Source organism: Strix uralensis, chromosome 1 (genome assembly GCF_047716275.1).
Source record: "Strix uralensis isolate ZFMK-TIS-50842 chromosome 1, bStrUra1, whole genome shotgun sequence".
Taxonomy (NCBI): Eukaryota; Metazoa; Chordata; class Aves; order Strigiformes; family Strigidae; genus Strix; species Strix uralensis.
Window position 1 is genome coordinate 111,462,705 of NC_133972.1, and position 144,179 is coordinate 111,606,883.

A 144,179-nucleotide genomic window follows, 5' to 3' on the forward strand; every position below is an offset into this window, starting at 1 on the left:
CTAACACTCTCCTTTGATTTTATCTTTACTTGTGAACTATACTTTAGAGGTTAACTAAAGTTTACTTTTTATTTTCCTGTATTTTCTGCATAGTTTTTGCAATATTTAATGCTATATTCATTAAGTCAATATATTCCAAAGATGCCATTCTGTGTAACTTTCTGTGCCATTTCTTTTTCCTATCATAGCATTTCTTTATATTTGCCAGAAAAATGGGGTATTTCAATATAGTAACACTGACTGTGGAAATTTTTTTGTTGGCAATCTATGTGCAATAAAAGTCATTAATAAAAAAAGAAAATTCAGTAGAAGATACCTCAGCAACAGTTTGAAATATGTTTCACGTGTTCTCTGTTATTTAAATTCTCAGTTACTAACTGTTTTACAAGGTGCAGTAATTTTGTCTTGGCAGAAATTTTTATTCTCTAGAATATTGATCTTTCAAAATATCCTTATGTACCTGGAAAATTAAAAATATTTAATCTAAAATCTGAATTACTGGTATGAATCAGTCACACTGGATGCAAATCACAATTCCATGTAATGTTACAGTCGAGCAGTTTCTGTCTTAATCAAGCTTCTGGCTCATTAGCCCCAGACTAATATTAAAACCAAGATCTAAGTCCATTTACTCTATGATGTAAAGAATGTCTCTTTATTGACTCTCCTGTCTTTAGAATGTCTTCTATTTTTAGCGTCTTCTAAAATGTTACATAGTTTATTAATATTTTTTCCCTTTGCAGAAATTATTAGTCTCTTATATTCACTTTAAGGTTTGTGGATATTTTTTTTAATCAGCCTGGAAAACATCACTTTCATTGAGTAGTTATCCAGCTTATTTTGTCAGAAGTTTACCTATTTTCTAGCAAATCTGATATCCACCTTGTGAAGCAAGTCTGGCCACAGAATTTGTACATGCTATTGTATCCTCTTCAGTTTACGACTGTACCTCATTTCGTTTCTCTCTAGATGTAATCCATCTTCCCATTCGTAACTGACTTGACACAGTTCACTAATTTTATCTGTTCCACATTATTTGTGGTCATAAATGCCCATTTCTTCTTCTGGTATTGGTGTATAATTGGGTTCATTGTCTCTTTGCTGACACTTGCTGAAAAATGCTTTGCTATTCTAATGCCATTATCTTTTATATTCAAGTTATTCTGAGTTAAAATTTTCTTCTCAGTAATACTGTGCAAAGAAATGTGGCACCAACTTTGCACTGCCCGTGTGCTGTCTGCCATGTCTTGAGAGGCTCTTCGTTCTTTTTCTGAAGTCTGTCTTTCAAGTGCTGAGATTTTTTGTAGAGAGCTGCACTACAACAGTAGATCAATAAATAGGACAGTAAAATTTTTTCCCAAGAATATCTTGAACAGCTTGATTCACTTATTCCTTTGCTGCCAGACAGTGTTCATGATGGCAGAAGGCATCATTCCTCCTGCATCATCCCTCCTGTCTTCACCATCTGAATAATTAGGTGATTGAAACATAAAATATTAAAAGAACTTGGATCTCATTACCACCCATTTTCTGGTCTTCACTTGTCCTTGAAGGTATATGCCTAATTGCTGAGGTGGAACCAAACCTATTTGAAAGTTTCCAGTGTGAATGTTTTAAATTTATCATCTCACTAGATCTCAGTGTTCAAAATGTGTTTGTCTTAGAAACATAGATGATTTGCTGACAAACTTGTTCTTGGAGGTTTTTTCAGCCTGTCTTGCAGGTACTGTTGATCTTATGTAACAAACTTCAGAATTAAGTATCACTACTGCATTTTGAGCTACAGCATTTAAACAATGTAATAACAGACAAGTAGAATGTCCCTATGCTTGAAGTTTGAGAGTATTTCTGTGGCATTTTTGTGGCACTTCAACAATGTTCTGGCCTTTTTTCAGAAGGGGGCATGGGGCGGGGGGGGGGGAAAGAAAGAGTAATTTTTGGTTTTGAAAAATGCTTTTAACAGACTTGGGTGACTGGTCTGATATGCTGCTGAATTTCATAGGAAACTTTGTTATTGATATAAGTTCTAAATTTTGATTGATACCACAATTTCGATTAACTTCAATTTCTATGATTCTTGTTCCCACACTCCCATGGGGAGGGAAAGGAAGAATGAAATAGAAACACTGAGATGACTCTTTAAGGATTTTTTCAGATCACATGGAAAATTCTTTCACTGGCTGAGTCTGCTGCTTAGCATTGGCAAAAATTAAGCTATTTAGTTTTATCTCATAGCATATCAAGTATGCACCTAGCTTTCAAGACCCCTTCTTACATGTACAGCCCAATTCCTTTACCACTACTGTATACTACAAAATATGTGCATGACATCTTGTGTCTTTCTGATATGGGTTTTTATGTCTCTTTTGCAGTCTTTTCCATGTGTAAGTGACAGTGTTGGATAATGATGGTTTGGGGTGCTCTTGTGACTTTCTTCTCTCAGGAAGTTAATAAGTTCCTTTGCCAGGATAGACTGCAGACACTCACTTAGATATATAATATAACAAAGCGTAAAAATAAGGTTTCATCTCAAATTATCTTTATTTTTCTCTCATAATTTATTGTGATAGAAGGCTTTTAAAATTGTCTTAATTTTAGCAATGAATAATGGATGGAGTAATTACATAGAAATAGCATTTAATTATGCTTTTCTTCTTTGCACAATATGACCTATTAGCTACCATTATTGAGGCTCATTAAACTGCAGTAGACAATAACACTCACACAGTGTGTCTTGGTCATGCCAGAAACCTTTTGTACCCTTCTGTACTACTTGACATTGCTTTATTATGTTTGAGTGATTGCAATGAAATATGAACTCTATTGTAGCTAAAATCAAAAATTCATAACTAATTAATATTTGAAATAATTCTTAGTTTGCAACCCTAGAACTGTTCCTGAATGCTAGCACTTTATGCTCTTTCAGTATAACTTTCTAGTGTTTTGAACTAAAATTAATAACTTTTCATTAATGGAAAAGCATATGGAATGTTAAATACATATACCTAATTCTACTCATGAGCCATGAACTACCCTTTGTCCCAAATTAACACAATCCTTGAAAAATGATTATAACAAACAGTTAAACTAACCTGAAAATATGAATATGAAAATGAAGGACTGTCCATTCAGAGTGAGAGATATCAAATTTGGGAAATGAAAGGGATTTTTTTGTAGAGGGAACAACCATATGGATGAGGAATTGGTTGGATGGTTGCATCCAGAGGGTAGTGTTTGATGGCTTGATGTCCAGCTGGAGATCAGTGACAAGTGCTGTCCCTCAGGTGTCCATATTGGGACTAGTACTGTTTAATATCTTCATCAGTGACATATACCATATGTTCGAGTACACCCTCAGCAAGTTTGCAGAGGACACCAAGCTGAGTGGTGTGGTTGACATGCTGGAGGGATGGGATGCCATCCAGGGGGACCAGGAAAAGCTTGAGAAGTGGGCCCATGTGAGCCTCATGAGATACAACCAGGCCAAGTGCAAGGTCCTGCGCATGTGTTGGGTCAGTCCTCGGTATCAATACAGCCTGGGGGATGAAGGGATTGAGAGAAGCCCTGCCAAGAAGGACTTGGGGGTACTGGCGATGAAAAGCTGGACATGAGCCAGCAATGTGCACTTGCAACCCAGAAACCATTTCCTGGGCTGCATCAAGAGAAGCATGGCCAACAGGTCGAGGGAGGTGATTCTGCTCCTCTACTCTGCTCTTATTGGACCCTACCTGGAGTACTGTGTTCAGCTCTGGAGTCCTAAACCTGTTGGAGCCGGTCCAGAGGAGGGCCACAAAAGCAATCAGAGGGATAGAACACATGTCCTATGAGGACAGACTGAGAAAGTTGAGGAGAGTTCAGCCTAGAGTAGAGAAGACTTTGGGGAGTCCTAATTGTGGCCTTTCAGTACTTAAAGGGGGATTATAAGAAAGATGGGGGATAATTTTTTAGTAGGGTCTGTAGTGATAAGAAAAGGGCTAATGGTTTTAAACTAAAAGGGGGTAGATTTAGACTAGATATAAGGAAGAAGTTTTTTACGATGAGTGTGACGAAACACTGGAACAGGTTGCCCAGAGAGGTGGTAGATGCCCCAACCTAGGAAATATTCCAGGTCAGGTTGGACAGGGCTCTGAGCAACCTGATCTAGTTGAAGATGTCCCTGCTCATTGCAGGGGGGGTTAGACTAGATGACCTTTAAAGGTCCCTTCCAACTCAAACTATTCTATAATTCTATAATATGAAGTAAAAGAATGAGGAAAAGAATCTTCTTGTATTGGTAAATCAGAATTCATACACTCACATCCGTGAAAGTGCTGAATGACTGATAAAAAAATAAAAAAAACTTCCAGTGAACTGAGGACCTGAAATATAATAAATGGCAAAACTATAGAAAGTCAATGCCAATGAAGTGCTATGAGTAATACTCTTCACTGTCTGCCTGAGAGAATCTGATCCGATTTCTGGATTTGTTCCTTTTCCTTATCAGGCCACCAAGTAACTGCAGGATTCTAGCCAACATACCCTTTTGCTAAAATAAGCCTATGTCTTTGGATGTTCTCCAGCCTTTGCTGAAAGCATAGTGAGTGCTTTATTTTTCCATACAGTTGGTGCCCCTTCAGCATTTAACCCATACTTGGTAAAATATGTCTGAGTACAATGAGTGTGAAAATAGATACTTAGGAACCAAACTGTTCCCCTTCAGTTACTTATGGGAAAGGATGTTAGGAAAACAGGTATAATTCCAGAGTGTGAATACTCAATAAAATTCACTCCAGGAAATCACAATCTGACTTTAATGAGAGCAGGAATAGTCAAGTATAGCCTCCATAATGAAAATTAAGATACAAAACTGTGAGGTTGCTATAAGAAAATTCTGTTTGCACCCTACAGTTGAGCTAGTTTGCCAAGCTTCACAAGTTTTTATTTATTGTGCTTACAAAGTAGCTAATACAAAGCCAGAATACAAGTAAGTTCATACTGTCCTTAGCACCTCATCTCACACCACCTCTTTGACAGCCTGATGCTGCAGTCCCAGCTCAGACAAATATCCTTTCTAATAGTGGCTAGCCCCATCCTTTGCAGCAGATGTCAAATGGATGAGTAACAATTATTTCTGTGAGTAGAGTACACAAAGGTTTAAATATCTCTTTCAGAAGCAGTTACTCAAACAAAGCTGAAAAAGCATAGAAATATTTAACTGTAACATTTAAATGCGCAAAACACACTTACACAGAGGTAGAGGAGTCAACTTAGAGAAAATCTTTGCAAGGACTTGTAGCCTCACCGAGTAGCTTATTGTCCTTAAGGATGAGCCATCTCCTTGAAGTGAAGTAAACCAGTGACTACAAATATGCAGGGGTCTCAAGTATTTCAGCTGTACTATTCCACTCTTGTTTTACATATACCTCACTCTCTATATATTATGCAATAAGCAAGAATTACCAAATTGAACTGTAATTTCACTAGAGTATCAGTTAAGTTTTTATCTATTTTCTATTTTAAAAGATTAAAAAACCATGTAAATACCTTGGAATCTAATCTTCAGATTAGACAATGGCAGACTGAAGTCTTTCATTTGCCACTTGAATTTTTGTCATTACATACCACAGTAGTGCTGGGGGTAAAACACTATTTAGTAGGAAATGCCATTTATGCTAATATGAAACAGTAGCTTAGAGTTGTTGCCTCTAGCACTGCATGTGTATGTCTGGAGAACTACTGTTGTCCAGTGCAGTGCTGAGCATATGAAGGTTGAGCAAGGATAAGAATTTCCTCCTTTTCCATGAATTTACAGATATTGAATCAGAAATTTTTATGACTTCAATATATTATCCTTGACAAATAATGGTTTAAAAGAGTAATATAGTTTTACTTGCTAGTTAACTTTAGGAAAAAGCACTTTAAAAACCTAGGAGAATCTTTCATCTGATTATCTTTTCATTTGAAGAGCAACAAACCAAAGTCACTTGTACAAATATTTGGCAGTGATATCGGCTAAGATCATTAGGAGCTTTAAAATCCCAATGAATTCTGGAGGCTTGGCAAGCTGCCAATGTGACTTCCCAAACTCACAGGCCTAATGCAGGTTATGTAAGACAAGATACAGACAGAAGACTAGATAATTCTGACTGTTTGACACAATTTACTCATACAGTATTCAACAATACTGTATAAGACAGTTACTATTTGAGATGCATTTAGTATGCTGCAGGTGCTTCAGTGCTAAACCACAACCTTCAAGTAATGACAGATATGATGCAATCTGGGATGCAGCAGCTGCTAATGAGTATTAATACTGCATAGGAAAAGCAATTGTTTTTCTTGGCCTGTCAGGCTGGCTTTGATTAGAGAAATGCAGCAGAAATATTCAATTAAAGAGTTCTTACAGAAAAATGGCCTGTGCACCTTATTCTTAGAGTATTTCCAGTGTGCAACTGGACCTTTATAATTCCCTGTCAGACTTGCCAAATCCTGTTGAATTTTAGCTTTTGTTTTGCTTTCTTTAAATACTTTTCTTTTGCAGGCTTTTTAAAAAACTTAATTAATGTGTCATCACAATCATTGCTGAGTGAATAACACAGCCGCAGCACAAGGACCACAGCACAAGGTAAGGAGACTACACTGGTAGCTATTGCAGGGTTCTATGTATTTTCAGTCAAATTAGTCTTGTCTATAGAGTGTGTACTTGTCTTTCAGTTTTGTGTATTTTTATAAGCAGTGGATGAAATGCCTTGTTATATTTAAGGTATAGTAATGATGGCATATAAATCTCTGCTTCTCTCATCAAACCTTCACTATACAACTGGATTGCATTTCCTATAAAGTGGGAAGTTCTTTTCTAAGTGTCTGAGACATGGCTGACCTTAGGAGCCCAGACTCGTAGTCCAGACACAGCACCTGCTGTCAGGCACATTAAGCAGTCCTTTGCCAACCCCTGCTTGCCAGCTCACTTGGGAAAAGATTTGAAAGCGCACGTTCAGAGCAACAATACTTCAACAATTTCTGTTACTGGGGCTTGTGAGTCTATGACGAACCTGTCATCTCCTCAGAGGTTTTTTACACATTTAACTCGCAGCTCAGTGTCTTGGCTACAGGAAGGCTGCGGGTCAGAGACAAAACAAAACTCAGCTCCTTTCTCTGTTTCCATGTAGACTATATTCAGTTCACTTCTCTTCAAATGTTAACTAGAGATAAAGACAAGGAGCTGCCATCTGGGATGTGTGATCCCTCACTGTAGTTTGACCCTCATTTGAAAATGCCCTTATTAGGGGAAACACAGCAAGTGGACAAAGAACACAGATATTCCTCCTTCACCCAGGAGTGAAGACCCTCTAGGCTAGACCTCCATTCATTGACAGGTTGGCACTGAACTTGCCTACTTAACTTGTAAACCAAAGACATGAGTTTGTAGGAGCGTATGCTTTAAACAAGTTTTACAACTAATTGTCTGTTTTCCTTCACACCTGTCATCCCTGCAATGAGGAACTAGTACATGCTAGAGTTAAAGGAATGAGAACAAGTTTGAGAGTGCATCACAGCACATATATTTCTTTTGTCAGTCTCTGATTTGTTTCTTCCTTAGTATTTACCTTCTCCATCCTATTTTTACCTGTGATAATATTGCAAAAATCTCTATGGAGAAGTATGATTTTTACAAGATAATAGACAGTAATTGTCAAAATGGAAATACCTTTCATTTGTGGCATTCTGAAAAAAAAATCCTCTGCCAGTTAACACGGCTATTCCTTTCTAACTCTGAATTTTGTGTAATATGTGTATATAACTTGGTTATTTCCTAACTAATATCTTTGTCAAAATCACATGAACTGTGGAAACATTGAGATATATTTTGTTCAGCTTTGCTAGCTTTGCTGAGCATGATGGGGTGAAGGATGCTAATTTTAGCACAGATCAGCTGATGTACATTGTTATTCCTGGAGAAATTTGGTCATGTGCCTAAGTCCTTTCAAAGTACAAAGCATGATAAGTGATGGGAAAAAAACTCTTGTTCCTTGTGAATTTGTGGCAGTAGATCTACTCTTTTGCTTCACAGCAGCCTGTGTCTTCCTACTAAATATTTTTCTGACTACTTTACTTACCAATCTTCTCAGTCAAGGAAAAAAATCTAAAAAAATGAACAAAGTGTTCATATCTGTATTGTGTAAGTCCCCCATATTCAACCTAGATGGAGCACAACCTTGTTCAAAGCACTGCAATATATAGATACCATTGTGCATATGGGATGGACAGAACTAACTGAAGTTTCTCAATTTCTTTTGCTTCTTTTGTCAAATAAAAATCAGATTTTTGGACACTAATTGTTCATACCCTTTTCTAGCCAGTATGGTATAAAATTGAATAATGTTCTTTTTTGTTTTTCAGTTACCAAAAGGATCAGTTACCTGTAAGAGGGGAAAGTAGTAACTTAGAGTGAATCCTTTAGACAGGAGTGTATCCTAAAGGGCCATAAAAATCGGAGACTTGATGTCTTGCTGTGAAAAGGTGACAAGTCTTTTTCTCCGAAAACTTTGTTCAGTACAAAGTCCAAATTCTGTATTAAAAAAAAAGCAATCTGTCCTTCCTTAAACCTTTTAAACACAGCTGTCTGTCATGGGATTCATTTGTTGCTAAAATCAGAATCACTTTGTGCCTGAACAGATACCCAGGATGCTCTTTTTCTCAAATGATCTCTGTAGAGTCCTTAACTGTAGATCAAAATTTCTGATTTTTTATACAGGTTTTAAAGGGAGTATTGAAAGGAAATGCTCTGTTTCCTAGAGCTAGTCATGGGCTGTTACATTTGGAGAGATTTTACAAAGTAGTTTCCTCACTGGTTTGTCAGTGCTATTACCTGAAGGACTTGACGGGCTTAAGTTGGTGTACCTCATTCCTTCCCATCTGTCCACACTACTTGACAGGGATAATGGCTCCAAATCCTTTGTAAATATGAAAAGAACTCCCAGTGCTAGAAAGACTGCTAGAGAGAGCAAACAGAGCAGATACAGGTCACCAAAAATGAAGGGATTCCTGATAATAAGTGAGGAGTGTTATGGAATAGAAGGGAGTGCTCTTCATACTGTTTAAGACCATGTTTGAAGGACTTTCTTGAATCAAGGTCAAACCTCATTAGGTATATGTGGTGGTTTGAGCACACAGGAAAACTGAGCACCATGCAACCACTCGCTCACTCCTTCCCCCTCAGGCACGGGAAGGAGAAAATAAAACAACCGACTCTGGAATCGCAATAAGGATAGGGAGGGATGATTCATCCATTATGGTCATGGGCAAAAGACAGACTCTTTAGGGGAAGAAAAAGAGCATCAATTTAACTCAAACACCACCACCACTTAACAATCAAACAGAGTAGGACAGTGAGAAGTATAACCACATCTTAAAAACACCTTTTAACCCCTTCTTTCTTTCCAGGCTCAGCTTTGCTTGATTTCTATATCTCCTCCACTCAGTGGTGCAAGAGGCAGGGGGTGGGGGTTGCGGTCAGTTCATCACCTGTTGTCTCTACCTCTCCTTCCTCCTTAGGAGGAGGACTCCTCGCACTGTTCCCCTGTTCCAGCGTGGGGTCCCTCTCATGGGAGACAGTCCTCCATGAACCTTCTCTGACACGAGTCCTTCCCATGGACTGTAGGTCTTCCCAAACTGCTCCAGGGTGGGTTCCTCCCATGTGTCATAGTCCTCACAGTGACAAACTGCTACAGTGCGAGCTTCCCTCAGAGTCTCACCCTTCTTTGGGCACAACCACCTGCTCTGGCTTGAGGTGTTCCATGAGCTGCAGGTGGGCATCTCCTCCATGGGCTGCAGGGGCACAGCCTGCCCTTTCACCACAGGCTGCAGGGGGGTCTCTGCTGTAGCACACCTCTCCCTCCTTCTCCTCCTTCTTCCACTGACCTTGATGTTTGCATAGGTGTCTCCCTCGCAACTCCTCACGCTCTCAGGTTCCCCTTCTTAAATACGTTATTGCAGAGGCGCAGCCTTGTCCAGAATTGGGTCTGACTTGGAGCCAGGGAGCTTTGAGAAGCTTCTCACAGGGGCCACTGCTGTAGACCCCTCCCCTGCTACCAAACACCCCTGCCACACACACAAACCCAACACAGTATAGAAGTGCAAATTTTGATTTAAAATGTCATCCTCATTTTTCTTCTGGCCTGATAATTTCAGGCAAGCAACCTGACAAAGAGAATTGGGCAAAACATTAATTTTAGATTTTTCAAGAATTCCAAAAGTCTTTATGCTCATAATTCTTAGTTCATTCATAATCTCATCAACCTGGTTACCCAGAGATTTATTTTCTCTACCAGTCCCAAGAAATAAACCCTCATTTTCATCATTTTCTTTGATGTTATTGGAATGCTAGCATTCCAAAATTTTAATCTAGTAGCACCTTACATCTTTTCTTATTGGTTCATACAATCGATTTCTGTAAAATATTTATGTAGGAAATCCATTGGGTATATACTGCCAGCTTCTGAAATCACACATCTGCCTTCAGTTTTCAGTTGGCAACAGAAATCACTGAGGAAGTTATATAGAATTAAAAACAAAAGCCTATGTTAATGCAAATTTAAAATAGAATTCTGTTTTTTGAGTACACACCAATTAATTCAAAGATTCATGCTCACTGACAGCACTGTGTATACCTTTACTACTGTACTCCCTGACAATTAGAATTAAATTTTAGAAATGAACCTGAATGAAATCATTGCTACAACATCCTGTCTATACTTTATGGTAACTGGGGTTTTGTGTGGGTTTGTTTGGGGGTTTTTTTAGGTTTTTGTTTGGGTTTGAGTATTTTCTGTGGGTTTGGGTTTTGGATTTTTTTGGTTCTGTTGTTTGCTTTTTCTTCTTTATGGCCTAAAATCTAACTGAGTACAGACAGAGGCAGCTTTATATTTACAGTGTGCTGAACTAGAAGTCTATATCCAGACCTTTCTGAATTTCAATCTTTTTTATAATTACAGCTCTGGGTGTGAATGTAACTGCTTGTCCTGATTTTTATGGCATTGGAATTTGTGAACTAGTAGAAGTATTTAACTTCTTTTTCTCTTGCATTTTCTTCCCACTTCCTCTCTTTTCCATCCATCTCTCCCAGTAGAAATAGAAAGAAGGAAATGTAGAAAAATAAGACACTTGTCAGTACCTGGTTTTGATGGGATTTAGTTTAAACTTCTAGATGAGGAGTGGTCAGGATCCAAACGAGAAATCTACGTGAAATAGGAACTGCAGTGAAATATTACATTACAAATAGAAAGAAATATGGTAAAATTATTTACAATTTTATGAGCCTGTAGTCTGTTTCGTGTTGTGATACTCACTAGCAATCTCCAGTGATTTCCATAAGAGAAAAAGTATTTGATTTTCTCATGAGACTCAGTATTCACAGAGCAATATCCTAATAGAGGAACAATACTAAGTGCTTCTTGTTAAGGGAGCAAGAGAAAAGCTGATGTGTCCTGCTGTATTGTCACAACTGAAATCTTCTAAATAACTGAATTTGATCATTAAGAAAAATTACTTTTGAGATAATATCAGAGAAGGACAATGTATTTAACCTGTGCTTTGAATGCAAGCAGAAATTAGTCAGTTGATATCTGTTCATCTGGGAAGCTTGGTGCTGACAGTTTTGTTCTGTATGACAAATACAACTTCAGATAAATGACTTTGATTTCCAGAGTTTGACTTGAGTGTTTTTCAGAAAACTAAGCTGCAATTAAAGAGAAACTAAACAAAGAAGTTGAACTCTGTCAAGTTATAGTGATTGATCTGAATAATCACTACCACTGCTTCATTTTCACTGATTCAGTAAGATTTTTGGAAGTACAGCACACATCCATGTACACACACAAGAAAGTGGCTTATCTACTTGTCAAATTGTTTAAGCCACTGGTTATCAAGGGACCTGATCAAATATAATGAAGAAAGAAATCTAATTAGTTACAACAGACAAACAGATAGACACACAGTGATGACTAAGAGGGAAATTATTTTGTATGAGATTTCAGGGACTTCTTAAAAAAAAAAAATGTTTTTTTTCCACCAAGAAGGACATAGAAATTCACTGTGGTGTTCCCAGGCTCAAATTTCCATTTTACCTGAGCTGCCCACAGAACTTCAAATGTGTTCTCCCAGATTCCATCAAGTGCTCTAAATTCTATATTTTAGGGCTATTCTGCTTGAATATGTGAAAATATTTAGTCCTAACAAATGGGCAAGAGTCACGTCTCCCCCATCAAATGCATTCAGCAGCAATGCACCACTTCTGAGTCTTGCCTTGTCAGCTTCCCTTAATTCTGTCCTGGAAGTACATGAAACAACAATTTATTCTGCCATTAGCTACATTGTTGACCTTTGCTAAGTGAGCTAATATCAACCATGGTGATACTTTTTTCAGCCTTGATTTACCCTCTAGGTAGATCAGTGAAACACTCACATTGCTCAATATTTATAGTCAGTCTGGATAAACTTTGAACGAGGTTCTTGAAAAAGATAACAAAGAGTTGTTACTTTTTTGAGCCATCCTGTCTCTTCACAAAGGGTATCCAAAGACGTTCCAAAGTTACTGTGGATTAGCCTTTGAAGTGGACTAATTAAATTACATGAAACCTCTGTGTGGTGATGCTTAGTCAGAGTCACAGGAGTTCAGTTCAGTTTGGTTTAGCTTAATGTATTTTGAAGTGAATTGCACCAAATCAATTATTCCATTTAAATTTTGGATGAACATGTTCATATGAGTAGTAAATGGGGTTAAGTAATCTACTTTAAACTCACACCTTTAGTTAACTTAATTAAATTTTTGACCATGCCCATGTAGCCTCAGTCAATTTCAGCATTTATATAAGCACAAGGAAATTTAGTCCCCAATCTTTTATCTTTTTTCTGTCCAATATCTTAGAATAACTAGAGAGAATGTAGAATTACTTATTTTCTGAAAAAACTTCCTCCCTCTGTCTGCTTGATTAAATCAGATCAAAGAGTTGCTGAATGTATTTCACAAATGCAGAATTACAGTAATGCTGTCATAGGTGCTTGATCTTAAAATAGCTAAAGAAATATACTGCTTACTTAGGTAAGTAGCATTCACCATAGTTGATACTCAAGGAAAAAAAAATTAATAGTTTCTGATCTCTCTGCAGAAAAATTAAGTGTAGAATCTTCTCAGTAATTATCTCTTAGACAAAATCAGTTTTGAATTAGAGAAATTAAATCAATTTATTGCCAATTAGCAAATGTTTCATTACGGATTCTTGAGTTGAAAAAATAAACAAATAAACACTTAGGGAAAACATCTCTGCTTCCATCTGGACACATGTCCTCTCCCCTTCCCAGTCTCCAGTCTCCTCGCTGCAGATTACACTCAATCCCTCCAGGGAGGCGATGTGTGGAGCAGGAGATGGGGGTCAGTGTGTTGTGGTTCCTACTCAGCTGCTCCAGTGTGGGTTCCTCCACCGGCTGCAGTGCCTCTGTGGTCATTCCTCTTCCTGGATCTCCTCCCTGTCCCCACTCAGGTTTCTCTTTTGCTTCTGCCCTGCTCAGGACGGTTAGGTTTGCTTTGACAATTTTCCTGCTCTAGCATCCCTCCTGCCCTGGTGTATTTCTTGCTTCTCTCTTGCCCCTGCCCCCGTGTTGTCTCTTACATCTCCTCCATTGTCCACCATCCCTCCTTTGGTATTCTTTTCTTGGTGTTTACCATCAATAGTTACACGTCTTCACAGAGGCACCATAAACTCATCATATTGTTTCAGTTTTGGCATGCAGTAAATCTATGCTCTCTGTTGTGGAGGTGGCTGGAAGCGGCTGTGCCTGGCACAGGGCAGCAACTGGACCCTCCTACACAGGTTCCCCCTGTTCACCTTCACTACTAAAACCCTGACAGTTATGTCCAATACAGTAATGGGCTCTTAAATTTCTTGTTTGGTTAAACTCAGACTATAAACTTGACCTTTAGACAGCCAAAAGGTGTAGACTGTAAATAACAAATTTCCTGTTATTATTCTGCACCCTTTTATGCCTGAGACTATTCTGCTTCTGTTGGTGACCATTTTAATAACCCATTGACCATTTTTTATAGTCTTCATCGAGACAAAACTTTCTTGGCTGCTAGAATGATGATGTTTCTAAAGTGACACAGAAATGTTTCCCTATAAACGAATAATAAAGGCCTTACCATGTTTGAGACATTTGCTTGCAAAAATGGTATCTGCTGGGAAAACCCAAGCTGTTAAGAGTGAGATATTCATCAATTTCAATACAAAAATCAATTCAGAATTTTTTTCAGTTTTAAGTTTCACTTAGACCTTGGCAGTCCCTCCCTAAACAAAACCAACAAACATTCTCTGAGAGGATGGGCATTGCCCACATCAGATTTTCACCATGACTTGATAGTTAACTGGTGAACTAAATCAAGAAGAAAAACAAAAAATAAAGCCAGATGAGTTCTTGCATCTTGTTCAGTGTCACACAAGGGCAGAAATTAGTTGTTAGGCTGAGAAAAAGCCAAGGCTGCTTCTTATGAAGACAGTGATACCTCATGCTGTCTAACATTTTCGTGAAATTTTTGGCTAAATGAAATTGCCTGTTGCTTCTCCTTGGCACATTTTCTTTTTTTGTTGTTGCTGCATTCCCAACAATCACTTCAAACTCTGTAAGGCTCTTCAAAGTAGTCCACTTACTACAGCAGGGCACTATTTAGCTCAGCATTTTCAGTGGGAAATGTATGCCTGCCCTGCCTACTCATCACCAAACACCAGAATATTCGCTCATGGGTTAAGAAGTTGGAAACTATAGCTCTGCTAGCAAAATCTGATCATGAATCTAGAGCAAGTCATAGATGAAGTAAAACGAGAGAAAAGATGCATTGGGAAGAATGAAAGTCAGAGGGTTTCAGCATAGTTCAAAATCTCCAAAGTGGAAATCAAATCCAAAATCAGCTTTTGCATCTTATCCTTAAGTTAAATCACCTGAAATTAACACTTTCATATTAAAAGGTAGAGGATTATAAAATTAAATTTTGATCCACGATTCACAGATTATCTGCGTGAAATGTCAGGGCAACATGCATGCATCTTGCATGTCACTTCATGACAAACCTTCTGAAACATGACAGGTCAGTAAGTTACTGTGGCTATTGGTTGGTAAAAACCACCCAGGACATCCTACATCACTATTTTTTTCAAGTGAAACAATTCCAGGATCTCCAAATATCCTTTATACATTTATATAATCTCTATATAAACACCTTTTTGATGTTTTCTATAATAGTTCACATAGCTGTGTAATCATGAACATTTTATTTCAAATTAAGGAACATATATTCTGAATTTAAGCATGCTTTTTACTTCACTGCATGCAAATGCATCCAACATAAGAGCTAGACTAACTGCATTATGTATTCAGGTTTTTCACAGCTTTTAAAGACCTTTAAAAAAAAACAGTTTTAAAAAGTTTTCATACCCTTCTCGGTGAGTGACTCCACTAGTTTGTAGGGCAGCAGCCAAAGATGGTTTTGTAATGAAAGCTTCCAATGTGTGAAGGAAACTTTAAGTATCATTATGCAGATCATCATTTTGCAGCCACTCGTATCTGAACAGATGGTGAAATCAATTCAAATGAATATGTAAACATATTTTCAAAGATCACAGCACCCTAAAGGAGAGTGCTAGAATTTATTTTTCTTGAAGACTTTTTGATGTTTTAAAATAAGACAGAGATAAGACTACTGAGACAAAGGTTTTTCACTGATAATTACCATTTTAGATGTCTAAATCCAAAGTTTAGATCCTTAAAATCTCTTCATAGCTTCAGAGGTTCCAGAATTTCCAAAGTGTCAAATTTTAATGCTAAAAAGACCCTTATAAGCCAGCATTTCTGAATATATTACATATTTCTATCTGAATAAATTTGACTACTGTTTGACGCTTAGTTTACACTGAGGGTCCAGTGACATTCACAGCTTGGCAATTTAGATGTTTTACCTCATTCAAAAAGTGTGACTAGTGCTACCTGTCTACCTCTCAGCCAAAATTTGAGAGGATACACGCTTTTCTTACAAACTACAATCCACCTACAATCCACCTGGACAACTCACCTGGAATATATGAGACTCAATACTTGTCTTGTCCTCTCCGGCACTTCCCTTCTCTTCCTTACCTTTCCTTCCCATTATCTATATTCTATGCCCTTCTGTTTTCTAAATTCTGATTTTAAATCAGCTGTGGGCCATTTATGACTGACTGAAATCACAAAACTGCAATTTTCTTATGATGATAGACTTTAAGTGTTACACTCCTTCATATTGGAGCAAAGCAAGAACTCTTATGGTAGGTGTCTGCAACTACCGCAGAATTAACTTGTCATAGGATACACTGAAAATCACATTTATTATTGCCAAGTGCAGCCAGAATGGAGTTTGATTTCAGGCAGTAGGTAATTCCTTTGAACACTGAATTACCTCTCTGTACATTGTGAGCAGACGGCATAAACCCAAGTCCTGTTTCCGACTTGCACTTACCCTACTGCACTACTGTGAAACCACATTTATTATATTGCACTAAGAGCTTTGAAGTTTCAAACTGATGATCATAGAAAGAGGTGAAAAGCTTATAGCTTTGGTGAAATCTAGTATACACGTAACGAGAGGTTGCATTTAGGATATTAATTTCTACAGAATGAATGACAATGTAAATAATTTTTCAAAATCCTCTTCCTATTTTCATTGTCTGAATGTCCGTTAACTCTTTTAAGGAATGGGATGATTGCCCATATTTAAATAACTCTTCACACAATGAAAAATGTGAATCTTAGTATTTTCACTGAGATGTCTTGTTATTCTTGAATAGTAAAGCAAGGACATTTATTGCAGATTGCTATCTTGTCACTCTCTCTTGCTGAATTATAACTTTTTTTTTTTTTTTTACTAGTATTCCAAGATATTTGAATTAGAAGTGATGCCATTTACGGTGTGAATATCAGCTCCTACATTCTTTAAAGCCTCAAGGCCACTATATATTTTGCCAAACAAACAAAGTGTCCATTCTCCTTCCCTCTCTTTGCTGCCTAATCCCTAGGTGTTGCCAGAGTGCCCCTGAGAAGAAAACAAGGACCAGTTTTTGTATGCATTTTGCAAATGGCACATTAAATCATGCACAATCCTTATGTGTGACACTAACAGACAATTTAACTATCGTGAAAGTCTTTTGGAGTGTAACTGACTAACATCTCTTTTCACCTTCTCTGTAATTTCAGTCTCATCTGAAACATGTCTAGTTAACAGGAACAAAGAGTATCCCTAAACCCATTTTGTCATATTATTTTCAACTCTCACTGAACCAAGAGTTCCCATGTCAATTCAGAGCATCTTTTCTCTATTCCACGTGATTTTTTTCCTTACTACCCTACAGTTTCAAGTACAGCAATTCAGAAGTTGGCCATAGAGTTTGCATATGGGAAGACAATTCCAGACAAAGAAAATCACTTGCAGCTAAGCAATTTTTCCTCTTGGCAGTGGTCTGTGCCTACCTGTGTCTAAAAGCAGTTTCCCTGTGCAAAAAAAGACCAGACTTTCTGATGTCAGTGACAAACTCTCTTTGTCACACACATATTTATATAACTGGACAGTAAAAGAAATCTTAGATTGAAGGAATGATTATGAATTTATTATCAAGTATAAAAGAACATGATTTGTATGACAAGTTAAACAATTAAGCTTTAAAATATATTGCACAATAGTTGATTGGAAAGAAAGGTAAACAGTGAAATCATTTTTTCCTACTATTCCAGTATAATCAAGACATTAATCAAGCCATGCAGCTTTATCATTTCATTTGTCACAGTATATGTCTACTGTAGTCCTCATTATGCACAGAGGAGCTTCAAGGGATCTGCTGTGTGACATAACAGTAATTGTCTGAGGTTAAGAAATCTCTTGATCAAGATGATAGGAAAGATTGCAAAGGCTGAAGAATTTTAAGATTCTAGAAAAATAGTAAGTAATAGCAATTTGTAGGAATAAATCAAGAAGATCCCATTAATTGTTAATATCTTAGAATATCTTAGAAATCTTAATAAAGAAAATTATTATAGAGAATTATTAAAGAAAATTATTATATTTTAAAGTCCATTTTTCCACTCACTTTTTATATTTATTTTTCCTTTTTCTAAAGCTTCCAGAGTTTTTTTGTGTCTATCTGATTGAAAAAAGGCAAATCTCTCATATGCCATATATCTGCTGTAGCTCTAGCAAAGTGCTATTGCAGCTCATATAAGAGCAGAAAAATATGAAAGAGGAAAAAGTGTGTATTAAAAAAATAGCACTTTACTGCCTGATATTGTGGAGAACTTATGCTGTGTATCATGTGATTATACTACCAAAAAATCTTTCTTTGGCATGTGTAACAATCTGACAAGATAATTATCAAAACATTATCAGGAAAAAAATAAATATAAGCAAATAGTTTTTGTAAATACAAACCAGAGATATTTAAATTTTAGTTTGATTTGCCTGTAATAGTCAAGGCACAGAAATGCCACTCTAAGTTTACACTCATTTCTGAAGCCTGAAGGGAAATAAGGTCAACAACAGCTGAAATATTGTCTGCCAGTATGTGTCTTTGTTAGATTTATATTTGATTGGTTTGATAAATCCCTTTCCTGAAATCAGATTATGGCAAGATGTGGTGATGTTTTTGCAGCAAAAGGCTACCCCTTTGTATTGAAATAAGCCTAATAACCTACAACCTAGAAGACGTAGAATCCTTGAGACAAAATCCTCACTTACTGTCAATATGAACTGAGCCACTATGTTAGTCATGGAAAGAGGAAGACATTTAGATGGCAAAACTACTATACAGTATTCATGAACAGCAGAAGTTAAAGGAGTTCTTGTGTATTTCACCTCACCCTGTACAATATAATGAAATTATTTTTTCAGTTACTGCAATACAGCTGAAAATAGGTTACTGAATTTTTACTGAGTGAAAATCTGTTGAAACAAAATGCTTTGAAAATGCAGTGAAACTAAGCAATAAATTCAATGTATATTTGGGTAATTGAACTTTGAATGTGCATGGCAGATGATTTCTCTAGATATTAAAAACCTGTGTCACTGAGACAAATTTTCTCATTGCTTTTTCCAGTCAAGAAGTTTCTGTCTGCCTACAATTTAAGGAATTGACTTGTCTGATTTGTCTATTTAAGCATGTTCTCTGGAAAACCTTAATGTATGTTTTATTCTTTCTATAAAGTTTAACGGTTTGTGACTCATTTTTCAGGTGGCCAACCCACAGGGATTTGTTAATGGAAGATATTATTTCTGCTTTTCTAAAACCATTCAGGGATAAGTTGGTCATCCCTAATTGGGAGACAGTAAGGTCACAAAATATTTGTAATTTTGAAGAAAATCTTAGGATGCTTATAATACACAAGCTGTAAAAATCAGGATAATGAGGTGAAGAAAAAACTTTTTGTTAGTGCATTTTTGTATATTTTTTGTTTGTGTAAGCACTTCATTCATTCATATCTTTTTACCTGTGCTGTTAAGACCTGTTGGCAAGTTCGGAAACCCGCTTTAATTGTCACTGAAAAATTACTGGACATTGTCTTGGTCATAATCTCCATTCAATCCTCCTGACTGTCACTGAACAGAGAAAGTAAGATGGCTCAATAATTTATATTATTGCCTTAAGACAAGTACCTGCACAAGCTTGTACCTTACTGAAACTAGCAAAACTGCCTTCAAGTTCTAAACAATTTCTATAGAAGTGATTCTTTAATAGGATAAACATCTTTATCTGCCTTGGTTTAATGTTTATTTTCCCTTAAGACTGCAATTATACAGCTGGCAAACAGAGAATTGTCTCCTTAGTTATTCCTCAGCTTAAATTTATAGAGATTCATCCAAACAGTCTAGCAACTGAAACGTGAAGCTGCTTTGGAAGATCTGGTTGAAGATATCTCTTAATACTTGCACCTGTCATTTCTCATTGTGTTTCAAAATAGAACTGCATGCATGGGTAATAATTCACATATGAGTGAAATGCAAGTTATGGTGCATTGAGTGATGCAAGCTGGGTGTGTTGATACTGTCTGGTAGCTTGAGGTCCTGAAGAGAACTTTTGAGATCAAATTTGCTGTGCCATCATCTGCACATGAAGGATATTTTATCCTAGTCATAAGAACCTATGATCATAAATGTTTCGGAAAGTATTTTGAGAACATGAATAGAAGCAGATCATGTAGCTGTTTCTTGGATCCTAACAAATCTCATTTATGTACTTTTATAATTCAGTGTCTTAATCAACTAAAATTGAAAAGAAGGGAAGTATAATGCCCTACTGACAGTAAATATGATCAGACTTGTTTCTTTCTGGACTATTAAACCATATGATAGAGAACTCTTGCTTTACTGCATTTGAAAGAAAAAAAAGTTATTGCCAGGAAATGTATACTGGCTGTAACTTTTAGAGGTCTTCTGAAAGTGTTTTGATAAAAATAGATCACAGTGGAGACTCTGAGACAAAAATGTGCTCAGAAAGAAGTAATTGTGACCTCATTTTATGTCAGAACATTTTTTGTTGTATTGCACTGTTTCCCTATGTTCGTGAAAATGTTATCTTAGGCTGATTGCTCAAGGTGCTGACCTGCAGATATAAGACATTTTGAGAGATTTTTCAGTGTAGACTAAAAACTGTTTTGAATCTTATCATCCAAGTAAATACCCTAACCTTTACACTTAAAAGGCACACACTTAAAGCATTCAAAGGCTTCTATTTTATTTTGAATCAAAAAATGAATCAAAAAATGAAAATAAATCATAAGAAGAATGCTATTATCTCTCCTGTGTTCTATTCACAGATCTTTCAGCTTAAGGCAATGATCTATATCAGCTTTACAGGGGATTACAGCAGTCACTTGATAGTTCATAAGACACTAGAAATTCAAGTGGTCGCTTATTTTCAACTTGTAACAAAAAAAGGCCCAAGGACCTGCTGTTAATCATTCACGTCACCATTATTAGGCTGTCTTTAACAACATTCTGAGTGGTATTTACCCATGAACTGGTACTTGAACAGCTTGCATAACATGTGCCTCACTCAAAAATAAATCACTATCAAAACGTTCATATCCCCAGACATGTGACTATATCATTAGCAACGTCTGTTTTCCTGCATGACCTTTTTCAATATATTCTGAACTGTCTTATTATTCTTGACACCACCAGCATTTGACATCATGTGAAAGATTTCAAAGTAAGCGTTTGCAGGTGTAATTGCTAAATGAAATCTTGTCTGACTTTTCATTACCTCCTGGAAGAGCTGCATTCACTTTTTGCAATGGCTATCCTGTAGAAATAGTAGAATATACTGCTCAAGGGTATTTTGCAGACAGAAAGGCATTTTCTGCACTGACTGTTTTTACATTATGGCATACCCTGATGATTTTGAAACTAACTTTATGTTAATATATCTGACAATGTAAGACACTCTTGCAAGCACATGAACATTAGTGGCAAACCTAGATATGTCTTATCATCTCATTTTTCAAGCTACTAACAAATGCAGAGATAAATTGCCACACATTGCTTGCCCCAAGGACAGTGAACTGTAGGTTTCAAAGCAGAGAAGACTAATTAGTCACCTTTCACTACCTCAAGGTCAGAGGAATAGGTTTTTTGTAGCTGGCATACAGTGATCATCTGTGTTCTCTTATGGTTAGAATGTCCCTCTCCATTTTTACCCTCCTTTACTTTCAGTATAGGCAGCCATGAGGAAAAGACTGAGATACTGAAGTCCTATTTTTTCAAAGTGCTTTGGTTATCATCAAGTCTTTGTATAATAATTTATTTTCTTCATGGAGTCAATTGATCACACAGTCATCTTGGCTGTGTTTTGGTAAGTGGGTAGTCAGCTACTGAAGTCTGTTTATCTTCACGTGTATTGTCATGAGTTTTGTATCTTTTTGATGCGTGTCAGGATTCTGCAACTTTGAAGGCTAAAGCCATCTTGTATTTCTATGTGTTTAATGTTCATATGTGGTAAATGATTGTCCATCCTCATTCAAGCTTGCTTCTTATGATGTGTTTGAAATAGCTTAATGCTACATTAATGCTGAAAATAAGTTTTTCATCATTTATAATGCACTGTATGATGTCTGTTCATTCACAGCTGTTTAAAATTTCACAGTGTAAGCTTTTTCACAGTCAAAATTATTTTCTTTAAAACATCCAGTAACAGTCAGATTTTGCACCATACAGTATTCATCTAGCCACAACTATTGCTCAAGTAAACATTTCATAATTTAATAATTTAAAAAAATCTCACTGTAATCCTGTAATTGATGACACACAACTACAATGCAGAGGCGTATATTCTTTTTTAAATGGGTTTATTTTACCTATGAAAGTATGACAACTCTTCAAGCTTGGCCATGCGATTCAAATCAGACCGTCCACAGCCATGTTATACTTTAAGAAGGGTAGATGTAACGGGTATGTTAGATTTTCAAGAGAGAAACAACTTCCTCTTGTGCTGTAGGAGAATGAAAGCAAAGTTGTGATAGACGCTCCAGAAAGAGTTCTGCTTATTCTGGAATATGGCCAAACCTTATTAATGCAGTTCTCAAAAATGTCAGATTCATCATGAAGCAAACACTCCCTTTCATCTATGACATCTGTAAAGCACATAACATAATAAACCTACTAGCTGGCATCTTCATCATGCTTTTATTTTTGTTTCTATTCTGTTCTCTCTTCATTTAGTCAGTCATACAAACAGAACATTTGCTTCCATCCAAACTGCAGTGTCCAAAGTAGTTTAAAAGAAAAATCCAGTAAGTCTGTAATTAAGAACAGGGGAAAATATGAATATTGGTTCCGGGTCCATGGTAAATTGACAAAAGAAAGGAAATTCAGACTGTGATTAAGGATGAAAGACTGTCTTTGAAACCAACAATTTAAATAGCTTTTTTTCTAATCTATAGCTAAGAGTATTGCATTGTATATTGTGCTTATAGCAAGATTTTGGAAATATTCATTCACTGCATTCAGAACACATGTAAATGCAGAGTACATTGTGGACTAAGTAACAGCAAAACTTCTGAATGAATTGCGTTTCTTTCCTTTTGCACTTTGAGTCATACAATGCAAGTGAATTTCATTCTTTCTCCTTTAAATATGGCCTTTTAATGTGGCATTATGAAAAGATTAAACAAGCTCTATTTTACTCAGGATTGTGAAACAGAAAAGATTTGACTCAGAATGCAGCTTTTATTATCGACAAACATCTAACTTTTCTGTAAAGGTCTGTAAAATGAGTGTTGATCCATTGTTTTTTGGGGGTTTTGTCTGACTGGGTAAGGTTTCTCTGCACTCTTCACAGCAGCCTGTAGCAGACCTGAATTGTAGAATTAACAGTTCAATCACTATATTGATTAAATTTAAACTGAGATTTTGCCCCTGAGAATGTAAATGAATCAGATCAAACAAGTGAGTATATATTTCAAGCACTAGAGCTGTGTAACTGGCTACAGGATTTCACCCAAATTGCAGAATAAGCACGGGCTGTGAGACATTACTGGTGTACTGACAGTGAGTCTGGAAGCCAGGATTTCTGGACTCTGTAGTTGCTCAGTGTTAAATCAGGGACTCCAGAAATCCCGGGAAGGATGTTTGACAAAAGAGAGGACCTTCCTGCTCATGCCTGGAGTGGGAAGAACCTGAAAACTCCAGACTCTTAATCTCATTTAAGGACACTTAAGATGACTAAGAGCCCTTGGGACTTCCAAGCACTTCAGGGAGCCTCGAATATTGCAAGAGCTCTGTGGTCACCAAGGCAGAGGAAGATTGCTTGGCAGTACTCCTTTCAAGCTTGAGAATCTGAATATCTTCAAGTCCTTGTGACCTGTTTGAGAATACACAGGGTTAAAATGGAAGAATCTTTCAGGTCTTTTATAGCAGTTGGTTTAACAGGTGCCTGATGGGGAAAAAGCTAGCTTTCGAAGAACCAGCATCACCCAGTGGAAGTCTGGTCTGTACCAGCACATACTAGTACTTGGTCAGTAATTCACATGATATGACAAAGTCCAGGTAAAAATTTTCTTCTTTTTAAACTTATCATACAGATTGCACGCAATAAATTCTTTGACATGCATTTGTTTGAAACAGAGCCTGAAAAGCATGCTAATAAGAGTATCTTTAAAAACTTTGTATTATATCAAAATCAAATCTTGTTCAATGTCCTGTCCCTCACAATCAACAAGAGCAGTTTCTTAAAGGAAAAAAGAAATAAGGTATTTATCCTCCAGCTTTCCCAATTCACTCACTTCATGTCACTAAGAATTCTGTGGGCTCCCCATCATATCTGTTGTCAGTAGCCTCTCTCCAAACCTACAGAAGCTATTCTATTTCTCTCAACCTACCTCCTGTCTTTTGATCCATATTTTTTCATTTTAATGTAATTTTTTTGAGATAGGATGAACAGGACTGTAGGCAATGTGTGTTCTAACCAAGTTGCCTATTTTGTTCTTTTTTCTATTCCTGATCATGGCTAACGCTTATTTTTGCCTTTTTGCCTGCTGAAAATTCTATCTGATATTTTCAAAGAGCTACCTACAAAAACTTCAAGAGCTCTTTCATTCATCATAATAGAGTCTGTTATTGTGAGTATGTCACTGGGTGATTTTTTTAAAAAAATAATTACCTTGTAACTCATTTGAATTAATCTGCCACTTTATCTTCCAGTTTCTTGAGGCTTCATCCAAATATTCTAAGACTTTTTTGTAATACTTCACATTCAGCTTTGACTCTTCTGCATGATTTCATATTCTCAGCAAGCTCTATCACATCATTGCTCGTATAATTTTCAGATTTATTTGTGAACATATTTAACAACAGAGACCCAAACAGGTCCCTTTAAATGTGAAAACTGACCATTTGTTCCCATGTTTTGATTCTTACCATGGGAAAATCTTACCTGGTTGTCAAGTTCGCCAACGACACCGAGCTGTGTGGTGCAGTTGACATGCTGGAGGGAAGGGATGTCATCCAGAGGGACCTTGACAGGCTTCAGAGGTGGGCCCATGCAAACCTCATGAAGATGAACAAGGTCGAGGGCAAGGTCCTGCACATGGGTCAAGGCGATCCCAAGTACAAATACAGGCTGGGTGATGAATGGAATGAGAGCAGCCCTGTGGATGGAAAGCTGAATATGAACCAGCAATGTGTGCTTGCAGCCCAGAAAGCCAGCCATGTCCTGGGTTGCATCAAGAACAGTGTAGCCAGCAGGTCGAGGGAGGTGATTCTCCCCCTCTACTCTGCTCGTGAGACTCCACTTGGAGTACCATATCCATCTCTGGGGCACTCAACACAAGAAGGACACAAACCTGTTGGAGTGGGTCCAGAGGAGGCCATGAAGATGATCAGGGGCTGGGGCACCTCCCCTATAAGGACAGGCTGAGACAGTTGGGGTTCTTCAGCCTGGAGAAGACAAGGCTTTGGGGACACCTTATAGCGGCCTTCCAGTACTTAAAGGGGGCCTACAGGAAAGCTGAGGAGGGACCTTTTATCAGGGAATGTAGTGATAGGACAAGAGGTAATGGCTTTAAATTGAAAGAGGGTAGATTTAGCTTAGACTTAAGGAAGAAATGCTTTACTGTGATAGTGGTGACGTACTGGAACAGGTTGCCCAGAGAAGCTGTGGATGCCCCCTCTGTGGAAGTGTTCAAGGCCAGGTTGGACGGGGCTTTGAGCAACCTGGTCTAGTGGAAGGTGTCCCTGCCCATGACAGGGGGGCTGGAACTAGATGATCTTTAAGGACCCTTCCAACCCAAACCAATCCATGATTGTATGATTCTATGATCTCTGACATCATAGTTTATTTAGGAACTTTTATGTAGAATATGCTAAAAACCCGAGAATTGGGGGTTTTTTGGTCTATTAACCAAATTGCCTTTTATTTTCTCACAAGTTTATTGCTGTCTTGGAGAACTCTGGTGGATGTATCAGACATGGCTTTCTTCTACAAAAGCTGTGTTGATTCTTTGTAGCATGCAGTATTTACCCTCAGGTAACTTTTTCCTCTTGTTTCTACTATTTTGCCCATTGTGGAGTTCAGGCTGATCTATAATTATCCAGATCATTATCCAGCTTTCTTTCACAAGCTGGCATTCCTACTGTCAACTTTTTATTCCTCTAGCAGCAATTCCCATTTAAGCAGTACTTTAAACTCACCCATAAAGAATAGTTCCAGAGAGGGAACGTTCTCATCTCCTCTGTGATGAAAAACAATATGTAGAATTTATCTACTTATTTTTCTGATAATACTTTCGTTTTCTTGCATATTCTCTATATATTGTCTGTCTCTGCCTTATATATCTGCCCTGTTACGTTTTCAGTAAACTGTGAAGCAATGGAAACTAAATGAAAACACTCCCTTTTGCACTACATCATGTATGTCTGATTCTGAAAGCACATATGAAATGCAATGCTAATCCCATTAAAATTTTCATCTTATAACTCAGAAAGTGGATGTGGCTTGTGGTGGAGTTTTCTGGCAAATACAGCATTTCATCAAATGAAACGAGTCATATGTTTATTTGGTTCAGATCTACTGTGGAAATTAAACCTGATCAATATGATCTTTGTAATTGAAATAATTTGTTTTGCAAGGGTAAAGACAATTTAATGATGAATTTGGGTCCATTTTTTAAAGTGCATTTCAAAGAAAAGTTAAGGACAGTATAAATTTTGTAACACAGTAGTCATTATACAAAAGGATGAGCAGACTATAACTCTCAGAGCATTCTTGAATTAACTTTTGAATGATCTCAGCAATGCTATTGCCTGTAATTTCTCCCTTTCTGTATGGCAGGTGAGTTTCTGAATATTTTGAAAGTGAACTGTTATGATTTTTGATGATTATTGCCTTATTATTTTTACAAATGCCATCATCTGACTGTTTCTCAGATTTATCAGAAAATCTAGGGATTATCCAGGAATAATTTACATTCCAGCACACGTGTTCTCATCACAGGCCCTTGTGCTAGACTGTACCTTAATATTGTATGCTGTGGATAAAGCATAAAGACCTTCGCACTTATGTCATAATTTATCTTTTTTCTTGCTTATTAAAGCTTTATGCAGAAGTGGGCTGAGAATCCAATTCTGAATAGAAGCAACAATCAAATCGGGCAAGGTGAGCAATAATGCGGGGCATCATCTCATGTACTGCACTAGGCAGCCAGGAGGGAAATGGGGAAGAAATACTTGGCACCTCAAATGTCTCAGGTATGTGGTGTCACATCGAGTCCTATACCACAAACAGCATAAATGCTGTAACTGAACTAAAACTGCTATACTTTCCATAGACCACTGAGAAATCACTTAAAGTACCCCATATATAAGCTTGCAGGGGTAGTAGTTTGTCAGACCTCCTCTGCAGGTAGTTTAGAAGGAGGAACTATGAGTGTTAAGCCCACAGTTTATGTTTTCGGATATCTTTTTTGTACGCTTCTTTTGTTATCTCTGAGTCAAAGACTAGACTGATTATAATGTTAAAGTGCAAAATCTAGTTCCCTTAATGGGGAAGTAAGCTTCAAATGAGCAGGACCATTGCACTTAGAGCAGCATAAGCCCAGAGTCTCATGAAGCTCAGCTGAACCGTGACATTTTTTGGTATATGGTGGATTTGCATCCAGAAAGATTCAGGTTGGATATTAGCATAACTGTTTGTAACAATAATATTTCTGAAACATGGACAGGAATTGCCCATCGAGACTTTGTTATCTCCTTTACTAGAGAATTTAAGGACTGGCTACACAAACATGTATCAGCAATGACAAAGTTCATCTTGCCTTGTGCCTTGTGCCAGAGAACTCAGTGACCTCTTAACTGTCAGCTTTATTTTCTTATGATTCTATGAAGATTTGAAAATAAATATAATAAAAGCTCTGAGATGCTCACAGACTGCAGTAAAGAAGCCATATAATGTTTTCAATAAATGACACCAATGCTGTCTTCCTGGGACTTTTGCCAGGTAAGTGATTTGAACTACAACTTTTCTGAACACTTATACTACTGAATCACTCCGTTTATTTCCAGTGATGCCTTTATTCCTAAATCCACATAAATAAATTAGGCACCTGAACAGAAGGGAACACATTCTGATTGTTAGGAATTGATTAGTATGCTATGAATGCTAATAAATATAAATACCTCTAGGAAGAACATTTCTCTGATTTAGTCCATTTCTTTTTTGACCTTTGGAGACCTCTTTGAATTCTGATCGCTGTGCAGGTCATCTGATTAGTAACTTGTACATGCAGATCTCAGAGGGTTGTATGAGTCTTTTCTGGCTTTCAAGCCTTTTAATATTGTCAATGGAAAAAGGAAAGTTTTCTATGGTCAAAGGCTCATTCTGGTATAAATTTTAAAGATGAAATCCAATCAATAGTGTTAATTACTGCAAAGTAATTTAGTTATGGCATAGGTATAAATTTGAAAATTACCTTAAAAAGTACCTAAATCCAGAAATATAATATACATTCAGAAGTCAGGTATGTTATATGTGAGATTATTTGATATCCTAATAATATCCCTTGTTTGTATAAAAATAGTATAGACCCTAATTATCACAATCTATTTCTTTTCTAAAAAGATGATTTTTTTTCCACAAGAGCGAAGCAATAGCACCATCTAGAAGAAGTATACTTTCAGTTATGTGTTAGTCTTTTCACATCTATCTTTTTCCTCTTTCTTTCCTACTGGGTGGAAGATAGCCCTAATGTGCTTCTCAGTGTCCTAAATTAGTCAAATTTGGGTAGACTTTTATTACTTTTATTATTTGTATAAGGTATTAGAAATTTAAATTGAATTCATATCCTTCTATTTAAAATAAGTTCTCTATAAAAATTTTCAGTGAAATAGTTGTCGTAAAGAATTCATTAGCAGAATTTTTTTCCTTTATATCAGACTGAGAAATGGCTGAACCATTCTTGACATTTTTCCAAGTATGAAGATAGAATCAGATATTAAGCAGAAAAAGCCTACACAAATGGATAAAGCTTAGAAAAGAATAAGAAACTGAGAATGGACCTTAAAATTGAAAATGCTGAAAAACTTGAGTTAAGCCTTGATACACCATCCAGGATTTGTGCTCATGTCAGTAACACTGGGACAATATTAACATGTCACATGACAATAATGTAGCTTGCAAAAAATTCTGTCTCATATAATACCATGACAATACTGATAAAATCTTCTCCCATAAAAAAGATGATGACATAAAATTTTACCTGTAGGCTAATATCAATTACTCAAGTGTGCAGTACATCAAAAGCAAGATTCACTGATCCTGGATCAATGAATAGCTAACTCGTTGAATTGTTAAACTCATTCTCTGTGCAGAGGATAAATGAGTGAACATCCCTCTCTGGGTATCTCTGCTGGTAATGTAGATTCAGGAGCCAAATTCAAGACTGCTCTTACTATGGATATTTATGCTTTACATTTGGAATTTCTGTCTCTAATTCTGCAGCTGATCCTACCTGACACCTGAGATGAAGAAGCCTCATAGACTGTCCAACACAGTTTTTGTGTTGCACCAATTAGTGTGACTAACATCATTTGAGTATTTGCTATCTTATTGTCTTGAGTATGCAGTGGAATGCTTTGCTTTGTTTTTTCTAGCTTGCAAACATATTGCCTTATATTTTGGAAGGGCTAGGATTTTTCCAGTGCAGCAGTTTGACAGAAGAACGTTGTTTGGGGTTTTTTTATTTAATTAAAACACAATGACTTGTGGAAATGAAACATTGTAGCAATGAGTTAATTTCAAGAAAACATCTTTTGGGAAAAGTTTCTTATGTCCAGCATTGGATTTTCCAGGAAAGGTATATAAGTAAAAAAACAAGGCAGTGGTCAACATCTTGAGAATTACTTAGGATACAGCACCCCTAGATTAAATCTGTAGTCTGAATCAGAAAAAAAAAAAAAACACTGGAACCAAGATTTCTCAGATTCCAGATGCAGGTTTCCTATTCAACTTTTTAAAAGTGTGTTAAAGAAAACAAGGTCAAAGAGATGAACCTTGTAGCTGGGAAGAAAGGGGAGTATTTTTCTGTCCTTTGCTTCATAGTGATGATAAAACTTTCTGTCAGTTTCTTAAACTTTATCTGATGCCTTTACAGGATAGACCTATAATGTACTGTCATGGTTTGAGCTCAGAGGGCAACTGAGCACCACACAGCCACTCACCCTCGCCTTCCCCCCTCAGCGCTGAGGAGAAAATAAAGCAAAAGGCTCTGTGGTTTGAGTTCAGAGGGCCACTGAGCACCACGCAGCTGCTCACTTCCCTCTTCCCCCCTCCAGTGCTGGGAAGGAGAAAATAAATCAAAAAGATTGGGAATCAAGATAAGGACAGAGAGAGATGAATCACTCATAATGGTTACAGGCAAAAGACAGACTCGTTAGGGGAAGAAAAAAAGAACATAAATTTAATACAGACACTAACAACAATACTTAACAGACAGAGTAGGACTGTGAGAAGCATTACCACATCTTAAAAATACATTCCTCCATCTGTCCCTTCTTCCCGGGCTCAGTTTTACTCCCAATATCTCCACCTACTCCCTCCCAGAGGCCAAGGGGGCAGGGAATGGGGGGTGTGGTCAGTCCTGCCACTTCTTCCTCCTCAGGGAGGGAGGGAACTTCTGGCATTCCTCCCTGCTCCAGTGTGGTTGCCCTCTCACAGGAGACAGTCCTCCACAAACTTTCTCTGATATGAGTCTCTCTCATGGGCTGCAGCATTTCCTGAGCTGCTCCAGTGTGGGTCACCCCTGCATGTTGCAGTCCTCCCAGCACCAAACTACAACAGCAGGGGCTTCTTCCCAGTGTCCCGGCCTTCTTCGGGCACAGCCACCTGCTCTGGGCTGGGGCCCTCCACAGGCTGCAGGTGGGCATCTGCTCCACCATGGACCTCTGTGGGCAGCAGGGGGACTGCCCTGTCCTCTCACCACGGACTGCAGGGGAGTCGCTGTTCTGGCACACCTCCCTCTCCTCTGTTTTTCCACTGACCTTGGTATTCACACATATGTTCTCATCGCAACTCCTCCTCCCAACTCCAACTCCTCCTCCCAGATTCCCCTTCTTAAATACGTTATGTCAGAGGCACAGCCACCATTGCTAACTGGCTCGGCCTTGGTGCAAAGGCGACTCTGACTTGGAACCAGGGGAGATTCAAGAAGCTTCTCACAGGGAGCCACCACTGAAGTCCCCTCCCCTGCTACCAAAAACCCCCATCACTCACTCAAACCCAAGACATCTACAACAAACTTTTGATTTTTTTTTTTTTTCCCTAGAAGAGTAAGCCTGTTGTTTGTATCTTTGTCCCCAAAATTTGAATTGATCTTTTATTTTCTCTGGTCCCTGGCCATAAAGTTGCAATTGAATTAGGAATTATAGGGAAAGTCAAGTATCATGGAGAGGGAAGGACAAGCCTAGTCTGTTGTTATTGTCAAAAATATGTGCCTTTTAAATCTTTTTGCACAAACTGGAATTTTCTCAGTACGGGAAGTTTTGTGGTGGTGCTTATTACATTACTGCAGTTCAGCTATGAGGTGAGATAAGCATGATAGACATAAGTAATAAGGCAGATCTACATTGTGCAAAGGAACTTCATACATAGATAACTGAACTAGCCTCAAGCAGTGCCAATACAATCATGTGGCACACAGAGCATCCTGTTCTAGAAAATAAACCATATTTCCCATGGGTGTCTTGTAGCTCAAGCTTCTTCAGATCATGGTTATTACCCTGTTGGAGATTCCTGTTTGGCAGCAAGTGGGATGACTGCTAGTTTGGAGGCAGCTACACTATGCTCCCTGGCATACTGCAGACATACCTGGTGAGACTTTCACTGTTCCATGAGGAGACAGAATCACCAAACGGGAGACTGTAAAATTGTAGTAGAGACCAAACTCCCTAAAACTTGTGTTTCTTCACATGTAGAGTGCCTTCACTGTGCATAAGCTAAATTTTGGACAACCTGGAGAAGCTGTAAATTTACAAAGTATAGAAAGCACTACTCCACAGCTTCAGATGAGAAGTGTTTTGGACCTTATGTTCTGTGGTCCTATAGGTGGAAATTGTCACAACTACACAACTGAGGTCTGGCATCTTATGTAATATGAATATGGTGGAAAGACCTATTACGTACCAGTTGATTTTCCTACTAAGCACAAGTTGGAAGAGAATCGATAAGAAAAATGGCACAACATAACCAGGAAAGATGGTATATGATCTCTAACTTTTGATTTTTTTTCAAGTCAGTTTATAAATTACAGGAACAGGACATATGGCTTTAATATATTTCAACTTACATTTAAAGTGTATTAAATGTAACTGATTTAGATTTTTTTTATTTCATGTTCTAAGTACAAAGAAGCAGGACATTAGTATTTAGTGTTCTTTTAATTAAAATAGCAGTTTACTCTAAACCCTGGAATTAATTACTTTTTGAACTGCTTCTCTGCTTTACTGATAATGTTTGACAGTTTTAAAACAGAATAGCTAAACTTGAAGCTATTCATTTTAGACAACTGATGTAGAATACACTGAGTAAGCTGAACTGTAATTTAAAAAACTGTTATGTTCAAGTGCATCCTATTTGTTTAACCATAAAGACCTCTGTGAAATTTTGCATGTGTGCACTATGAATGAAAGGCCATTCAAAAGATGGAAATCAAAGCTAATTTTAATGTTATTGACCTAATGATACTAAATTTTGTCCTAGCTACGACTTTAAAGAGCTGATTATTTTTCCATGAGCCCAGCCCTTGGGGGGGAAAAAAAAAAAAAAAAAAGATTTGCATTTTACATGAAATGTGTACTAAAAATGCTGGAGTTTAACATATTTTTCTTAATTATGAAGAAATGTTATAGGACTTAAATGAAAGGCCATGCATTTTAAACTGGAAATTGAGAAAAGTTTTCATCTGGTAACAACTTACTAATGTAAATAATAGTCAAAGAAGAACTCTGTATTTATAGTTATATACTTGGAGAAATTACAACTTTAATGCCTATTAACACTTTCTCCCAAAGTGTAATATAATAATTTTGCCTAATTTAGAATATTTTCATGCCAATCTCCTAACAGTAAAACCCCCATGTATGCAGAACAAGAAAAACACCCCAGATAACTTCAGGTGTGTGATGGTTTAGCCCCTGCCGGGGTCTGAGACCACGTGGCTGCTGCCCCTCCCCCACAAAGGGAGTGAAATACCAAGCCCCGAGACTGAGATAAGGACAGGTTTAATACAACAGAGCAACAGCAACACAACAAACAACAACAATAACAATAACATTAATAGTGATAACAATGAACAGAGCAAAATATCTACCAATACAGCAGTGAGAGGACCAGATGTATAAAACCACACGCCCCGTGCTCCCGCGCCAGGATGTGACATCCGCATGGTATCTGAATAACCCAGCTAGAGCTCCCCGCCACTGCTGGGGAAACTTAACCCTATCCTGGCTAAACCAGGACAAGGTGTTAATAAAGTAGGCTCCTACACAAGGCCACTGACTTCTGGAAGCAGTAAAAAGACCCAAGTAAGGACAAACGTGACATCAGTATGTCCTGCACCATTATAGACAGGGTCCAGCTGTGTAAACCATATGCAATATTGGGGTGGTTTCACCCCAACAGGCAGCTCAGTCCCACACAGCTGCTCACTCACTCCTCCCCAGTGGCATGGGGGAGAGAATCAGAAAGGTAAAAGTAAGAAAACCTGTGGGTTGAGATAAAGACAAATTAATAGGTAAAGAAAAAGCTGCTCATACAAGCAAAGCAAAATAAAGAAATCATTCACTACTTCCCATCGGCAGGCAGGTGTTCAGCCATCTCCAGGAAAGAAGGGCTCCATCACTTGTAATGGTTATGTGGGAAGACAAACACCATAACTCTGAACATCCCTTCCTTCTTCCTTCTTCTTCCCCATAGTTTTTATTGCTGAGCATGACATCATATGGTCAGGGATATCCCTTTGGTCAGTTGGGGTCAGCTGTCCCAGGTGTGTTCCCTCCCAGCTTCTTGTGCACCCCCAGCCTACTCGCTGGTGGGGTGGTGTGAGGAGCAGAAAAGGCCTTGATGTTGTGTAAGCACCGCTCAGCAGTAACCAAAATGTCATTGTTATCCACACTGGTTTAGTCACAAATCCAAAACATAGCACCATACAAACTATTATGAAGAAAATTAACTCTATCCCACCCAAATCCAGTATAGATACACAGGCAACAGTCTCTTCCAGACATTTGGAGTGCTACAAACACTCCCTGCAGCAGCAGTTGCCAGCCCCACTTGTGTAGGTGCTGCTGGGGCATTGACTCTTTGGAGTACTTTTCATGTTCTGCCCAGGTCAACTGTTCCCATTTTGGGGATGCTACCACTTGAATTTGCTTGCACTGCTGAGAACCTCAGCATGATTCTCTTTTCACTCATGGTCACTGTGTTTAAAACTCAAACACCTCCTGGGTGGTACACTCCTGAATGAACTCTACCCTGGTGGACGCTGTCTCTGAGTCCTTCTGTCACATGAATTCAGGTCCTCAGAAGTATTTAGATTTCTACTGTCAGGTGTTGATCTGATATTTAATAGTGGAGCTTCCCAGATTTTTAAGTATTTGTAATGAAAGAGTTTTACCCGAAAAGGGTTAAATCTACAATATTGTCCATTAATATCCAAGTATCTCCACTAGGAGTATGTCACACTTGCCTTCATATATGTACTTTTTCCATCCCCTACCAACCTTTCCTTTTCTCCCCACCTCAAGATTAAGAACAGAACAAGATAATGGAAGTCTAAACTATGTGCTAATCTAGAATCTAGTAATTAAAATAGAACTTCATTTGGACTGATAAATGTGTATCCAACATCTTCAGTGAAATGTTGTTGATTTATACCTGCTGACCAAGCTAGGCTTCTGCTTCTAATTCAGTGTTCCCGTATAACTCTTCCTCTTTTACTGTCATCTCGATCTAGTTTTCAGTACATCATTTATTTACTTGTAGCTTTGCTGTATATGCTACATATATAACTCGTGTGCTAGATATAGCAAAGATGCTGACTTGGCAGTTATCAAATTGCATGCAGCATCCAAATTCCTCTTCTCTAAGATATTATAAATAAGTGCCCTTTGTGAACTGGGTCTACAGTAATGAGTATTCTCATGGCATCTAACAATAACTAATTTGAGTCCAAAATGTGTGACCTGTCACTGCCTCTCTCACAAGGATGGAAAGTTTGGTAAGACAGCATAATTCATGCTCTTCTTTCCACAGCATGATATTACAAACATTCCAATTAAATAATAAAGACGACCTACCCAGCCTCACTAGTGTAAAGAAAGAGTATTTGTCTTAAAATATAAATTGAGTCCTATTAATAATCCCCTGGAAAAATGCATTTAATCACAGTGTTCCACTGGAATAATAATGAAATAAAAATTAGTTGAACTTTCCAATTAATCCTTTTAAGATTCCATACTATTAGGTAGAAGAAATGGTGTGTTTTGTCTTCATAAGGAAGTAATTTATTTTGTCAATGCCAAAGAGAATATTTAATGAACTTCAGGAAAATATGCAAGTATCTTTATAACTAAATTAAACTTTGCCTTAATATGCAATGAAGAACAAATACATACAGTCCCTACATATGTCATATTATCTTTAAATACAGTTTTCAGGTGGGATCCCCATTTCATATTTGGATATATTTACTGTAAACACAGTTATAGGAAAAAGTGTGCAGGGAAAACTGCAATGGGATGGCTCAGAGCTAAGTGCACATCTATACAGTCTACTTTGAATATTGTGCTGAGGTCCCAATGACATCAATCATTAGGCTATAATTTATTACCACAATAGTTATCTGCCTTATTTCCAGACATTTTCTATTCACACACATGGCAGACCAATAGGCAAAAGAATGCTCTGTTTTCATATTTGCATATAACTAGTTAAAGATGATATAGGAGGAATTTTCTATTCCCTCGTGGCTCAAAAGGGAAAGTTCTCCTTCAGAAGAGCGACAGGAGCGAGTCCCAGAACCGTCTTACTTGTGTGAGCAGAAAGTTCCTGCAGCTCATCAGCAGCTTACTGTTGGCTATCTATGGGCACTGGAGTCCCCCTATGAAGTATGCAGTCACTTGATTTTATTGAGAAATCCATCCTACAATTTACATTTCACTCCTCCACTTTGGAGCCTTTTGGTTTTATCAGATGCTTTCATTTTGGATTAACATTTTCTATAGTTGACAACATATGGGGAGGATTCTTTTTTCCTCCCTTTTTTAGGATTGAGCAAAATTTCTGCAAGGAATCCTTTTAATTCCAGTAAATATGGAAATGAATGCTCTGAGTTGTATGAGTATTCATACTTGAATTGGCATAGTTCAAAAAGGATGAATTTAGAAACCTCAAAGTTGGCTTATTTCTAGTCTTCATTACACAAGATAAAGCAGTGTTATTATGAATACCTAATTCCAAAGTTCTGCATATGCATGTTTATGTATCTCTGTAGCATTTGATTTTAGGAAGATTTAAAAATGTGAAATATAGTTTAGGATATAAAAGTGAAAGATAGCTTAGTTATTTTACGTTTGAATAATTCACAAACTTTTGTTTGTGTAAATATGAATCACAGAGGAGTATATTTCCCCATCCAATGGATTGCTTTCAGTATTTAAAAATAGGTAGGTATATCAGCATTTTGAACCATTTTTAATAAATCTTTGAATCTTTTAATATCATATTGTTCTTGAATCTAATATAGTCTTTCTTAGTATTAAATAGCAGATTTAATAATAAAGTAATTACAGACTGTTGAAATATTTACCATTTACCATTCTATATTTATAATTTATTACTTCATAATAAATATCAGTTTTAATTCTTCAGTGCATTTGCCCAACTTAACATTCTGCCGAAAACAATGCTGCATTTGATTTTGCAATAGAACTTAATTTATTACCAATAATTGATTATATGGTGGTTATCAGGTTTAAAGGGTAACATGTAACTGTGATATAAAGATCTGAGTATTATACCCCAAGCATGGGCCAGTCAATGTTACATGGTACCCAAATTTAGTAGCACTTTCTTACTGTAATATTAGTGATTTGTATTAGACTGATCTATATAAAAGATGCCTGTTGTGTGGAAGCTAGCTGGAAGTTATTCTTTAGAAAAAATGCAAATAGCCATTTTTAAATAAGTTTTCATTGTGTGGTAAATTATAGAAGTTTTGTAAAGAGCAAGCTATCTATTCTTAAATTAATTTTAGCTTCTACCATTTCAATTTTCAGTTAAGCATATTCCCATGGCTTATCCATAGTTGTCTTCAAATTCTTAGACTGTGATTGGTGATTCAGAATATAATCTTGGGAAAGATTTACCATGAGATTCATGCAATCTTACAGTTGTTTTGTTGAAAAGAGCTTCTTTATAATTTTTTCTTGGCTTCTTTTTTTTTTTTTTTTTAGCATTAGTTATTTTGGCCAGAGAGTAGTAATCACAAAATTCCTACTGGATGAGTTAGAAATGAGAAAATATTTTCAAATATTCCTGTTTAAAAACTTTCTTCCAGATTTTGCCAATAATAAGGATGGAATTTCTTGAGCTCTTTCAGGTATCAATATGTCTATGTTTAAGTCATAAACCAACTCACCAACATGTGATTTACAAAAAAAAATCCCATTCTGTTAGGAATGACCCTTATTCTTGAAATGGTAAAATCAAATATATCTCAGCTTAACAATTGGAACCCTGACTAACACTTTTGCAAGTATCATTTGCTCCAGAGAAGACAATCGGCAGTTTTCTACATCAGTGGCCTCCAAACTTTTTTGATCACAAACACATATCAGTAAAATATTTTTAAGCATGCATCCTCAATATATATATATGTATTTATAAATTACATACATGTACTACTGTACTATTTTGTAAATTATAAAACATATACAAAAATAGAAATTTAAAAGGATGCGATAAAGATGAATTAAACAGTATTTTAAAAAATATTTTTATTTTGTTTATTAATGGTGCAAAAAATATTTTCTTCCCACACCCCAAGGGGTTGTATTTTGCACCCCATGCGTGCACAATCTCCCCCCATTTTGGAGACCACTGCTCTAGATAAAGAAAAAAAACCTGAGTACAGTAGGCAACCTTGTCAATTCCTGTATTGCGCAACAAATACTTTTTAATTCATCCCATTTCAGAGTAAGACTAATCAAATGGGAAGGAAAAAAAAAAAAAAAGAAAAAAAAAAGTAAGCATCCTGTAGAAGATATGTCAATTATCTAGTTGAAATTGTGGGGTATCATGTAAATCCAAATTGCACTTAATAAATCCTGAGCTAATCATGAGTAACTGAAGATAAGTGTCAGATTTTTCTTCTTCCCTTGTTTAAACTTCTTTCTTGTCATATTTCAGTGTTATCGCCCAGACTGGCTTCTAGAAGGGAAATGCGCTTCAATTTCCAATAAAAGTTTGTGAGAAGAGGTGTTCTAACCCTGTTGTGTTCAGGAAAGCCTTTGCTGGAAGGGTGCAAACCCAGAGTCCTCCTGCACTTACAGGAGAGAGGTCTACAAATGACCAGAAAATGGATAATGAGAGAACAGATTTTATTTTAAGGGATCAAAAGGTGCCATTATGCTGATATCAAACAGGGATATATATATTATGCCTCTCGGTAGGTATTTCATCACAAAAAGAATGGGGTATATTTCAGTTTTTCTTGTTTCAGCTTCTATCCCAGTTGAAAATAAAATTGGGTAAGTCCACATTATAAGTAACTCAGTGCAAAAGGAGCTTATCTCAAAGGTTGAATGGTTGGTACTGAGATCTCCACACCTTCTCTTTAGCATTAGTTTTACTCTGTTCCTGTGGACTATGTGCCCTTTAGAAGTTGGAAAACAGACTGCTCCTGGAACACATTTCTCAGTTTAGTTTCATCCCTAAGTAAAACAGCTCACACACTCAAAGACTGCTCAATTTGCAATCCAAAATGCAGTAAGTGGGGGCAATTGGGAGATTCACTTCAAAACACACTTCTAATCTGAACTAAAACACGAACATAGATGTGCTGATGGGCTTGGTGATTCATTTTAGCATTTCCAAATGTCACACTGTGTATAGCTGTATTATTCTGAGACTGTAGTTTGGATTTGTTACATTCTAGCAACAAAAACCATTCACAAAGAGATTGTGACAAAAAGTACATCTGCGATTACATACTTCAGCACAGAATCCACACTGTTTTTAAAGAAAGTGTAGAGAAGTGAAATATCACTCTCTTATTTCTTCTTTTCCACCCTCAGATGCGTAATTGCTCTCCATAAATCAGGAAGCCAATGCCTCCTCTGTTTCATAACTTTGCTGTTTCTTGCAGTTCAAGGAGTCTTTCAGTAGGAATGTGGGAGTAACTTGTGGCTACTTTGAATCCTTTGTGTCTTTTATCTACACAAAGAGGAATTAATTCACTTAGTTATTAAAGGGTGTAGTTAGAAGAGCAGTCAATGGCAGAGCAGGGATAGGACAGCAAAGAAAAGGTATAAATGCTGGACAGATTCTGTTTTCACAAGAAAGATTTTAATAGAGAAAAGTACAGGGGTAATTTACCTAGGATGCCTCCATGTTGGGGAATTTTTAACTGAGATTGAATAATCTTCCATTTTAACTGAGACTGAATAATCTCCTTTGGTTCAAGGAGAAAATAATCCAGATATACCCCTAATTCTATTATATGTTACAAATGAAAGCAAGCTAATTCAATCCTGAATATTAAGGAGTTTCTTTTTCTCAGTAACCATAAGAACTAAACTGTTGCCCTCCTTTATGCCCCGTTGTCCCCCATTGCTCACAAAATCACAGAATCATGGAATGTTGAGGTGGGAAGGGACCTCTGGAGGTCATCTGGTCCAACACCCTTGCTCAGGCAGGGCCACCTACAGCCACTTGCCCAGGACTTACTTCTGCTATTTGTCATATAAACACATAGATTAACTACAGAAGGGTGAAAGTAAGACAGATTTTTTTTTCTTTTTTCTTTTTTTTTTTTTTTTTGTGATTGAAACACCACGATAACACAGTTCAGAGGCAAAACCTTTTCTTCTCTCCATTAAAGTGTCCAGTCCTTCACTTAGCTACAAATGGGAGACTCTACACTACTGTTTCTGACAAAACTGTTAGAAATATTTTTGTACTTGTTTGTCTTTTTTCATTTTGTAATGTTGATTTGAAAATGTTCCATTGTGCTTAAATTGGTCTCCAAATGGTTGATCTGCTTTCTATCATGCTAACCATCCTCAGGCTGATCAGTGTCTTAGGTTAGCCTAAAGATGTTAGACCACAGGAAGGAAGTGCTTCATATCTTGCTGAATAAAATATTCGGTGTTCAAACAAACTCCTATAAAAATCAATAGAAAAACTCAGCTGTGAAAATGAAAGAGAGAGGCTCACAGAATGCCCTATATGAAGAGATTACCATGTAATGGATGGTTTAAAACTACAAAGAATAACAGTGTATGTACTGAATCAAGGAAGATAAAATTTCAGCTGACATCCAATAAAGAACTAATAAAAGTACATTTCTAATTCAAAAGTGTAGCTGTCAATCCATGTAATAAAATAAGGCAGTGTTCTTCTCTAAGGAAAATGCAAAACTTAAAACTTAAAACAAACTTAAACCCATTTAAAAATCAATAGGACTCTTACCAAGTAAAATCCAAAGGATTCCAAACAGTACTAACATGTCATTTGAGACAATTGTTTATGGTCATTATTCTTTTCTATCAACTTTTTTTAACATTTCATGTTTTATTAAATGTGAATACCTTTCTTGCTTTTTTTAGTTTACAGCCTAGTAGAAATGTAAGGGTATGGTTACTGGCTAATTAAGGATGCAAAAAATACACACTGAGTATATAAATACCCATATAAAAAACAGGTTAGTGAAAGGTGCATGCTGGCTGGTGAGCTACTGCCTTTTTAGAAAGAGTATTTACCAAACCTCACATAAACAGGTTTTGCAACAAAATGAGAAATAAAGCTAAAAAAGTTGGTAGGCAAGACTTTAGTAGTTGTATGAAGTTTGAAATTTGAAACTCTCTACAGAAGGGAGATGTATTGAGGTAGAAAGTGATTTTGACCAGTCTCTAACTTACAAACCCTGTGTGCTCTCTTACATATGCCTTTGAACAAGCTTTTAGAGTCCAGCTATGTAGATCCTGATATATCCCTTTAAGGTCTCATTAGCAGAACATGCAATGGCCACTGTGGCCATTCTTCAGCTATTTTGTGGATGTCTCACTCCATAATGATGGCGACTGATTACATTTTACAATATTTTAAACATTCCTGGTATCTACCACATGCTATTTGTCAATACTATTGCAATGGTATCCTTAAAATTAAGACTGAAAATCGAATGAGATCTAAGATCTTTAAAGATGAATACACCCTATTTCAGAAAAGGAAAAATATTGAAGCTCGCTGTTATATGATGTGACACAGCACATTTTCCCAGAACAGCAAAATCAGCTGTTTTGTGCCTACTTGTTCTATAACCTTTTTTTTTTTTTTTTTAAAGTAACTATAACTTGAAACTTAGCCATATGGATGTCTGCATCATCCTGCAGAAGAAACATCTGACTGTCGATAAACACTCCTATGACTGTTTTCAACACTATCTTTCTTCAGTTACTCTACTGTTGCTTGACTAAGGCAAACTGCACATCTGTATTACAGAAGTTTATCCTATGGATAAATCAGGTGACTTTCAATTACTGCACAAATAAAGTTCTTTAACTTGAGATGGGAGAGAATAGGGAAGGTCAGAGAAATTGCTGAGAGGGTTAGAAATCAGAGTAGGACAGCTTATTAAGATTAACAGCTGCAGACTTGATATTGCTAATGGCAAGACAGATTACACAAAACATAGGTGAATCCTTTCATGAAGTCTTCCATCTTCTATATTCCTTTATTATAAGGAGCTTACTGCAGAGCCCTGTAGCTGAATCCTGTGCCCTTCTCACCCAGCAGGATTTTTAAATGCTCAGAGTCAGGCTGGTTGGGGTGATGGCTGGCTGGCTGATTGAATGGATGAATTCTGCTAGCCACAATCACCTCAGACTTAGCCTAATGTGCATGCTGCTGCTGCTGACTGACTGCATTCGTAAGCATCGATGACAGATACATTCCTGATTTCAGAGTACAGAGCAGACAATCCACAAGCTGAAAAAAGCCCTGAGGTTATTTGTTAAAGCAAGGCCAGTTACTGGAAAAAAAAAAAAATAATATCGAGGCTTCCTCATCATTCACCTTCTAGAACATCAGTTGTGCTGTTCAGTGCTGTCCCAAAGGGAGTAAAGGTACCCGCCTCGTTAAAAAGCTGCCCTAAAGACAACAGGTCGCCCGACTACGTGCCCACCAGGTAGCCGGCAGAGCCGGGGCTGGGGGACTCGACCCCGGCGGGCAGCCCGGCGCCGCGGGTGCGCACCGCCCCTCCGCGCCCGGCCGCGGGGACCGCCTGCAAGCAGCGACCGGCGCCGTCTGACCTGCGCTCGCCTCCCCTTTGCCTTTCCTCACCCGCACAACGGTGCATCCCGGACTGTATTTGATTTTTAATGGATTTGCAGCCTCCTCCCCAACACCCTCCCGACCCCCCCCCGCCCCGCCTGCGCGCTTCCAGACACACTTTTCTCACTGCAAAACAGCGTGAGCATCAGGTGCGGGCGAGGAGGAGCGGGGCCGCCCCTGCCTCCGAGGGGCTGGCTGGGCGTGGGGAGCCGGGGGAGTGGGCTGGCTGTGCCCCGGGGAGCTCGGCTGGGCTCCCCCTCCCCGCGGGGGGCGGCGGCGGCGGCTTCCCCGCGCTGGCCCTTCCCCGGGCTCGCCGCCGCAGCGGCGGTGAGGAGGGGTCGGGGGATCCCATCCTGCTCCCCTCGCACTTCTCTGGCACAAACCGTCCCTTCTCCTCGGCGCCCCCCCGCCGCCGCGCTTCGCCCCTGCGGGTCCCCGCCGGCCTCCCCTTGCCCGGGCCGGGGGGTGCCGGGGCCGCGGCGCTGCGGGAGGCGGCTGCCGCGGCCCTGCAGGGCCGGCTCCCGGGGCCAAGGGGGGACACTGCCCTTTCTGTCCAGCCACTCCTTCTCCTCCTCCTCCTCCTCTCTTGTTTTTTGCTGAAATCATTTCAGCTTCTCTCAGAACTCTTACTATGAATATGTTCTCCCTGCTCTACTCTCCCCCTCCCTTCCCGCCCTGGACACTAGCCCTCCGTAGCCTCGTCAAAGGGATGGGTGTTTGGGGTGGGATGTAGCTGGGGAGGAAGATAAATCTGAGAAAGGGAGGGGGGGAGCGAAAGGGAGAGATTTTGTTGTTGTCTCTAGGCGGATTGGAAGAGGCAATCATTATATCTGCGGCCGGAGGATTAGCAGCTAAACTTTTATTGCTCCCTTTTGTGTGTGTGTGTGTGTGCGCGCGCGTGAGTGTGTGGAGGTGTGTAAGTGGAGAAGTCGCCTCTCAAGGGGGAAAACCTTTTCTATTTTCCTTTGGCAGGTGCAGTTCAAGGAGGAACTCATGAGCATTTTGTCTGATCCATGAGCTGATTGGGGAGGGGAAACGATCCCTTCCTCTTACTCTTCCTTTCTCAGTTTTGAAATAATTCTTTCTCCACCACCGCCACCCTCCCGCCCTTCCCCTCCCCTTCCCCTTCCCCTTCCCCTGCACTGAATGAATGGAAGAGTCTCCAGGGTTTTCTTCTGCTTCTCGCCCTGGACTGGAGAAGTGAGGGGACATCTCTCTACCCTCATCCATCTCTATCTCGCTCTATCCATTCCCGAGAGGATTTCAGACGGTGCAATGTGTTTCCAGCCTCTTGCCGTTGCTACCACTTGATACTATGCTACGCGCAGGGAGAAGATTTTGCAGAAATGGATTTGCTCGATTTTAAAGGATTTCTTCTCTAATAAGGATCGCATTGCACACAAATATGACTAAATCCCCTATTTGGTAAATCTTTCTTCCCCCCACCCCTCCTCTTTGGGTTCCCTCCCGCCCGCCCCCACCCCTTCAGAGGAGCAAGCACAGGGAGCTGATGACGGACCCATTAATCCCTTCTTCAATGCATCAAAAGAAGCTGAAGGGCTGGAAGTCGCTGGGCTCGGAGTCCTGCAGGAAATGCTTCGATCTGCTTTTGGTTTTGTATGAAACTGGTGACTAGGGGCTCGGCTCGCCCCGCCGCCGCCGCCGCCGCCGCCCGCCGGCACCTGGATGCGCGGGCCGCCGCCGCCTTGCCCGCCGCCGCGATGCAACGCTTGTGGTGGTGCTCATGGTAGCTCGGCTGTGATGGGATCGAGCCGGCGGTGATTATTTGAAGGCGGTGAGGAAGAACGAGTGAGAGGAAGGGCTGCTCCGCTCTGCTGTGTGTGGGCTTCGGGATTTTTTTTTTTCCTTCTTTTCCTACTTCCATCCTCTCCCCGCCACTGGAAGTCCTCCCGTATCTAAATGGAATTAGTGGAGACCGAAGCCCCTTGTGTAAGGAACAGACATGACCCATGGGCGCAGCTTCTTTCACAGTGAGTATCTATCTCCCCTTTCCCTCCCGCCTTCCCCCCCCCCCCCCCCCCCCCCCCCGCCCCGGCTGAGCTCCTCCGCCGCGCACGGGCTCCTGCCCTCCGCTGCCTCCACAAGTAGCGTAACGGGACGCCCAGACCTCCGCGGCGTGGGGGTAAACTCCCCCCACGCACGCACAACACCCCCTTCCCCGCCACTCTGCGGTGCAGCGGCGGGGAGCCGGTGTCTGTCAGCCCTGTGGGGCGGGGGGCTGGAGGATTTCACCTGGGCGCGACGCGTCTGACGGCTTTCGACGTGCCAGGGGAGGGAGCGGGGAAGGGCCCCCGCCGTCCGCGGCGGTGCGGCGCAGCCCCAGCCGGGGCTCGAACCGGCGGCGGAGCGAGGGGGCGCGGGGGCGGCCACAGCGGGCGCGGATCCCGGAGGGCTGCGGGGCGGGGGCGGCCCCCTGGGGAGAAATCCTCCAGGAGCAGCGGGGAGGCACCGAAACCTAACAATTACACGTCGAAGATACACCACCCCCCCCCCCCCCCAGGGGCCTCAGGCTGCGTGGATGGGACCTCTTCTCCCTCCTCAGTTTTGCAGAGGGTCCACTCTACTGCAAGGGGCTCGGCTGGCCACAGTTCCTTCCAGCACCTCTCTCGACGCCCACACCTGTAAAATAGCAGCGCTATGGCCAGGTATTGCTTGTCCAACAATTCTTCGCTAGGCTAAGCCATGCCTATGCCAAATCACAGCCTCCAAAAAGCTGCCTGGCCAAGAGATAAATCTCCTAACGTACGGCTTGTAATGGAAAAATGCACAGATCCGAAAAAATGCAAAGATGCATAATCAGAGGGGCACTAGAAAGCATGATTATAATTACACCCGTGATTAGGAGGGAAAGGGAGAGGAAGAACACAGAGAGAATGGAACAAGAATTTGGTGGAAACTTCTTTAAAATAATTCCCAAACCCAGATAATCACAATACTGTTGCTGTACTGCCAAAGCTTCCACAGTGACAGTTTTCAATGAGTGAAGATTGCACCACTGGTCTCTCTGGGGTCTTTTTTTTTTTTTTTTTCCTCTGTGAGGAACACTGTTCTTTTCCTGTGGCTTGAGAAAGAAAAAAGACAAGGGGTCATAGATTAAAATGGAGTGCCTTGACTGCTTAAGTAAAAAATACCATGTTATCTTTTTCCTTAAAGCCCATAATTTTAATTACTTTCATGGCAATATACAGATTTTGGTGATGATGGTGTTAATGTCACGAAATCAAGAGGCTTTCTCTTTTTTTGAAATGTGGGAGACATACTTCACTTTATCTATCCACATGTGAGATATGATACGTCCAGAAAAACTTAGTCTCTTAGTTTCTTCTTATCTATTACATTTTATTATCAAGATTATTTTGATTCCTTATTAATAATAAATACTTACATGATGATACGTTAAGTGTAGCTCCCTGCTTTGGAATAACACAGCTCTGCGACTTGGAAGCATCCTTTCTAGCGGTTACAGCTAGAATTTAAAAGTCTGTGCTTTGTCTGTAATCTTGGTAATAATATCTCTGTGACTTGGGCCAACTCTCCTTACTTCTCTGAACTTCAATTTTTTCCATATAGAAAAGGAGGGGAGAGCTAATAGATAAAGGTGCTTGAAATGAACCTGTAAGAGTCAGATATGAGTTGTTATTAATTGGCTAAGAAGAAACATTTCTCACATGGGGTTTGTTTGGCTGTTGTGCATCCTGTTCCAGCTTCTATAAATTTGTGGGCAAAAAGAACACCGGCAGCTGGCTCCGTATTCTAACACCAATCCACCTTACACTTATTGAGAAATTAGATTTTTGACTGGTGAGGATTACAGGCATAGATGCAGTATGTTCACTGCATGAAACACAGCTAAAGTAAATGAGCAACTTAGTAAATGGGCGAATCCTGCATCTCCTTTAGATTCTGACACAGCCGGCGGGCAGAGTCCCAGCTAGCATGTATTTCCAGAATCCATCCCTGAGGAGAGTAAGGGCATGAATGGTTGGGTAGCATTCAGATCCGAGCAGAAGATGTAATGTTCTCACTGAATGCCCATGACACAGAAGAGTTTTTAACTACCAGCTCTGCCAACATCCGTCTCTGTTAGCTGAGGGATTCAAAAAGACACGGGGGCTGTGAGCCTGACCAAGAAATAGTGAATATGCTGCCAAGCCTTCATTTTCCCAGAACTTCAGCCTTTCCCTGCTTAATAAGGTAGCCATCATCCATGCCTCAAACCCTGTGTCACACAGGAAGGGTCAAAGACATAGAAATAGAGATCTCAATGCCATCAGAATACTGGAAATATGGAGACTGGCTTCCTTTGGGGTAAAAATTGTACACTATTTGCAGTATAAAAGCTGAAAATGATGAAAGCACCATCTTTGAAAGGATCATTTAGGTAGCTAGTTACTAGCCCATGATGACTTTTGGTGTCTTTGGGGGATAAGAAGAGGAACGTGTGCCATTCAATTACATTTGTTAAAGACCACAGGTCTGTCAATTCCTCATCACAGTCAATAATACAAATGACAGCTGATCAATCCAAAATACTCAGAATAAACAACACAGCTTCACCTCCACTTTAACTTCAGTGCGGTCTGGCCAGTATGTCTGGGCCTAACACCGAACTAGCTGGGGTCAAAACCCCAAGCACTCCAAGAACTGATGGGTATGTTCTCTTACGCTCTTGCTATCCCACTGTCTCCAATAGCCAAAGAAGATATGGGAGATGACAAGAAAATGCTATCATCAGTGCATGATTTCTTTATCAGGTAGCTAGCTAGTCACTTTGGTCTTCCAAAGCAGTGTCATTATGACTGACCAAAGTGTTTGCCTCTTAGCCTGTTCTAGTTAAAATGTTATATTTGGAAACTCCCAGAAACTCAGGAAGTATCTCAGGTTGAAGTCCATCTCAGAAAGGTTACATTTGTTCCCAGGAGGTATAGCTGTCCTATCACGGTTGGAGATAGGAGATTTCTATTTGTAAAATGGGCTGCAAATTCACTGCAGCACAAAGAAACACCCTCTCCACAAGTCAAACAAACTAGATTAATGAGACTGTTAAACACACACAATAATTTACTTCACTGGGGACTTGCAAATGCTTTGATGGATGTGAAGAACCCAACCCCTCACTTCTCTCATACTCCCAGTACTCATTTTCAAATTTTATTGTGCCATAGTGAGAGACATTAGTGAGTCCAGTGGCACTGAAACTTAGCCGGCCTTTGTCTCCCTCTGTTAAAAGCAGCCACTTTTCTATTACTGGCTGAAGCGAGTATATTTATAAATAAATATTGGTAAAATGTTATTTTCTCTAATATTAAAAAAAGAAAAAAGTAGGAGGCAAGCATCAGTGCCTGGGGATTTTGTTTTAAACCCAAAAGATCTCCTCTTTATTTGGATACATTTTCAAAAATTAATACTTACAAGGACAGATCAAAAAGAAACTTGTTTATACAAAATGTTCAATTTAAAGATGCAAGTAAACATTAAACTTTTTTTTACAGTAATTCTATTCAATTTGTATTCTTCTAAAATAAATGTTTACAACTGATTTGATTGCAGGCACTATCACACTGTGATATCTAATGCATGTTTCTCTTTCAGTTGTAGCAAGTCTAATCATCCTACATTTGTCTGGGGCAACCAAAAAAGGAACAGGTATGTAAACTTCAGACATTTTTTTCAGACATTAGAGTTCAAAGTATGGATTTGAGCTGTTAGTTTAGTTCTTGAAATTTTCAGTAGTTCACCTACTTCCAGCATCTGTCCTTTGTTCATTTGTTCTTTGTGTTAGTGTGCCTGTACACACACACAAATCCAGTGGTACCTTTTTTAAAACAGGTTAGTGACCTGATCCACAGCTAGATTGAACTAAAGACTCAGCCTGACTCTAACTAAAGATTGTGAAGTACCCCCACTTTCAGCTGGGAAGTCCAGTTTGGGCACTGAGCTATCTACACTTAAGATCTTTTTGCTTGTTGAATTAGAATTCAAAATCTGAAATTGGGTATCATGGGTGCATTTGTGCAGGGCAGAGATAGAAATAGGTTGTTAAAAGCCCTGGGTGCTTAATGTTGTGAGAGCCAAGCAGGGAGAGTTGCTAAGCACAGAGTGTGTCTGAACGTGTGTCTGAATGCTCAGTCCCTACGGGCATGAATTCATTTCAAGAAATTAGGATCCATGTCGTACTTAGCTTGGATACAGACCAGGAAGAAAGAGAAATGCTTGCAGAGCATAAGGCAGATCTCGGGTGGTTAAAATCATCCTTGGAAGGTGCCTGTCTCCCTCCACTGATCATAAGAGGGAACCTCAAACAAACTTGGCTCTACACATCTGAGGTTTAAGTTAGATGGGACACTCCTTGGATATAGATACCTCATTAGGAGCAAAACACAGGAGTCCTCTTCAGACACCCGTGTGAAGTCTACAACCTAGTATCCTTCCTTTTAATTCCAGCCTAGCTATTTTTCCCTCCAAAGAATCCATCTTATTGTAGCCTATTTGTTAAAGCATGGTGCCCAGGAAGTGATCCTTCATCTTCTTCGGCCTGAACAGACTCAAACCTTTGTCTCCAGGCTCTCTGCCAATGTGCAGAAAGGAGTGCAAGAGTTTCAGGGCTAGGAAGAAAGCAAACAAGAAGGTCTGACTCTGCTTTCTGATGATTCACAACGGAGGAGGAAAGTTCTGGGCTGTGATTCCTGGCCTCAGAGCTATTTGTTAATTTTATCGCAAACAGCAAGATAAAAATAATCTATGAACCAGAATCCAGGAATTCCCCTGTCTATCTCTGTCCGGTAAATATAGAGTCAAGCTGCTGAAAATTCAAAACATTTTGTATATTCTATCCTAATTCTGTGGGTTTTTTTCCTTGATTTTGCAACTCTGATGTATTCCTGTATTATGGCACATAGCTTGCTGGTAGAGCACATGCTTGAGCCTTTTGAGATATACGAGTGGGAAATTCATGTCTCCCATTTCTTGAGCATGTGTTTTCCCTACAAGGTTATTATTTAAAAAGCAATATAAATAAGTCTTCCCCTTGACATCCAAGCCTCTTCTCTGCTTTGAAAAAATATTTTGAGTAAGAATTAGATGTTTGTACCCCTGAAGAACAGTCCCGCTTTCCTCCAGGTCAATGATCATACACTTAGTCTCAATAGAAAAAAGCTGAGGCCACTGACAGAAGGGACTGTTTTATTCTGTAAGAGTTCTAAGTGTCATGTGAGCTAATTATATAATGCTTAATGTGATTGTTTCACAGAAAAGCAAACTACTCCCGAAGGACAGAAACCAGTGCAGTGTGGAACTTGGACAAAATATGCAGAAGGAGGCATCTTTACTTCTCCCAATTATCCCAACAAGTATCCTCCTGACAGAGAGTGCGTCTACATTATAGAAGGTGATCAGCTGAAGAATCTTTATATTCTATCATCGACTATATATGTATATAAAAAAAGTGGTTTTATTTTCTTATAGGTGAAGAGTAGGTAAGCCTATATGATCATGATAAATCTTTTCAAGACATAAGATTTAGAGAAGGTCTATTTCTGCACTTTTTTTTTTGGTATAAAAATTTAAAAATTTTATAGAGCATACCAAGAAATACTGGAAAATACTTGATTTATTTCCTGACATCACTCATAAATTAGTTCAGGTGATAAGTATGTATGAGTCACTTAGTAATAAACACACTATAATTTATTTCAGGATATTCAGAGAATGAATAGAACCTAAAATGCTGTAACATGACAGAAGAAAGCATATTTAAAAATGAGTAAAAAAAGTGAACACAAGAAATAAAAATGTTTTTGACCTTCATAAAGATGTTTTAAACTTACCATAACTGAATCAGGGATGACATGTATAGCTAGGCTAAGTACAGAAAAGAAAGTCGTACAGAAAATATCCATATAGTGAATGTAAAAATTATTTTCTATCCAATTGTTCATGGGAAGTGAAAACAAATGGAAAAAAAAAACCAAAACAAAACCAGAAAAGAATAAACATTAACACCAAACAGCTGTAAGACACAGTTTTTAAAGAGTAGACAGTTGCAGGCATGGAGGTGATGTAAGAAAGCCTAGAGGTATATTACAAGTAACTTATGCAGTTTCTTTTCATCAGCCCTAGTACAATGGATGTTGAAGGGATTGTTGTAAAAATGAATCTGTGGAAAGAAATAGAGATTAGATACTGTCAGAGCTTAGTAGAAAAGATGAATCAGGTACAGAATGGTAAGTCATTGGAACCAAGAAGATTCATTTATGAGTTGTGAATACATGCAGAATACAATACTGACGCTTGTTCCATCCATGCTTGGTTGGACAGAATTATTAACTACAAATGATGGACCAGGAATTATAGAAATACTTATTTTACTAAAGATGCGGGAAACCAAGAGAGATTTCCAAAGGTGTACAGCTGATTCAAATTGAACTAGCTCCTTTAGAACCCCCCACTAGGCCTTTCCAGAAACCAGTCTGTCTTTCCAAATCTAGTACCAACTAACTAAAAGAAAATATTTTACGAAAACCTTTTGGGGAAATGATGCATAGTAAATGTATGTATTGTTTAGGAGAACAAATCACAGCAAAATGACTGAGATCTCTGCATTCCACTGTAGTGCTAGCTAACCTGGCAGAAGTCAGAAGTAAAGAGGTGATTATAAATCATGGAGTCAAACCCTTTAAAGAAAATTTATGCTTGTCCAGTCTTCCCACTTGAGTCCAAAATTTAAGCAGATGTGTGGTAAACATTTCTTCCATAATTTGGTCATTGATTTAAAATAAAAGTATTTTTTTTTAAAAGATAAATGTATATGTTCAATGTGTACTACTTAGTGTTATATTTTTTGTTACACCTATATTGCTAGATCCAGGTCTTTTTGCATATATTGATTAAATTATCCTTCTAACATTCCTGTGAGGCTGGGAAGAAGTAAGCCTATTGTATCTTCAAGGATCTGAAACACAGAGATGTGTTTTATTGTTAAAGAGAAAGAGTGTGGAAAAAAAGTGACCATTTTTATAAACCCTTGTCCAGTGTCTTAGGCCATAAGGTGTTCCTTCTCTTAGTAAGAAGGTGTCTGAAAGCCCTTTATTGTAAAGACCTTTGTCTTTATTATAGTAATTAAGTACTTATAAAAATAAAGTTAATAAGCCAAAAGGTGGCAAAATACACTGTTGAAACGACCTGATTTAGAGTAGTTTAAACTGGAAATATCTAAGAACAATTCAAGAAGGAAAGATTTAATCAACCAGCTTCTATGATGAAGATGAAATTCCATGTTAACTAGTTTGAAACAATGTATAGTAGAAAGAGTAATCTGAACTCAACAGACATCTTGTATTTTACAGGAAAAATCAATCTGGCAAAACCCAGTTGCACATAATTTCTTACAACACTGGTATCTTCTGCTTCCTGTCCAGCCATAATCAACAGTTTGGATTGCATCTGAGTATTTTTAAAACCCATGATGATGGCAGCTCTATCAGCATATAATTTGATGAGAACCATGCATATTGTACAGCATTTTCAGCTCTGATATCCCTCTATTTCTGTCTTCTAAAAACATCAGGAATAGTGATGTCTGAAAAATGTCACAAAAATAAACAGAGATTTAGTAAGATGATGAGCAATGATATTTTAAAAAGTAGAAGTTTTCAAAAAAGTCAAAAGGAGAAACACTGAAGGACAACAAAAATGATTTTGTAATTGCAGTCAATTATTTGCCCATATTCTTTTTACAACATATAAAACTGGCAGAAAATTATAAAGAAGGGTAGGGAGTGAAAACTTTTCCCCATGTCTTTTATATTCTGTGAAATTCATTGGCATAATATATTGAAGTTAGAGGACTGCAAAAAAAAAAAAAAGGATTAATTATTTTACAAATAGCAACATCTTGTGGTCAGATAACAATCTATGGAGTGGATAATCCTTGCTAATCCAGGACATAAATATCCATTCAATTTTAGAATAAGACAGAAACATCTCCATATGCATCTTATTCCTGTATTTATTATTGAGATTCCAATACACTTCAAAGAGCTTCTGGCTGCTGTTGAATACCAACTACCAGACTAGGGGGACTGTTGATAGGACCTGTAATAGCATTCCCACATTGCTATCTCCCTTTTATATGTCTTAGAGAGTTCAGCATACCAGGACTGTATATACCATACTGACAGCTGCCTGATGTGAGTTTAAATACATATACAAATCACCAGGTTCCTTCCTGCCTGCCTGCCTTCATTCCTTCATTTTTTACTATCAAACACAATCTAGGGCAAATTCTAATGGCTTCCCTCAGACACAATTCCTACTAAATTTACTGGACTTGAGTAAGGACTCCAGCATGTAGTGTGTTGTAATAAAATTGAATTTCATCTCATGATACATTTTTTTTTCCTCCATATTGTAGCTCATCTTAAATGTGTGCAAGCCTTTTATCATTTCAAAATTACTTTGGTGAAGTAAAGGGTCTTGCAAAAATTGCCATGATCATAGACTGAGTTTCTAAAAGAGAAGAGGATTTCTGACTGCAGAGGCTTCTGTCCTAGCAGTCAAAGGCATAAGCAGATCAAACAGCTAGAAGTTTCTTTTTCTTTTCCTTTTTTTTTTTTATTTCTTTTCTTCTATTTTTGTAGTAATGTTAATTAACTATTGGAACAACTAGGAATTTTAAAGTCCAGATTGGATGCCCTTCTAAAAGAAATCCTTTAGGTCATCCAGAAGTCATGGACTCAGTACAAAAATGATTATGCTATAGAGGAGCTTCTGGTGAATCCCATCTGCCTTTCAAAATGGATTAAGAATTCGTGTTTTTTTTTTTCTTTCAGTCTTATTTGGCATATAGAAAATGTAGGAAATAGCTGAGTGTACACATTAGATTCCCTGTTGGACCCAATTTCACCCTTGTTTCACATATTCATGACTCTAACCTGGCAATATTCACAGCTGCCCGGAACAACCGCAGCATTGGCAGCATTAGCCTTTGCCAGACTGAAGAGAATTTGGCATGTAAGCTCCAAAGGGAAATTTGCACAGGAGACTTTGTAGGAGCAAAAGCTTCTCTTTGTGTTAAGATATCTGGGGAGTGGGATAGTCATACTTTACACAATATATCTTAAGAATTGGTTTATAAATCCTATAAGTGAAATACTTGTAAGATTTTACGCATTCTTCAGTTTTTAATAATTAAATGCTTATTTATAAATCTAGGTATGGGCTAAAATTGCTTTATGGAGATATGAAATAAATCTTCCACTTTATACATTTGTGGACATTTAGAGCTAGCTCTCTTGAAGGTCTTCTATCTTTTCATTAAAGACCATTAAACTCTAATCCTAGATATTTCACAGGAGTTAGAAAATGGTCACGTATCACTGTACAAAAAAATCTCTGCTCAAAGTCCTTTTGTATTTCACAGTGATTTTTGTATTCAAAAAGTTTTCATCAAAACAAGGAAAGAATCCTCTTTTGAAAGGATGATATAGGTGGATTTGTTATCAAGAGCAGGACAATCAGAAAGACCAAGGATTATTGAAGACTATTAGTACTGTAGCAGCTCAGATAGATGGGGGTATGTGCTGAGTTCAATGTCTTATTTCCATGCAGTCTGGTAAATTGAAACAGATTTTTTGCTTAACTTCAGCTGTCACTTACACAGACTCAGAGGCTGATCAGAATTAAAACCTTAATTGTATGTTTTTGCTGCAACTGTTCTTCTACTGCAAGTTGGAACCCAATGCCTTCTTTTTTATTGAATGTAAAATCTGAAGACAGCACTTGTGTAAGATAATTAGATGAAAAATATGACAAGACATGCAAGCATTAAGTAACCTTTCCATGGTATTAAACATTTTTGAAGAAAGATAATTGGAGTTAAATAGGGAAGATTTTTAAGATTTGAAGCAAAATCATTTTTATGAGACAGCTTCAATATATTTCATTTGGACTTGACAACAACTTTTCCTGATATTGTAGCCACAGAAAAATTCTGAAGATGTGAATAGGAATTACCTATGAATAAGGATATCAGAAATGACCACTCCATCCCTCCTTTTCTTATGAGATGGCCAGATTCTAATCCAGTATGGAAGAACCGCTTATTCTGGGCGTTTTGTTTGTTTTGTTTTTTTCTGTAGCTATTCTGGACTTGTTCTCACTGTATTTCTGAAAGTTTTACTGTGACCACATTTGCACATGCTTTGTTGCAAAAACTGTGGCACAAGATGTGTATTTATACAATGCCTGCTTGCTTTAGCTTGTGTTTGGCAAAGAAACCCTTTGTTAAAGCCAAAGTATAAATTGGAAATGATACCTTTTTCACTAAAAGGAAGTTAAAGTTGGTAGTTTGAACTGTGTGTTTTCATCCCTTATGGTAATTTCCAGGAAGATTTGAATAATTCTGTTTCTTAGGTACATTATTGCAAACAAAACATTTAATTCTAAATATCATACAAGATGGTGAATTTAAAAGCACATGATTAAAAAATGCATGGATGCATGTATACACCCCTTCCTCCCTTTGCTCAATCTTCTGTGATCACCACAGTCCTTGCAGTTACAGAAACACAAAGTATTGCACTCCTTGGGAGTTAGGAGAAAGGACCTCATCCTGTTCCAAGTAGCTTGCAGAGCAGGCTGGGACACAGCCAGTACCTATACTAATACCTAAAACAGATCAGGAAATGTTCACTGGCCTTAAAGCCAATAGGCACAATCACACATGTACAGGTTAACTCCTTTCACCTTCCCAGTCAAGAGTACAGATACAAACTGCTTGCTGTGAATGGTCTTGACTGATGCAAACCACCACATCATGCCTAAGAATGGGTTTTGGCAGTTCTGACTGGCATGGCCAAAATTATGCCAGGAGGTGATTTTAACATTTACTAAGTGGTCCAGCTCCCAAACTCATTCTCCAGCCTTGTTTTATTTAGCAGTGTGGAAATGGTGTTAGTGAATAGTCAATGCTCCATTCTTAAAGTGGAGCAGCTCTACACACAGGAGCTTTGGGCCAAAGTAGAAACTCTTGAGTGCTCCTTGAGCTGATGTGATTCTCTCTGATCCTCTAGCAAGAACTGAGCTTCACTAGGAAAAGCCTTGTCTTGACTTTGTTGAAAGATAAGTAAAAGCAGAGAAGAGTACACTATAGCAATATTCTGATCTTAAAACTAGATAGCAATGTGAGATTCAGAGAGTTACATGGAGGTTGTGGAAATTGCACATTTTTTTCTCAGGCTGTTCTTTCACTGATTTAATAGATCTCATGTGTAACTCTGTAGGCCTGATTCTTATTTGCCCACGAAGACTCCTTACTGAGGCTACAATAGGCTTTAGGACTCCTTTTCAACACCAAAAACCATGTCAAGAGGACTGACCTATAACTCAGAGGGCCTCATGCCCATTTTTATCACGTTACATGCATCTTGGATTCAGAGAAGTCCTGTTAAGGTTTTAAACTTGTAAAACTCCTCTTGGTATTAAATAGAGTAGTGAAGACCTAACACAGGAAGATTATAAAGGACAAATGTGTTATGTTAATGACATAAGCCATTTTTGAAGCAGGTATATCTTTGTTGCCATGGAAAGCAGAGCAGCCATACACTGTGATATGATGCTGTCTGACACTAACAGTACTAGCAGGATTTACCTTCATATCTAGTTTGCAACATTACAATAAAGCTTTAGGTAGGTTAATAACACAATATTTGAACAGTGAATATATAAGATTTTCAAGCCTTAATGAACATTCTTAAGATTACCTAAAATGTTGTCAGGATAGAGTTTCTGATACCAGACTCTGCAGTCCCTAGGTGAATGATGAGTAGTTCTCAACAAATCTTAAATGAATAAGAGCATGTAAATATGATCCTAGATTGAAGGTGCTGATTGCTCTCTTCTGCCCTAGTATTGCTTAAAGTTCAAATCAATATTTGTTATAAATATGTGAAGTCAAAGGTAGAAACATCTGAATAAAATTAACTGATGATGTCTTCCAGTTATTCAGTCTTTTACTATAATCTCAAAGATCTACTTTGGTCTTCAGACCTCAAAAAGGGTAGCATTAATAAGATCTTCTTTACAAGCTTTATTATATGATTTTATTTTTAACAGGTTTTTCTATACTTTCAGTGTAGTTTCATTTCCATGGACTGTGTATTTGGTGCAAATATATGTAAAGTTTTAGGTTTTGATTTGCTATTGAATTTGTATTGGCACAAAGATCACAAATTTCCTGTAAGTTGGTATAAATAGCAACAAGCCAATAGTAAGCATTTCCCAAAATGTGAATTTCTTCAAAATGAGAACAGTAGATAAGTTTTCTTTCTTATGTTATATTAAATATTTCAATAAATATCAATCACCCAATTACATTAACATGAAAGTAAACCTATTAAAATAATATTTCTTCTCAAAAAATGTTTTATTAACTTATTTATTCAATGCTTCTTGTAAAATGAGGCTGTATTTATTTACATGTAATAGTTGTAAATGGGATCAGACTGTGTGGTCTTGTGTAAAGATTGTAAGATTTACTTAATGTCTTCTTATTTTGTTCCCTTTAAATAGTCTCCATTCTTATGTCAGTAATGAGCTCATCCCAAAATCTTCAATTTAAAACATTTCAAAATAAATACAAGATCTAGGTTCTGGTCATACTGATAGTTTTCTTATTATTCCTGAGGAAAGAAATGGAAGAATACTGACTGCAGGAGTTTCCATGTTAAGCTTATGGACTCAGCTTGGAGTTTGATCTTGCATGTTTTCATGTGAAAAGAATGGTAACTCAGGCAAAGCTCATAGTAATTTCAATCATCTCTTCTAATATGTGTAAAGTGTAGGACATGATCCCATGAGAGGCACAGCAGGCAGTGACACAACAAACCCTTGTCTTAGCAGAAAGCTTTGTCAGCAAAGGCTATATTGCGCCATGATCTAGACACTGAAGACATACACTTTTTGCTATGGATAGCATTAAGCACAGGGAGACCACATCCCAGGAGTGCTTCATCTGTTAAAATTTGTAGACAAACCCATGATTTTTTTTCTTCTCCTTTTAAGAAAATACTATAGTTCAACCTGTAGCTATTAGTATATTAGTATATATGAATAAAGGTGTTTTTTATGTCTAACGAAGTGACCACTATGAAGTTTCTTCAAGGTTTTCAGTAGAATATTGTTTGTTCTTTAGTTAGACATTAGTTTTGCTTCATCCTTCTCTATTTTCTTAAGTGAGAATTCACTACACTTGTCCTTATGTTTCAAATGAGATGATAAGTAATTCTGAGTATAAGCAATTACACTAAAGCTTGTCATTGACTGCAATACATACAGGGACAGAATTTGTCCTTCTTACTACAGCACACATCTGATCAGTTTTTTCTTCATCTTTGTGAGCATTAGGTAAAAGTATTCAGATTAACATTTCCCCCCCAAATACAAGAAAATGCTGGGTTTCCAGATGCATAAGTTTCTTAGAAAGATTTTGTGTTTGAACCAATTGATCCTAAACTGTATTTTGCTTTACATCATAGATATCTTAGTTTTGCTAGGAACTGCTGTCATGAGCACTTTTTTAAAGGAAAAGACAAGTAAGCTGATGGCATAAAATCTATAAAAATATAGATGTACTGATTTTCAAACAAGTTTTTAAGGAAAACATTAAGATGCATGCAAAATTGATATATTTGATTTTCTTTTATTTTAGGTTTGAAGGGTCTTGGTTTAGAAAATAATGCGATAATTTTCTTGTCATCTCTAGCTGCCCCTAGACAATGCATTGAACTACACTTCGATGAAAAATATTCCATAGAGCCTTCTTGGGAGTGTAAATTTGACCATATTGAAGTACGAGATGGACCTTTTGGCTTTTCCCCAATCATTGGACGTTTCTGTGGACAGCAGAATCCACCTATGATAAAATCCAGTGGCAGATTCCTATGGATTAAATTTTTTGCTGATGGTGAGCTGGAATCTATCGGGTTTTCTGCTCGGTATAATTTTACACCTGGTGAGTACAAACCATGACACTTTTTGATAGAAAAAGCTTAGCATAGTAACTTTGCTAATGATGTATAATTGTGCTGTGAAATAGTGTCTTTGACTGGGACTGTGCTTGTTAGCAATGAAAATATTAACAGCTAGGAAAATCATAGAAGGTATATATAACTTTTGCATAGCAAGTAAAGCTTATTCAAGGAACAAATTTTCAGTACAGTTTTGTCCAAGATGCATATATTCAGCCTCTGCAGTTTTTAAAAGAATTGTTTTCAATTGAATTCTATTCTAAAATTCTATTAAAAATGTTTCATGGGAAGTTATGTGTTTTATGCTTGATTGTTACACTGTGCAGCTTTTCTTTCAAAATGATCGTTGATAAAGTATTCTAATAAAAAAATGTAATTATCTCAGAAAATTCCATCATTGCTTTTCCACTTCACCAATCATTTCCCCAACTGACGAGTGGAATCGTTCTCCCTTTTCAATAAAACCAACTATTACAAGTATTGCCAGAGGAAATGTAAGGTTCAAATAGTAAAATGTATTAAATATTTTTCTAAAAAAGATGTAAAATTAACTGTAATTGTACAATTATTCCCTGTCATTTTTTAAATTTAATTCATTAAAATAACAAAAAATCATAGACTTTCCATTAATTCCCCTCCTCCCCCTACTTATTGACAAAAAATTGCTGATTTTAAATTTCATTTTGACTGCAGCTACACTATACTGCACTGCTGGATTTGACGTAGTTCTGTACCTTCCTATGTATTGAGTGATGAGTCATACCTTAATATAGCTCGCTCTAAAGCACTGTAATTATTATGTAATTTTGACAATTATGTCACTATTGTTTCAGCTAAATTGTTGTATTAGGTGGAACAATATTCTTTAGAATATCTGCTAAAATTAAGAGGCCCCAAATTCTGCTTGTTTAATTATTTCAATAACATCATAGAAGATAGCAGGACTATCTGCATGTTCCTCTATGCTGTCTTCTTTCCCCTGTGCAAGGAAAATAGTTATAAAATTACCTAGCATAGTTCAATCTTCTTTTAAGTCAAAGATACTTTCTTCCAGAGGGTACCCATATTTAGGTTAAAACAGAAACAGAATATCTGTAGCAAATAACCTTATAGCCGGATATGTATCTATTGTAAATGCAAAGACAATGGATGAAATTTTACTATATCCACACATATTTGTCTCTGAAAAGTCAGTTAAATTTGTACCATCTCTCATTTACCATGGTTCTGTGAGCTTTTGCCTTTTTCCTCCCCACCTCTGTCAAAAGTTTGTTGTTTTAGATTTCATGTCCTTCTTGTTTCAAAGGGTTATGTATTGTGGTTGGAAAGATGTTTATAGCACAATCTGCAGCTTATTCTGTCTAAAAAACTCTCAAGTGAAAAACAATTTCATGGACCATGTTTTATCCTCATTCCTTTTCTACTGATGTAAGGTGGATTTCTACCCAGAGATCAATGCTGGTAAATTGCTATAGCAGCATAAATTATTTCAGCTTTCAGATGGCATAGCTATGTCTTTTTTTCTTTCTTTTCTTTTTTTTTTTTTTCTCTCCATAGATTTCAATAGCAAGCTCTGCAAATAATAGAGGGTTTCTAGGAATATTGGCCAAAATGCGAATACAATTAGTCTGACAAGTGCAAAACATCACTGCTGCCTCCTCCATCACCAGTAACAGGAATCAGTTCTCATTACGCATGATTACTTGACCAGTCCCTCATTATGTAGGCATGGATAAGGCTTGACATTTTGAGATCTGTTGTCCAAATGTATCCAATGGGAGGGGTGACTGTCAACTCATCAAAAAGAGTGTTGACTTTCAAAAGCATATAAAAGAGTAGCATAAAGAGGAATTGCCTCTGACAATTACCACCTAAACCATCTAGATCCATCCTGCGTAGTGACAGTATATGAAATTAAGTTATGAACAAAGGAGAGATCAGAAGAAAATTTTCAGCTAACCTCTCTTTAAAGAACATCAAGAAAATGATCCAAAGCAAAGACTCATTCAGAAACTATTGGTGTCTAAAGCAGCTGAACGAACACTCAGGAGAGATGCAGTTTGTTGCATCCATCTCACTGGGCACAAGCAGCACACTCTGCCTAACTGCAGCCTACATAGAAGGCTTTCCATCCCAGTGACAAGCACAACAGAGCTATTTATTCAGTACCAGCAGTCTTTGATGCTCCCCACCTGTGTGTTCCCCACCCACCCCTGAAATCTTCCTCAGCTGCCACTTTTATATTCAATATCTTGATGGAGGCTCTGGTTTGTTGATAAAGACAAGAAATGTGATGTTTAATGTGTGGGTGTGTGGCAAGATTTAAATTAGCTAAGTAAATTTGACTAAACTGAAGCTGCAACCATTTATTATTATTTGAATGGTACCTGGAGAAGCAGGGAAAGAAATTATTTACTATGTCTTCAGGGTGTACAAAACCAGCTAACTCGCTGAAGTTGAAAAAAAGATCAATTTGGGTATCAGAAAAAATGTTCCAATGAAGATCTGTTAGTGTGTGCAAATAGAAAGAGCCCTGTCACCTGAGGCATTGTAAAACTAGTTTGGACTAAGTCCTAAAAAAGAAATTATATAGAACAATCCTAAGGAATAGACTAATATTTTACAATTACTAGGACTTCTCTGTTTAATAATTTCTTTGATTCCTTGGTATCGAAATGGTTGGAACTCCATCCACCAATACAAAAGTCCAGTGGAGTTTCAACAGTCTCTCAACAGGCTGGTGTTTCAGGCATCTTGAAAGAAACAATTCTCTTGCTATGAATTCTGTTCTGTTCAGACAGATTTTTTTTCTCAGAGCACCAGCACTCTAAAATGTGAGATGTAGCAGAAGAAACATCTTTAATGACAAATCCAGAACTACACACAAAATCAACACAAACACACCCAGTAAGTGGTGAAACTACTGAAAATTTTGCAAAAAAGATCCTTATTAAAAGGATAATTTAGGTTTTCTTTTTTGTGATTTTATAAATTATAGGGTTATGCAAGATGCAGTTGAATGAAGCTGTATGTAAGGTATAAGGACAAAACTCTGGGTTAAGGGAGCAAGTTGTCTTTTTCTTTTATATTATTACAGCTGAATGACGGTAACAACCAGATGCAATTTGGATGTAAAGTAATTTTCAACCATTTTGTATACATGAGAGTTTATAAGCAAAACAAAACATATTTACTCTTTATGTACTATTTTAATTTTTTATTGTTAAATGTTGATTACCTGTGGTAATTTTTAAATGGAACTATCTGAACCTATGAAACCTTCATAAATGTATACAAACATTTTGTTGTGTTTTTGCAGATCTCATGTATAAAAGCAATAACATATCAGACTACAATAGTTTCAGATAACTCTGGTTCATTTTGAATGCAAATATGACTAGAGAAAGACCTGCAAGACAAGTCACATGATAATTATTTCTTGGTCTTGTTTTGTCATTCTTTGGGCCATTGAAAGGCCTACACCTGAAATTTCATTTCACATCTCTGGGTCCTTGGACTCAATCTGTTACCCTCATTTTTCCTAAAAAATTATGTCTCAAAAGCATTTTCTGAAATGGTGTTGAATCACTGTTTTGTGTAGAAAAATTCAAGTATTACTTCAAGAGGACTTATTCTTGACAACTGTTCTTTAAAATGAGTCAATTTTTTTAGTGTAGACAAGGATTCAGACAGAGAGAGGATATGTTTACTTGAGCTTTCTTACTCAGCTAGAATAATCAGATTTCTGTTTATCCTGGTCCCTGATTTTGCAGGACAGTGGCTTAAGATAGCACATCATTACTTTCAGTTCCTTCACTTAGTAGAAGCCATCTGTGTCTTTATTTAGCCTCATTAATATAAAGGTCAGTCAGTAATGTTTTTTGTTCAACTGACTGATAATGGAAAAAGAAAAAAAGCTTTATACTCTTATGTCCCAAAAGGTGGAGTGTAAAACACTGTCTAATCAGAATAACAGTACTTTTACATCCCCATTGCAGTTGTACAAGTAGCTGTAGAATGTCAGAGTAATAGAATAACATCATCTATCTTGAGGGGGAAAAAAAAAAACCCAACCTCAAATTCTTCCCAACTGGGGAATTTCCATATTTTAGGACTGATGAAAAATTTAATGTGAATTCATTACATTCAATCACAGTTCTAAAGAACTTAGATAAGATATTGTCAAATCATTTTGCCATCTAATGTCCATGTCCTGTCTTGTGTGTGTTTAAGGAAGGGGTATATGCCAGGCACCTGGGACAGCTGAATACTTGTGGGAGCTTGCTCGCTTGCTTTTATTTATTTGTTTATTTTCCCATTCTCTTCTGAACTTGGTCTGATTGCTTCTATGTTAACATCAGCAATGATAACTACTCTTAACCAACTTTTAATCCAGTTAAGTTTTTTGAGAAACAATAAATAAGCCATGTGACTTTGAATGAGTCAATCTTTTTCCTTTGGGAGTTGGTTTGAAATGATGAGAAATTGCTTATTATAACTCTTCATTTAAACTTTTAAGCCAGAACCTTCTGATGCTTAAAAAACCCCCGTGTGATTTTGGTTTATTTATTGAGATTCCTAGTTCTCAGTGCTTCAGATCGTTATAAGCAGCTTCCTTGAGTTATGAACTTTTAGTGCGTTCATCCAAGTGCACAACAGTCAGGCACTTCACTGCTGTCTACAGTGCATTAGGGCATCTCATCTTGTGAATGAGAAACAATTTTACTGCTACATCTAGGATGATGCATTTATATGTTACATTGAAAATCATGATTGGTCACAGAATATTGTCTTTACAAGGGAATTTGATTTGTGTTGTGCTGTTCTATAGATTCCAATAATTTACAGCAACTGTAGGATTAGGCCCAGAGTATTTCAGTACCATAGATGTGAGACTGTAATGAGGTAATATGTTTATTTTATATTTTAAGTGAAAAATAGTTTCTGGTGTGGAGAAAATGAGTGTCTAAAAGATCTCACAGGATTCTCAGGTCCTGTATTATCTCTTATTATCACATACTTATATTTTTCTTTCTACAATACCCAAAAGGCAACTACAGAATTTCCTGGTTTAGAAACCCTTTCATGCTGGGAGTATCATATTGCCAACAGAAAGAAGTTGAGCGCTTAAGTTCCTACCCTGTTGAGCTTTGCTGTAAAAATAAGAGCAATAGAAATATAAGATATAGGTTTAAGTATTCTAACATTGGAAGAAAGAAAAAACCCAAGAGCTGTATTAACTAGGGACATTAGAGCTGCATTGGTATTGACTGTGTTTGAGGGGCTTTCCAAGTCATGTAGTGTTGTCTCTCACACTGGGACTGTAAGCAACAAATTTCCAACTCATGTCATAAATGTTTAAATTCGTATCCCTCTATTGATAGATTTTAAAAGACTTTCAGAGTTAATTTTAATTGGGTATTTCCTGCTTCAGACATTGTTATGGAAGACCTGTTCCCGGATCCAAATTATTAGGAATGTTCTTCTGATTTCTTACCTAAAATTATTCATAGCCAGTTTTTGCCTTTGCCTTCTTATTTATACCAACATTACTTCTTAGCTTTGAAACCTCTTTTCTCATCAGGACAATGTGGCACTGTGTCATGAGCTTAGAGATGACAGTCATCTTTTTTAAGATGTCAGTTTTCTTGTCTACACAAGCCAAATCCTTGTACTGTCTTTTTATGCCATAGGCTCTTTGTTCCCCCTGCCATCAGTACCACCCCTCTTCTCTCCAAGAATCTCTTCTCTGTATTCATTCCACAAAAAGTTGAACACAGACTTCTAGAAGTTTACTAGGATATTGTACTGCAGTACAGGTACAAATAATACTTTTCTACCTCCACAGGAAATACCTTTCTTTACATGTAGGTGATCTCACCAATAAAGGTGATTATGGCATTGCATTGCTCAATACTATTTACAGAGGAACCACATTTCTCTGACAAAAAGTCTGTCTTTTTGGAAGCACCTGGGAGGAACTTTTAGCAAGCTTAGATGTGTATTCAAAGGTAATATTAGAAAGTCAACATTTTTAGCTTAAGCTGTGTTTTTACAATGTCATTGTCATAATTCTCAAAGTAGTTTATGTCATTACTTGTTACAGAACAATTAAAACTAAATCTTAGAGACAGTAGAGGATTTTCCTTAAATATGGTATTTTTCTTATGCTCTTTCCCCTAAGGATGAACTTTTGGCTTTATGCAAATACTATACTCAGGTTAACCTTAGGTCTGATATAGAGTGATTACCCTTTTCTTTAAACACTTGCAAAATGTGGAAATAACCAGTGAGCCCTGAGAATCTGTTTTCCCTATTAATTCTTGATTCTTTTGTTATGTTTGTAAAGCACTTGGAAATGGCAGAGCAGGGAAGATAATATAGAATTTGTACTGAACAGAAAGCCTGGGTAGTTGTCTTCCACAAGCGTTTGGAAACAGCTTGTTTACAATGAGAATTTTCACTACTAATACACATACTCAAAATAGCACCTCTAAAACCTGTTGTTAAGTATCTTCCTTGGTAGTTCTCATTCAAACATTTTACACCTATTTTTTCAGGGAAAAAATGAAAAACTTCGTGCCTCAAATGTAATGGGTAAGGAGTTTTTGAATACTCTTCAAATTGCTCCAGATCATCTGACTTCCTTATCTGACAAATTTTCTAATAGCTGTTTCTGGGATGCACTTCTGGCGGACTGTGTTGTGGCCTCATCCTGGCAACACTGTTGTCTGTAATAGTTTCTTTTAGTGACCTTGGCGATGTGGATATCTGCAGAGATTCTGCTGACATTGAGGCAATTCTTTTTCTTTACTTATCCATTCATTCCTTAAGTGGCTGAATTTTCATCTTTATGTATTGTATCTACAAGTTTCTGAGGTGTTACGCGTTTAGCCAATAAATCTTGACAATCACCTCAGGGCTTTTGTCTAATCAGCATGACTGTCTAGCCACAGAGTTTCAAGTGGTCTGATTTTTTAGCTGTCTGTATAGAAAATGATGCTTTTATGTTAGAGACAAAGCCATGTTTATATCACTTGTTTTCAGTCACCCATATTTGTTAATTTGATATTTGCGTAGATTCAAGTAACTATGATTATTGTTCTTTTTTGTTATCATCTGTTTGTTTAATGAAATATTTCTCAATTCTAACAACAATAAGGATCTTTATTGACATATTTAGCTTTCCTTAACAGATTTTTTACTCTTTGAATAGTACTTCTAGGTAATTCTCCTTAAAGAAATGTGTACAAACCCTTGTTAGAAAGCTCCGAGTCCTCTGCAACAAATAAAAAGAGTCCTTGCCCAATAATTGGTAGCTCTGATTCTGCACAGTAGTCTTTGGAAAAGTCAGTCATGTTTCTGTTTCTAGAACTGAATATTTTTGCAGTATGCAATGGTTAGTGAATTAGTAAACTTGTCAAATTCAGAGTATATCCTCTCTCAGCCTTTGTTGTGTATAATCAACTGTTTAACATTGGTTCATTTTCTGAGGGTAGGATTCATATTTTTTGTAAATAGATTGATCCAGAGAGTCTTTTTTGCTTACCAATACTGAGGTGAATGTTATTGAATATTGTTTTGTATATTTGTGGTTCTAGTAGGTGTATGTTGTCACCTTAATATGTCTTTTGTGATATTGATGGCAATGACCAAAGTTGATTTGTTTAATGTCGAGAAACACAGACTATGTAATTCTTTCATTTCAGATATCACATCTGAGCTGCTTTGGTGCTCAGGTCCAAAAGTAAGATTGTGCTTCCCTCAACTTTGATAGAAACTTTGTCCTAACTATTTTGTAAATAAACTTTTAGCTGGCCTGTTAGAGTATCTATGCCTTTGACCTGTGTTCTCTTTCTCTCTTACTATGTGATATCAAAGAGTCTGCAATCTTTAGTATCATACTGCTCTCATGGGGTAGAGAAATACTATCGTGCATAGTCCTTTCCAAGTGAGGAACAGAAATACAAAGATTTCTGTAAGAGGTAGATGTCATCGTATGGCTAATTCTAGCCAATATATATATTGGTAGACATAAACCCGGTGGAAAATCAAGAGCTTGAATCGAGCCTCTGAACACCTGGACTTTCTCCCATCTGTTTTTTTCCTTTCTCTCTTTCACTCTCTCTCTGTACAATTATAACCTACCTCAAGCTACTGACAAGCTCTTTTTACCATAGATACCTTTACCTTACACATACACTAAGGAGTTATGAACAAACCCCATCTCAGTAATTTTAACTAATGTTATGTATGCAATAAATGCATGTATGTTATCCTAAAAATGATCATGAGAAGCTGAGGAAGTGAGAAGTTGACTTTTAAAAATCTAATCTTAAAAGAATCCAAACTTTAAAATATGAAAATCTATAATGAAGAGGTATATAATTGTAATAACGGGTTCATGCAAGAGTCACCTGTTTATTATGAGTGTTGCTTAATGTTTGTGAATGCTGAGTAGATTAAAAGGTTTTTTTCCTTATAATATTAATTCAGATTATGTAGAGCTATTCCTTTAAAATCTCATAAGTAGCATATTCTTCTGGTGAACAGGGTAAGGTTGACAAAAAGTTCAGCCACCAAATACAGAATGCCACAAGTGTCTAACATCCCTATTTAAAGTTTCAAAATTTGCTAGCCTCCTGTGGCCCATTTCTATAATGTAAAATAATTTACTCTGTATCTTGTAGGTGTTTTATTAGTTACCTTTGAAATAAATGAAAAAAATAATCACATAATTTTCATTCCTGCAGATCTTTAAAACAATTTTTACATGCAGAATTCCACTAGCACAGCTAATGTTTTTCTTTTGTTTAGGAAAGCCAGTAAGTAATTTTTGTTCAATTTATGTTCAATGTGTAGATATTTTCAAGTTGCACACATTTTTTTATTATGGCAAATCCAAATGCTAGGCGTCTTTTTTTTTTTTTTTTTTTCCCTGCAAAACCTGTTTATTTCACTAAGGTCCTCAGGCCAAATAACAATAACACTTATATAATAAACTATAATTTAGCACTGTAATCCATCAAAAATCTCTGAAATTACTTTCTGATATGCCCAAGGATAATTCCAAAGAACAGTTGCTTAAGCTTACGGTATTTAAATGCTGCACTGACAAGCCACTAAATCTAGTCCCAATTTAGCAAAGAACTTCGGAAAGCCTACATTTAAGCATGTGCCTAAATCTGGGTAATCTCTAGGCTTGAGTACTTTCTTAAAGGTAAGTACGTTTAAATACTGTCCACTACCTTTTCATCAATTGAAGGAGGTCAAAATTAAATATTTGTTTATTTTGAAGAACTGAACTACCATTTCTTCAAATCTTTTCATTCTACCTTCACACAAATTATGTGGTAGATATATATCAATTCAATGTTTGTCTATTTGATGAATATCACACTAATATAGCCTTAAGTAGGCTCAGCTTATTCACTGACTCCCAGTATTCACTTGTTCACATATTCTGTTACAGTATATTGAGTTTCTGTTTGAGATAGAACATCATGATTAGTGATTCATCTGTCTTCCTGTGCTATTCTTCCTCTATAAATCCTTGTCCCTAAAAAATCACCTTGGAATCATCTGAAATTAAATTATTTTCTGTATGTAAAAATAATTTTCTGCAACCGTGCTTAGAACAGAATTCATTCAGATAAGTTGGGTTTTTTTGGTCCAACTCAGTTTTTCAATCAGGTTTACAAGTTGTAAAATGAAGTGATGCTAGTTCTACAACCATTTGCAATGAGTACTAATTCCTCTCCTTGGATTTCAAATTTTAAACATAAAGTTTCCAGTAAATTTTTTTACTACATTGCCACTACTTAAACTTGTGGTAGTGCATCCATTGCCAAATGAGCTTTTTAGAATAAAAATGAAGCAGTACCTAAGGATAATTTTTGAAAGGGACAATTATTTATTGATAGAAAAAGAATCCTGTGATTTTTTATTTATTTATTTATTTATTGTGCTATCGTGTATTCTTTTCTCTAAAATTGGAAGTTAAATTCCCAGACAAAATCTCCACAAACAAGAGTTACCTAGGGAAAGCCAAGTTAATCTTTAGTATCTTGCTCTTTCTGCAAAATCTCGTCTTCTCACTCTAGCTGATTTTGGAACTCAGTAGCTAAGTCAGGACTGAAGAGCAGCTGCCTTTATCACATGCCTTTCCAATAACGAAGAAACTCAGATCTCTTAAGCCTGAGCTAGCTCAGCTGCAGATCTTCCAAAGAATGGTGTCTGTCTTCCATGCTGTATGTTGTTGGCATCTATGACTATTTATCACTAGTTTACTTACTCTTTACTCATTAATCTATTCAGCAGTCTTCAGACATTTAAAAGCACCTACATTCTCTGTTCATGTATTTTCTCAATTTATTTATGACCAAGCATAAAGACATTTAGGTGGTGAGATGTCTGTTGAAATAAGCAGTCATTTAAGCAAAAAAACTTGATTTAGGAAGATTCAAATTTAAGAAGTTTTTTCTTTGTGGACCCGGCACTTTGTTATCTTCCACTTACATTTTTCATATTTGTATTGCCTGCCTTTTCTTTCCCCTTTAGCTAAAAAAAACCCAAAACAAACAAAAAACCCAACTTGATTGTTTGCTAGAAATTGCCTTCTATTATTAACAGAAAGGTGATATTTTTATATTATTACTATAAGAAAATATTTAAAAATACTTTCAAAACTTGCATTTATAATTACCGAATGAAGACTACAGGATTCCTTAACCCCTTTTTGTTAAGTTTCAATTTTTTTCCCCAAAGTGTTTATTTAACTAGTATAATCTGATGCATAAAAGCATTATCTACAACTTCATACAATACAGAAAAGATTTCAGTTAAACAGACCAGATTTTTCTCTGGTTCAAGAATGAGACTTCTGTTCATACTGATGAAGTTGGATACACAGTCAGGCAGGTTAGGTTTAGTCCTGTGTTCTGGTCTGCTGTGATATATCCAATCTGATTTAAGACTGTTTTGCAATCATATGGACATACAGTCTAATTGAGAACCTTTCATTAAAAAGATGTTAGTCATTCATAATCAAATCAGGCAAAATTATTTCTGCCCTTGGAAAGCAATTCTCAGGAGAGGCATTTTCTGTTTCTTATTAAAAATGCATGATATAATAAATACCACAATTATCAAAGTACACAAATGTCTTTGAAATTGAGAGAACCGGTGCCCTCATATGATTCTTGCTCTGAAGACTCTTCTTGAGTATGTCAAAAGCACATTGTTTACATGATAACAGTGTAGTCTGCAATTCACTAGGTAAATGAGTGTCTGACATTAGTGTTTCCTCAAACAGATTTGTAGAGGAGAATTTGACTTCAGTGAGACAAAATGTTTTGGTCTGAGGTACACAGTCTAAAATGGACTTTAAATTTTTTTTTTTTTAATGTTTAGGGTGATGAGAGCTACAAAACTATTGAGAAAACCATCAAAAGAAATGAATTAATTGCAAAATTGTGAAAATAAGTAAGCAAATACTTTTGATCAACATTTAAAAAATATTGCTTCAGAGATCATTACACATTAGAGATGCAGAAAATTTATCTGAATACTTAGATGTCAAAATACTACATCTAATATCCAGGAATTTGTGTTAAGAAAGATTGCTTGAGTCATGAGTAACATGATGAGAACAGAATTGCCAAATGTTTTCTGAGAATTCAGATTCAAATAAACTGATGTCTATGGCACATCCATTATTAAAAATTTGTACTAGCATGACAGAAACAGACAGCGTGAAATGTGTTATTCTAGTCACATATCAGTCCCCTAGATGACACTGAGAAGCCAGAATATGTTGTGTAACAGGACTTACAAACATCATTTGCCAGATGTTATCTGATAGTTGAAGCTCAAGAGACAATGTTATCAAATCTGCTGGTTGCAGTATGTGGGTTAATAAAAGCTTGTATGATACCACTTCTTGTTTTCTCTTGATTTTTTTCCTTTTCTGTAGCTCATTTCTTAACTGTATGTGAAAATTAATATTAAAAGAGAATGCAAAAAATTATTCTTAAAAGTATTTTGTTCTTTAATGCTTATTTCATTATGTGTATTAGACAGTTGGTTATTAACTGCTATCAACTACAAAGTCCGTACTGAAATTATATAAAATAAGTTTATAGGTTGGTTTTTTTTAATAAAATGCATGCTGGTTTAGTAGTTTAAAAATTGGATTTGGGTAATTTGAATCTCTGTAACTGTATGTTCTCTCCCTACAAGAATCCTTTGTAGCATTAATATAGCGTTTGTATTCCAGAATATTGCATATCAGTGATATTCCAGTATACATATAGATCAATGATTTACCAAGTACTTTTAAATGAAAGGTTTGATTTATATTTGATTTTTTTTTTTTTTTTTTTTTTTTATCACTAGAGCTTTAAATGACTCTTTCAAATCAAGCTAGGAAAAATCCTGCTGTTTGGCAGTCAAAAACTTGATCTGGTCGAATGAAATTTAATTATTGCCTGCTTGTCGGATAAGCCGCTGACCCATACTTAAAAATCCCGAGTGCTGTGACTGACCATCATGTTTGACCTGCTGCTCCTGAAAGTGAAAACTGTTCTGATACCTCATTTTTTCTAAACATTACCATATCAATGGAAGAACTGGAGAATCTCTAATCAGTACCCACTTTGCTGTTCTTTTCCCAGTCTCTTCAGCCAGTTAATGGCAATATTGGATATTGTATAAAGTAGACATAAGGACTTAGGAACACTGCCTTTCCGAAGTATGTGATTCAGTGAATCACAATGGCTTTTTCATGGTGAATGTGATGCAAACCACCAGTTTTCATTCTCTGTATGAAGCTGAGCCAGTCAATCAGTGTAGCACTTAATAAATCAATTGCTTAAATTCAGCTCAGATTGTGGACCTAAATCTGCTTTTGTTAGAATCAATATTAAAATTTGAGAGTAAATCCAGTGGAAATCAGATTGTTGCTTCAAACTGGTAGCTTTTGAACAGAGAAGAAAAACTGCAAATCTGTTAAATTCCATGGAAACTATAATTTTTTTAATCCGAATTCCCAAATTATGATAATAGAATTTAAAATTTACTATTCTATACTAATATAATCACTGTTTAGGAATAGCTGGATCTGGAGTTTCTGGGATCAGGAAAAGTCAGTGGTAACTGAGTTTATCTAACTGAGTAAATCTAACTCTGTTCAGACTCTAGATTACAGATCTCCAATTATCCACAGACCCATTTGTTGGCCAGTGTTTATTTGAAAACAGGTTTGAGAAATGGATAGTGAACACAGAGAATATATCATAAATGACATTCAAAGAGGACTGAGGATCCATTAGAAGAATCGTATTGTTTAAAGAAAAAGCCAAAAATGTTGAAGGCAGTACCCTTTGATTTAGAATTTATCATCCTGTTGATTTTTTTCATGTGGGCATATAGCAAAACATCTTGCTGTTACTGATGAGCAACAATGTTTATTCATTAATTTAAGTGGAAACCATCTGGGGCTAGAGTGGGTATGAATTATGCTTGTTTTGGTCAAATACATAGTAAGCATACTACGCTTTACTGTGTATTTGATGAGCGTTCCTTATCAAAATAATAAAAGTCTCAGCTGATATAGTGTCTTGTTTCTAACAGATTATGTCTACACTACGTCAGAATTAGCAATTAATCATGGTTTGAACTGTTCTCTGGCACTTTTAATTGCATGAAATTTGAGAAAAATAATCTTTGAACAAAAGGGAATGTCACTCTCAAAGTTGTAACCAACAGGAAGCAGGTGAACTGTAAGGCAAAACACCCTAGTTTGTAAAGCCTTACTTAAACAAAAATTTATCAAAATGTTTTCCTCCCCTAATCTCAGGAGAAGTTGAATTTCATAATACTGGAAAGAGTGGATAGGTTATTGCTCCGTTCCTATATATTATTTATGTCCTTTAAATATCTGAATGTTTATTTGTATAACAAAATGTAAAATTCATAAGTTTGTGGGTAATTTAAGTAGGAATTCAAAGTTTAACACACAGAGTTATCTTCTTTCTGGACTGTACTGAAGCTCCTCCTCAGAGAAAACTGCTACCTTATGCTGTTAAAAAGATGAATTAAAAAAGAAAGTGCAAGAATATCTCCAAGGACATTCCACAGTATACTCTGTATCTAAAGCTGATGAAAACCCAACTTCTCATTCTGTAGAGAGGGATTAGTACATTTGGGAAAACTGCTGGTGTCAACAGCTCAGTGCTCCCTGAAAGGACAATTTCTAGGCAGGAAACCTTCTAAAAGTATCAGAACAAGAAGGCAATCTCTGGTGTCACTGAAACTGTACTGCTATGGATGCTAAAAGAACAGTACAGAAAACTTATTTTTCCCACAGTTGTTTCTGGGACTTGGTGTTGATATGCCTTCCTCAGCAATTCATTGACCTATGTGGCTTTTAGAGTTCCTCATCTTGCTCACTGCAAGTGTCTGTGGTGGGCACAGCTGACAGTTTGGTTTAACAAATTAATTTCACTCTTCCTTTGATATGTTCTATTTTTTTTTATTTTTCCTTTAGAAAGAGAGCATTCAGGCTCCAGTGGGGATGAAAACCTAGAATTTTCCCTTTGATCCTAAACACCAACAGGTTTCTACTCTGGATATAGAACACATTTTAAAAACCTGTGACATTAGCTTTTGGAATCATACAAAGACTTTGTTATAGGAGAGCACTATAACATTATTGATGCAATAACTTTCAAAAGCCTAGCTTCTGCACAGTAAACTAATTAATAGCTTTTGTCTATGGCTGTTTCACTTGTATCCACTATAAGGATCATATTTTATGGAGTATTGAGTTTGTTCCTAGTATCTTATGCAGTCAGACGATTACACAATCAGTTGTTTTTACAGACACAACTGCGTTCTTTCCAGTGCTCTCTGACACAGTTATTCACTTTAGCGAAAGTCTACCTGGTACTTTACTAGGCTGTAAGACAAAAATATTTGGAGGTAGTGCAAGAAATCTCTTGTTAAAGTGAATGGTGAACTATCACAGGTGGAAACTAAAGGAGACATTTGAGCTTCTCATGTGAGATGTAGTTATCTTCAAAAGATGTCAGTAGCATACATGCCATAGCTGGCATGGCCAGCTAGAGCAAGGGAATGTTAGTGAGTGTAAACACCATGCTGACATTTCTGTTTGTATTGGAAATGTGTCTTAATGTGCAGTCAACTCCAGGTTATTCAGTACTATTTGAAGTAGCACAAGTAATATATTCTGTTGACTATAATAGCTGAAAAAGACGTAGCTCTTCAAAACAATTGGGAATATTGAAGTGAATGTATTAATGCTGTTGAATGTTCTGAGGTAAAACTAGAAGAAAGTATTTCTCCTATGATAAAATAACATAAGTTACTTTATATCACCAAGTTATTCCCATCAGTTCCCTTTGTCCTGAGACATGGACTGATAACGCATGAATGGCCTCTCTGAAAAGGATATGCAGATTTAGCACTCAGTGGTAGACAGCAATAACCATATATAAATTGATTCAGTCTGAAGAAGTAGTGCCTAGCAACCAGTTGTGGATAAACTCCCTGGATCATTTTTCCCTGTACTTCTGTCATGAACTTAAAGTGTTACTTCCTTGAGCTGGGTTAGGAATCATCCATAACAAATCAATGAGACAAAGCGCAAGCCTTAGTAGTATTACGCTGAAATTGCACCACTAGGTCATACTTAATATTCAACATCATACAGGAAAAGCTCCACAGCACTTTTATGTTGTACATCTTTCTTCCCAGTCAAGTTCAGAGACCATTAGTCAATCACAGGAAGCCACTGGGATATTGTCTTTGGGAGATGCATACGAGGTGCTGCTCTTGACTGATAGTCTTGGAGGTCAAGCCAGCTGCACTGTTGCAGCAAGGCTTCATTGCTCAGATAAAGTGGGTTCCTGAGCTCATTGAGTCTTGTTTCATGTGTTTCCAGGCAACTGGCTGATAAAGGTATATGCAGACCATGAAATATTCATCATAAGATTGTTTTTCCCTGTGTTGCCACACACAGTGTGCTGCATAAGGGAAATGTGATGCCTAATTGGAGCACTCAGCTGCTAGTATAAACATTTAACGTAATAAAAACGATCTCCCAAATAATCCTACACATATCATCAAGGCTCCCAGACTTCCTCTTTCCAGTCAGCATCCTGAGTATGAAGTTGCTGCCCATTCTTGCTCTCCTCACTAGGTCAGTTCCAAGAAGCACTTCTCACTTCTGAGATTTAGGTGCACATATCAAATAGTCCAAACACCATTTGAGGATGAGACCCAGGCTTTCATGAGCCCTCTTACCTTCTAACATGGTTCCCACCCATACAAAATTTACACTGGGGAAAGAACCTACTCTAAAGAGTTTACAGCATAGACAAAGGACACAAGCAGGCTAAGATCTCAAAGCCTGCCATTGTGTGCATGAAAAGAGAAATCTAGGTGCAACCTCTGTAGTTATGTGGTCTGTTCCAATGCAGTTTATTTGGATACTTCTTTTCTGCTCAGTTTGACCAGTCTTAGCAAGAAGTTATGCAAATACATGGATTATCTTTTTCTGATGGTACTGCCTTTTCATTCCTAAATAGATGTTAAAGAAATAATTCTTAACTTTTGGCATACAGATGTCCAGCTATTGCTAACACTTGCAGTATCTCTCATCTTAATGAGGTCACCATAGCTGTGCAGTTTGTAAATCAGTATAATAAATAAATTAGACTATAAAATACTTTGATTGTGAGTATGAGCTGAGATTATTAAATGTGACAAAAGAAAAAACTAAAAAAATAAATTATTTTAGAAATCAAACTCCTGGGTGGCAGTTTGTGTTATTTCAATATAAGGAATCTAGTTAAAGTAACTAGAGCAGGTTGAATGTATTTTTCTAAATATGATTTTACTTCACCTACTGCTTGCAGCATTCATTTATAAAATTTCTTCCTAAGATAAATAGTAATTTTAGTGTACTTTACTGTGAATCAGATCACCAAAAGCAAGACAAAATAGTGTCTCCTTATGGAGCTACATCCTCAAAAACATAGTTTCTCAAACTTCTTCACAGTACAAATCTTTTTTGGCTTACTTGTTTTCATATGACTTCTTGCTGATCTAATAGCAGGTAGATCTTCAAGGTGAAATAGTAGGAGTCATATTCACTTCTATATTTGCACTTAACCACCTTTGAGTTCTTTCACGACTGTGCTAGGGAGTGAAAAATTTGAGAAGCATTGTTTTAGAGTATAAATATGTAGCCTTCAAAATAGCTGCCCTTGCTCACAATATTGTTCTTAAAAGAAAGAACACAGAAAATAAAGAGCAAATACAGCACATACTATTGCCAGCTATAATTATTATAGAACTGATTTTCAGGGTGTCTAGCAAACTATACACTTTCTTTGAAGATCCTTTGGTATCTTTAATACAGGCATAGGCATACATATGGAAGTTTCAACAAGACTACAGAGCTGAAAAGATTCATCAGAACAAATTTCATTTTTGGCCAACAAGTCAAAAATTTGTGTTATCTTTGCACATCTATTTCACTTAGTTGTTTTTTTGTTACTTAGTACTCTTCCTTTATTCTCCCCAGCAGAATAGCTAAGTCCCCTTTGTTTGTACACTTCACAAAAAATATTTACTTATAGAAATGTTTTTCTATTTTAGAATTGCTTTAGTGATTCTTTGAGCAGATTTTTATGCTTTTAAAATCTTTTGGTCATCATCTTCCACTATTTTTACTGTATCATCAAATACTAGGAGGCAACTACATAAAATAGCTTAATCCTGCTGTTCTGTACTGAGTTTTGCAAGTTCTGCTTTCACAGAGAATTATATTTAACCCCTCAAGAAGGCAGGACTGGTTTAGGCTCCCAGAAATCATTGTAGAAGAACCTAACTTCATAAACTTGAAAATAAATAACTGGGGGCTTGCTGAATAGTGCAATTTTCTTCATTTTTCCATGAGCATTTACATGTAAAATCAGGTCCCTAATAAGTTCTATGTCAGAGAACCACATGCATGTGTTAAAATTTCTTAAATATTGATAGATAGAAATTGACTGGAAAGACAGGAAAATTAAGAATGTATCTACAGCTGTCTAGTCAAAGAGTAAAAATGGACAGTGTCCCTACTTATCATTAGGAAATACAGTTTCTACGTATTGTAATGACTTTGTGTATATATTCATTAAAAAAGGAGGTTTTTGTATTCAGAAACAGCAAAAACTCTTATATATTTCAAACATCAACCCTTTGTAGTGTATAGTTTGATCAAATAATTCCTCCATTTCTCATTTATAGAAAAAAAAAAAAGCAAAATGCCTCAAAAGTTAAGCACAATCAGGTCTCATATCTGCACCACGATTTTGCAGTACACATTTTCTTCATCTTGACTTCTGACCATACAGTAATTGCTCATATTCTTCACTGTATATAATGTACTTCAGATATTAAAAATTCTGTGTAATTAACTGTATTCTAGTCCACATATGCTAAGGAACATAACAGTTCAATCTTCCATTTTTTAAAAGAGATATTGAAACATCTGTTGACTTAAATCTTTTGACTTCCAAGAGTGATGTGTCTATCATTTCTATCAGTACAAGCAACAGGCTTGATGTTGACAGTGTAAGTGTCTGAATGAACTTTATGTGAAAAACTAAAGAAACTGATGAATAAAATGTGAGGTTTACTCACACATGTGTACATCTGTAACTGTAACTTTTCTGTATGATTTAAAATTACTTTTAAAAGCCTTGTGGAATCTGTCTTTGAAGGCAAGTTGAAAAGTTCTGATGATGTATGGATTTTTTATTCAAAATTTGATCTTTTAAAATAGATTTGTAATAATACTTACCAGTGGAATATCTTATTGCTAGTAATTGGTTTGAACTTTATACATTTTCCCTGTTCCTGTTAGATACTCTCTGCCTGTCTCTTACAGAAATCACTCAAGTAATAGAATTTTAAACAATTTCGCTTTCTGTGCAAGTGACTTAGTGTGAGAGTGCAGGCCTACATGTATGCATAGGTGGCTAAATATTCTGTGTGGATATGCAGCAGCTGGGCAACTACATAAAATGCTGCAGCTTACTTGTAAACAAAGTCATTTAAATACTTTTTGAATAGTTAATATAGTTAACCTACAATCCCTTTTTACTTTACAATTTTCTTTATTTCACAGAATCATAGAATGGTTTGTGTTGGAAGGGACCGTAAAGATCATCTAGTTCCGACCCCCCTGCCATGGGCAGGGACACCTTCCACTAGATCAGGTTGGTCAAAGCCCCGTCCAACCTGGCCTTGAACACTCCCAGGGAAGGAGCACCTACAACCTCTGTTCCAAGTCTCTCACCACCTCTCACCACCCTCACAGCAGAAGAATTTCTTCCTTACATCTAATCTAATTCTACCCTCTTTCAATTTAGAGCCATTACCTCTTGTCCTATCGCTACATTCCCTGATAAAAGGTCCCTCCCCAGCTTTCCTGTAGGCCCCCCTTTAAGTACTGGAAGGCCACTGTAAGGTTTCCCTGGAGCCTTTTCTTCTCTAGGCTGAATAACCCAAACTCTCTCAGCCTGTCTTCATAGCAGAGGTGCTCCAACCCTCTGATCATCTTCATTTCATAAGATTTTTGAGCAATCAAGTGTCCTAACTCATTACAGTTGTCCTCTTGTTTTCACATTTAAATTCCATGCTTGCCAGCTGCTTAGAAAAGCCAGACTTGTTGCATATTGACAGTGAAACTAAAAGTAAAGAAATGTACCATTGTTTCCATGGGCCAGGTATGGAATAGATCCCAGAGACAGCATCCTAGTGGATCCATTTGAAATCCGTTCTAAATATGGCAGATTTCTGCAGGTTGGATATATGTTCCCATGACTCAAAGCAAATTCTACCAAAACAAGTCTCCATTGTGATAGATATTTATCTAACCTCTGGTATTACCTTAGATTTGTCTTTCGATTAGTTATTTCAGTATTAGCCATTTCCAGTCAGTTATTACAGAATCACAGGAACACAAAATGGCTAGGGTTAGAAGGGACCTCTGGATGTCATTTCTTCCAACCCTCTTTTCAAGCAGGGCCACCTAGAGCTACTTGCACAGGAGCATGTCTAGACAGCTTTTGAATATCTCCAAGGTGGGACACTTCACGATGTCTCTAGGCAATCTGTGCCAATGCTCAGTCACCCTCACAGTGGGAAAGTGTTTCCTGATGTTTTGATGGAACCTCCTGTGTTTCAGTGTGTGTCCATTGCCTCTTGTTCTGTCACTGGATACCACTGAAAAGAGCCTGGCTCCATCCTCTTTGCACCCTCCATTCAGGTATTTATACACATTGGTAGGATCACCTCTGACCCTTCTCTTCTCCAGGCTGAACAATCCTAGCGCTCTCAGACTTTCCTCATATGAGAGGTGTTTCAGTCCCTTAAGCAGCTTCGTGACCCTTTGCTGGACTGTCTCCAGTAGCTCCATATCGCTTTTGTACTAGGGAGCTGAGAACTGGACACAGCACTCCAGGTGTGGCCTTACCAGTGCTGAGTAGAGAGGAAGGATCACCTCTGTCAACCTGTTGCCAGCACTCCTCCTAATGCAGTCCAGGATAGTGGTGGCCTTATTTGCCTCAAGGATACATTATTGGCTTATGTTCAACTTGGTGACCACCAGGATGCCCAGGTCATTTTCTGCAAAACTGTTTTCTAGCTGGGTTGACCCAGCATATATTGGTACATGGAGTTATTCCTCCCCAGGTGAAGGTATTTGCACTTCCCCTTATTGAACTTCATAAGGTTCCTGTCAGCTCATTTCTCCAGCTTGTTGAGGTCCCTCTCAATGGCAGCATGACCCTCTGGTGTATCAGCCGCCCCTCCTAGTTTTGTGTCATCAGCAGACTTGCTGAGGATACATTCTACCTCATCATCCAGATCATTAGTGAAGATATTAAACAGGATTGGACTCTGTATTGACCCCTTGGGTACACCACTCATTACTGGCCTCCAGCTAGACTTTGTGCTGTTGATCACCTCTATCACAGGCCTGGTTGTTCAGCCAGTTTCCAGTCCACCTCACAGTCTGCTCATCCGCTGCATTTTTTTACAGAATAAGGAATTTAGAGGTTATCACCATTTTCTCCTTGGGTCACTCTGAAGTTTCTCATTCTGTTTGTTTGCCAGTAACTCTAAATAACCTGGCACAGATTTTTACATTTCATGTTTCAATTGTAATTCTGCGCTTCACAGAGACTTTACAGAAAAGCTTATAGTAACTAAACATTGCAGGAATCTATTATTTGTGGAATAAGTTGTAGTATACCACAAAGGGAATTTCTGGATAACCCCTATTTTGTTGGTTTTGATTGGTTTTAAAAGAGACATTCAGTGTTTCAGGAAAGAGCCACAGAAATTCTTTTGCTTTCAAGTTCTTCCATTTATATAAGTTTTACACATTTTCACATTTCTTATGAAAATTCCTGGTTTTCTCTTTACATACTTCATTTCTCCATTAAGGAGATTACCATTAAAAATTTACATTTATTGCATTGCCCTCAAGGTCTATTGCCTTATATTTTTCTCTCTCATTATAGGTGATCAATCTTATTTTTCACAGCAAAATTTTCCTGTCTTGGGAGGTTTTCCTAATGGGAACATGATTTTCATCAGGACTATCTGTCTATTGGAACATCTAGCCAGTCAGTGTTTGGATATCATTAAAAGAGCTCTGACTCAACCAGACTAATAAAAATTTGATTGAATTACATACAGAAGAGCTGCTAAAGTATAATCAATTTAATGGTAGTCTATTTAAAAAACAAACATTTGCTAGGTAAATACGCTTAAACATGGTTGAATTTTCAGCATCTCTAATACCTTATTTACAGATTGTTGTTTTTGTTATAATAATATTGGTATACAATTAATATTTAATGAAGTGTATCAGCTCAGGTGTCATAGATTTTATTTCACTATTACTCTTGAGATGTTGAAAGGTTGCAAAAAGATCATTTTTCAAAACTGAGCAAGATCTACCATATCTCTAGAATAACATATTGGGCACTTTTATGTGCATTGTTACAAATGTTACCGTATTGTTTATGAACGATAACATACTTTCAGAATTGTTTGGTGGGTCTAGATTACACTTCAGCCTGGATTCTTGCTACTAGCACTCCTTTATATGAAAACTTCATACGGGAGAAAACCTGCCAGGACCTTTTTCTGCTTCTTTCGTTCTCTGTACTTTGCTAAAGCAGTGGGGTGTTTTCAGTAAATCAGAGTGATCCTTACAAACTCAGCAAAAGGAAGAAATGTACCAGTTACACTAGACGTAGTTTTGATGTTAATTTGAATCAGTTGTCAAAGCAGGTTTTCTTTAAGTATCTTGCTTTCGGCACTAGATATCAGCATCTAAGTACATTAACTGAACTATTTAATTACATTTAGTGATGTTGGTTATCATATCTATCTACTGATCTATAAAACTGCTTAACAATTAATGCTAATTGCCTACTCACTTATATTTGCCTTAAGTTCATGTGTATTTACTCATGATTTATATTGTGCAACTCTAAAGGTAATTGGGAAGAACAACAGCACTTATAGAGGGACTGTTTAAAAAAGTAATTTTACAACTCCAATTTTTGAAGTCAACACATTCTGACTGTTCAGGTTAAAATGTCTGATCTAGATTATAGAGCACTAGAATTTTCAGGATATTATTTGGTTATGATTCTTACTGTCCTGACTTGACTAACACTTGACAGGAACATTTTTGGTGGTGGCCTGGTGTTTTTTTTTAATTTGATACATTTCCTACTTCCAAACTTTCTCCTCACTGTTGTATTTATAGCTTTTTCTACACTGACTCAATCCTGAAACAATAAGATCTGTTCCATGAATAGACTATGTGGTTCAAACCGTACCTTGGTTTTCCTCTTGTGCAATCCTTTTGAGGCTTAGGCGCTATGTATGTGGCTCAGGAGAAGCGTAATGCAGAGTGTTTGTATGTGAGTGTTTATCATTCATTTCAGAAGACCAGATAGTATCAACTTTCCAGAAAAAGAAAAAAAAAGTAAAGGCCAGTGGTTTCTTTCTTTTTTTTTTTTTTTTTTTTTCCTTCCTGAAAATGAGAAAAACAGTGTAGAACATTCATTTTCGGTAGAAAAACAATACAAGTGATAAAAATCTCCCAGACAAGACCAGTCTGTTCTGAAGAAATCATCTTCTCTTGAAATACTTTAGCCTCTTTCACATTTCTGGTTTTAGACAGTATCTTCAAACTGGGCCAAATTTTGTGAAATGATGATTTGTCTATGGATAGTTGTCTATTAAAGCATAAATCTAAGACCAAACTCATTCCTTCTATGTGTTATAGCTGGCTATAAAAGCATAATACAAAACATCTCAGACAGTAAATATAGTTGTGTTTATCTGATTGAAAATAGCACTTGTATTAGACTTATTACCTTGACAGCACAATGAATTCCATGGTAAATCCTTATGGTATTTATTCCAGGAAGACCAAATGGATGCTTCTGGCAAAAAAAAAACATTTCATCTTTGTCAGTAGGGATGGCAGAGTGTTCTTAAACACAGAATGAAGTTTAGATTTCTCTAGTTAAGTTGAGTGTTACACTGCAAAATGCAAAATAGGCAAAAGGATTCTGAATGGATCTGTAAATATATCTTCTTTCATTAGACTGATGTATTAAAATATCATGTGGTTAGCTGTTTGATGTTCTTGCTTACTAGTGTATTCAGAAATATTTTTGAACTCACAGTTCTGAAAGAGACAGAGAAAAGCAGGATTTTGTGACAGAAAAAAAAAGGAAATTGGTATGATAGTATCAATAATTTCTGCATTAATAATTAGTGTGTTGCCATAGTTTTGAAACATTTCTCATTTCCGAGAAATATATGTATAAATATATCACTGAAGCGTATTGTCAAATTTTAGCACATTGACATTATAACCAAGATATTAAACAAAACTAATTTTCTCTTTCTCAATTTTTAAGATCCAGATTTTAAGGACCTTGGTGTTTTGAAACCATTGCCAGGTTGGTATGTTGTTTTTTGTTTTTTTCTTTTTTTTTAACTTGGAGGCCTTTGAACTCTGCTGTAGAAAATTTTTTTGTTTGCTGTTCAGGTTTCATTTTTTCTGGTATTTTGTTATTCAGTTTGTGAGTTTGAGATGGGAGGACCTGAAGGAATTGTGGAATCTGTACAAATTGTCAAAGAAGGAAAAGCTTCTGAAACTGAAGCAGTAGACTGTAAATGGTACATCCGAGCACCACCCAGATCCAAGGTCAGTCCTTCATCCACTTGCTGATTTGCCGTTTAATTTAAGAAATTGACTTTTTTAATTTGTTGTGCATTTCTTAGTACAGTCAGGTCTTGTTTAATAACTTTACAGCTTGAACTTGTAAACTATTTTTTTTGTTCTGCCGTGGAAGGGTAATTTGTCACCTTAGCCAAAATAACCTTCTTTCTCTATAAATAATGATGTGGGCAGCGTTAATGTGCTTTTTGTGCCATAAGTAATTTTCTTAAATTCATCTTTAATTTTGCTCATAGTTTTAAAGAATCAGTGTGTTTTCTTAAGTGGGAGGTAATCTTATCACTTCAATTTTCAATATATTTCAAATACCTAATATAGAGACTACTAAGGGAACAGCGCTGGCTCCCTAAGGTCATCATTGTTTCTCATCTGGGCACTGTGAAAATGGAGCCAAGGTAAATTCACATTCCTCTGTATGAGACCTTTAGTTCCTTTGGTTTAGAGCCACAGACGAGAAGAGATGGTGTTCTCATTTCTCTCCCACCACAGTCAGCAAGCCATGCTTTTGTAACAAACAGTAGAGGGCTGCAATGAATTTAACAATTCTTTTCTTAAATTCTGTTTGAGCTCCTCTCTTATCCATGGTTATCATTTATTATATGGATTAACTGTTGCTGGCTACACTACAGTTTTTCTTCTCTTTGCAGTTGGAACAGCTTTGTGCCTCCCAGTTACTTTCATTCACTGTGTTAAAGACAACTCCACATTATATTTTTTCTAACTGTCTTTTATTGGACAGGAAAGGTTTTACAAGGTACAATTGATATATCCACTAATCTCTGCCATCTTTCTAAAACAGATAAGGGCTTTTTTGTATAATCTCAATGCAGACTGGGACTGTTTCAGCATTTGGTATTGAATAAGCAGGAGGAAGGGTTTCCAGAAGGTAAAAAGTCGTTAGTATCAGCATTTTTCTATTGTGAAAGTTTAGGAGAGGAGTTGAGTAGTTGGCTCATAAAGACTATAGATAAATTATTTCCAGAATATACTTTAATCTCTTTCATTTTTTTTTACTTTTGGATAAATTCAATATTCATAGACGTTTTCAATTAAGTAGATGAGCTTCCCACTTTGCTACAGTAAGTAGCTATAGACATGAAATGATGAATGATTATCGCCTATGTTATATACTTAGGTATTAGTAGAAAGAAAACAGGTAAACAGAAAATTAGAATTGTGCTTATTAGAATTAGCACAACTAAATAAGACAATAAAATTATCCTATTGTCTTAATTTCAGTTCATGCTTAGTTGGTTAGATAATATTATTGTGATACTCTTACTTGATCTAACTGTAAAGTTCTGTGTGATTCAAAGTCCTACTAGAAATCCCATATTTACTTACCTGTAGGATTTATCCACACTTCAGTGCTGATGTAAAAATACAAATTGTGTAGCTACATAACAATAAACACAGTGTGTAACAGAAGAATGACACACTACCACTGTTAATAGAGGATTAAAGATTGCTTAGTTCTTCATGAACTTCTATACCTGCATTTACTTGTGTTGCATTTCAAAAAGTGTATACCAAGTGAAGAGCATCTGGAAGGGAGAGCAATGAGAGAGTTCTAGAAAACCTGAGGAAACACTGAAAGTTATTTAATGTCATCTAGAAGATTTTGTGAAGGAGCATGATACCAGATAATAAAAGGCTTTTACAATGAGGAAGGAATGCTCTGATGTCCATGTCTATAGGATAAGTCATGGTCCTGCACTCCGAAAGAAAGATTCAGGTTAGATACTAGGGAAGAAAATTTCAGGCAGCTGGAAGGGGATTATGAATGATTGGTTAAGGAAGTTTGTTCAGCCAGCATTGCTAGCGGTCTTAAAGTGCAAGTTAGGTAACAACCTATGAAAAATGAGAGAAACATTATTAATGCTACCTTTACACAGAGGGATGGGCTGGGTCATCTTTTGATGAATCTTTCTGCTCCCATCTTACAGAATTTTCTAGGTAGAGATAAGACAATATAAAAGCATATAAATCAGTGTTTCCTAACATGTAGAGATGAAAGCTTTTTCATCAAGGTAGGGAAAAAAAAGTAGTTTTCAAGTCTAGATTCATCTTAGGGAGGTAAGTCCAGTTTAGCACTTGAACTTTTTTCACATGTGTATACACAAATATATACATGTATGTATACACACATGCACACACACGTATGGTTATGGTATCATCATAATGGGACAGCTTGAAAAATTTTCAGATATTAAGGAAGGAATTAGTGGATAAAATTTTTAAAAACCTTGTATGAAGTAAGATTTATTCTAAGACTGTTCATAAACCTGATTCAATTGAACTATTATTGTCTATATTTTACAGTCAGCTTCCTTTGTGCTTATCCAGCCTTGAACTAATGACATATTTGGTATAATAATTCAGTGACATCATTCTAATTTATGGCAGCTTGCACCCATGAAAACAGGCTCTCCCGCTAAGACAGTAAGAACTCAGCAGATGTCTTTAAATCCACATGTTCCTGTACTCTGGGCTGCACAGCTTGTTACTGGGAACTATGCCTAAAAGGCCAGAGTTTCTCAGACAGAATTTGGGTTGAATCTTTTGTTTCTTAATTAAACTGTGCCAGAATATGGGCTGCTTGCAATTTCATTTGGCTTAAGCTCATCCAATCTATACTGTCTGCAAAAGCAAGATGCAAGTCCTTTCCTTGGTTTGCAATTCCAGATTCAAGCCAAGTCTGAGCTCAACATATGAGCAATGAGATCAGTCAAGGAGTATGAACTTGAGATCTCTAAGCCTGAGCTTTAAACTGACAGTGTAATGCTGCTGCTATCATCAGCAAGTTGGAATGGGACAGAGAACAGCAAATTTCTTGCACACACTTAAAATAAAGCCACCGTTTATTATCTCGTAGTACAAAAAATAAAATGCTGAAAATGCAAACGGAACTGAAACTTTCTGAAAGTGCAGAAGACAGCAAAAGGCAGTTTAAACATGACTTCAGTCCATACACAGACGTGGAGCCTTATGTTTGACAGTGATTGGTTGAAAAGTGTCTGTTTCTTGTAATCATTCGAAGACAGTTCCTGCTGAGTAAGATAGCTGTGAATCTGGAGTTCAGAAATACTGGGGGTTCTGCATTTTGTGTAGAAGCTGACTTCAATCAGTAATCAGATCAAGGATGGAAAATGGAGAGATGCTGACTGAATGTGCCAACCCACAGAGAGCACTAAAGAGCTGGAGGAACCTCCCATCCCAGAATTCTTCACTGTAGAACAAAGCCCAGAGGAAGAAGTGGATAAACTTACTGCACTGGGATTTGAAAAACTGCAGAGATATCATTGGCTACACCAGTAGATAAGCAAAGAATCTCTATGAATAGAAAATGAGAAAATGAAAAGAATTATTGTATTTTCTCACTTTCTGTCAAGGGTGAAATGTTGGAGGATAATATTGCTGAGAAACGTTTTTCAATATTGGATGTGTCAGAAGAGTTTGACAAGGCCCCCCAGGAAGACAGAATGTATGTCTGTGCTCGAGTAGTGATCCTTTTGGTGGGTAGCTTTCCCAGCAAGGTACCATTGTGTTGTGCTTGTTCCTTGAGAGATTTCATAAGGGTAAAAAAAAAAAGCAAATTTGACAGCAAAATTAGTAAAATATTTACAAAGATGATGTTCTAATGCTGGGTTCTTATAATCAGAAGCTCTGGACAGCTCAGGAAAGAGCATCCGAACTACACATAGACAAGCATTAATTTGAATCCAGTCCAGTGGAAGTCATCTATTCAAAAGGAATGAGCTAGAAGTACGTTTAGAATGAGCAAATAGTGAAGCTACCCTCCGTATGTACACCACGAGAAATACAGTGAAGTTGTAAGCTAGTTAGGCAAAGTGATGCCTAATTCTTCTGCCCAACCTGAGCATGCTACCAGGCAAAGAAGATTTCTTTACAGGTTATAGGATGCAAGAATTAACAAAAAGCTTAAGAAACTGAAAGGATTAATTAATGAGTATCTACTTTTGACATATCATTGGAATATCCTTAAACCTGAGTTGCCCATGAGTGGTGATGTTTGTTCAAAGCAGAGCTGTTGGGGAGCAGTGGGAGGGGGATGTGCAGCACACAGGAGGGGGTCAGGGTGAGGGTGGCCACAGGGCCAGGGCATGGCCAATGAGAAGAGCCAGGCAGGACCAGCCATGACAGCTGGGGTGCAGTGGTGGTTGGGCTAGACTGTGGCAATGGGGCCAGCCCTGGCTCAACCAGGCAGCAGCTTGGCAATGCGTGAGGCTGGGGCAGTGAGGTGCGAGACTGGGCGTGGGCCAAAAGCCCAAGTGGGACCAAGACACTTGCATATTTACAAAGGATAGGTATTGCTATCTGGTAGAGGCTCTAAATCACTTGTCACTGCTTTCATGGTAGACCTTGTATCCACCTACCTGTCCAAATAAAGAGATGATGCTTTTGGTTCCAGGTGCCTGACTTCAGATTGAATGTAGTCTGGAGAGAGACTGGGTTGCTGTGCATGCGTTTCCTAGACAGTTAGGAGGAAACATGCAGTGAAGCAAACTGCAGAGCTACAAGTCTGTATAAACCAATCTGACTAAACCAAAATATTTTCTGTTCTCACATGTGAAGAGGAAACTTGTGCTTTTGGATGAGAGCTGCAAGAAAAACAGTTTAAGCTGTCAGCACTGGCAGACTATAATATCCCTAATTTTTGGAGGCTTCTTAATCAGGTGTAGAAGAGAAGCTTTAAGTAGTACACTAAAATTTAATAGTCATTTGAGTGGTGATTGCTGAAATGTTACAGAAAAACGAAATTCAAGGACTGAAAAACCTAATAGCCAGAGGCACTTTTACAGGCTTCAAATGAGCTCCATCTCTGAAGAAGCTCTGAAGCTTGGTAACATACAGGTCATGCAAGTAATATGAATGAAAAAAACCCAAAACATTTATATAACATCCCTGGAACAAGATGAACAAATTATGTTTAAACAAGTAGAAAATACTGTTTACCTATGTTAGACTATTAAAATCAGTTCTTTGAAACAGTTTTGTTAGATGAAGATGAAAGACAAACGCGTGTGTAGAATCATGTATGTAGAATCTCTTCTAGCAGGCATGTTAATACACATATAGCACAGACTAGCACTGACAAAAAACCCCACTTTTAAGTTAACATGAATGTATTTCATTCAGGTGTAGAAATGTAACCAACCTCAGAATCCTCAAACCAAATAATTGTTAGGAAATGTGATAAAAAAAAGCTACTGATGAGAGTAATAAAATATCTGCCAAAGAGAACAGCAAAATCAGGATATGATCTACAGTTTTCAGTGTGAAAAAACAGAACAACACCAAGGATCTGTAAAGGTTGTCACCTGCGAGCATTTTGCCACTGTAGAAGAGAAAAATGAGGATGACTTGACAGTTAGAATAGATGTCAGTTATTTGGGACTCATAGAAGTCTGAAGAAACAAATAGGACAAAGCAAAGAAATCCAAAGAGGTTCACTTGTCCAGGAAAATGGTATTTTGATGTCTGAGCCTGGCTGTGAATCACAATGTGTTAGAAGTACCGTATAAGGTTGTCACCTTCGACAGACAGTACTTTCCAAGCCTCAGCAGAGAGGAAAATACGAGGTATGGAGTTCTCTGCACAGCATGGTCTCAAACTAGTAACAGCATGTCAAAAAAACCCAAACAAACAAAAAACTGAACAGAACATGTACTGTTAACAGTTTTGGGCTGAAGCAATGTTGATTTAAAAAAAAGTTTAGGATCCAAGCAACGGAACAGGTTTCTTTAGAAGACAAATTCAAGCATTGTAGTAATATGCTTTTTAGGCCTATATAGTTGTTGTCTTCTTGCCTTGAAGGAGATTAATTGGTGTTGCACAATCTGCTTTAAAAAACTGGCCTTCCCAGGCCTAAATTCTGGAGGTATCATCTTGAAAGTCCTTTGTTAATCACATAGAGCTGAACAAGATGCAGAATAAAGCAGTCACTGTAACTGATCACTGAACAATGGGGAGAGACATAGGACCATTTAACCCAGTCCTGTGCTTACAAGAGAATTGACTGAACCTAGAAGCTGAATATGCAAAATCTGGATGTTATGCCCTGACGAAGAGGAGGCTTTTGTCTTACATCTAAATTACTTTTGGCAGTTGAACGATGGCTTTTTATTTGTTTGGTTTGTTTTTAAGGGACTGAATGTCTGTGCACATATATTAAGTCTGATATGCTGGGATATGGTTTGAAGCTTTTCCTGACTGGCCTGATCAATCATGTTGTCAGCCCTAACCTTCAGTGATTGATTAAAAAGCAGAACTCATCAGAAGTGATTCACTATGAAGAGATTATAATCTGACCATTTTACTGAGGTGATATATTATTCATAGTTTACAATCATTCTTTTTTTCCTAATATATGCAGTCAGAGATTTCTGTTGTTTTCAAATTTAAATTAAAAAAATAGTAAAACTTATACAGTACTTCCTTTTCATTATTATGATGACAATGCAAATCTTAAAGATGACAATTATTTAAAATATAATGTGACCAAGTGTGAATTATATATGCCACAGTTGCAGTGAGGCTTTATCAGTTTTGTTGTTAATGGCATTGACATTTGCAGTGACATCTCAAAACTCAGTAAAAGCTAATACTTGTGCACTAGCATCCTGTTCTTCTAAGTAGTGTGGAACTGATGATTTGAGGAAAGTGTCTTATTAAAACTTTACAACAAAAATGTGAAAGAAGAAGATATGGCAGTTATGCTGCTTCTTTCAAATAAGATGTTCTCTTCAAAAAGAATGTCCCAATTATGCTAATATAATGTGTCAGTATCTACAGAAATGTTATCATTCCAGAAGCTCCCATTGGCATCAATGAAAAAATGTTTAATGAAGGCAGGTGGTGGAATTTGAGTTTGTCACCTCTTTTTTGTTCATTTGTTTTCTTTTGGGGGAGAAAAATTTCTTATCCACTGCTGGTAGAAGTAATGACTAAGGTCTCAGTAAATGAAATAACCAGAAATATTGATAATTTCTCTCTCACTTTCTGCTTAATTTCTTTTAGTGAGATCCACATACCAGTGAAAGTAATGAGAATATTGCCACTGATTTCAGAAAACTATGTATCAGGAACATTTTGCATTAGATAACAGTTTGTCATATAATCAGTTTTATTCTTTCCCTGGGGAATTCAATTTATTAGTCATTTTCTTCTGCCAGTGTGGGTCTTACAGCCAGTGACAAGAACAATGGCAAATATATAGAAATAAAACCATAAAAATTGGCAGAGACGTGCAGATGCAATTAAATTATTCCAGCTCTTTAAAATAAAATCTGATCCAATATCAGGTTGTCAGTTTGTGTAATCAGTTTCCAGTTTTTAAAAATGCACTGCAGTCTTAATCCATATTTATGATCCAAATAAATAAATGGAAAGATACCCACTGATTTCAGTGAGCTTTGTATCAAGTCCTCGTTACTTTATATAAAGTTCTGGGAATAGTCATCTCTAAAGGAGACTATGAGACTGAAATTCCAACTCACCTCAGAATAGTCAGGAATTTTATTTTCTCTAATTTATGAAATTCCATGCCATTGCAGAAGGTGCCATCTTTCTTCTGAAGGATGGACATAGATTTTTAAGTCAAATATTTTTTCCAGTATTTCCATTATCTATCAAGTCTATATATGTTATGATCTTAGCTGAATTTATCACACACAAGAGTGAACTGGTATGACTGACAGCAGAATTCAGGCCTAGGAAGAACTGAAAGCGTTGGCTTCTTCACTGAAAGACTCAAAGTGAAATAAGTTACTGTCTCTTGATTCCTTCTCAGCATTTATAACTGGTACTCTAAGAAATATTTACTATTTTATATGGGTAGTGTGCCACCAGAAACTAGAGAATGTCAAGTGATAAGCCCATAGAAATAAGACTTTGGCTCTACTGTTATATGAGCAATCTGTTTGAACAGATCAGGAATAATTGATGAAAGCTGGAAATTGCTGTGAGAGCTGGTGTTTTATAACCAGAGTGAGGATTAGCACACATTTCTTGTAAAAATGAAAACTGATATAAATTACATCTCAATACTGAAATGGGATACCCTATACAAGATATATGTGTGCTTATATATATGTGTACACACGTACTTATGTACATATAAATGTATATATATAAGACAGCAGGATAGAAATAGAGAACAAGCATAAGAGATCTTTCCCCATTAGTTAAGGTAAAGTTTTACTATTATTCTGCAGTCAAACTAAGATTATTTTTTTTTCTGGAGTAGGTAAGAGCTTTCCTGAAGAGTGGAATAAGCTAAAAATGTCATATATGTACACTGCATTATATCTATATGGTCTATTATATCTGTATATGGTATATTGTAACATATAGATGGTATACATATGATAGGCTTATGTCATAAAAATAGTGATTCATGACAATAGTATGTTAGAAGTCTGCTGTGCTTTCTTATGAGATTTATGACATGCTCTGCTTTCTGAAAAACAGTCATGTATATACAATATTGCATATAATCAGCTGCAGAAGGTTTTATTGCATTACCCGTGACAAAGCTGACCATCTGAAGCAGGCTGCTTCTGTTAGGGGAAGAAAGAAAAGCAAGGTGCACATATGCAGAGATGGACTAGGTGCTATCTCAGCAGCTTCCCAGGAGAGGCTGGGTGCCAGGCTTTCACAGTGCCTGTTACACTCTTCTTGTGAGCAGCAGTGATTGGTCTCTAGGATACAGAAGCAGTTCTCTGGTGAGTCCCAGCTATGGCCAGTTGCTGGGTGTGGGTATCATGGAACTGCGTCTTCCCTCCCTTGTGCATAATCTTGCTCTGGCAGGACAGTAGCATGCCTGTGCCAGCTGGACCCCAGGAGCCACTAATATAAGAGGGTCTTATCAAACCATGAGAGTTAAGAGTAAGAGCCCATCTCACATTGCCCATCCCAGGTCTGCGTGGCTGTGTCCAAGTCATTGACTGGTCCAAAATTCTTGTCTGTGGCTCTCTCACTGGCCTTTTGCTGCTCATTTTTGCTTGGTTCCAGTTAATTTCTGCACATTTTCATACACTTACTATCAGAGGTGTAACAGTTTCTAGGAAGTAGCTGGCAGTGAAGGTCAGGCATCTGCTTGGTGGCCATGGAATTGGCTGAGGCTATATAAACTGAAAAGAGCAAGAGCCACACTGAAGATGAGGTTTACCTGTGGGGTTAAAGTAATCAGATATCATCAAGACAAAAATGCTTTAAATAGCTGGAGAACACCAAGAAGAACACCAAGGATTTGGAACACAAGAAGGAGTAAAGGGTCAGATGCCTGAGCACCTGAGGAAGGGATGAAGAGAGTAGAGAATGAGAGAGAGACTTGTAAAGGGGTGTAGACAGTGCAGAGGAACTTCAGAAATGCATTTTCTGCACTCAGCAAATCTTCATCATTCAAAACAAGCCTTTCAATATGACTTTTCCAAGGAAGTAGGTGACCTGTTTTAACAAGAATGGAAACTGCATGTCACCCAGTAGGAGAGGAAATGGCAAGACATTTCAAAACATGTTTATAAAAAGTGGTGGATACTGTGAGAAAGTTTCAGCAATGTTAGGTGACTGAACTCTAGTAATTTTTCATTCCACTGCAAGAGTGGAGCAACCCATAAATTAAATGAAAAACACTATAAAATGTATTGCTTGATATAAGATATTGACATCTAAATATTACTTTGTGTTTTGCTTTTAACTATTCCATTTTGTAGCAATCAGTGGAAGAAGCTTCCTTAATTTATAATATTTAAAAACCAGGATACATGGTAAAAGTAGAATTCACTTAACTGCAATTTACTTGAAATATATTTCTCTGAGTTCTTCTGGAGGATGGGAATGTTGGAACATAAGTAAGGATTACTGTAAGAAATACACTAGAAAAAGGTGAGGCAAGTATATTGAAACTTAGTATACCAAATTTCATATGCTAATAAAAATTGTTTTACAGATATTCTTTTCTGAGAGACCAGTTGCAAAGCATAACAAGGAATGAAAATGTACCATAATATGCTACCTGAAAAGGCTCATTTAAAAATCTGAGCTATTATTAAACAGGGACAGACTGCTTAATAGCACACAATTCTCAAACTATAAGAGCTTTAATATATTGAGGTGGTGAGTCCTGTTGCTACTAGGATATGCTATGTTTGTGTACTTTATGTAAATCCAGAGAAGCTTTTTAAGCAACTGCATGTAAAAAAAGCAATTTTTAAGCAATTTTTAAGCTATTGCATGTAAAAACCTACCCGAAGTTAATAAGATTGTTTGTATGTGAAGAAGTATATCTGATATCTAATACAGTGAAGTTTCTTTTTGGCTATTTTTTCAAATGAAGATACATATAGCTGGATGCTGGACATGTTTACTGGCTTTTTATGTTATTTCTGCCCTACTTCCCCTTTCTGTATCATTTTCCTGAAGCCTCTTGGGTATGCTTGGCAGTTTGATTATGTATCATGTATCTATTGAAAATATTACCTGCCTTCTCTGTAGCTGGAATATTTGAGTTGCTTGTATTATCAACTGCTGTTAAAATGAGTGGTTTTCCTTATTAAAGTCCGTATAGGGTCGAATATCAAATAACAGTATTTTCTCCTCATCCCTGCTTCTTTTTGGGTAGATTTAAAGAGTTCTTTGCAAAGGGCAATACATCTATTACTTTTGTGAGAGAATTTAGCTTGTATGCAAGAAACTTTTCCTAAAAAACTTTCTAAGTTTCTAACAGTTTCCATGAAATACACTTGATTTCAACCCTGTTAAATTATGAAGATATATACATAAGGCTTTGTTTAGAAAAGCTGAGGTTGTGTCCAAATTGCTTGAGGAAACATAAAAAGATTGAGTTCTGCCTGGCTCCCAAATTCTCCCTGAATTGGTGTAGCTGAGACATATCACAAAGATGACACATATTGACTCTGGGGAGGGAGCAGCAATTATTTGCCTTGTTATTTTCCATGTCAGGCAAGTAATAGAGCAATATTGTGCCAACCAGTGAAAGAATAAACTTCTAGCTTCTCTGTTCTCCAGCTTGAAGAATTATTGTACATACTTTTCAAAGATGGGTATGTATTTGGAAATTAAGACCTTACTACAAAGAACAAAAATATCTAGATCTTCCACTAGATTCTACTTTGAAGCAAGACAAAATATCAGGAAGTATAAAGAGTGCTCATTTTCCATATGAATGCCCTTCCAGAGAAGTGGCCTATGGATCACCAGCTCCAAAAAAATTATTCTGATGGTGGTGTTGTGCAGCCTTTCTACCACAGGGTAGAGCAAAGGTGTTCAGTGTTTGTTTAGTCATTCTCAAATATCTGTACATGTTGCCTTTGTTGTTTGTTTCATAGATCTATTTGCGATTCTTGGACTATGAGATGCAGAATTCCAATGAATGCAAAAGGAATTTTGTAGCTGTCTATGATGGAAGCAGCTCCGTGGAGGATTTGAAAGCAAAGTTTTGCAGCACTGTTGCTAATGATCTAATGCTGCGGACAGGTCTCGGTGTAATCCGCATGTGGGCAGATGAAGGCAGTAGAAGCAGCCGATTCCAGATGCTCTTCACATCTTTCCAAGAACGTAAGACCCTAATAAATGCGTCTGCTTTCAGCTTGTTAAATGACAAGTCCCCAAAACTGTTAATGTTTTCTTCATGCAAAGTACTCACTGAACAATATAAATATTCAGAACAGTTTTTAGTCCAAGCATTTCTAGTGTACAGTAATTTGTAGTGCAATAGATAGAGCACAGGATTCAGAGACACAAAAACAGGCATGATTAGTCATGACCTGTCCAGTAGTATGACTGTGATTTTTACCTGATCCCCAAGCTACCAGGCAGCTGTGTCTCAGTTTCCCTTACACAGTGTGGAAAATAATGCAGCTCTGAAGGTTTTTATGAAGCCTGATTCTTTTCTAGGAATTTGATTTTTTAGATCTCATTATGAAGGGCATTTGAAAAATACCTTATGATTATTTTGTCACAGATGATGGGTTTGCTTGTGCATATTCCAGAATGCATATATTAATACCTATATGTCAGATATTGTTAAGCAAATAGTTTAGTTAATTTTTTGTAGTAATAGACATTTTCTAAAAGCCTTACGTGATATTTTGCTTAGTATTCTCTCTGTGCACCTTTCCTGCATTCATATGTTTATATGATTTCTGGACTCAGATAATAAGCAAAACAGCTTTTGAAAGAAACCAAAGGTAGTTCTGGACAATTTTAAAAAAACCCAAAAAACCCACAAAAAACCCTCAATAAAAGCCAATAATCCCATTCACTGAAAATAATTGACTCAGGTAATCACCTGTGAAAGGTATTGATTTGTTTTCTTTGATGGAAATAATGCATATTTGGTCCCTTGAGGAAGGACTATATGCATGTATTTTCATATGCTGATTCATGTTCATTTTTAATGTATTTTTTGATTTTTGCATTACATGTCTGACAGGAAGATTTCTGTGCAGCTTTCAGTGGTTGGAATGAAGGCACAATCCTACCAAACACTTTCTTCATCTGTATTCTGTGTGTGTGTACCCTGCAATGAGGCAATGAGACTCTGTTGAGAACAGCCTCCGTAATTCCTTAATTATGGCTCTGATTAAAAATTTCTGACAGTCTACATGTCTGAAACTGCATACGCCACTGTACTCTCACACTGCAGCCTTAGGGTGGATAATATTTTTCTTGTCTGTAAATCAGACCAAGGTCTAAAAGATATTGAGAACCCTCAGTTGAGATGATACTGCCCTTTTCTCATTTCTGCAACTGGAGATGTCTTGAATATTCAAGATCTGATTCATTTTTTTTCACAAGGCATCCTGATCTGTTACCTTAGAAACAACTGCATAGACACTGGAGGTTCAGAGCATATAAAGATCTGGAGAGTGAAGCATTATGATGACTAAGTTGAAATGAAGGTTTGAATAAGTGTGTGTTTGCAAGGCTTTCATGTTTTAAAGGAAAATAAGGAAAAATGTGGTTTTTTCTCTTACAGTATTCCTAAGATATTTATCTGACATGCTACATCTTTGAGCTACTCCATTCTTGTGAACAGATGATAGTTTATACTGCATAGTATTCTAACTGGGAAGCTGAAAATATTAACATGATGTGTTTTCTGTAAATTTTTTTTGAACAGTCATTGCACGCTAAAAGCTGAAAATTTATTACGGGATAAACTGTGTTTTGAGATACGTATACACAGCCTGCTCATAAATAGTAGAAGAAACTGCATCTGTGTTTTTAATGCTGGAAACTGACTTTAAAGATTTAAAGGTGATGCAGATTGTACTTTCTGTGTCATGTTAAGTGCTGCCCTATGCTGCAGGCTGGTGCTGGCTGTCAGGAGTCAGCTAGAGCAGATGTCCGGTGTGTGCACTGCGAGACACAGCTCAGAGCATGTAAACTGCAATGTCTTTCAGCAGCATGTGGGAATAATTAGATCATCTGCATGGAAGAGAAGGAATGTCAGACCTCATTCAGGGAGATGTGCATCAGGGAACAGACACCTGTGTGTCTACCTGGGGACAAAGAAAGAGGAAAAAAGCTATTTTGTTCACTGAGAGCTGAGAAAGAAACAAAATAGGAGATGACATTTATGTTGTGGTTATGTGCCACATAGAGTGAAAAAGTAAAATTCCTTTATTTACTGTTGCTGTGGGAATGACCAGGAGGTGTTGTGATCTGTAGCCCCCCAAGTTCCTCTTCTTAGTGTGGAAGTTGTCAAGTTTGTGTGTCTTCCCTTACGCAAGGCTCCGTGAACTGGAAGTGGGTTTTTGTGGAAACGGGCTACTTAGCCTGAGGAATGTTTTCTCTGTAAATCTGTTCAGTGTTAATTCTTGTTGTAGGGCTGTTTCCTGGGGACTTGACATTTGTGTAGAACAGAGAAAGCTTGAAGAGATCTCTTATATGATTATTTTCATACAGTTTGATCAGTGTGCTCCAACTAAATTTGAAATATATGTCTTTTTTGTTGGCGTGTAAAAAGTGGTCTTACAAGTTTCCAAACCTCTAGCAGTGATTCTCTGCAAAGCAGCAGTGCTATAAATTTGTTGGAAGGAAAGGCATTTAATGCAAGAAGTTGTTAAATTTTCTACACCAGAAAATTAGTAATGATTCTCACATCATCAAAATAGTAGTAGATCAACTAATTCTTAATAGCTGATAATTTAGAGTGATGATCTGATATTTCATGATCAGGATTATTAGCTATTCCAACTAGCGTTATGGGTTTTGTCTGCTTATGTCCTTACCTTTTTAATGTTCAATATATCTTCTAAACATGTACACCTAATCATATTTTTGTGTATGGTAATCACTATCTACAATAGATTTTAAATATCCAATAAATTAAGAATCAGAAAAAAGAAAACAAGAAAGCTGATATCATCAAAAGGTGTCTGTTCATCTGGTAAGAAGACCTGGAAAATGAGTCTTTGTTTTTTCACCTGCTGACGAAGTGTTCATTTTCCATGACTGTGAGAGTGATCTCCAGCTTGATTAATGACAGACATGCTACACCTACAGATTCTTCAAAGAGCTGCTCCTGAGCAGACACACCTACACTTTAACCTAAAAACAGATTCGTAGAACCAGGGCATATGGGTTAAGATAAGTTCCCTCTGCATGCACAGCAGGCAAGATGTTCTTTCTCTCACCTCTGACTGCTCTTTGGTAGCACAGCTTTCTTCTCCATCCATAAGCCTGCATCATAAAACCCAAACTAGAAAAATATAATTTCTTCTCTTCTTTCATTGCCCCTTTGAGATCTAAGCCTGTTTTTAAAGCCCTGTCATACGTGGCTTTCCTAAAGGAGCACAAATTCTATCATTCTTATTTTCTTTTTATTAACAAACCCCGTACTTGGATGGAAATCTAGGGCCATGTTTAGAAGAGTAGTACACAGCTTTATCAAGTAACAGCACTCAAGACCTTGTTTACAGCCAGAATCCCTGAAGGTGATCACCCCAGCATGGGCAATTCTCTAATGGGGAAAAGGCACTGCGGGTATGCAGCGTTAATGACTGTGTTTATTGTGGTAATGGAAAGGGAACAACAAAGTGATAAGTGCCACACCTGAAGAGATGGTTGCCCTCTGCAAGGATTTAGGAGTGTAAATAGATTTCAGTTTTGCTGGTTTTGCTCCCTGTTTCCACACTAATATATAAAAAAGGAAACACTGGTATTGCCTCCTTACTGGTGAGCACTCATCTGTGATTTTCTTCCCCTCTGTGCTATTTGCAGCTATCTCTAGTGAAAAACCCTCACTGGCTAAGCATCCCAATGACTCTCTGACCCTGAACAAAATAACTGTTTGTGGTGCCTAGAGTGTATAAACTGAACACAGACTGGAGCTCTGAGCACATGCTTCTGAGCTGCCATTCTCTGGTGAGTTCGTATATCAAAAAACCCCCATGAAACCACATATAAGTGTTTTTTAAAGATAGATTATCAATGTGTATCTGGTATTAACTATCCATAAAAGTTACATTTATCTTGAACAGAACTGTCTGAAGGTGGCTGAGAAAGAAAATTCAGTATTAAGTACATTTCATTTTCAAGTTTCTAATAGCTGTATTTTAGTAATATTTTTTTTCATTAGTGGCAAATGCAAAGATAAGTAATTTTACTTTAGGTAAAATACTTGTAGTGTATGGTACTAAACCCATCTTAATAATTTTATAATTTTAGTAGAGTAAGTGAAACAGTTTCTCAGCATGACTGAAATTTGCCTTGGAGAGGCTGAGAGAAAACTTCTTTCTCTGTTTCAAGGATGATTTAAGGAACATCTGAAGAATTTAATTTTTCTTTATCTTGTGAAGGAAAGCTCTATTTTTCAGTAACAGTGGGAAAATCCAAATGATCTATACTTAAAGAATTCATGTGCTGAACATGATTCAATGAGCTATCTTGAGTACGTGAGGAGTAGGTGTGAAATGTCTAACAAGTTCAGTGTAAAATATTTCTCACATTTAACCATTGTTAAGAGTTCGGAATTTTCCCATTCACTATCAGAAGAAAGCAGGACCTCTCAAATATGTTACGACAAGAAGGGAAGGGTGGGGAGAGAAGCCTAAAAATAGCAAGTAGGGTAGGGCATTCATGTGAGATTAGGGAATCCCAGACTGAAATCCCTGTCTTGAAACAACCTCAAAGGATAAATCCACACGGTTCAATGAAGTGCGATGTAGACACCCAAGCTGCTTGCTCGGAAGTAGTTCACACCCTAGAAGCAAAGGAATTGTGCTAACTCTGCATGGTGCTGAGAAACAGTGCAAATACACTGGGGAAAGCACTATACTGAGTTGGAACAGCCAGGCTTCACACCAGCTCCATAACAAGTCAGCTTTTGACTTCATCTTGTAGAAATGTTTTGACCTGGCCGTGTTTGCATTTTATACCCAAAGTATCTTGTAATGCCCAACAAAATGATGATCAACAAACACAGATAATGTATTTTATTATTAAAGTAATAAAATCACAATAGTAATAACTATTAAAACAACACAATATTTAATTACTATAGGGCTTTATAAATATAATATAAATGGGCATGCATTACTTGTGAATATTTATTTTATTGTCTCGGTGAAAACAGTATTTTTTAAAAAATATATAACTGCTTTTATTTCAGGTTACTTTGTAAACATGGCATATGGAAGAACTATTAATGCTTTTTATGTTTCTCTGCCTTAGAACTATTCAGGATTAAAAGAATTTATTATTATTTTACATTAATAGATTATTGGCTCCGTGTGCATTCCCCAAACCTTCCAAAAGTAAGAAAATACAGAAAACTCCATTGGCTGAATTTTTATAAATTTTGAAAGCAGTAACCTTCAAACACTAAACTCAGGTTTTTTAATACTGTGATGGTAGCGTTCTGGAATTATGATCATTACAACAAGTTACTAACTTGTACTAGAAACAAAATATATTTACACGCCAGATGAGAGAATTTTTTTTTTAATTATTCTAGCGTTTTTTAAAGTATAGACTACCTAAACCTGAAAAAGATTCTGGGATATCATGTCTATTCCTGTTAACTCGCTTATATATCTTCTAGGATAAGTGCACCATCTTGTGTTCAGTATAAATACTAGTTGCAAAGCAGAAGACATTACATTATAATTAATTCAATGAAACCTGTTTGTATATTAACATACAAGGTATCCCTACATACCATATAAATTTTTAAAAAGAAAATATTATCACTAAAAATCATGTAGAATGAAAGTGTTTGAAGATTTTTGTTTGGTATGTATTATTTTATGTAAAATGTAATTTTACATGAAAATAATTATTAGTTAAAATCCAAACTGGAAAAAGAACCTTTAATAATAATCTCTTTTTTAAATTGGTGATTTAATTTAAATTATAGTGGTTTCATGCTGTAAAAATCCAACAATTTATCAAAGATTTAAAATTATTAAAATACATCAGGTTGAATTATATGTTTAGTTCTAATTTGCTCCCTTGTGTTATAATCATTATGAATTCTTCATTGTGCTGAACACAGTATCTCACTTATTTCTAGGCCAGAACCTTGGCAGAGCTTGACTCAAGGCAGCTTTGGGACACAGGCGAAATAACATCACTGTGTGTTCCCAGGTGTTGCTTTTAATCTAATTATGAAGCCATCTTTTCAGCAAGTCACAGAAGGGTTGAGTTTGGAAAGGACTCTGGGATACGGTCTAGTCCAATTCTCCTGCTCAAGGCAGGGTCAGCTACAGTAGCTTGCTCAGGGCTGTGTCCAGTCAGATTTTGAATATCTTTGATGACAGAGACTCCACAAGCTCTCTGGGAAACCAGCTCCTGCACAGTGTTTGACCAGCCTCAAAGTAAAAGTTTGTTCTTGCATTTAAGGGGCATTTCCTGTATTTTGTTTAGAGCTCATTGCTTCTTGTCATGTCACTGGATGCTGCTGAGAAGAGCCTGGCTCTGTCATCTTTGCTCCCTTTCATCAGGTATTTGTACACATTGATGAGACCCTCTCTGAGACTTCTCCAGGATGAACAGTCCCAGCGCTCTCAGCTCCTCCTCATATGTCAGATGATCCAAGCCTTTAATGGTCTTTGTGACCCTTTGCTGCACTCACTCCAGTATGTCCATGTCTCTTGTGCTGAGGAGCCCAGAACTGGACACAGTGCTGCAGATTTGGCCTCACCAGTGCTGAGTAGAGGGGGAGGATGGCATCTCTCAACCTGCTGACAATGTTCTTTCTAAGGCAGCTCAGGATACTGGAGACTTTCTTTGCCATAAGGGCACACTGCTGACTCCTGGTCAGTTTACTGCACAGCAGCACCTTTTCTGCAAACTCAATTTCCAGACAGTCTGTCCCCAACATGTACTGGTGCATGAAGTTATTCCTTCCCAGGCACAGGACTTTTCATTTCCTTTTGTTGATCTGATTGAAGTTCCTGTTTCTCCAGCCCATTGAGGCTCATTTGTACAGCCACCCAGCCACTTGGTCTATCAACCTGTCCTCCCAGGTTTGCACTGCCTGCTAACTTGCTGAGGATACACTCTGTCCCATCATCCAGGATATTAATGAAGAGGTTAAAGAGTATTGGCCTCAGTACTGACCCTGGGGTACATCACTAGTGACTGGCCTCCAGCTGGACTTCATGCTACTGATCACAATTTTTTGAGTTTGGCAGTTTATCTAGTTTCAGTCCCACTTGCTGTCTATTTATCTAGCCCATATTTATCAGTTTGTCTGAGGATGTTACGGGAAACAGGGTGAAAGCTTTTCTTAAGTAGAGAAACACAACATCCACTGCTCTCACTCACCAAGCCAGTAATCCAATTGTAGAAGGCTGTCATGTTGGTCAAGCATGATTTCCCTTTCATAACTCCATGCAGACAACACTCTTCTTGTCCTTCATGTGTTGGAAATGGTTTTCAGGATTATTTGCTCTGTCACCTTCCCAGGGATTGAGATGAGGCTGACTGACATGTAGCTCTCAGGATTCTCCTTCTCATCTTTCTCAAAGATGGGGAGACATTTGCTTTCTTCCAGTTCTCAGAAACCTCCCTTGATCACCAATGACCTTTCAGAGATAATCAAGAGTGGCCTTGCAATAACATTAGCCAACCACTGGGGGCATCACATCAGGGCCCATGGTCTCATGTCTGTCCAGTTTGTTTAAATATTCCCTAACCTGCTCCTCTCCCACTGAGGGCAAGTCTTTCTTGCTCCAGGCTTTCTCCTTTATCTCAAGTGCTTGGAACTCCAAAAGACAAATCCCATCAAAAAAAAAGATGGATTTGAAGATGAAATTCAGTACCTCAGCCTTTTCCATTCCCTTTGTCACCAAGTCCTCTGTCCCATTCAGCATCACAGTCACATTTTCTCCCATCTTGCTTTGGCAGCTGACATACCGGTAAAAGTAATTTTTGTTGCCTTTTACAACCCTCACCAGATTTGATTCCAGGTAGGCTTCAGCTTTCCTAACTGTATCACTGCACCTTTGGTCAGTGCCCCTATTTTTCTGCTGGGGTCATCTGAATTGTACGTGTTCTTTTTATGTCTGAGTCTCGTCAGGAGCTCATTGTTCATCTGTGCAGGCTAGCTGCTGCTTTCACTTGATTTTTCTGCTTGTCCAAATAAACAACTATTGAGGTTGGAGGAGGTGATCTTACAGAATCAACTAATTCTCCTGGAACACTTATCTTTCCAGAACCACCTCCCATGGCATTCTTCCAAGCAGACTCTTCAACAGTGAAATTTTGCTCTCCTAAGGCCCAGACCTGTGATCCTACTTTTTGCTTTATTCCCTCTCTGCAGCATCCTGAACTGCACCATCTCATGATCACTGCAGCCAGGGCTGCATCTGACATTCACATCCCCGACTGGTTCTTCCTTGTTTATAAAACTATGAGGCCCAGTAGAGCTCCCCTCATCAGCTCCGTGATTACCTGTATCAGGAAGTTGTGATCAATGTACTCTGGAAACTTCCTGGATTGCTTCTGCCCTGCTGTGTTGCCCTTCACTGATATCAAGTGGTTAAAATCTGGGCCTGTGAACATGAGGATTTTTCCAGCTGTCTGAAGAAGGTTTCATCTACTTCTCGTCCCTGATCAGGTAGTCCGAGGCAGACAGACACCAACTGCAATATTGGTAGCTGTGTGCTAATCCTGACTCAAAAAATCTCACTTGGCTCCTAGCCCAACCCAAGGCAGAGCTCTGTGCATTCCTGCTGCTCTCTCATATAAAGGGCATTTATATACTCAGGGGGAAGACTGTAGACTGATAGATTAGGCTTCTGCTAGGTGGAGAGGTTTGTGCTGCTATCTTTATCTAGTTGAACCAAATAATAGCAGTAGCTTCCTTTTGTGAAAGCATCCACAACCTTTCCTCAGGTTTAAACATTTATATGTTGAGGTATTGCCATAGATGATGTTCGAGACTGAGGTAAAGCTAAAAAGTGTTGCTGCCACATACCTTGTCTGCTTGATTTCACTCCCATCCTGGGTTCTGTAACAGCTTCAGGAAAGCATCAGGACCAGATCCATCTTCTTGTAAAAGAATCCTGTTTACTACCAGTTAATTTGTCTTTTTGCTATTACTAGAATGTCCTTGGTGTAGCATCCCAAGACACCTTTGCTGTGCCTCTTCAAGGACAAAAAACCTGATTCCTCCAATGTATAATGGGACTGACAAGTTTTCAGCTTCCCTTGATGCTTTCATTCATTCCAACAAAAACCCTTCATTAGAGGGGGGGAAAATATATAGATTTCTTGTCCAGCTTAATCACTCCAGGTCCAAAGGACCACAGAGAGGGCTTGACTATACTAATTTTATAAACATGAACAAGAGGGGTCTGTTTATCATTAGGTTTAGGAATCCTACATTTGGGTTTCTCTCATGCTAAGTGTGCTGTACTTATTCTGAAACTGCTCTGCTTTGCTATTCATCTAGTTTTGATATTTACTCACATACCAACCCTTTCCTCTATAGTTCAACAGCACAATTTAGAGAAACTGAAAATTTGTTTTTTCTTCCTTTATCTTGACTTTCATTCCCAGATCCCCCTGCCGTTACTTTTCATAATTATCCCTTCTTTTTAAATCTGCAAAAAATGTCTTTTGTACTGCTCTTATTTTTTCTCTCTTATTTCTGAAACATTTCCTAATATTTTTCATTTGATATAAAATCTCTTGTCATTCCTTTCAGTGCAGAATGCCTTAAATGTCATCTATTTCTGCTGTGCAGTTCTCTTTCTTCCTTTCAATTCCTTTACTACCTTCCTCTAGTTCTTCTTTTCTACTTACCACCACTATGCTTCTAAATTCCTTTATTTCTGCCTCACACAACTGTCCTTTGTTATCTTAAATTGTTCTCTATTCTTTTGGGTGTTGTTTTCCATTATTAATCCTTTCTTTGCTGTTACATTCAGGATGCAATCAGACTGATTTTGAAGTGGCAAGAGCAAGTCATACATATCTAGGAGGTTCTGCCTACTCAGACACAGCACTCTGTTTTCACCACTTCACTTCTAAGGCCTTTCATGCCACTGTGCAGGTTTTTGTGTGTTTCGGTGTTGTTTTTCATTTTATTTAATCTTTATGGCTTTATTAGCATAAACTTTCCTAATCCTGCACTTCCTTTTTTTTTTTTTTTTTTCCTTGTTCCCCTGTCACTCCTTGTGCCTTCTCTATTTATCAATTGGGTCTTCTTTTCTTGTGCATTTCCTACTTATTACCATGTATTTTGAATAGGTGCCTGCTTAGGTTTTCTTAGGTTTCCCTTTCATAAATTTTCTTCCTCTCTGTTTCACATTTTTGCCTAGAGCAGGCAGTGAGACTCTTTCTGTGTGTTGGAAAGAACCAGTCCCAAAAGATCCTCGCTTTGTCCAGAAACAGGGATTGCAGCTAGAGTGTGGAAGAATGATAGTGCCTCCAGTGGGTTCCCTATATGATGTGTCACATCATGATGTGACACAGAATCCTCCAGGCTCAGCCCTCACTATCCCCAAATGACAGCAACAGATAAGGACTGTCCCAAAGCACCCTCCCTTGCTAATATGCATGTGTGCTGTTCTGCTCTTTCTGTCAGTTTAAAGTAAAATCCTTCCTGTAAGAAGCTTAACACCTTACTAGGGTCGCTGCAGTTTAGGAGATGGTATACCAGATTTTTCCAAAAATTGATCAATGGGCAGAACCAGCCTGGCTGATCAGTCTTCTGCATTGGCTGAGGCACAGTGTATGCATACTGTTATATCTGAGTGGATGGTTGCGTATTTGGGGGTGTGTAATTTTATTGTCTGTGTATAAAGGTTCAGGCACTGTTGATATGGGCACTGAAGTACATATCTTCTTTGAATCACACAAGTTTTCTTGTAAAACAAGTTTCAGCAACAAACTTCAAAACAAATTATACAGCAGAACTGGCTGGGATACAGTTAACTTTTTTCATAGCAGCCCATAGGGTGCTCTGTGTTGGATCTGCAGCTAAAACTGTTGATAACACATCAATGACCCCCCACCAATGTATGGGGAACCAACCCACTACAACCATGAGAGTCAGACTATGGGAAAGTCCACCTGTCTTAGAACTGAAAATCTCTTCCCACGGAATAATAAACAGTGTGTGAGTGGAGTGCTCTCAGTGCTGCATGTCGAATATAAAATATGCTCAAGGAACCTGTGTGTATAGCGTTTTCCTATTACAGATTACATGATCACTCCTAGATGTGTTTGTTGCGGAGGTGAATGATTTACTACTTAATATCAGCTTTTTCTCTCTTGTTTCTAGCCCCTTGTGAAGCCAACACATTCTTTTGCCACAGTAATATGTGTATTAATAATACATTGGTCTGCAATGGACTCCAGAATTGTGTGTATCCTTGGGATGAAAACCATTGCAAAGGTAATGTTTAGAAATGGAAATGTCAAGTCATTTAGACTGCATGGGATACAGCATATTATCCTTAGTTTCTTGTTAAGTATGTGCCAGATGGGTCAAAGCTCAAGAAGAGTAATTCAGGGAGAGTATACATCAAGCAATAGAGAAAATGAAGAGAGATAAAAGTACCGATGGATTTTAGTTTCAGTGTTTGCATTTGTTTTGCTTGGTGTGGATTTGTGTTGGTTATGTCCTTCTGGCTGGTTATGTCCTTCTAGGAGGCTTTCTGAACACTTGGTCTCTGTTTTCTGTACAATCTAAAATGTAATTAAAAGTCATATTTTGGTTCCTTTGTCATAACTACCTTTGCAGTGGGGTAACATATGGGTAGCAGGTGTCTTTTGGCTTCATGCCATGCCCATAATAGCCCAGGTGGACTAAAAAGCCAAGGGGAAGTTGAATTAACACTGTAAGAAAGCAACCAAATCTACCTATAATCAAGTGAAATTGAAGAGTAAGGAACAGGCATGGGAAATCAGGCATAACGTCTATTTCTTAGATAGGGATTAATGTTCCTAACCAGGTGTTCACAATGGTTTCTAAATATTGCTCTGTGTTTCTGGAAAAAAAAAAAATCAACATCTGTGTCGTCTTTAGGGAAAAGAGCTTAACTAACTTACATTGCAGGCTGAGGAGACAGTTCACTTCCCTCCTGCTCCCCCTCGCTACCACAGATTTGTTCCTGGAAACATGGGATATGCCAAATTTAGGAACCAATCAAGAAAAAATTCAGAATGAGGTGGATTAGTAGTCAGCCCATAAATCTGCTGAAGCCTGTAAAATCCTGACAAGCAGTGCAATAGGGTAAAACACAAATGAAAACACACTTCAAAAGAACACAGCAAAACTGTGGCATGGCATAATATTCTTCAAAGAAACTAAACATATGATTGGGAAATAATTATCTGTTCTCTACTTCTTCGGCACAGTGGAAAACAGAAAACTTTCTCCGCTCTTTAATTTCCAGAATTATTTTCATCTTTCATTTGCCAAATATCTTTTTATTTGATCTTGTGCGTTTATCATCTCTTGTTTTTCTAACTAGCAAAAGGAGGTTTGCTGATCCCAGTAAAAATGTTGTTTGCTGCTGTGTTGCTTTTTCTACCTCTGTTACTTCCCCAAAGTCTGTGTCAGTCCGTTAGCGAAACCCCAGGTGAATCTACAAGAATAGGCAATGGGGAATACTGAGAAGTTCATTTTTGGTATCTATGAGATTATGAAGAGATGGATGTTATTATTTTGGTGCCAATAACTTTCACTTCAAAGGCTTTTTATTAAGTCCTTTGGAATGTTTAAGGTTGCTAGGAAAACTTACACTAAACTGGGTGTTGATACTTAATCACAGTTGTGGTCTTGCTATGCCTGTGAGAGACTGATGTGAGTGCTTTTAGCTTGGATTTCTACAAGGCTCAGTCACCATCTCATGTGTCTGCAGCCATTTGAAAGCAAATCACAGAGAAATATACACAACAGTAGGGTGAAACTGGTTTTCTTTTTATTGTTTTACTGCATATTCTCTGGTTTTCTTCTAATTTGCTGGTTAACTTCCTAGAGGCCCCTGAATAAAGGATAATATGTAGGATCAGCTTTTGGATTTTTATGGGTGTTTAGAAATGTTGTGGTATTTAATAGGTCAGGAACAAAAGAAACAACTTGCCCACTTTTTTTTTTTTTTTTTTTTCTTTCTGAAACCTCAATTTGAGTAACTTTTCTATTTTCTCCTGATTTAGCTTTTTCATTGAATACTGTCAACAGTCCCAGTCATCTCATAAATACTAGGACTTCACTGAAGTTCCCAATGCAGAGAAGAATTTCTTCTTAAATCCTGTAAAGTCTTGGTCTTTCATTGGTCCTAATGTTCTAGTTGCATATATTTACTGGAAGAGACAGAAAATAATGAAGAGAATGTCTGTAACAGTCCTGGGGGCTTTAGCAGGCAAATGGAGTTCAGAGGTGACACTAAAGCCATCTGCTTGTTATGGTGGTTGGTTTTTATAAAAAGCGTAAATAATTCTTTCATCTAATTAAGCTTGTAACATACCCTGAATAATCGCTTTCCAAATGAATAGGCGTACAGAGGACCTGTGTGTTGTTTATTTGGCTTTCACAAATACCTGATTTCTTCCTTTTTCCTTTTTGTCAGTGAGATTGATTAAGTAAACTCAGACATAGACTAGGCTCAGTTTTTCAGTAATCTGTGAACCCATCGTGGTTGTTTTTATTCTTGAACTGCAATTAACGCTGTGCTTTTTTTTTCTCCTGTCACACAGAAAAAACAAAAGCTAACATATTGGACCAACTTACCAATACCAGTGGGACTGTAATTGGGGTGACTTCTTGCATTGTGATCATCCTCATTGTTATCTCTGTTATAGTACAGATCAAGCAGCCTCGTAAAAAATTTGTCCAAAGGAAAACAGACTTTGATCAAACAGTGTTCCAGGAGGTGTTTGAGCCTCCTCATTATGAGTTATGCACCCTCAGAGGGACAGGGCCTACAGCTGACCTTGCTGATGTTGCAGATGACTTTGAAAATTATCATAAACTGCGGAGATCATCTTCAAAATGCATTCATGACCATCACTGTGGATCACAAGTGTCTAGCATTAAGGGCAGCCGTAGTAACCTCAGCACAAGAGATGCTTCTGTCTTGACAGAAATACAACCCCAGCCTGTAAAACCACTCATTCAGCCCATGAACAGGAGAAATATCCTTGTCATGAAGCATAGCTACTCACAAGATGCTGCAGATGCGTGTGAGATAGACGAAATTGAAGAGGTACCAACCACAAGTCACAGGCTGTCCAGACATGATAAAGCTGTTCAGCGGTCAGTATCAATAGATTTTTGATGAAGACTATTGTGTAAGGACTTGATTGCCCAAACATATTCACTCTTTATTCAGTAAAGACATATTTTCTTTCTTCTTTATTTATTGTTTAAATTTCTGTTTCCTGATAGCACATACCATTATATTATCTCTTTCTTCTTGTCTCTCTTTCTCTTTTCTCTGCCTCTGTTTCCTAAAGGATCCTGTATCTCAGCTTTACCTTTATACTTTATATCTTTCTTTTTCTTTTACTATTTTACATGTACCCACATGCATACACACACAGGTCAACAGAAAAAAGGTACAATTGTTAAAAACCAAAGAAGATTTTGTGTGAATCTAGTTTTTGAAAGAGCCACATACATGTGGTTTCCTTGTAACTGAGGTGGCCTTGAGTATCATCCACTGTTGATCTAACATCTTTAAATCAATACATTAATAAATAAAAAATACATATATCTATTTTGATGCATGGCACAATAATGATAAACAAAATCCTGGGGTAAGGAAACCCCTTTTCTCATGAAACATTATCTTTTATATAATGAATTACGATATTTGCAAAACTTTACTGTGTCTGTTCCATTAGTAATCACAGTATCTTGGCTTGTTATATTAACATCTATATATATCTCTCAATTAGAACATGAGACAGCATAGTGAATAGAGAATATTCATATATTTGCATATAAGAATGTAGTTAAAAGGAATCTTTCTAATCAATAAAAAAATAAAGTCAAGCATGATATTTTTAATAAAAGAGCTATTTCTACTGTATATTGCACTTTGACTGTAAATATGGATGATTAAAAGTTTACAAGTAAAAGAAAAAGAAAAGCAGAAACATTTATGAACAATTTATTTGAAAAAGAACACAGAAACTTTTTATATATATGTGTTTTCTCTTGCATGCATTATTTATGCACTTCTTGTGACTGTTTACATGCCCTTCATATTTTCTTTTTACATTAAGGCATTTCTGTCTCTTAAAAGAAAGTTATTTTATTATTTTAATCTAACTGCATGCCAATGTAAATTACTTCATGACTATTGCTCATATTATCAAGGTATACTGTTTATTAAGTATCTATATGCATATATTTCTTTTTTTCTATATAAACATTATAAACATTATTATTTTGAATGAAATAGCCATAACATTCCAGGTTCTGCCTCATTGGGTCTCTAAGCAAACATGAGTCTGAGTACAACACAACTAGGGTCTAAGAGACAAACTTGAGGTAAGTGAACATACCTATGCAACAATTGAACCATCTGTTGCTTTTCTTTTTTTTTTTTTTTGTTATATTGCTAAAATGCATGTTAATTCTCAAGTTACATGTCACCTTGTATGGAGAGAGCCAGGTTTGAATACTGAGAAAAGTGAAAGACAGATGACAACTTTAGTATTGTAAACTAAAGTAAAATCTCTTAATTCCTTATTCTTGACAGCACTATAATCATCCCCTAGCTAAATATAACCTTAATTCCAAACACATTATAAAGACAGATCTTTTGCATGTCTCTGGTGTTTATTTTTTGATTTATGAAAATAAAATTCAGCATGTGAATTAGTATGTAAAACTTGGCAATCTAACCCCAGTCAGGAAGATGTGGAATTATAAGTTTTCAGCTCATTTTATTCACTCAACCTTTTGAAGTGTCAGGGGAAGGGTATGTGGTAGTACTGATAAATTTAGAGATTCTGTAGCATTAATGTCAATGTCTGCAAATTAAACTTCAATTTTTGAGTCTTTTCCTAGGCTTTTTATTTTGTGTAATTTGTTATCAGTGTTAAATCTCAATAAACATAATCTCAGATATTTATAATGAAATTATAGATAGCTACTAATCTGTCAATTTGCATATGTGTATATATATAAACATAGATATGTGCATATACATGGTTATATGTGTATATATGTATACAACAATTTTACTGGGAAAGAAACCTTTAATGCTTTTATTGCTTCTACATAGTTTAAGTAAATATTTTTCTGTATTTTTTCCTCATAGAGAGAACTTATTTTAACTTTGTTTTGCTTTCAGACAACTATTCATGCAGTCATGCAAACTCTGAATGGAAAAATCTATAATGAATTATTTCAGCTGTCTGAAAGAGAGAGTGGACATGTTTCTAATTTCATTTCATTGCCTTTATCCAAACCTAAGAAGTACAGACATATCTTACTTCTTTAGAAAGATATTCCCATTGCACAATAATATGTTTCTTTTGTAATTTGGTTTCTGGCCACCAAGTGTTCCTTAGTTTTTAAATACATTTGGAGATTTGTTGCAAACTTGAAGAAGAAATTAGCTCCTAACTGAAACTGTCCCTTTTTTTTAAAAAAAAAAAAAAAAAAAATCTTAGTTTTATTTCAGTTGATATGTTTTATATGTCTGTTATTTACTTGCATGTTGTGTGATATGTGGAAGAAGATTTACATTGAACTTTTGTTATATGTACATTGTTTTCATTATATAGACTGCTTGAGAATAGTGCGCTCCTGGTGATTTTGAACATGCTACAATGAAATGTGAAACTATCGTCCTTGGAAACACCAGCTAGAGGTTTTATGGACTCTCTGACCAGCTATTCTCATAACATGATAAAATTCAGCAGTGTTGAGTAAAATTATTAGAAGGCAATAAGACTTTGGTTATTATGCTTATCAGTCATTTCTCTTTTTCTTTTTCTCTCTTCTTTTTGTTGCAAGTTTATTCCCAATTTCAGGAAAAATTTATTGAAATCAGGTATTTAGCCATTCATAATCACTTCAATAGAAATGTTTGTTGGATAAGCATCTAGCAATATGACTGAATTTGACATTGAGAAAATAATCTGCATGTATGTTACTGAATATTTGAGTTGGCAAAAATCCCTTTATTAGATACATTGTAAAAAGCATGCATTCACAATTATTGCTGTTACTGTTCCATTTCTGTGTCATATGCTTGCTACTTGTAACTTTTTATATAAAGATACATAAAACAATGTATAATAATTTCTTACCTTGAGTTTAATGGCAATGTTTTCTTTTACCAAATTTACAAATCTTGTGTAATTCAGAAGATTAAACTCAAAATGTAGCTTCTAGGAACTTGAAACCCAGATACATCAGAGAATCAGCTGTCTATCATCCCTCACTTATTGAAAAGCAAAATACATTAATTTTTTAAGATTTAAATGAATTCATAATACATAAAGTTAATCACCTAATTTCAGTTAAAAGGTTTGTGATAATCTTTTTGTTCAATTCCGTACTCTTCAAGTAATTTATTTTGATGACAGTTTGCTTCAGTGTAGCAGATTTTTATCAGTTACACAAACGTTATGGCTGGGCTCCAGTTTTAGAGATACAGATATAAACCACTTCCTATGCAAGGTAAAGTTATATTATAATTCAAGCTATAAACATTAGCAACTAACACCAAAAACAAACCTGAGAGGTTAAGTTGTTCAGGAATTACTGTAGGTTGAAAAGCCACAATTATGTAAAGTTGAAAATGTCCTCCTTTAAGAACTCAATAACCATGCATAAATTCATAGTTTCATTATCTATTTAAAGTGTTATCTTCCAAATTCTGTTTCAAAACAAATCCCAATTCCTTCTTAAACATAATGTGTCATTCATGGTTATGTTTCTCTGTATAAAAATTTTGCTAGCTTCAATGAAAAAGGGGGAAGAATTCCATGGAACTTCCCAAAGTATAAATAGACAGGAAAAGAGAAAACCTGAAAGGCTGACATCAAAAATAAGGTGATCTATATCAGCTATTTAAATATATAGCACATAATTTACATAATTAAAAATACAGGAAAACTGATTTCTACAAAACAATGTCTACAAACGTGATTTAGGAATGACATGAGAAGAAGAAGGGTTTCAGGTACTTGCCTCTTTTTTGTACACTGTATTTGCCATGTATTTTACATAATTTAAGCTTGATTGATTTGTTTGTTATCACATAGTAGCTACAAAAAACAGTCCTCCATCCTTTGTAGTCATTGAGTGTCATTGAGTCATCTCTCAGTTACATGGATTTTTAGCATGCATTAATTGTTCATTTCCCGATCAATATCTCATTCTAAGTTCATATACTTTATCACTGTTCTTTTCTTAGTCTTTCCAAGTCCTCTCTCATGATCCTTTCTTAAGTATATTACGTTATTTGCCACATGCTTAAAATGGATGCGTCCATGCATCCATTGAAAAATCAATGAAGAATGAAAGACTTGTTGAAAGAAATGCATATACATGCACACACATTTGTGTATATTTATAAATATTTGCTAATGGAGATAGTGTATAAATAAATATATAAGGAGAAATCTAAATATGTGAATTTAGCTTTGAAAGAATTATATTGGTCACCTAGAAAAATGCTGAAGCCTTGGTTTTTAAAGTTGCTATATATTTAAGTGCCTAAATCCCACTGAAACAGAGTTGGTCTAGTCCCTCCTAGAAAAGCACACAATGAAATCCATTTTATGATTTTTCCAGTGAATTGTTGACTGAGAGAACTTAACTGGTGAAAACATGACTATTAATAAATGTTGCATGCACATTCTTGCTTTCTTAAAAAAACCCCACATTGCATCAGGGAAAAATTTGTGAGAAACCTAAAACTGTGTCAAAATAGAACAGGTCAAACAATGGTAATTCTTACCTGATCTTGGAAACTCCTTTAGAAACATGTTGTCTAATAGCTAGGTATACCCTTAAACAAAAACATCGTCGTAAGTGACAAAATATGTGTATACTGGGGGAACAGGGTGAAATTATAAAATTATCTAGTAAAAAAAATAGACAACAATAAATTGAGACCCAATTAAAATATTATAATTGAAATATTTAATTTTAATTATATTCTGTATATAGTCAGTGTAAATAATAGCCTAGTCCATTATATTACAAACAGTAAAAATAAGTTTTGTTTGGTATCACAAAATAGTAGGATATCTTAATGTCATCTATAAAATTTGAAATATTAAAATAAAAGGGGTTGTTGCTGAAAGTAAACAGTTTGTCTTTCCTATGAGTATTTTTTATTATTATGAAACTACTCTTAAAACAGAAAGCAGTTCAAGCAAACTAGTTCAAACAGACAAGCAACTTCAAGTTCACTTACCTATAAAGAGAACACTCAAAACTGGTATTTGAGCACATACTATAAGTGAAATTTAACCTCTTCTATTACACCTTTTCCATTTTAAGGAAAGAAGGTTTGGCTTGTTAAATTAACACAGCTACATGTATTCTGTGTAACAATTTAGTAAATTACAGTGGATTAGCTGAGCTAGTAGTGTTAGTTTCATGTGGTTTACCTCATGTTTGCCTTAATGTAAAACTAAGAATGGCAATTACTAGACCATTTTGGTTTGACTGGCGCAATGTGTGTGATGTATTCCATGTTGGCAGTATGCTTATTTCTTATATATTTTTTAAAGATGAGTTTTTGTTATCACAGTGCATTGCCATATTGTTCATAGTTTTGCTTTTTATTTTCTTTTTCCCATGGGTGTAGTGTTATGTATATACTTTTCTTTTTAGATGACAGTATGAGCAACCACGCCCAACTATTTTTCTCTACTACAGGAAATACGGCCTTTTCAGTTTGTGAAGTCTTCTCTGCAGCATAATTTAAAAATCTCAGGAATTCCATTTTCTAACCCCCCTCAGTGTAAACTTTTTCTATATTCCCCATTCTAAAAACAGTTTGAAGAGAAAAAAAAAGGCTCTGAGAGATATTAGCACCTTATCCTTCTATTTTGATCCATTTTATGCTGGAGTATGCTGGAGATATTCTCTTGAACCTAACAACGATGTAACCAACGGGAGGGAAAGTAGAAAGGTTTCCCACTCAAAAGTAATTGCTAGCACCAAAAAAAAAAAAAAAAAAAAAAAAAAAAGCAGACAAAAGAAACAGAGAAAGGTATGCTTTAATTGGAAGAAGAGTATGAAGGATTGTTGCTCATACCTGTTCACAAATTTACAGACACATTTAGGACAGATAAATTCTTTAGCCACCAAATAAAAATGCACTGTCCATGTCCAACTCCAACAGATAGCTGTAATACCTGTGTTTTATAGAACACTGTCCTGCAAACAAGAAGTTGGCCTTCTGTGTTTTCCTGTCTTCTACTTTATGTGCAATCTCCCTGCTACCACAAAATATTCCAGCTGAGGGAGCACAGCTGAAGAGCTAAGTGATACAAAGGATGAAAACTGCATCATTCAAAACAGATACAGAAGTCTGTATCTGATCTGGAAGTCTTTTATCTCCTCATTCCTGACTCAACATTTGTTGTGAAGTCCTGGACTCATGGCTTCACAGCTCTTCCTCATCATTACCTTAGCATCATGTCTCTTTGCTCTTTGATGATCATTTTATGTCTTCATCACTTCTGCCTTTCATTTCTGTCCACAGTGAGTTTAATTCTGTTCCCTTCTCTCCTCCAAATTCACCGAAAATGCTGAAATCCTATCAGCTCGCTGACCTTGTGTTACCCTTGCATCCACCTGGCTCTTTCCCACCTATCACTTCAGAGTCATCTTAACCTTACCTTGCCTATAATCAGCAAAATAAAACCACGTGATTGCAGCATATCTTAATTACCTTTAATATATGCAGCACAACAAAGGCTATGAAGATGTATTGGAATGGGCTGGAATATGAGCTGAGGGATGCTGGATTTGTATTTTAATGACTGCATCAGTGTTGTCTGGGCTGTCTACCTCTGAGCTGGCATGCCTGCTCCTGCTATGGTCATGCCTCAAATGTTCCGCAAAGAGAAACTCACCACCACCCCTTTTCTTCTCCCAGTGATAACTGTACCATGGTCAAACCAAACTTTGTTTCAAGTGTTTCTATGTTTTCCCTGTGCTTTATTTATATTAGTATGTCCCTCCACACACCATAAATCCCTGTCTTAGCCTCCTTTACATGCCTATTAAAACACATTTGAGCTGCACAGGCTAGCAAACACCTGCCAGTGGTGTGGCAGGGCTATCATCAGCAAGGTAAGAACATCAGCTACCAGGAGAAGCAGAAGTTGCTGCTTTCCTCCATTTTCTTTCCCAGGAAAGGAGTCGTGCTGATCTGCAATCTCCCAACAAGGTCACTATGGGAAAAAAGGGAAGCTGCCATCCCCTTCAAGCAACAAATCATAACTAGGAGTAGAGAGACAATCTAAGCAGCCCATGATGAAAAACGGAAAGAACAAGGTTGCTCAAATTTCATTACCAGAGTAACTGGCCTGACCAACACCATGCAGCAGCATTACATCTCTTCATTCCCAGATAAGGGAAGACTGAAGTACAATCCTTTATCCCAGGGATCAGGATGCCACAACTGTGAGTACCAGTGGTGTTCAGGGTTCTGGAAGGACTGGACAGCTGCTTGCATAAGTGTGGGCAGATGAGAAGTTACTGGTCCTATAGGGACAGTCTTGTGCTGCCACATGAAGTGGACAACTCTGCAATATCTAGTTACTTAGACCTTTTAAGTTTGCCAGTCTGTCCTCCTCAGCTCCAGTGAGAGATAGTAAGCACACTCAACTATTTCTAAAATGGCGGCTTCACTGGAAAGTGATTACTTGGCATTTAATCCAGTTGGATGTGAAAGGTATCCATGGCAATTGCTGCAGCTATTGTAAAAAAATAATAATAATTGGGGGGTTTTGCACAGCTCCAAGATACATATATTCGGTTAAATGAACCATTCAGCTGCATCAACTGCATCAGTAAATGAAGACATCTTCCATCTGAGGTTTTGCTAATAAAACTACAGGTCCTGATTCATGCTCTATTTACATCATCCCTCTAGATCCTGCCTTTTTCTGAGTTCAGTGAAAGTTTTAATTAGGAGAAATCAATTGTTGAAAGCAAATGGCTTTCACCATCTTTAATGAAGCACAGAATATAATTGACATTGGGGAAAGAAAGATTCATTCCTCATTTCTTGCTTAGTGCTAGAGTTTTCAACATCAGTGAAAATATAGGTGAGCTGCTCTTTCCCATTGTTTGTCAAATCAGTGATTCAAAGCACACTTAATGCTCTATACTTAACTGACCCATCTAAGTTAGAAAAGGAAGTAAAACAATGAAAAAGAACACCAGAAATCCAAAGCAAGCATATTTTCCCAATGATCAATGCGGCAATAATATTTTTAAGTTACAAGACTAAGAGCTGAACACTTGGTTACTATACAAACCCAATTCTAACCCCCATTTTTCTAACAAATTTTGTATTATCATAAAATGGAGTTCAGCTGAGGAATATGAATGATTTTATATCTGTATACCAGTTTAAAATTATAAATATGACATTTAAAAATCTGTAACAAGGAACTGATAATCTTTATTTTGGGACAGACATTTTAAATACAACAGATTTGCTGGACAGAAAGAATTATTGTTGTCTTTTTTTCAGAGCCAAGTCTCTGCATTTTGAGTTTTCTTTGCCAAATGGAAGAAATGATTAATTCCTTTCCAACTTTTTCCACTCCCACATTCTACTGACTGTTTTGGTGTAGAAAACACCCAATGGGGTGATTTTGTTTGTGAGCATATCTGGCACCTCTTTAGTAATGCAACAGTACATTACAGCTTTGTCTGCAGGAGGAATTTCTTCAACTGTTACCTAAGTTGCATGGCAAAGATCCAGGCCCAGAGACTTGTGTTATCATTTGAGAGTAACTTTGGTGACATAAAGGATCTTATTAACTGTTAGTGTGTTGGTGGAAAGTCTACACCAATCTAGGCAAACAGTGAGTGTTAGGTAGTAATAACTTAAATCTTAAATTATTGGAAATAATATGAATATGGAATATCCATTTGTTAATAGTGTTATCACATTGGTGGTTGAAAAAGAGTGATATTAACACAGAAAACTTTCAGTTCATAGCAGAAAGGAGCAAAGATAATGTGACATTATTATTATATATGCTAGGGATTTCAGATCTGCGATCCTTCTCCTTAAATTCAGATAGAATTCTTGGTTTTACTCCTCCTCTGCCTTTTGTAATGCAAACTTTGTACTCTGCATCTGTCTATTGGATGTCTTTTGCAATTCAGTATCTTATCTTGGTGGGGCCTCAAAAGGAAAAAATATTTTCTGTGATAACATATATAGCTTTTTAAAAAAAGGCTATCAGATGTCATTAGAGTTTAGCTGAATCAATGTGCTGCTGGAAAATGATCGGATCAAAGATGCATAAAAATAAAAATAGGAGGGTACTTTGGAAGCTCTGCATGATTTTAGTTCTCTAAGATTTTATTATTCAAGTGGCTTTGTTCAAAAGACAGAAGTCTCAACAGGCATAAACTTTTATGGAAATCTCAACAGGGATATAAACTTTATATAGCATAAAGCTTTAAACACACATCTGTTTGGAGTATATGGAGAAAAGAAAGGGAACATTTAGGAACTTTTTTAATGGTTTGAGAAAGTGAGTGGTTCTTCTAGCTCAGAATAAGTCAGACTGCTCCTTTCTGTAGAATCTGTGCATCATACTGAACACCACATTTAAATAGGAGGTATAAAATGCAATCTTCAAGAAGCAACAGAAGTAGATCATGGTAGTGAAAGTGTTTAGAAGTATGGTGTGAAATTCTCAACTTAGTAAATACTACCCTGAAATACTGCAAAACTTAACATCTCCCTTTGGTTTCCTTACTATAAGGCATATGGTTTCAAGATGCTACATACCAAGGGGGTAATCTCCAATGAAGTCACTAGGAAACGTCTTTTCTCACTGAGGCTTTTGTCTAGTTAAGATTCAGGATCTTGTCATCCAGACTGTGAGGGTAGTCTCACCACCCTCTGTTGCTGATGACACTACATGGACTGATCATTCAGAGGCGATGGTCTTCATGACAGACCTGTTGTCATTTTTGTTGCAAATCCCACCTCCAGCTACGATGGTAATAACAGAAGTTACTGGGTGATGGAGAACTAGGGCTAGTTAAGCCTTAACTATATATCTATATTGTCTGTATCTGTCTCTATATTTTAGCAGTCAAAGTACAAATAACAGGGTAGCTAATTTAATTTAAAATACATTCTATCACTCTGGATTTTCTTTAACATCCTTGAGAGTTGTTCATTGATAAACACCTATTTGAAGTGTTTCTTGTTGAATGCCATGGTTCAAATAACATTTAGCTTGAGCCTGAAGCTCTGAAGATCTGAATTTTTGTATCCTGCCTCCCCTCCCCACCCCCACCTCTGACAGTTATTAATATTTTAAAGCTCTCCAAGCCCTCAGGAACCATTATCCAGTTTGGAGCTGACTTTTGTCAGTGATGCATACCAGCTGGGTCAGAAGAAAGAAGAAAATCTTTACATCTGAAGACTGCTAATATATTTTCCCAGTGTGAAGAACAATCTGAGTACTATAGCCACATGGATCCTTCTACTGTTAGGGGACAAACGAAACCTAAAGTTCCAACTAGCTAGGTTTATGCCACAGTTGTATTTTTGCCATGAGAAAACAGTCCTTATTTTCCTCAGTTTCAAAGTACATACAAGAGAAAGCAGAAGAGGCTGCTAAGAAAAAAAACCATCCAAATCCCCCAACAGTGGTAAGTAAATAAATCATTGTACACTTGTGCATAAAATTAATGTACAGCATACCATGGAGTGGAGTCTCTTCTGTTCCTTTTGGACAATCTGCAAATCCTCTAGTGATTTTACAGGGTTTGTTTTTAACCATGGATCAGGCATTGTAAGCTAACAGTTATGTTTGCTTCATCTAGTTCTAAGAATTATGAACTCTACATTCCTAAATACTTTTGAAAGCTGTTAGCCAGACAGATCCAACACCTTTCTCTGCTCTGTGTATTTTATAGATAATTTTGAAACAGGAATTATGCTATGGAATGCCTGTTGAGCCTAGCAGAACATTGCAGAGCTATGGCATCTAGCCAGTATTGTAATCATAGTGCATTGTTTGGAAAATGGGGAAAAATGCAATGATGTAATGAGGATCCAATCCACAGAACCTTGGAAAAGCACCTTTTAGTAAAAAGGCAGTACAGAGTTATTTCTGAGGAGCTTGAATTTGTCCTTTTTCATATGCTAATGTCTAAAATGATAAAAAGCATTGTGAAGGAGAAAGGGAGAACAAAAGCATAATCCAGATTTTTTTTTCTTTCATTAGAATAGTAATGCTTATCTCTACATCTACTGCTTGGGTGATGTATTGTTTGGGGAGAATTCTGTGATGATAGAGGCTTTCAATCATAACATGTAATGCTGATGCTTATGCAAGCCTCCCCCAAGCTTATTATTGAAGTTTCATAAAATTCATAAATCCAATAAACATGATATGAGAATATTACAGCATTTTGCCTTTGCTGTTTTCAACAGGAAACACACTCCAGATTAAAAATTTGCAGGAAGCTCAAGTTTGGAAAAAAGTAATGAATCTCTTCCCTCCCCCCATTTATGCATATAGTGACTAATTTGTCACTAATGCAGCCTAATTTGTAAAAAGGTGGTGGATACACTGACATATGCAGTCAATTTTCTAATATGGCATGCTTTTCATCACTTAGCATGCATATCTCCTAGGTACAGGGATACTCCATGATGAACACAAGAGCTTATATGTCCCCAGATGACAATAAGCAGTCATCAGATTGCTGAAAACTGCAAATGTGCCCAAGCTAATGCTGCAAGTATTTGGACCGATATTGCACAAAGAATTTGGACAGAGAAATACAAAGAAAGGCTTTCATCCATTTCCAGAATATTTCATGCTTGGCATTACAAAATGTATTTCAATTGCTATGATGATGAACATAAATTAAAAAGATTTATCAGTTTGCCTTCTGAAGATGCTGGTAGTGTTTTATTCTGGGGGGAAAAAAAGATGCAGTTAAAATGTCATGATGCTTAGAAAACATCTGTTCTACCAGATCATGACTAAAGAAACTCCACACTTAATTTGTGTTTTGTTGGTTTTTTGTGACTTCCAATCACTCTTAATGAATGTTAAAAGCTGTTAGTCAAAGGTACGTAATGTCTCAAAGCCAAATCTTGCTTCAAGAAGATCTTGGATGGGTTGGACCCTTTCTGGGATAAATACAGCAGGAGCCAAAGGGAATGATGGGTACTTGGCATTTCCTCAAGTCTGTGCCACTGCAGGGAGAGTAGGGAAGGAAACAGCTTTGTCAAAAAAAAAACTTCTAGAGGATTGTTTGACTCCTTAACCCTATTGTACATCAGAAACCAAAGCACTATAAATAAAGTCCCTCTTCTGCAAAAGTATTTATTTTAATGCCATCAAAAAGAATATGAAAGGCAGATTCAAGCTGTCTGACATTCATCTAACTTATTAGTAGGTGACTGTTCATCTGCATTAGTTTTCATGAAACAGAATTGGTCTCTCCTTCTGAAACTGATCTGGGAGGTTTCAAGCTTATTCTTCCACTTGAAAGAAAATGTCCTCTAAGCACTGGGCCAAGGAGTTGACTCTTCCTTATGCCTCTCCCTTCAGTTTCCCTCTTTTTCTAATGAATGGTTGTCTTTAAACAGAAAGGGAATAGTTTTCACAAGAGTAATTTAACAGAGAATTATGCAAGAACAGCTAGTGTTGCACTTGCAGGCAATTAATTTTAGAATTATTTCCGTTAAGTTACTTGAATTCACAGTTTCAGGTAACATTACCTGAAACCTTCCAGTTGAAGGGAGGCTCTGATATTGCATCTGTCTTTCCATGTCTCAGTTCTGCTATTCCAGCAGAATATGGGAGATCCTGCTTCTGAGGGCTGGAAGAAAATCCCTGTAGAAGAAGGGCTGCTCCCCAACATATGCCTTAGATAGCCAAGTCTCCCTTCCTCTCAGCTCGGTCACTCTCACAAGATGACCAAAGTCAAAAAGGTGGCAGCAACCAGTAGCAGCTGGAGAAATGAGACCCTGAAATGTTGTTGTTGGCAAAGGGAAATTAAGGTCTTTTCTGGGTCTAGTATTACTGCTCTTTCACCAGTAACAACTGATAAATCACCTTGCATGCAGTAAAAGGGAGTGAAGGTTTCTTTGGGCAGGTCCTGCTTATGTGAATTTACATCTTATGTGAACTTACAGCAAGCGCTGACTGGCAGAGGGGGCTGTAAGCACAAGATGTACCTTTTTCCCTCAGCCAATTCTACATTTTTATTTTCAGAGAAAGGTTCAATATTTATTGTTTTTAAAAAGAGATACCTTATCAGCAAGGTGTTTAGACACCTCAGGTTTTAGTGCAGGACAGGTTTGAGACACTTCAGTAGGGCAATCCATTTATATCCAAAAGCTCAGTGTCCAGCATTGTTATATCAATGAATTCATAGTCGAAGTTACTTTCCTCACAAGTACTTATTTCTTTTGATCCATCTCAAAACAAACTCAATTACCTGCATCTGTGACAGATTTCAATAAATCTTTCTTATTTCTTTCAGCTAAAATGGGAAGATGAACGGAAGAACATAACCTATTTTATCTGCAGTCAGTTCCTAATTCAATTAGAGCTTCATCTTGTCCCCATTGAACTCACTGGGCTTTTTGCCACTGACTTTCATAGGGTTAGAATCAGACTCATAACATGCAGGTTTTTATTTCTTCCAGATAACCAATTAAAATATTAAATATCTCAGGGTGAACGCTTCCTTCTCATCTACCTGTCCCTTGATATTGTGTTATTGCTTTTTCTTCTGTCCTTCATTAAGTTTTAATTAGGAGTTCCTTTGTGTGTAGGTAAAGGAGGGCTGCTTTATTTTAAAACTTTTCAGGATATGCTTCAGTTTTGATGGTTTCTAAAGAGAGAAAAAATATGTACATGATTTTTTTCTAGTGGAGGCCTAATCTACCAAATGTGCTTGCCTGAGGATGAATTGGGAAATGAGATGATGAATAAGGGATATGAGAGTAAGCATGCACTCTATCTTCTCTTTTAATTAAAAAAAAAAAAAAAATGTATTTGATTAATAAGAATCCTGGTTTTCATCAAGGCTCTCCAGAGAAAATAAACCTCCTTTCTATTTCACAGAATGTCCATTGTGAAAACAAGATTAATAATACTGATAGTTGGTTTCATTTCTGAAGTCTCGTTACATTCATATCCATTCATTCTTCTTTTTAAACCTGCCAGATCAGTGCTTATTATTTAACATCAGTGACAACTAAAAGGAATGCCTTTTAATCCAGTTTGTGGCATTGGTTGCTATGCCTGATGATATAGGTGAAAAGAATGTGATACCAGGGACTACAAATTCAGGTAAGAGTGTGAAGGAAAAGATGTGGGCGAAGTAACACCTCTAAAAACATACTTGAATGCTGGTATGTTCTTCTATACAGAAGGAAGATACTTGAGTGGTGAAGAAAGAAGGGAATGATTTGGCTTGATTTTCATTCAGAGTTGTTCTAATGACCATACACTTGATGGTTTCAGTGTATGTATCAGTGCTACTTGGCTAATACTTGAACGAGTGTATGTTGCCCTCCTTTCAGGTAAATATTTGAAAATCATAACTTTGGTCTAAACAAAGGTTTTGCACTACAATTACTGATTTAGACCTATGTGCAAGGCCAAAAACATATTATTTATCTCTTTTCTGTGCAGGTACATGCAGCATATTGGTATACACAAGATGATAGTTGAAGACCTCTGTAGGGCATCTGAAATTAATGAAAAAAATAATTTTTACTTGGATTTAATAACTGTAGAGGGATTAAAGGGGAGAAAGCAAAATCCCACCCAATCTACTGACTTTCCAAGTCAGCAAGAAGTTAATTCTAGTGGTGTACGATGTAACATTCTACTAACATTTTTAATTCTAAAAACCTAAATTACACAGTCTAGATGCTAGTGCTAGCAATTCCCACTCCTTGTAAGAATTAAACTGTTGGCTGCTTACAAGGTTTTCTAGTGACAAAATTGTCTTGTGAATTCATTATGGCCTTGTTTATTGATTTCTCTAGTCTCTAGGGAGCATTTCAGACTGATCTGATTCTGTCTCAGGTGTATATTGGAAGACTTAGATCTGCTGAAAACAATATCTGAAGTACAAACACCTTTGTCTAATTTTTTACTTTAAAATTAGATTAAACAGTGTATTGGATGTCATCATGGCACTAACTTGTCCCTCTGATGAAGGTGTTTGAGCATCCTCCTGCATGCTTGTAAATTCCTTGCTATAGGTGTATTAAGAGCAGGAAATAATTTTTCTCAATACAGCATTGTGCTGTGAAATCCTCTCCAACAAAGCATTTTATCCTGACTAACACTTTTTCCTTCTGTCTGAAAATCAATGAGAAATGTTTTCTATACACTGTACATCCTGGACACCTTCCAGGGTTTGAATTTTGGCCAGTGTCACTGACTCTAGGGGCAGGAATTTCACATTTGTTTAGTTAAATGAAATGAGAGCCATAGATCAAGATGTTATTTATAATCCTATGACCCAGGCTAATTTTAGTAGCCAAGCTATATATGCCTTGAGTAAGCAGTTGCTAAACCTTGCTTAAAGAGCTTTGATGACTATTGATCTTGCTGAATATAGCCATACCTTTCATCTAGAAAGTGATAAATCGACACCCTTGGATAAATTGAAGACCACATCAAGAAAAATTAATGCCTTTTATTTAAACAAATAGATATGAAACTTTATTTTGGCTATATTAGCTTCAGCCAACAGCATATAAACTGCATGAAATTTCTTCTTTTTTCACCTGATCCAGGTGGTGGGAGGCTTCCATCTTCTCTGTCAAGTTTAAAAGACTACGGTTTGAATGAAACAGTACTGACTAGATATCAATTTAAACAAGAATGAAGGGGTGGAAAAAGATATTGAGTCAAACTGAAAACAGGCCTTGTACTTCATTTGTTTAACAGGCTTGCAGTTTTGTTAACTTTTGTGTTACTAAATACGAGATTCTAAGCTGAAGTCATGTGTGGCCAGAACTTGTTAGATGAAGAATCACAGACACTTATCTCAAATCAGGTGTTCCCTGATGTCACTCATGTCTATGTGAGTTTTAGATGTGATTAAAGTTATGCTGTAGAGCAAGGCAAATTTTCCTTTGCCAGAAACCAGCAAGATTTGTAACATGGCATAAGTTTATTTTACAGCGAAACAATCACATGATTTTTTTTTTTAATTCAACAAGGAAAAAAAATAGATCCAAAACCATTTTATTATAATATTAATGCATTTTGGAGAGAAATAAAGGAGCCTGAGGTGATCCAAACCTGAGATTTTTCTGTATTTTGGGAAAGTCCTTGGATGAACAAGTTTGTACTTACACATACGCAAAGTAAATCTATTCTGCTGGAAAACTGGCATATTTTGAAGTAGAGATATAAGATCTGATTCCATTATCTCTAAAATTAATTAATAGAAATGTTACAAGCAAGTTTTTGAGTTGCTTAAAGCTAAATCTGAATGGTCAAGCAGTATTGCAGAAATGGCTTTGGTAAAATGCCTGACGTAAAAGCGAAGGCAAAACCAGTTCTTCTTCAGCTCAAAAATTAGCTTAAATTGATCTATTTCACTGGCTTAGTGGGAGGATGGTGACATGTCTGCAAGCATTTATAGATCAGTGAATGTGCTGATCTGTTAACAGTAAATCCTATTTAAATTATGGTAAACTTACATTGATTTATTTTTAAGCTCTAGAATATAACTTTAGAAAGATCTTTATTATAAAGTGGATGGCAGCCTGGATGATATTTTTTAGTGGAACATTAGCAATCAATTACAAAAAGAAAATGCTTCAACTTTTGAGCCTTTCTTGTCAGTATTAATAACCAAGGTAAAATAATAAGTACTGCTAATGGCAATTTAATGAAATATGAGCAATAGATAATGCTAGGGATCTTTTGGAAAGGCTGATCTGTCTAGTGGTTTATCAGAAATGAAAATTTTAAACAGTAAAAGCAGAAATTATGTTAGTTTCAGATTTTTATTTTATATAAAACTGATCACAATATAGATATATTTTTATATCTGTTTTAACACTATAGTAATTCTATCCATTTACTGTCTGTCTGCCAACGTTTGTACTAATATAACATTCACAATTGACATCTGCAAGTTCCAAGAACTTAAGGGTGTTATTGCTATTTGTAATGCTAATATCTTTCTGCCACTTTTCATTATTTATGAATCAATTGTACTTTGTTGTGCAAACTGAGAAAACACTTTAAGAAACCTTGTATCTTGCCTTGTCTGTTAGTTTGCAAAGAAATACAACTGAAAACCTTACATAGTTAACTGTGTTATAATCTTTTAATTTGTTCCATGTAGTCAGGCTCTACACTGAGCCTCCAAAAGTATCAATAGGCATCTATTTTTAATTGTTCAAATCAAAGCCTACACTGTGTTCCTGAAGCATGCACTGAACAACATATACTTCTTTGGTTTCACTTGTTCTTGCTGTTTTCTCATTAGGATGCTTAAAGATTTTGACTGAACTGGTGGGATTGAATATCACTAGGAACTGAAAATGCGCCCAGTTAAGGTTTCTTTTGTCACTGAAAAAGACCTCGGCTTCACCTTTCAAATTCCAGTGGACGGCAACCTAACGTGAAATTGTTCAGCTGAAATTTCTGAGATCTTAGGTACTCCAGGCTACTGGAAAGACATCTTATTATTAATTCTGCATTAATGAAGAGATTGGACTTAGGGCATGATCCAGAGCCCATTGTAGTCAATGGGAGTCTTTTTCCATTGACTTCAGCGGGGTTTGGATCAGGCCTTTACTTCCTAAAATGAATAGACTCCCAGCGAAAATCTGCTATAAGCAAGTGGCATCCTTTCCTGAGATCTTAGAAGATACTGAAGACAATAGTATACTCATCTTTTTCTAACGGGTATGGTTATATGTATGGCTCACTGGTCATCAGGAGCACCCAATGTATCTTAAAAATAAAGAAAACCCTTAATGTCTAAGTGCTGCTGGTCACAATCAGAATACTTGATCTAGACAGCAGGGATTTATGTTCATATAATAACTTGGTAAGTTATGAGAAACAATGCAGATAAATTTCTGAGTATTTTTTAGTTCCCAAGGGAAAGGGGAGAATTTAAGTTTAAAATTCCCAGAACTCTAGTATGTGAATCTCTGACATTCAGAAAAAAAATCCCAATGCTATCACTGGAGACCTCACTTTCTGTCACAATGACTATAAGGAAAACTAATAGTATCAACACAAAATAATAACCTTTTCTGAGGAATGACCATTTTCAAAATATCTATTTCTATAAAAGGGATCTAAATTGAAAGAAACTAAAGGATTTATTTTAAAAGAACAAATTGTAGGGATTACCAAGCTCCTGTTTTTTGTTGGTTTTGCCTTTCCTGAATAAGTTTAAAGAATTTTCTTGAATTGAAGAGCAAGTAGAAAAAATTTAAATCCTCCCCTACCTCTTGAACCCATGTACTTTCCAAGGAAAAAGTTTTGTTTCAAGTCATGTAAACATCTGAAATCCTGGATGTCTGAGAGCACAGACTGAGGAATAGCTTCAAGGATTTTGGCTTCATAGTCTTGATTAGTTACGTGATGTCTGACTTGGACATATGAAGGACTGTCTATGTCTGAGCTAGTTGCTCAAGATTTCCTTTACAGATAGCACTTTTGTAGTGGAAATCTTAGCATGCTCATGCAGTTGTTTAAAGTTGATCTGATGAACCATGCCCCAAAACTACCTCAATCTCTCCACTCATTATGAAGGGAATAAATATGACAACTCAAAAATACATGTATACATTTGAGCACATGATTTGCTTCCACCTCAGTTGATACAAACTGAGAACCTTAAAACCTTGTGATTGGGCCTAAGAATCAGCTTGTAATTAAAGCTATAGATTCAAGAGTGAAGTGGCTGAGAAAGCCTTTGGACATCCAGCAATGCTATTGTAACAGTGAGAGGACTTGGACACTGCTAATTGCAGTTTCCACAGCAATAAATCAAGTGGTTTACAAAAGGAAGAAAAGGGAGCCTGAAAGATTTCTGCCAGATGTTCAAAGACATCTCAAGTCCAGACACTCCTGATAACTACTTCTCCTTTTCTTCCTTTCACGTGAGGGTGCTCATATCTCCCATTTCTGACCAAGAGACTGAAGCAATTACTTTTTGGTACTTTGTAGAAAATTTAGTCAAAAATTGTCATTTTTTAACAGAGAGTTCTGTCCTCCTTTCCTAGGCATAATGAGATGCATAGAGAGAAATAAAATGTCTCTGAAATTTTTGTTCTTTCTGGCACCTCTGAAGAGAGTTGTCTGTAGTGTTTAATTAGCATAATCTTTGACAAAAATAATAATTTCTAGTGAACAAATAGTATGGGACAGATTGTTGGTGCTTCTGAGACAGTTCCATCCTCTACAATAATTCCATAAAGGTAGAGTCCCTTGGCTGACTGCAATGGGACTTAAATGGAAATGGAGATGCTTGAAAAATCTGTTTTGGAAATAGAATGATATAGTGGAACTCCTTAAGAATTCTTGCTTTTACATCTAATCCAAATTTCTTTTCCCATTACAAATTGAATGCATTAATCTTGTCAGTTAATGGAAATTTTACAGGAAACTTTACAGTTAAATTATGTATCATTATTGGCATCATTATTTCACTTGATAATTTGTCTTCTTATAAAAAGTTACATTTCTTACTAGATGATTCTTATCATAGTTCATATCTCCCTTGACTGATGTGATCCTATTTTACCCCATTTGTGCAGTTTACAATGTTGTATAGGCCAAAAGATCCCTTTGAACACTGGAAAGGTGCACTATTAAGTTTTGCAAAGTTATATTCTGTGGGGCAGATTGGCATGACTGTAGTTTATAATGCAACCAAAATGTAAATCTGTATATGTAAATTGTAAATATGGTCTTGAGGTTGACTTTGGGATGCTGGTTTTTGAATTTGCTCTTATATTGTATAGTTTCCTAATAAATGTTGTACTCACTTGTTCTTTTATTTGATATAGTCTCTTCAGTTTATCTTATTATTATCTTATCTTATTGATAGACTTCATACAAAAACACTAATTAAAACTGTTAATATATTGCCTGCTGAAATGAATCTCTTTTCCTAACTTGCAAGAGAATGTTGGTAGTATACCTCTTTATATTCTTGAAAAAATACTGTGATAACACTGCCGAAAAGTTTTGGAATTGTTTTCCTTTATACGGTGTAAATTATTTATGTCATCTCTGTTATTAGATTTCAGTTCAGTAAAGCTGAGCTAACAAACTGTGAAGGGCAGAGATATAAACCTTTCAATGGCTTTGGCAAGAAAAGCTGTGCAAGGAAAATACATGTGCAAGTATGAATGGGGATTTGGAGGATCAGCTGTGTGAGTGAGTGATGTTATAAAAGAAGGACTGTAGTATTATGGATGATGATTCACATCGTCAGCTTGGAAAAGAATCTGCATATGTTTGTGTGATAATTCAAAGTGACCAAATTACAAGGATGTCAATAAACTTCCTTTTCTGTTGTCTACCTAACACAAATCACTTTTCTTCTTTGAAATACCACAGAAATATAAAATTAAAGAATTCATTCCAGCATGCCACTGTGATTTTTTTTTAACAGAGAATAACCTGACCATATATTCTCCTGGGTATATTAGCTTGGAAACAAAGATGATGAAGGGTAGTTTAGGTTTAGATCTACAGACTAGAATACTTTCATTTCAGCCTCTGCAGAATTAAAATCCTAAACCCCTAGCTTCTAAGGGCGAGAGAAGAGAGAGATTTTAGAAAAATTACTTTATTTTGAATCCAGTGCTCCATACCACGCACTGAAAATACAGAACATAATTTTGTAATGAGATCTGACAGGTGAGCTATCAAACATCTTTTGCTTTATGGCTTTCATAATCTTACCAGGTAAAAAGGACGCAAAGGTTTCAACATGGTTTCTTTCTTTTGTCAGATACTCATCTGTTTATGTGTGTTCTTAAATTTCCTTTTTGTAGTTTATGGCACTCTCTCTTCCAGGCTCCTTATTTATTTATTTTCCAGGAGTGATCCAGAAGAAAAATAACAAGATGGAACTGGTTTTGCATATTAATTGTTAGAGCTCTAACATATAAGCGTAGGTGTTTCTGTTGTTGTAGGAGATAAAGTGCATCCTTTTGGCCTGTGAAAATATTGGAAGTATTGTATACTTTCATGGTACCAGATGGTTTCTAATTACTAAGGCCATTGCCTGGAATACTGTTTTTAGTCACTGACAAACTCACATCCTATTTGCATTTAAATGGCTCTCAGATGTACCTAATAGCTTCACAATATGCTGTCAGTAGGGACACAATTGTACACTCCAATTCTATACAGTAGCTTCCCTGAAGTAGCTACTAGCCTGCTGTCTGTCTAGAAAATGAACATTTTGGATTGGGGTAAGTATCTGTGGCTCTAGTGTGATGATGAGTTACCTTTTATTTCATTCTTCAGAACAGGGCTCTCCCACTTGCTCCCACCTGATAAACAAACCTCTATCTTGACAACCTCTTGACAGCAAACATGGCAATGTCTTACATCTCTTTCATTATAATTTTCCCAGGGCTAATATAGTCTTCCCTAATGAAGTGAATTACTTCCAAGTACTATAGGTACTGTGCCTAAAAATCTTCATTCTACTTAGAACAAAGAAAAAAATTTCCATTTGTTTATGTAAAGCTTTTATCATAGTACTGCCAATGCAGAGTCATTATTGCATTTCATCTAAAGTTGACTGAAATTTGGTTCAAAAATAAATTCTATTCAGTGCAGATTAACTTCATAGAATAGATTGTACAAAACTGCACTTTGCTTCAAAGGCAACAACTTTGCTGTGTTGCTCGTGAATCCTGTGTTGGCAAAAATTTGTTTGGAGAATGTGTGTAACATAAAACTATAAATATCTAAAAGTCTAGGAAATAACTGTGTTATCCCCAGACTTGTACACTGCTGATCACTGACATACAGATACTTTTATCTGAATTTTGTTTCAAAGATTATGTTTTTGAATTTGACTATTCTAAGATCAAATGGTCAGAGTTGTTTTCTGATTTCTATAATTTAATCAAGGAGATAGGTTGCTTATTAAGTGATTATGTGACTGTCTTCATAATATTCATTCAAAAGCAATCTTTAGAATTTTTTAAAGATGTTTCAGAGTATTTAATTTTATCATTGGAATTCATAAAGATGAGAAAAACACTAACTCCTTATAGTTCCATTATTCCAGCTAATGGTGTGTACTATTAATTTCTTCAAGTTCTTTCTTTTTTAGTTTCTGTTTCAGGGATAGACCAATGTATCTATCTATATTACTATAGCAGGCTTACATAGTGTTGCTGTTGAAAAACTGCAATGTCAGCAAACAGCAGTGTCATCCTATCATCATCTTGAACCTAATGGAAAGTTATGGACAGTTTTTGTGAACTGTCAGATGAGGTGATCACGTACTGATGTTAAAGGAATTGTAAGATGGGCAGTTAATTGTATGCACATAATGTATTTTTTACTCTGTGTATTTTTTCTAGTTCAGTGTTTTACTCCACACAAAGAGGAGCTTTTCTGGGACAAAACCTGAGTCCTGCTGAAGTCAATGTTAAAAGACTCACTGAGCTCAGTAGGACAGATTTCACCTCTAGTATTTACGTTCACTGCAGACCAAGGTAAAAGTTAGTGACAGCTCTTCTGTATTGCTGTTTGTTTGGTTTGGGGAATGGGGTTATGAAATTAGCCAGATATGGATGCACACAGTTGGGACAGGATTGTTTTTATGAGTGAATGAGCATGAATCATATTCTGGATCAGGAAAACCAGCTGCTAGAATTTCTACCACCCACACCTTTGAAATACATACTTTGCTGAGGCATATTATTGTATAACTGGTGGCAGCAGTCCTACACCTGACAGTTCACATGACAAAAGATGGAGGCCTGATAACAGTTGACAGTGATAGGAACTTTTTCTTGCACTTCAATATGATTCTGGAATGAAATGCTGGCTGTATCTGTAGTTTGTCTACATCTTGTTTTGCTCAGTACCCCTTGTGGTCAGTGGGAAGGCATAGGCCTCTCTAGAGAGTGATTCATTCCATCCAAAGGCAAGTGTGAAGAAGTATGTGGAGAGTGATTCACCTGAATTATTTCCTTCCATCCACTTGGAAGGGAATGAAAAACATGACTAATGCAGGCAAGTCAAATATCCAGATCTCTAATGAATCTTCTAAATGGGATCTTCAAAATGCCATGTTGAAAATCTTGACATGTCTAAATATAACAGACAAAAATAAGTTTAAATTTAGTTTCAAGACTCACAGTCAAATTGTGCTCAAGTTTTTTAGCTGAGCCCAAGAGAAGGATGAAAACAGTTTTCCTTATTGAGTCTTGTCTCCTATATAAGGTGCTTCCTACAGTGCAGACTGTTTTCTCTACCAGTAACATTTTTAAAGTCATCTGTATAAACAGGAACTGTCAAGAGCAAAACTCCATTGGTGCCTCCCAGCCAAACTGGGCAGGCATATGCTCTATATTGCTGGAGGGATATAAAAGCAGGCATGATCCCTCCCTGCTGTCTGGGAAGTGAACAGACCTAAGAATCTGCATAAAAACATTGTTTACCCAACATGTTGGTATGACTTGCTTGGTTCTAATAAAAAACTAATTTTCAAATCAGTATTGTGATGATTGCCTTTAGGGATATATATACTTCTGTAGCAATGCTGTGGTAGAAAATATTTGAAATTGATCCTGACTTGAATAAACATTGTCAGAATCTGTAAAGACTACATCTAGTTTCTGGTGCAACTGTTGTTGCGAAGTCCCCTGCCCAGGGAAAGGAGAAGATATTCTGGTAGGTGCTAAATATGTTATGGTGAGCAAGTAGAGAAAAGGAAGGGAACTGTAGACCCCAGATCCAGATCTCACATCAGGAATGTATGTCTGTTCAGCAGTGTGAGCTTAATGTATGCCTTTCATCTGCATGCACCCTTGGCAGGGCTGTGTGCTTAAGAGGCATTCAGAGGAGAGGAGAAAAGGGAATTTACAGCAAAGAAGAGCATTCATTGGGGTTGTTCTGCTGAAAAAGAACCAGAATGAAACAATCCTTTCCACACATTAGACTTGCTTTCTGCTGAAGGCAATGGAGATATTATCTGAAAATTTGTAGAGGAACATTTACCTCAGTGTTTTTTGGCCATATAACACCTATTAGTTTCTTCTAGATTATTATTAATGGTCACATCAGATGAAACAGAAATTATATGAATTCAATATAGTCCTGAGACAGCACCACCAATTAGGCATGCATGCTTCAAATTTTGAAAGCTGTAAAGCTTATCTGCAAAAAACCCAAAATTCTCCTGAAACATCTTTATGAAAACTAAATCTTGAACTACTTAAGCGTGAGTTACATTGACAAGAAGGGAACATTATCATTTTGGGGAGGTTCATTTGTTTATTTGGTTGGTTTTGCTTGGTATTTTGGTGGGGGTTTTTTGTTTATTTGTTTGTTTGTTTGTTTCCCAGACGCTTAGTTCATTCCACACTCCCTGAGCCATTAGTTTAATATTTATAAATTTTGGAGAGTTTTGAGAGTTAACTGGTCAGGAACAGCAATGCACTAGGTGTTAACAGAACCTCCCCAGAATTATTAGCTTAATAATAATTAGCTTAAGACAAGGTGTATAAAGAATAATTTTGTCTTTAAAGGTCAAAAGAAATTACAAATTAATGGAAGAGAATGTTGCTTTCTCAGCTTTAATTACAACCTTTATTATTGTCAGACAAAATGAAGGCTAAGGCTCATATCTTCCTCATCATGATCTACAAAAGCCTGCTTTTTCTCTCATACAGAAAAAATATTATAGAATATTAGACTGGGATGAAAAGAACAAATACATACCAAATATTTTTGAGATATCAAATGTTTTTGAAATAATGTGACTAACAGGCACAGATTTATAGATCCCTAAGACAGTTTTTGGCAATATTTTGCTTCCGATCCATTGCAGAAAATGTAAAGATCTGAAAATCCTGATAAAATAACTGGATAGAGAGCTGTTTGACTTGCAGTTTAAAAACAGTAAAAAAGGCATCCTTGGCACTACTTAGCATTGATATTAAATTTAATCAAGGAAATGTAGTACTCCCAGTACTCTTGAACGTAACTATGAGAGAAGTGGCACAATGAGTATAAAAATTCTCAAACTGGACTAAATTTAAGGTGTTTGAAAAAGTTTCTGGCTAGGCTCATGTTTTAGTCGGTGTACACTGAACGGACCTTGAAAACAGAGTCAAGATTTTGTCTGCCATCAGGGCAAGAGTAATATACTTGAAGAATGAAATGTAACAAATTTTGTGATACTTTGGGCAAAGTGGTATAAACAGAGAAAGCTATTTCCCAGATAGGGAAGACCTATGAATGACATGAATTACAGTCAAGGAGGGAAAAAATATGACCTTGGTACAAGACTGTATTCATAAGTGAAGTAACTGATTACTGGGGCTGTGACCCTGCCACCTGGGTCACAGCACTGTACAGCAAAGCAACTACTTTGTTGAAGAATAGAGAAATAGCAGGAGTTGGCCAGTTACTGCTGGGGTTGAGAGCAGCAGCAGTACCTCTTGGCTCTTGGCCTATACTCTGTTTGAGTAGGAAGCTTGGATCTACAGGGACTTTACTAGTCTTTTCTTCAGCCCCTTTCATGCTCAGCCTCTCACTTTTAGGGCAGAAAAATTCAGTTCTGCTTTTATAATCCTCACTGCCACCTGCTTTCCTAGAAAGAGGCAGGCGTAAACTGTGAGAGCAACCAAGGAACTCTGAGATATCTAGATCCATAAAACATTTGCAAAAATTTACTAAATGGCAAGTTTTCTGCCATGTCTGCTCTCTATAAATTAGATATTTTAAAAAAAATGTATTTCCCTGGTATGCCATTCTTCTACATTTCTTTGCTAATAAATGGCTGTCATTCTTTAATCCTTTAATCTCAAGCAGTCTGGCATATAAAAAGAAAAGAATAATCTATCTACTAGACGTATTTTGTTATTTTAAATCAAGCTAGTAGAGCAGTGTTATCAGCTGAATCGATTAATTTCATTTTTATTATGTCAGCCTCCCCGAACTGTTTTTATCATTATAATTTTTTCCTATTCATCAGTCAATCCTTTCTAAATTTTGGCAATTTCTGCTAACCAGTGGAACAATATCAATTTTTTTTTTATAATGAAGAAAGAACTGTGTCTCTATATGAAGTATAAAGGCTATGGCTGGTGTGCAAATTATCCAACAAGCACACCACAGGCCAATGCATTTATTCATTCAAGTACCATTTACTTTTGGACTTGTTTTGCATCAAAAGCCATTGCTATTGTCTTATATAATTAAAAAAAATGAATCTTTTTGCATTATAGCATTGTTCATTAAATCCAAAGCCTCTTTCAAAGCTGAAGCATGACTTCACTTGCTTTAAGGAGTCACTTCCCCACAGAATTTAATATATGTATGTGTGCATGCATATTTAAGGTAGACTAGTTAAAGAATTTCTCTGTTGCCTTTGTCATAGTTACTGCTTTAGTGAGATACATGTCTGAGTACAGCACTCAGGCCTGGAGAGAAGACCAAGAAAACCTTGTGCATATCTGGTAACTGAATTTACAGAAAGTCCTTTCAGTATGATTTTTAAAAGCTTGTTGAACACAATGAACACACCAAAATTACTATTCCTAATTCACTTGCACTCAATAAATTGTAGCTGTGTAAAACTGGAATTTAAAAATCATCCACAGTTATCAGCTAAAGAAATGGGTTTAGATCTGAAACATCATGAACAAACTTTTTAACATCTAAAACAGCAATTCCTGAAAGGAATCCACATACCTGAATTCAAACAAACCCAGAATCCAGGTAATATTAATAGAATTCTGGGCAGGTTGGTTTCCTTTAAGGTTAGTTATTTGTTTTCCTTTTGATATGCTGTGGTCATGCTACAGTAATCAAAAACTGTAAGGAGTTAATAGAGTATGGTCACTGTCATTACTGATGGCAGCATTTGTGCATCAATATACCTCCCTGTTGTTAACCATTTGAAGCTATTGTTTCCATGACTGCCTGTCCATGGGCATAGAACTGTAACATGCAATACTGAGCTATGTTATTAAAAAACATTTTATTATTTGTCTTGTTATGCCTTCCACTGAGGATTTTAAGTTAGCCCTTGCCATCTGAAAATAAATTATTTTATTAGTGGAGGAACTGCCAAGGACATTACAGGGCTCCCTGGAATTCTATCAAGGAAATGTCAATTTCATCAATACTGACAGAATTCAGAGCTCTATGAAAATAAGGCAGAGTAGGACAAAGCACACTTATCACATGAAATAGACAAAACTGAAGTTTCAGGAACAGTTCTCTTGAGATATAGATCTTCATATGTGAAATGTACACTATAGATTTAGCAGGCCAAATGCAGGGAATGTGTGAGGTAGATAAAATTAGATAAACTTATGTGCACTTAGAGTTTCATAAACCTCCTAACACCCTACTCCTATGTGCTGGTTTAGCCCCCGCCGGGGTCTGAGACCATGCGGCCGCTGCCCCTCCCCCACAAAGGGAGTGAAATACAAAGCCCCAAGACTGAAATAAGGAAAGGTTTAATACAACAATGCAATAGCAACACAACCAACAACAACAATAACAATAACAGTAATAGTGATAGCAATGAACAGAGCAAAATAGCTACCAAATAGAGCAGTGAGAAGCACGATGTACAAAACCACGAGTGCACCGCGCTCCGCGCCAGGAAAATGTGACCTGCCAGGATGTGACGTCAGCATGGTATCTGAATAACCCGGCTAGAGCTCCCCCCCACTGCTGGGGAAACTTAACCCTATCCTGGTTAAACCAGGACATCCTAGATGAGTAATTTCAAGTGTCACATGTAAATCTACTATCACCACTATTGACCTAATTTATTAATATACACCCACACTTTCAAACAAATTTAAAAAACCAACAACAGACAAACCAAGGTAAATATTATAAAGGGAATCAAAAGGACCAAGTTAAACTACACACATTCTGGATGACTAAAATTCTGTGAGATGATCTTGACATTTGTTTCTGACAATTTTGATAGTAATTTTGGTCTAAGCTGACTTGAACAAGTAGTTTATATCAATTATTGTCTAATGTTCAGTGTAGGTGCTGAGAAGTAGCTGGGCCAGAAGTTAGTATAGCTCCAGTTAACTAAAATATAATTCATCATGGGTGAGAAATACCACGAGTCACTGAATTAAAGCCTGTGATGATTCATAACTTGCATGCTTTCAATGAAATCTGAAGAGTCCTTGAAAAATAACTGGCCTTAATAACTGTCCTTTTCTATGTTTTATTATTTCAAATTAGTGAAGAGAAAAAGCATTTAGCTTGTGTTCTAGATGAATCAACAAAACTAGCAAACATTCCTCACCTAAAAGGCCAAACAGTAATAGACAATATTAAAGAGATTTCAGCAAATTGTTCTCTGCCAAGAAACACATTTTTCTGTTTTCTTAAAACATTCAGGATAGGAAAGAACATTTCACAGAAAACAAAAGGAGGGAAATACCATCTAGCAGAAGGGAAACAAGACAATTATTAATGACGATAGGCTAAACAAACTTCTTAAATCATAGTCTTGATCATGCAAAGATTTGAAAATGCGTGTTAATATAGAGGGTGTATAATGAGGGACAACTAATACAGATCCATTCCTTTGCAATTCAATATTGAGCTTGTCAAAGGGAGCTATAATATAGATTGGCTGCGCTGTTATTCATGTGCCATATCCCAGTACATGAGCACTTACAGGACCAAGACGTATGTTATAACTAATCTCATTGCAGCACATATGCCAAGCAAAAAATGAAAAAGTTCTATTTGGGTTTTTCTGGACACCTCTGTGAAAAAATCTTTAATTTGTCACAAGAGTCTCTTCTAAAGATATATGTATACTCATGATGACATTTTCATACCACCTCTCAGGTTGTCAGAAGTGTGACAGTTCTGTACAAGACATAATTATTTCCCCTAAGATTGGAGGGTTTTAATGGAATGAATCTGTCACCCTATGTGTGCTTTAGATAGGAAATGTCTCTCCCATCATCTTCTGGGCCAGTTAAATGAGCTTGCATTTGCCTGGCACAGGGTTTGTTAAAACTCTGGAGTTGCCTTATCTTTTGAGAACAGCTGGCTGGTAAAAGTTGCATATTGAATTGCTTGAGCTCATTCATATTTCAAAACATGTTTATATCTGTCAGTGAGTAGTTTTATAACATCCCTCTTATATTTTACATCAACAGTATTAACTACAACTCATGTTGTTCATTTGCTATTAAAAGTAACAGATGGTACACTAAGCTGTTTTTTCTTCAACATAAAGCATGCACTCAGTTGACATTAAAATGTGTTTCTGCTCTGAAAAGTGGTTTTCATAAAATATACTTTGTGGATTCCACATTTATTGTTTCTCAATGATTCTTGGATGAAATAATCTCTTCTTTATAAGTTATAAATTGGGTCTTCCAACTGCTTGTAAGTTTGGGCAGTTTGTGAAAATAAAGCTGTTTTTAATGGTACCAGAATCCACAAAGGAAAAAGGCTTTGCAATGATTTAGGAACCAATTTTGTTCATGTCATACAGTCAGGCACAGATTCTAGCTCAGTCCCCAGATCTGTATTAGCCTTACCAAAAAAAGAGGACCAAAATAAAAATATGTAAACCACAGTATGACTAACCTTTCTCTCAGACCAGAGAGCTAAACTTTTGAAGTATTTCTGTCATCTGGAGTCCACACCTGTCCGCAGCTGGAATTGTGGTCACAGAAAGTACTGTGGGCTGTGAGTGGTTTGCTTAGAAAGTATCTAATACGGCTAATCTGGCAGATGAAAGTTTCCTTGCTGCCCAGATAATACAGATTATTATGAAAAACTCTGGTCTTTCATTGCTACCTATATCAGGGCTATTTTCTAAGGTTTCTGTCTTAATTGTGCAGCTTTGATTAATCTCTTCATGTAAAGTAACAGGAGTTGCTGAGAGGTATTAACTTACAGAGCTCTCTATTTTTCATTTATTTTCCTAACTCTTTTGCTCTGATAGAATGGTGGTATGGAGGCATTTGGCATAAAGGTAGCTGAATGGTTTGCATTCTAGAAAAACTTGGAAACTTTGTAAGGCTGTAATATAAAGAAAATAAAAAGTTGGTGCATTTTGCTTAGACCAGTTGATAATTAAATGACAGTATAGAAGCAGGGAGGGCACAGAGATTCAAGCGACAATGGATACCTTATTGTAAGGCCTTATGTCCCTGTTTTGCTTGGAGAAAGAGGTATGCTGAGGGAAGACATGTAGCAATTTGCTGGAAAAATACCTCTTCATATGCTTTTTTTATTGATGCTTTAAACTTTATCTGTACTCTGACAAACCAGTGTTGAGAAATTCCTTTTGTGTTGGGACGCAACACTACAAAATTTTTCCTAGTTAGTTCTCCTGTGTAAACTTTAAAGAAGTAGGGAGAGATGCATTCTATCATCTTTAAAACAATCAACACACATGTTCTCCTTTCCAAATAAAAGCATAAGAGAGAGTATAAGAGAGAGCGATAAAGAGACTCCTCTAAGCATAACTTCAGGAAACACTGAGAGTCATGCAGCATTTGGTGTTTTACAAAGGATAACAGAGACACCTAATGGCAAAGAAAGGGAAACTGTTTAACATTAATCCTGAACAAAACGTACCTTTCAGGGAAATTCTAGCTAACATGAGATGTGCACCAAAATAAATTTTCCTTTTGATATTCTAATATAGATGGTTGTAGAAAGGATAGAAATTTATGCACTGGACAATAACTGGTGATAGTTATTACCTGATCCTTTCTTTGGTTCAAAGTTCTCACCTCCAAATAGTTAATTCTGATTTTAAGATTATCTTCCTGTCTTCTGCACAAATATTACTGCAAAAATTCTTCGTTAGTGGTGATGAAAATATATTTTTAATTTCTTTCAAAACACCATTCAATCAAAATATAGTGCTTTATCAAAACTTCACCTTCATTGAATAGGATTTTTGATACAAGCCCAACCAGTTAGGAAGATATGAAGTAACTTGTTCTGACAATTTTCTTGAAAAGGAAACAGTTGAAGAGGAACCAACCCTCTCCTCTGTCTTCTTCCTAAAACTGTGGTGTAAGTGGAAATCAAGTGACAACTGAAAATCAAGTTCCACCTGTTCATTAGCAGGCAAAGACCATATTCAAACAAGCATATCAGATTCACATATAAACCAGATACAGACAGCACCTAAAAGAGTGCATTTGGAATAGCTGCCTCACTAGGTAAATGCTACTCTGCTGTCATCAACAGAGTTCACCAAAATCACAGTGATACATGGAGGTGAAATGTTGAAATAATGTGGTTCCTGGGTACAAGAGAGAGAATGGAAATGGGAAAAGACTAGCAGTCTACAAGCTTTATAAAAATGCCACAGAGTTATAGACTTTGTATAAAACATGTTGAACTCTCACATTATAAGAGAAAGAAGTGCATGGATAGTCTTCAAGGTGTTTAAGATAACAGGTTGCACAAGAGAAAAAAACTACATGGTTGGCAGCTGCTGCTTCTCCTATTAATCAACAAAGAAACAAGGGTGAGTATGAACTCTCCTCCTCCATGCTCAACCATCAAAAAGAGCAAAGGGTCAGAAATTAGCAAACAGACTGTTGCAAAGTACTCATGACAGCAGCAAGAGAAAAGTGGGACTCTTGTTCTGGGCACATCTTTGCCCCTGGCTGTTCCTTAATTAGGCTGGATTGTAGGGTTATGATACAGACTGAAGTGAAAGTGCCAACCTCAGTTACAAAATATTCAAAGACATTCATAAAAATGCATAGTTATGTTATAATACTCTTCTGATTTCTTTGCTTTTAAACTAATTGCTGTAGCACACTACTGACTTCATGCCTACTAGACTGGTTTGAAAAATGAACAGTTTTTGTGGCTCTTTTAAGGAAGTATTTAAAAGATTGTTCATTCCAAAAGGCTTCAGAATATCTTTTTTAATCACCTTTCTATAGACAATCTTCTACTTAAAAAATATTCAGTGTTATCTTGGCTATGTTTTCCTACTCTATCCTAGCCCTATAAAAAGAGAGAGGAGGTAGTCTGAAGAAAAATAAAGGATCCTATTTCCCTTTTCTTCTCTCTCAGAAGTAAAAGTCAGAAATATCTCACTCCCACAATACATCAAAAACATGTGTGGAAATTAAAAAATTTGTTTTCTTCCTCACTGAACAAATCCTGTTCAAAAATGGTATTTCTAACCTTTTCATGGGCTTTCTCATCCATATTAATTCCTGTATTATGTTTTCATATAAGCACTCTATAAGTGTGATCTAAGTGCCTTTTCACCTCCTTTTTAATTTCAGTATCAGCAAATACAAACCTCAGGAAATTGTTTTGTCTAATGTATAGAAAAGTGAGCCCTTCACCCAACACGTACTTAAAAATACAGAGGAGCTTAATATAGAGAATATGTTCCCATTTTTAAATGTTGTAGTCCTTTAAAGATCATTTTCTTTATCATGAAATTTAGCAGTGAAAAGTGTATCCATAGAGAGGCAAAAAACTCATGGATTGTGCTTTTTACACCTCTGTCCTTAGAAAATACATATCAATAGACAATTCTGTTGCAGTCTAAAGCTCTGTGCTTGTTCTAACCAGCATCCTCCCTCACCTTTACAACGACTCCTCCTTACAATAAGATTCAAGTCACCAGTTTGCCAAGATAAATTTTAAATCAAATTCATACAAACCAGCATCAAGTCCTATGGTGTCATCATGTGGAAACACTTGTGCCAAGAGGCAATAAGTGTTTCAATAAAAATTTGAACAGGGAACCTTGCCTGCACAAATCCTAAAAATTACTCAGTTTCACACTCAGTAATCTGTATGCAGTAAACCCACCTGAACCCATAGGTGTCTATTAACTTAATCCTAACCTCATCTCTAGCTTTAATCACAGCCATGCAGACTCTGCCAGACCAACACAAAGCTGGCTGACCCTGCAGATGCTTGCATTAAATTTATACTACTGCACACCCTACAAACAGCTACAGCTCTAAATTATGAGATCTCTGGAACAGTCTTCCTGTACCCAGTGCCAATTCCAGAAAACCAAACCAAACCAAACCAGTTTTTCCCAATAGCTTGTTTTATTCCTCTTGGAGGCAGCAGCCAAAGCTGTAGCTCACCAGGCTCTGACAGTCTGAGCAACTGAGCCATCCTTGGCAGAATCAGAACAAACTGAGAAAGGCAATAGCTGTGGGAGTCTATTCAAAGCTGGTCACCCTTGGTAGCCCCAGACCCACCACTGGACCAGGCTTTCCAACCCTTGCTGATTGCAGCACTAATTCTGAACTAGCCAATCTCTCTAGAAACAGCCCTTAACGTAGTTTACAGTTCTTTGCTAGCCTGAACAATGCTCCCAACTCTAATCTTAGCTTTAATTACACCAAGGAGTCCTTATCAGTTTCAGAGTAACACAAAGCAAGCAGATCTCTGCTGATATATGCATTAGTACTATAATGGTGCCCTTTAGAGCATGTAAACATACTCTTATGTAATCTGAATCAGAATCTGCTCTGGCAGTCTCTGCTGAACACAGACATAATTTTAGGCTTTTTCTGGTAAGTACCAGTCTCACAAGAAACAAAGCCAAACAGCCCTTTCTGGCCTAGCCACAAGCTAGTTTATTGGCTTCTTGTCATTTGAACCCCACATTTATCCCTAGCTGCAGACTTAACACAGGTCTAAGATCTAGACTGTCAAGTTGTCAGATCTCCAAAACCTCTTCTCCACATGTAACATTTGGGGAAAATTTGATCCAGACTGTGCTTATTGTGTCTTGCCATGGAACTAAAATGAGAGGTTTTGATAGGTTTTGAGGGGAAGGTAAAACAGGTGGACTGATCACGAATCATGGAGGTTCTTCCAGGAAATGGCTTTTGCATCTCTATTCCTTAGAAGCACATGCATATAAAACCTCAAACACAGTAAATGATTCTACGTCCAGAGACCCTCAGGGGAAAGGGACTGAAGCAAGTGTCATGCATGACATACATGTCTTATGTTCAAATATTTGCATTAGCATTATTTTGTTCTAGATCTGTCAGCTGGATGAAAGCTTACTTTATTCATAGGGCTGCAAAAAGGATTTGCAAGTTTCATCTAAAGAAGATTTCGTGTTTTCTCTTGTATGTCTTGTATGTGTGGATTGTTATATTTTTGGTCCTTAGCTTTTGTATGCTCAAAACTAAGTTCAGTAGGTAACAGCTGACATGACAGACCAGAGTTTCATTTCTAAATGGCTATGGTAACTACAGCTGAGATCTGCATCCAGCATAAACAACATATCCATCCTTGAAGAAAATGTGAAATAGAAAGTAAAAGTGAACATTATGAACAGTATATTAAATTCTCCTTACCAGCTGAAGCAAAATAAACATGCATATTCATTAGGGGGGGAAAAAGACTTGAGAACAAGTGACAAATATTAGCAAATAATATAACCTACATTGAAAGTCTTAGCTGACATTTCCAGAATCTTCCTCTCAACTTAATTGACTCTAAGGACCACATACTGCATGAATAGACCTAAAAACTAATTTTCTGAGACAATTTCAAACCACTGCTATACTCGGCAGCAGTGCAGAACATGTGAAAGCTTCCCAGACTAAAGAACGTTGGTGTAAATATAAAATGAATATTACAACAGTATTTTATGCTGCCAGAGATGAAATTATATCATACATATTTAACTGAAGGCTGATTAGTTTTTTTTAGAATTAGCTTTAATTAGAAGTAGTGTTTTTCAAAATTGTGGTGGAAGTATGACCTTCTTTAAATTGCTGCAATCAATAGCTGAATTATTACCTTGCTAAATAAATAGACTGTTTTCAAGTTCCTTTTTGGAATTCCCCCAGACCTAAAAAGAGGTAAATGATGCTTAAATATAGCTTATTTTCACATATGAGTCTCACAAAATACTGTCCAAAAGGCAGAGTTTTAATGATGAAGAAGGAAAATATTTTTCTAAGAATCCCTGTATTTCTTTTACAAATATGTTGCAAGATATTGTAGAATTGGATGAATCTTGATCAACCAGCGGCCCCAAACACCTTTGAAGTTAGTTGTGTTTTGAATAGGAAATAGAAGCATGTGATTTTCAAAGTCACTTTCTGACCTATATATTTTTTCTGTGATATATGGTTTAAGAAAACCAGGTGGAAAATATTACTTTTAATGTTTGTGTCTAAGTCCTTTAGTTACCAAAATAGA

The 144,179-nt window shown here is 36.8% G+C and overlaps 1 protein-coding gene and 1 long non-coding RNA gene across 8 annotated transcripts; both read left to right on the plus strand.

Annotated features, from left to right (window-relative positions):
* Positions 1-6,575: 6,575 nt before the first annotated feature.
* On the plus strand, positions 6,576-27,952 carry LOC141954103 (uncharacterized). Its single transcript, XR_012632093.1, has 3 exons — positions 6,576-6,604; positions 27,133-27,194; positions 27,797-27,952. It is a non-coding gene; the product is annotated as an uncharacterized LOC141954103 (long non-coding RNA).
* Positions 27,953-43,630: 15,678 nt separating this feature from the next.
* NETO1 (neuropilin and tolloid like 1) lies at positions 43,631-111,827 on the plus strand. 7 transcript variants are annotated; one of them, XM_074877327.1, is made up of 11 exons: positions 43,631-44,635; positions 48,258-48,311; positions 49,915-50,052; positions 58,426-58,674; positions 82,726-82,767; positions 82,888-83,015; positions 94,421-94,649; positions 105,838-105,951; positions 108,258-108,816; positions 109,984-110,058; positions 110,867-111,827. In XM_074877327.1, exons 1-10 carry the CDS (start codon positions 44,608-44,610, stop codon positions 110,042-110,044), a joined length of 1,602 nt encoding a protein of 533 aa, XP_074733428.1. In that variant the 5' UTR covers positions 43,631-44,607; the 3' UTR covers positions 110,045-110,058; positions 110,867-111,827. The 7 variants fall into 7 exon arrangements, 6 of the variants coding, with proteins under 6 accessions (XP_074733428.1, XP_074733418.1, XP_074733458.1 ...); XM_074877317.1 differs by having other exon boundaries at positions 111,303-111,827; XM_074877357.1 differs by having other exon boundaries at positions 110,008-110,058; positions 111,303-111,827.
* The last annotated feature ends 32,352 nt before the right edge of the window (positions 111,828-144,179 follow it).

Excerpts from the sequence above, each read along its gene's own strand:
- NETO1 (XM_074877327.1), top strand. The coding sequence starts at position 44,608 with ATGACCCATGGGCGCAGCTTCTTTCACA. Across the intron at positions 44,636-48,257 it reads TGGGCGCAGCTTCTTTCACA|TTGTAGCAAGTCTAATCATC; the intron begins GTGAGTATCTAT and ends TTTCTCTTTCAG. Across the intron at positions 83,016-94,420 it reads GAGCACCACCCAGATCCAAG|ATCTATTTGCGATTCTTGGA; the intron begins GTCAGTCCTTCA and ends TTTGTTTCATAG.